General features: G+C 37.2%; 2 protein-coding genes across 2 annotated transcripts; both read left to right on the top strand.

Moving 5' to 3' along the window:
* Positions 1 to 36677: 36677 nt before the first annotated feature.
* ITGA1 (integrin subunit alpha 1) lies at positions 36678 to 114821 on the top strand. The gene is made up of 30 exons (XM_084305504.1): positions 36678 to 36889; positions 65098 to 65218; positions 68115 to 68227; positions 69192 to 69280; positions 69371 to 69485; positions 70140 to 70267; positions 76531 to 76679; positions 79730 to 79880; positions 81665 to 81830; positions 86754 to 86827; positions 88378 to 88522; positions 89719 to 89861; positions 91197 to 91340; positions 92799 to 93053; positions 93467 to 93597; positions 96219 to 96382; positions 96575 to 96711; positions 97913 to 98023; positions 98583 to 98668; positions 98874 to 99009; positions 99900 to 99980; positions 101880 to 101956; positions 102821 to 102910; positions 104101 to 104203; positions 105148 to 105261; positions 106921 to 107025; positions 107707 to 107811; positions 108516 to 108608; positions 109950 to 110066; positions 110815 to 114821. Exons 1-30 carry the CDS (start codon positions 36724 to 36726, stop codon positions 110857 to 110859), a joined length of 3654 nt encoding a protein of 1217 aa, XP_084161630.1. The 5' UTR covers positions 36678 to 36723; the 3' UTR covers positions 110860 to 114821.
* Positions 42152 to 45103, top strand: PELO (pelota mRNA surveillance and ribosome rescue factor). Its single transcript, XM_084305505.1, has 2 exons — positions 42152 to 43260; positions 44328 to 45103. Exons 1-2 carry the CDS (start codon positions 42535 to 42537, stop codon positions 44757 to 44759), a joined length of 1158 nt encoding a protein of 385 aa, XP_084161631.1. The 5' UTR covers positions 42152 to 42534; the 3' UTR covers positions 44760 to 45103.
* Positions 114822 to 119067: the final 4246 nt, after the last annotated feature.

The raw sequence follows: 119067 nt of genomic DNA on the forward strand, positions 1-119067 counted from the left end.
CCCTTTTAAATTTGTGTAGATTGAGACCTACTACTACAGCAATGTTGTGTATTTATCTTCCATCACCCTCCCTTTGAAATCCATCCACAAGTTTAGGGCTCCACAAGGTCTCAGAGCTTTGCTTTCTGGTAAAGCTGCTAACATAAACACTAAGATCATTGGCTTCATGCACAGAAGAACAAGCTTTAAACTCCTTTAATTTTTATTCTTTTTTCCTTAAAATGGCACTGACAGTAGAGCATTCTGGAGTAAGAAGAACTCTTTTGAAGCTAATTTCATTTTCATCATGCATTTTTCCCTCTCTTTTTTAGCTTGATCCCAGCCTCTACTATAGTGGCTGATGTGCTGTCGAGGATTGATGAGGTCTCACGTAGCCAGTGGTTCCAAATTATCACAATGAAAAAGTCCATATTAGTTTTTAGCCACATTCATTGTCACAATTCTGAAGTTCACAAAGAATAGCTAAACCAGTTAAAATCTTATTTTAAAGTCTGTAAGACATACTATAAGGAACAGTCTTTCTTGTGCTTTCATATCTTGAAGTAATCACTTTATAGTGCTTGCAGAGTTATTTGAAGAACAGTCTCGGGGCATCATCTTTTGGTGCATTACAAGAATAAAATATATGTTTAGTTTGTGAAGTAATACTATTTCTTAGGTTTAGCAGTGTCACACAATCTAAACTTAATGGATTCACAACAAATCTTCATTTGCCAGGTGCAGTTTGTAAGGAATCTTCTCATGAAAATGAAAGCTGATTTCACTGGAGTTTTGATTATTAAGATGTGCATGAAGTTTCCTCCAGTAACAAGTATGTGCAACACAGTGACATCTCCACTGAGAAAATAGTTGAGCCAGTTGGAGGCATGTCCTCACTTGCAGAGGTCAGCCAATGTGAAGTGTAACAGCTATTATTTTGGGCTTTCAAAGACTGGGAAGCCTGTACACTGTTTTTTCCCTTCTCTCCCTAGAGAAAGGATAAATATCAAATGGGCCCAGCTGAGATTTATAAAATGAACAGCTAGAGAGGAGGAATAAACCATCTCAGATCAGCAGTCACCACAAATTTTTGCTTGAAAACTAATTTCAGGACACCTCTTCATGTGGGACTGCTTTGCTTTCCTCCTTCCCCCACAGGAATATCCCCCTATGTGATTGTATGTGGCCTCTTGCCCTGCATTTGATTTCTTTATCTACTTTTTTATTTCCTTCTTTCTTTCCTCCCGTCTTTTTCTCTCTTTCGTATTTTCTTCCTTTCTTCCTTTCTTTCCTTTCTTCTTTCTTCTTTCTTCTTCTTTCTTTCTTTCTTTCTTTCTTTCTTTCTTTCTTTCTTTCTTCTTTCTTTCTTTCTTTCTTTCTTTCTTCTTTCTTCTTCTCTTTCTTTCTCTCTTTCTCTCTCTTCTTCTTCTCTTCTCTCTCTTTCTCTTCTCTCTCTTTCTCTCTTTCTCTCTTTCTCTCTTTCTCTCTTTCTCTCTTTCTCTCTTTCTCTCTTTCTCTCTTTCTCTCTTTCTCTCTTTCTCTCTTTCTTTTCTCTTTCTCTCTTTCTCTTTCTCTCTTTCTCTCTTTCTCTTTCTCTCTTTTTTCACTTTCTCTCCCTTTCTCCTTCCTTCCTTCCTTCCTTCCTTCCTTCCTTCCTTCCTTCCTTCCTTCCTTCCTTCCTTCCTTCCTTCCTTCCTTCCTTCCTTTTTTTTTTTTTTTTTTAATCTGAGAAGTAGTTTTAAATTCCTTTTATGTCTCCATTTCAGCCTCACTTGGAGAGATTTTCTAGCTGTTACACTGAATTAACACTTCTCCTACCCTAGTCAAGCCCAGAACCTGAATTCAGTCTTGGTCTAGGTACCTGTGACTGCTCTCAAGCTCAACTTTCTATGCACTTTGGAACACAAGATGTATCTTCTAATTTTCACACTATACTTAATCCCCAGATCCTCTGAGCCTTCAAGTGCTCCTCTCTTGCTTACACAAATCTTGAAGTGTGTCATTGAGGCTGGGCATTTTTTCTATCCGCTTACTGTTACACAAAAGTGTTACATTGGATGATCTTGAATCATCATTTTGGCATGGCTTGATGCAGATACTCTCATAATGCTTGCAGCAGTAGTTTAATATGGAGATACTATTTTAGTTGTACATTTGCTTGTAAGCTCAGTTAAATGGCTGCAATGTTGAATCAGGTTTGCAGGCAGGGTGAAGAGCTTTTGTGATTTTAAGTTGGGTGAACAATTCAGACACAAAGCATTCATTTTTGGGTCGTTATTTATAGAACCACAAAATCATAGAATCATCAAGGTTGGAAAAGACCTCCAAGATCATCTGGTCCAATCATCCCACTACCAACAATATTACCCACTAAACCATGTCCCTAAGCCACGTCCAAGCTTTCCTTAAACGCCCTCAGGGACAGTGATTTCACAACTTCCCTGGGCAACCCATTCCAATCCCTGACTACTCTTTCTGAGAAGAAATGTCTCCTAGCTTCTAACTTGAACCTCCCCTGGTGCAACTTGAGGCCATTCCCTCTAGTCCTAATGCTAGTTATCTGTGAGAAGAGGCTGATCCTCTGCTCCCTACTCCTTCCTTTCAGGTAGTTGTAGAGTGCAATAAGGTCTCCCCTGAGCCTCCTCTTCTACAGACTAAACAACCCCACTTCCCTCAGCCACTCCTCATCGGACTTGTGTTCCAGGCCCTTCACCAGCTTCATAGCCCTTCTCTGGACATGTTCCAGGGCCTCAATCTCCTTCTTGTAGTGAGGGGCCCAAAACTGAACACAGTACTCAAGGTGCAGCCTCAGCAGAGCAGAATACAAGGGGATGATTACCTCCCTGGCCCTGCTGGCTACACTATTCCTGGTACAAGCCAGGATGCTGTTGACCTTCTTGGCCACCTGGGCACATTGCTATCTCGTGTTCAGGTGAGCATCCAAGCCAAAAACCTCTAAGATCATCTGGTCCAACCATCTCCCTACCACCAATGTCACCTACTAAACCATGTCCCAATGCACCATGTTCAACCTTTCCTTAGACACCCCCAGGGACGTTGATGCCACCACTTCCCTGGGCAACCATTCCAATGACTGATTACTCTTTCTGAGAAGAAATGTCTCTGAATTTCTAACCTGAAAATATATATTCAGTCTAAGAGAATAAATACGTTACTGAGTTTAGGCTGATTCCAATGTTCTTGTTCAGCTGTTTCCACATGGCTCCAACTTGGAGTTTGACTTGCAGCACAACTTTGTTTTGTCCAATAAGTTTGTAGGTATTGAAATAAAGGATCTTTTTAAGGTCTGAACTTCAGACTTTTCTCTGTCACATGATTAAGATGAAGCAGAGGAAAATATATTTCAAAGAAGGCATTTCCACAAGAAAGGGAATATTCATGTTTCAGCCTACAGTGGGATGGACGTTACTGATTCAGTAGCTTAAAACTATGCTCTTTATTCCGTTCTTCAACATTCTGCCTGTATAGCACTGCCTACTTGAGATTCTCAGCTTGAAAGCTCTTGTATGACATGAACAATATTATTTATTCAGTAGAAGTAACATTAAGCTTATGTGTCAATGCTGTGCTGAATGGGGACCTTAATCTCTTAGCTCCTGAAGATGAGCTTTCAACAAGAAGACCACAACGATAGAGGTAAACTGAGGTTTAACTGCTACTTACCAATGACATAGGGTTTCTACACTATGTCACAACCACATGGCTATTTCATTCCACTTCTTTGGTTTTGCCCCACAGGCTATTCAGTGACTTTTTTTCTGTGACCTGGAAGGCAGTGCATAAAAGATATTTCTTCTGGGAATGTCATCACGTGAAAGAAGCTGATGTTATTACTATTAGCACAGGCAGTTTCCAAAGGAACAGGAAAGAAAGATAGCTCAGATAGATAGCCAAATTTGCCACCACCATCCCTGAAACTGTTTGACGTGTTGAGAAAAATGGCATGCACTTTTCAAAGGCAAAGAGACTCTTGTACAGTAGCAGCAAATTTCTCCTTGCCTAGTGAGTGCACAGGTAGTTGTTATGAAGCTAAATACTCAAAATAGCTTCATAAAAACAATTACACTGTTATTGTTACCAAGTGAGTTCAAGGATTTCAATGAAGAAGAATGAAAAAACCTCACTCAAATGCAAGCTCAATCATTTTTTATTACAAAAAGCACCGTCAGGAAGAACGTAATTTATATTCATAAGTATTTTTTACCTGTCATTCCTTCAGCTTGATAGATGTCAGAATACTACATTTTTAGTAGACTTGCAATTGCTGGAGAACTTAAATACACCCTGTGATTATATGCTGAAGGGCCGACAGCTTAAATGCCAAATAGCCATTGCAATGCTCCTGGCAAAGCTGTTCTGCCTTTGTGGCAGAAATTCAGGTGCTTGTCTTCAGCTGCAATTATTGTTTGATGTTTGGAATAAGCTTTGGTTGCTCCTTTTCCCTCCCTCTCTCCTTCCTTTTCTGTCCTTTAAGGCCTATTGATACAGTTGAAACACTGCATAAATTATCATTTCAGCCAGGATGGAATATAGGTTTCCTACTACATATTTGATGTTATGGAATTGCTGATCCCTTTTCTGTTAAGGAAGTGCATTACTAAGTTTCCAAAGTAATAATCTTTTTAAAATATTGAAGAAGTACTTGTAGTTAGTACATAAAAAAAAGAGTGAAATCAATGTTTAATTCACTAGCAGGGCACCTTGATATTTATCATTAACAAAGTGACTAGAAATAAAATATTGCAGAATTTTATCCTGATTAAATGTATATTATAGACAAAGTAAAAGTGGCAAGTGTTTTCTTCATACAACTTCTGACAATTATTCCAAATAAAATATACAGAAAAATAACAATTATTTATTGTTCATAAGCAAAATAAGAACCAGCAGATGACAAAATAAGCATCTGTATTATCTATATCTGGTTTTGGAGATATTGGGTGGATCCTTATACCTGAAGAAACAAACAATCTGCCTTTGATTTTTAACTTAATTCCTTGGAAATACATGAATTAATTTCTGAGCTAACAAGAACTGACATGCCATTTCAACATGATCAGAAATGTCAACTTCAGTGCTGCTGGACAGGCTGTTTTGTCCTGCAGACATATATATACCAAGCCACACCACATACATGGATGTCAGAGCTATTCGACAGGTCCCATTCAGATATGTACTAACCACATAAATTCTGCTCAAAATCTTGTGTGCTTCCTTGGAAGTTTGTATCCCAAGCTAACTTACTAAAACCTTAGCAAAACATGCTAAGCAAACATGCTTAGCAAAAAAATCTGTATAAATTACCTAAAGCACTTTGCTTTATGTCGTTAACCACGATCAGGAAAAAACGTGTAATCAGAAACTTTTACAGCTCACCCGTCTGACAGCAGGGTATAGAACGTTTTACTGCTCCTTAGAGCACCCATACCTGGTACATAGTGATTTCTTAAGTCTATGCAAAACACAGTAAATTGAATACCATCTTGATTTCTTCGCTAATTCTGACTACCAGTAATGACTATTACTTTGGAAAAGCTGGAGTAAGAAGCAGTGCTTTATAGACAGTCTTTGAAATACTGTTTTGGACATAAAGCAGAGACTAATAATGTTAACACTTCAAAAGTTTTAAGGTCCAGTCATACCTTAATAGTCAAGAAGATGTGTACACACTCAATCAGCAATATTCTGGAAGTTTTCTGTATGCTATTCCGATCCAGGTAGTGTTGATTACAGATGGGACACTGTCATGGTTTCAGTGGAGAACCAGTCTGATCGAGCATGATGGTTCCCACATCCATTTTTCAGGTTTATAGAAATAAGCCAAGAATAAAAAATGTAGAAGTATCTGGGAATCTATACAAAAACAAGCACAAGTTTATATACTATGACAAACCAGAACCCCTTCTAACATTTCAAAAGTAATTAATTGCATAAGTATCATTTTTCTTGCCTTGGATTCAGGTGTGGAATACAGGAAAAGGATGGAATCTATGAATACTAAGATACTTTTTGAGAAATTAAATAAATACATTCAAAAAATGAATGACAATGGTCTAACATTGGCATTGAAACAGCAAGAAACATTTCTGGTTAAATTTTAAAAGCTTTATTCAAACTAAAGCTTGTTTAAACTAATGTTAGTATGAATAACAACTACTGCAGTGCCTTTCAGACATATTCAGTAGTTACACTGAATATTTCTATGACACTTTTTGTTCTATTCCATGTTCAAGGTTCACAGTAAATAGCTAACATAAAGTTGAGAGATCAAATTGTCATTTCCTGTCTTGATATTTTTAAGATGGAATGATGAGCATTAATCCTGAATATGTTAATTATTTGAACTAACTACCTAATAAATAAATAAATCATGTCAACCTTTAGTACCTGGACATTCTTTACCAGGCTGGCTTCTGCACTTTCTAATTTGAAAAGCCTACTGCAGCCCATGGCTTGCACTTAGGAGGTTAGGAAGGCAAATATCTAAGTCATATTTTGTAGGAAAATACAGAATCCAAAGGACACTGCCCTCACAACCAATGTGAGGAGAACATCGATATAAAAACATTTAAAGGTAAAAAGAAAATTTTACTGTTCTTCTATGTAGTTTTGTATCTGTTTTTTTTTTGCATTCTCAGCCTCAGGAAATGAAACTTGAATTCATATCTCAGTGCGTTTTTGCATGCAAGGCACATAATGTGCTTGCAAATGGAGCACTGAAATTATTTGAAAACAAGGGCAGAATAAAAAGTTATCAAGGTTGATATATACAGATTTAAATATACCTACAACTAAGGTGTTAGGACAGACCCCAGTTCCCCCAGTGCTATTCCAGGGTAATGCAATGTCAGTGGTTCTGCAGTTTGTTTGTTTGTTTTTGGCTTAGTTTTTAAATCTATAACCGAATAAGTCTCTTGCAACAGGTAAAGAGGAAGCACAGACTATTCTTAACTGCAGTCAGTTTCCCCGATGTAAAGCATGGAAGAAAACCTATTAAGAATAAGCATAATTCTGAACATTCTTTTCTGCTGTTGATTGTAGAGGAAGCCATTTCCTAAAACAAATGTACATCATTCCACACAAATTGACTAAGCACTGTGATGCCTGTTAGTGCAGTACCACTGCAGTACCGCTGACCACATTTAGACTGTGTACTATTTGCTGCCAACACAGACTTCTGAGAATCTCAGTGCTACAGTACTATCAGTTAGTATCAGTTAGGCTTCTAAGAAAGAATGGTAATAGTATTAATGACGGACAAAATGATTCTGTTTCCCTAGAATATGAATCATAGACAAAAATAAATAAATAAATAAAAACAATCAATAATAATTTGTTCAATCTCTGTACTTCATGGAAGAGTTTCCTCAGATTTTTCTTACTATACATTCCTCTACTAGTGATTAAATGATAAATCTTAAAAGAATCCCTGTTTTCGGGCTACAAAGTCAAAAATTAATTACTCTGGAATTCCTACAGCATTAGATTTGAGCAAAAATGAACATCGCAAGAACAGTCTTATGTGCTAGGAAGTAACTGAGTTCTCACTGAAACAGCATAAAACATGGCTCATTTAACAGAGTTCTTTAGTGATTGTTAGAATCACCTTTCCTTTTGTTAGTTGGGTCCTGTTTCTAGCTTCCCAGTTCCTCCCATCCATGAACAGGAAATACAGAGTTATTGTATGTAGCTAACTTTTCTATTTCTAGTGTCCTGATTCTTTAAAACTGATATAAAGTAATAGAGGCAAATTGAACTAAATGTCTGTTGCTAAACTCTTCTTCTATACTATTGATTTTTGAGGTGAGGTCTATAAATTACATTGTAGATCTACTTACAAAAATGTGATATGCTTTTAGGGGCTAGAGATTTTATTGTTGTTTCTGTTTTGTTCTGTGGTGTATTTTTTCATTTGTTTGTCTTTTAAGAATAGTCAGAGAATTATTTGTAATATAATGTGCAGAATTAAAGAGGTCAAGAAAAGTTGCTAAAATACATACCATGTTGCTTGCTAAATTCAAGCTAAATGAAAAGAGGCCATAAGTCTAAATTGTTGTTGAATAAATACAAAGATTCTAGTCTCAGTATCAACAAGACAGAAAAAATCTGACTTGAAAAAGATTTCAAAAAGGGAAAGGGAAAGGGAAAGGGAAAGGGAAAGGGAAAGGGAAAGGGAAAGGGAAAGGGAAAAGAGAAAGGTGACAAATTTTGCTATCAGCTCTTGACAGCTACCTTTAGAACCGCTGCAATAGTTGACAATATAAGCATCAGCACCTCTCCAAGATGCAACCAGACTCAGATATGGTAGGATAGTAAGTGCTCTGCTATTATCTTTGACCAGAAGAAATAAGAAGTTAAACACTGAAGGCTACGCTACCTTTCTATTTATCATATATACATCTGGTCCTCCACTATCCTGTTCAGGCCAGCCCAATTCAGAAGACCTGTGTGCACTCCCAGTCAAATTCACCAAGTAGGGATGTGTCCCACCCCTACATCATGTTTTTAAGACATTCAGACAAGATATATGAGACCAAATTCACAATACTTCTGCTACATAAGGAGAATCAAGCCCACAGTTTCTGCTTCCTGAAGAATGCTGTCCTGCTGAATCCTCAGACAATCTCATAATTCACAGACTGTACAAAGGGTTTTCCTACACACTCCATCTGAAAGTGCTCTTCTTGTGTTTTTTTTCTGGAAGAACTTGTGGAGATTTTTTTTTTCTTTCCTGAAGAAAACATTCATTCTAACTTTCATAAAAGCACTGAAAGCTACATGCTTTTGTTTGTAAAATTCTTCTGACCTCTCAAAAACTGAAGGTAGCAAATGCAAGGAAGCTACTGACAGTTTCTTATAGAAGACAGATGGCATGCTGTTGGCAAATATATGTTGAAAGGTTAAGGGTTTAGTTTACAGCAAAAAGGGCCAGTTTCAAACAGACTGGGAGTTCTTCCTCAAAGATATAAGAAAATGTTTTGAGTCCCCATCCAGATACTCCCTATTCACCAATACTGTATCTTTAAAAAGAAAAGTATCAACTCTTCAAGCACTGTCTGAAGCAGGACAAATTAACATGGAATAAAACATAACACCAACCTATTAATTCAAGTAACCTGAACAGTCAGCTGATTCTTTTTCTTCTATTTGAATGGCAATGACCAACAATTTGGACAAATTGTCTGACTGTGAGATAAATAGGTCCATGCTATAATGGGTAATGAACTGGCTTAACAGTGGAGCTCTAAAGATTGTAGTGAACGGACCCTAAATATGATCAGAAGGCTGCAGCACCTCTCCTAAGAAGACAGGTTAAGAGAGCTGGCTGGAGAAGAGAAAGCTCCAGGAAGACCTCATTGCAGCTTTTCAGTACTTAAAGGGGACTTGTAAAAAAGATGGAGAGTTACTTTTTACATGGGCAGATAGAGATAGGACCACTGGGGACAATTTTAAACTAAAAATGGGGAGGTTTATATTAGATATTAGGATTAAATTCTTTACTCAGAGGGTGGTGAGGCACTGGCACAGGTTGCCCAGGGCTGTGGATACCCCAACCCTGGAGGTATTCAATGTCAGGTTGGATGCGGCTTTGGGCAACCTGGTCTGGAGGAAAAGGAGGTTAGAACAAGATTATTTTTAAAGTCCTTTCCAACCAGGTCATTGTATCACTCTATGATAAGTCAGCAGAACAGTTGTATTATAAAATAGAAGGAAAAATAGATGAAAGGGACCTGCAGGTTGACAGCATGTGAGCCAGCAGCGTGCCCTGGCACACAAGGGGGACAAACTGCATTTTGGAGTGTATTAACCACAGCATAGCCAGCCAGTCAGAAAAGGAGATCCTCACAGTGTATTTGGTGCTGGTGCGGCCTCATCTTGAATATTGTGTGCAGCTCTAGTCTCCATAATATAATAAGGATGACAAGATCTTTGAAAGCATCCAGAGAATAGCAACAGAGCTGGTAACAGTCCTGGAAGGCATGTCCTGTGAGGAGAGGCTGAAGACACTTGGGTTGTCCAGTCTGGAGAAAAGGAGACTCAGAGGCAGCCTCATTGCTCGCTGCAACTTTCTGAGGAGGGGATATGGAGAGGGAAGTGCTGGTCTCTGCTCCCTGGGAACTGATTGCAGGGTATGTGGGAACTGCATCAGGGGAGGGAGGTTCAGACTGGACATTAGGAACACTTTATTTACCATGAGAGTGGTCAAACACTGGAACAGTCTTCCTAGAGAGGTGGTTGATGCCCCATGCCTGTCAGTGTTCAAGGGGCATTTGGCCAGTGTCCTCATCAATATGCTTTAACTTTTGGTTAGTTCTGAACTGGCCAAGCAGTTGGACTAGATGGTCTTTTAAATAGCCAATAGTTCCAGATGAACTATTCCATTCTATTTCTTAGCTAATACTTCTCTTCTGTTCCTTGTCATGCTGATCTTCACTCAAAGTTCATTACAGGTGACTAGCATAATCCTAAATTTACATAGTACACATTTCTTCTTATTTCATAGCATTATTTTTCTCAGTCCTTCCTTCCCTTGCCATTTTTAAAATGTGAGCAAATAGTGTTTGGATCCATCATGGTGAAACATTCAGACTTTGCATTAATTTGATTATCTGTTCAGAATCCAGATAATATTGAGCAGCTGTGACCATATACACATTATGCTGTACATTCATTTCAGAAAGTGATGGGGATACTAAATATATTTTCTTGCTTATTCTTTTTGGTGTGCAAAGCTGACCACATGTGGCAAAGAAGAAATGTCTCCTAGCTTCTAATTTGAACCTCCCCTGGCACAACTTGAGGCTATTCCCTCTAGTCCTAATGCTAGTTATCTCTGAGAAGAGGCCAACCCCCAGCTCCCCGCACCTTCATTGTAGAGAACAATAAGGTCTCCCCTGAGCCTCTTCTCCAGACTAAACAACCCCACTTTCCACAGCCACTCCTCATAGGACTTATGTTCCAGGCCCTTCATCAGCTTCGTAGCCCTTCTCTGGACACGTTCCAAGGCCTTGATGTCCTTTTTGTAGTGAGGGGCCCAAAACTGAACACACTACTATTTTGTTCAGCTTGCCACAGCACACAGAGAAGCAGACAACACCTAGAGCAAGCTTTCTGATAACTGATGCTAATCAAGATGAGGATGGCCTTCAACTTCTACATTAAAATAGTTCTGCAGTTGCCTTATGCAATCACATTCAGATCTGACCCAGAAATGTCTGCTTCTAAGGAAGGTATTTTGAAGAACAGATTGGTTCTGACTGCTATTCATTACAGTGATTCTGGCTATAAACTTTTAAGTAAGCAGTCTTTACTAGTGCAGAGAAACATATATCTTCTATTGAACATTAAAACCCTTTTTTTTTTTTTTTCTTTTTTTAGATTTGGGGTATGGCAATAGAGTTTCTAAGTCCTGACTTTCTTGTCTTGCAATCTCCAGTCAATGGAAGCACATGAAAAAAAATCATAGCATTTCCTGCAGCCTGTGACTTGTTACTGAATCCAAGCTTTACACTCTAGTGTTTTGCTGTTTCAAACTTGGCAGTGCTCTATCTGGAACAAGTCAGTCTCATGTTCAGCAATGTGGAATTTTTGTACAAGTAGCTGGAAAGCGTCCAGGAGGTTCTGGAGGTGGGTGGGAGCCTGGAATATGACAGTGACAGTTTTAGCAGGTTAGAATATTTCAGTAGAGGTCAGGGTAAAGACAAGAGATAGAAATGCTTGGGGGAGCCCATGTTTGCTCAGGATATTGTTAAGAAACAGTAGGATTTCGGAATGTCTCCCTAGAAGAATGGAGACAAGTGAAAAGGAGTTCCAGAGAACAAGCAGACTTTGTTAGGGATTTCAGAGAATATTTCAGGCACATGTAGTTTCATTTGCCTATGCCTCATTTTTTTCCCTCAGAGAGACAAAAAGTTGTGAATTATCTAATACATTAATATGAGTGATAATGCAATGAAACTAATGTTGGCATTTAAAAATTTTCCTGAACACTTTTAAAATAGATTTTTCATACTGGTAATGAACATTTAGTTTCTTGCAAGTGAGCCTAGCAACTCCTAGATGTTAGAATCGAGGCTAAAGGAAAAAGAAGCTGTGTGTAAGAATGAACACAACTGAGTAATTTAAAAAATAAATAAATAAAGTTTATAAAAGGCAACTTGCCTGCTAGCAACCAAAATAAGGGTTAATACAACCCAGCAGGTACTCACAGTTATATTTCATTCCTCTCCTAAGTTGCAGGTTTGATCCAACAGCAGATCATGAAGCGAATGAAGGGAGTGCAGATTCCTAGATGTCAGAAATCAGACCCGCAATATAGTTCTGTTTGTTGCTGTTGTTGTTTTGTTTGTTTGTTTTGGTTTGTTTTGTTTTCTGGGAATCCTATTGACAACAGAGAGAGAAAAGGAAATACAAAAAGTAAAATAAGTTCAGCTTTTGTGCTGGCTTACCTGGAGACATTCTCAGATTTTCAGAGAAAAACTGGAGAGTGTCAAACCCTCAGAGGCCATCTATCAATTAATCTCACTGATTATTAAAATTGTCTAAGAATCCAGCCTGAGACCACCTAGATGTGTCAAAAATATTTCACATGCTACAGAAACTATTGTCATTCTAACAGTAACAAATAATAGAGTAATTTTTTTCAATTTATTTAATGGAGCTTTGTCCGCGAACTCTTTGCTTCATTGGTATCTACATTTTAAATGATGTTATGTGTCATTACACTCAAGTAGAATATATGTGTTTTAAAACGGTTAAGAATAGATAGATACATACTTCTATTTTCAAAAAAGGCCCAGAGTTCAGTACTAAATCTTGCCATTCCAGCTTAAGCTAGAAAACTATTATCATGGTTCTGCTGCTCAGGTTAAAAGATCTTGTCATTGTGACAGATTACAGCACTTTTTGTATTTCTCCTGGTACACAATCCACATACTGTTTTTTGGTTTGTTTGTTTTGCTGCATCTCATTTGCAGGGTCTCTGCGTTCTAAAGCTTCTGTGAGTCCACTGTTCTATGGAACAAAATTTGCTTAGGATTCTAAAATAAAAGCCTATTTCTACATACATATATATATGGAGAGAGAGAGAGAGAGAATGTTTACAATAAAAAATAAAATAAAATAAAATAAAATAAAATAAAATAAAATAAAATAAAATAAAATAAAATAAAATAAAATAAAATAAAATAAAATAAAATAAAATAAAATAAAATAAAAATAAAATAAAATAAAATAAAAAAAATCTCACCTTAACCCACTTCCCCACCTTCTTTCTACATCACACTAAAAAGAAATTGGGAAAAAGAAAAAAAAAAAAAAAAAAAGAAAGAAACAAAACAAAATGTGAGATGGGCAAGATTTGACCAGATTTATATGGAATCTCTCCAGAATTTGGGATGGCCCCCCAGATCCCTTCTTATTCCTCTGCTCTTCATACTTCTGCACATTTACATTGTACAGCACGCCCATCTCTTCCCCTTCCTGACCCAAGCATGCCCTGTGGATCACAGGGTCGTTGCCAACCCAGTTGGTCTCTGGTTCAGAAAGCCTTACTTTTATTTTGCTTTTGCCTGACTTGGGGATTTTCCATTTTGCAAAACTATCTCTACAGGGAAACATGCTTGGCCACGTTCACTAAATCTTCAGCTATCTATTGTCCTAAGGCATTCATGCTAGATAAGGCAATTAGAAATACTAATTTTTATAAGCAGATGCAATAGCCTCATCAGTTCACAGTAGACTTACACAGTGAGGCAGTTCTTAATATCTCTGTTTCACAACATCAAACAGAAACTCCCGAAAGACTTTTTAAGCTGTGACAAATTACTTTAAGCTAAAGGACAAGGCAGAACCATAATCCATCTCTGAGATGACGGAGAGATGAGCAAGGCACAGACAGCATTTCTAACACCCTTACCTGGAAGTATGGCCACACTTCTTGCCATGCTAGATGGACTTCACCCAAAGTAAAGGAACTTGGTCTCCACCACTGTTGGCACAATGCATCTGCTTAGGCTTGCTACATGCATAGGTCCTGGTGGGATACAAAACACTCTCCTCTGTTCAGAGTGGTATTTTCTTGACAGATTCTCAGTCACATTTGGCAAAGGACAGAGGTAGAATAGCTTTACATTTTTAGTTTCTGTTAGAGCTAGCTAAATTAGAATCAGTCATCTTGTCCTTTAGTTCTCAATCTGTTTCCTCGGGAGCTAAATCCTAGATTTATGACTCTTCTGGTTAAAATGGCTCTCTGTTCTTTTAAGAACATTATGTGGAGCTGTGTATGCAGGCCTGAAAAGTTTTACAATGCTATAAGAAATGGATTGGGAAAGACAGGAATTATTACCTCGTTTCAAGTTACTGCACAGCTTTGGGAAGCAAATATAAATGCATATTACACATTTCTTGATTTAGTATTCACCAAAGATGATGTTGCCTGCCCCTGCAGTTCATATCAGAAACATCCTCAATTACATACTCCACCGTTCCAGCTGCTGCTGTGATATTTCTGACAGTATTTGACCAGAAATAAAATTGTTTTCTCTGTCAGTGTCTGGCGAGAAATAAAATTGAGTGTTAAAGCAGCAAGTAGCATCATCAATGAAACAAACCCCTCTCTCTTTCTGACTCTCCCTCTCTGTCATATGCACACACAAGCAAATAAATCACTCAGAATAAGCACAGAGGAATGAGTACGCTGCATTACAAGGTTGTAGCATACAGAGAACTCCAGAAAGCTTACTTTCTCTGTTCTTCTTCCAGCAACCAATTTTTAAATATAGAGTTTCCTGCTGTTCTATGGTACACACCCCTCAGTTAGCTCACAGTGAAGTTGGCTGAAGCAATGCTCAGACAATTGCTGTACAAGTTCTGCCCATTAGTAGATCACTTGTCAATACAAACTTGGTCGGGACTGCAGTTAGCAAAATCAACCAGTTGGATCTCTTTGAGAAGTTACCATCCCTGCTGATTCCTTCTTGTTGACAGTGGTTGTAGCAAGGAGTAGAGCTGAAGGTTCAGAACTGAACACATTCCAAAGGAAATACCCATTTCCATTATTTCATCCTTCACTCTCTAGCTCAGTGTATCTTCATCAGGAGTAGCAGACTTTTGCCCAGCTCTTGTACCTGCAACAGGCATGGTCCTGGTGGAATTGGAACAGTCTTTAACAGAGGAAGACCTACTCATATTCCACGTCCACATATTACACTTAGCCTGTCTATATCTGACATAGGATTCTCCACGATATGCACTCTGGTATTCCTTGACTTGGTCAGGTTTTAGGCTGGCAGGATCAGAAATCACGCTTCAGAAGTGGCTGTATGCAAGGAATCTAGAAAGAAGATAATTTGTTTGACCATCCTCAAGGTCCTGTAGACCCTTCCTGTATAACCTTCACATGCTATATTGCTACCCACAGTTGTCATCTCTAAACCTAAAAGCAAAGCTGAACAAAGCAATCCTAAGAGCAAAGGCTACAAAAGATACTCTCATTCTATTTTCCCTCAGTATTCCCAGCAAAAGAAAACTGGTCTCAGACCACAATTATCCCACATTCTTCTGTTGTTGCACTGCATTGTCTTTCTCCAGATGTAGCTGTCCCTTATGGCAGAAGGGCTCTCTTTTGACCCCAGGTTATTCATTACTGACTTTGGCGTTCTTCCCAACACAGGATCCTCATTGATTTAGACCCCTAACAACTGTAAGCTACACTCTTTCATTTAGACCACAAAATGACATGTTTCTCAAGATACCTTTTCAGGCACACTTGCCCACACTGAATTATATCTCCTAGCCCCCCTGAATCCAGATGTGATCATGAAAACACTTGAGCAATGCAACTTTATATTCTACATTGTAATGGAACTCAGACTTAAGCTTCAATCAAGCAATAATTTTCTTTTGTCTGCACTGTTGAATCTAGCTGTTTGTTAATGGGATGTTTGTTAATAGGATGTTTGTTAATGTCCAAACAGAAGTGGCGGTTTGAGGTAATGTATCAAAGAAACAGGTGAGGAAAAGTCCAGTTTTCGTACGTACTCACATATTAAAACAGGACATGAACCTAAGCCAATCTATAAAAGCATAACACTCTAAAAAGAGATTTATTACAGTATTTAGCTACAGCTTCACTTCTTCATCCTTCATAAGCCCCTCTATGCAATATACTGCCAATGAATTAATATTTGTGTTAATACCTAAGTGAGTCATAAATATAAATTTCAGTGACAGATAATTTCACTTTAGTTTTATAGCAACCTGAAGAAAAGAGCTAAGATTCCCATTGCTTACAATGTTGTCCTCAGCCTTAAATACAGATATAATTTTTTGAAGTGAAGTTAATAGAAATCAAGTCCCATTTTAAATTGTTTTCTTTCTTTTGGATGAAAGCAACAATATATGAAAGCCATTGTTAGCAAACACACAAAATATCAATATGGAAATGTGAAAAATCTGGTATAAATTCCAGAAATTTTAAAACAATAGGTTGTTTCAATAATCTGAAATTAATCATTATTTTATGTCCTGTATAGATCCAACATAAGAAATAAATTATTTTATATTTTGAGTTCAGTCCTGCAGTCTTTGGTAATCAAAACAATATGTATTAAAGTGAATAAATACAATTACTCTGAAGAAAATAGTTGCATGGGCAAGACGTGATTCATCCAATTACACACGCTCTGAGAAAAAAAGTAAACAAAATAATTGATAATACACAACAAAAAAGATTATTGCAGTTACAAGCTTGAAGGCCAAATGTTCTTTTCAACAGTATTGCAAAAAGTACCTTGATCTATTATGAACTTCCACCTTAAAAGGAAACTAGAGGTCATTATCTGACTCAGCAGAAAGTATTGTCATGCTGCGGTGAGCAGTCAGCAAAAATGTTGCTGTTGTTTTTAAAGTTCCTATGAAATTTCAAATTTTTATTTCTTTTTTCAGATTTCTTCAGTTTTAATTATGTAGAAAGAGATTATCAAATGATCATCGAAATTCTGTAACACAAAAGTAATTTGTACTGCTCTTCATTTAAAACAGAAAAAAAAGGCCGACAAAATCTCTGTTTAGTAGCATAACTCTGTTCCTAAACAGGAAGACTGATGGCTGGTTGTCCCATTACTAAATATTCGGATCTGCAGTGATATTGGCAGAAAAAACAAAATTATTGAAGTGAGTTTGTTGTTTGTTTGTTTGTTTGTTTTTCCGATGGTTGTTTTTGTGGTTATTTTGTTGTGTTTTTTTTTTTTTTTTCCAGTCATATTTTTCCATGAGAATCTCCTCTTCCACCTCAGACAGTTAAAATATAAATATCCCTGACATTTTGTATTGCAGTCATCCTTACAACCATTGCAATTTCCCATCAAGACCCAAAGAAAATCATCAGGGAATCATCAGCTAAACTGTAGCATATCCAGATGATTCTCCCCCCACTTTTATAATTCCACCTGAAATTGTGATAGGCAATGCAGACTCTGAAGTACACCATTATTTGCAATAATATCATCACATCCTGACATAGTTTCCAAATGTGAGGCCCATTTAGTTGTGAGAATGAAATCAAAGCATAATTTCCTGAAAGAAATTTTGCCTATGATTCCATTTTTGAATCTCCATGCATATAGAACTGTTGGAAGTGAACTTCAAAGACCAAGTCTAACTGCCTGACCAACTCAGAACTAACCAAAAGTTAAAGCATATTGATGAGGACACTGGCCAAATGCCCCTTGAACACTGACAGGCATGGGGCATCAACCACCTCTCTAGGAAGACTGTTCCAGTGTTTGACCACTCTCATGGTAAATAAAGTGTTCCTAATGTCCAGTCTGAACCTCCCTCCCCTGATGCAGTTCCCACATACCCTGCAATCAGTTCCCAGGGAGCAGAGACCAGCACTTCCCTCTTCATATCCCCTCCTCAGAAAGTTGCAGCGAGCAATGAGGCTGCCTCTGAGTCTCCTTTTCTCCAGACTGGACAACCCAAGTGTCTTCAGCCTCTCCTCACAGGACATGCCTTCCAGGACTGTTACCAGCTCTGTTGCTATTCTCTGGATGCTTTCAAAGATCTTGTCATCCTTATTATATTATGGAGACTAGAGCTGCACACAATATTCAAGATGAGGCCGCACCAGCACCAAATACACTGTGAGGATCTCCTTTTCTGACTGGCTGGCTATGCTGTGGTTAATACACTCCAAAATGCAGTTTGTCCCCCTTGTGTGCCAGGGCACGCTGCTGGCTCACATGGAGCCTGCTGCCAACCATCACCTGCAGGACATGACTGTCTCTGTTGGATTCCTCTACTCTTGAGAACAACCCCTCTAAGGGATTGGGTTAGTATGGGGACAATATTACAAGTGAAGCTCAGATTCATTTCTTGAAGGCAAGGAGAAGATTCATACTGTCAGTTTATAATTGGCACTAGACCTTTTGGGGTGTAATTTATTTTACTAAATTTAGACATCTGTGTGTTAGATGGCTAGTCCAATTCACTGTTTAGATTCCTTCTACAAAAACTTCAAAGACAGAGCTTATATAGAGAGTCATTTATAACACATATTTTAAGATGGGAGGAATCAGTTCCTGAAGAAACTTCCCCTTTCCTTTAACTATAGAGAAAGCCCAACCAGCTTTCATGTCATTCTCATATGTCAAAAATTTGATACAATTAATACCATTTTGGGCAAAATATGTAGAACCCACAAGTCAAGGCTGAACAGATTTTAGGAGTAAGGAATGTATTATTTTGCCATACCAATGTCAGAAAAATATAGTCAGATCTATCCAAGAACTGAAACAAAATATTTGTAATATTTTAAAGGATTACAAAGTATTGATGTTAAATGAGATCCTTTTAATACCAGTCAGGATCTCCCATGTAGCTGTTTGAAAACTTCTCAGACTGTTCTACAGTACAGTTCTAGAGCGATCCAGTTTCTAATCACCCGTGGATTAAATTATAGTTGCAGGAGAAACCTCAGTTTTATACTTTTTATTTCATTTTATCTTCATTCTATTTGCCTCGCTGGAAACTTACAGTAAATACAAGCTCTGTTTTCATTTTATAAATCACTGTAGCTCTCCTGCTGGAGGATAAGGAATGGATTTTTGCATGACAATGTTGAAGCACCTGGGGAAAGGTGTGAAATGTTTTTATCCTGAATGCACAGGTCTGGAGCTGTTCACATCCTTTTTTAATGGTCAAGAGAATATCTTGTATCATTTCAAGAACTTGCTATATTGTTTATTTTGGATGGGAGGTTCACTCACATTGTGTTAAAATCATGTTAGTTTATTCAAGGTCATGTATTGTTTTGTTACTTTCACTTCCAATTTATTTAAGTTGCACAAAAAGAAACACACCCAAAATTATGAACAATTTCCAAGAAAACATTAATCAAATTTTGATACTGAACAAAGGATTTGAATAGGGGAAAGAAGGTACTCCAGAGCTAGAGAACTAGAGGAGGATGAAGAAAGCAATAAACAAGCCTGTACATATCAAATCACGTTCTAGTTGGTAGTAAGGGATATTTTCCTAATAAAAACGGCAATACTTCTGTATTATATATAGACATAAAAATTTAATAAAAGTTAAGACTTCACTTACCCTACCTTTAACAACTGAATATTAAGCTCAACCCAACATGACAGAGTTCTAGAGTTGACAGAAGGTAAAAGAGAACTACTGTAGCTATTCTGAGAAAAGCAGACTAGATCTGCTATGGAGGTACTTCTTTCATTGACAGTTAAATAACCCCTGACAAATGGCTTAGACTAGACAGACATATTTTACAAGATGTATCCTACCACAAAGTGCAGCCAGGTTACTTACTAAGGAATCCTCTCCAATATTGAATTTCAGGGTCAAGACTGTTTAGGAATGATGATCAAAAACCCCATATCTGATATATATTGGCACTGGACTGACTGGACTCCAAACATGAGTCTAATTTATTAGACCTGTACCTGACTTGCAGATTTTATGTCCCTTTTCCAGCCTTCAAAGGATCACATTTTTATTTCACTCAGTTACATATGAGAATTCCATTTTTTGTCAATTTCACCATGTCAGATAAAAATTAACTTAGAAGAGACTTTATAACAAATAGTGCATAATTTATAGATAACTGATTCCTAAGAGGTAAAAAAATAAAAATAAATTAAAAAAAAAATCCTTTAACCTTTCAAAAGAAAGCTAATATGTCACTTTGGGGAAATAAGGTTAAAAAAAAAAAAAAAAAAAAAAAAAAAAAAAAAAAAACATTGACTTACCAAAAAATAAGTGAATTTCATTAGATCACTGTATCTCTCATAGGAGATATTGTATGAGTTCAACTTTGGAAACTAGCTTTTATATTTCAGTTGGGATGAAAACCTTGAATTCTCCTGTATATGAGGAGTAAGTGATGCAAATACTATTGCTCAATGGTTTAAGAAAATAAACTCCACAAAACTTCAAGGCACTCTGTGTGCTGATCTCTACACATTCATTAAAATCCACCTATCGTTCACATAAAACTCCTCAGCAATTTTTGTGTAAACAAAGCAAAACAAAACAAAGACTAAACCTTGACCCTCCATTGATCTAAGATAACTAAAATCCTTCTAAGTGTTAGACCTGGGATAAAGAACTGCAGTTTCAGAGATATCATACAATGCATTGTCAGGAAAAGGCGTGGATAGCTTGCATACGAAATTTCCTGAAAACTATGTTTACAAGGAATTTGCTTTGTTATAAAGCTTTTAAATCCATCCTACTTCATATTAAGTTCTTTTGAAAGCGTACGTCTTCCAATGTTTTTGCTTCCTACAGCAAAACATAGTGTATAGTTTTACCTCAAGTGTTTCTGTTCTAAATAGAACTTAAGGGTGTATAAAAATCTGCATTGCTATTCACAGATGGGAAAATATCATCTATTAATTATTATAGCATCTGTTTTTATACTGACCTCTGTTACAGGAAATAGAGACCACAAGTGACCCAATAAAGCTGGTGATAAAAAATATAAATAACATCTTTGCTTTCTTGCTATTGTGTTGGCTTTTCTGCAGTTGTGGTCACTGTGTGACCACAATCTTCTGACACAGTCTTCTGCAGAAAGACATGGGAAGAGATCTGTGCGTTTATGTGCAAGTTACGGGAGAAAGAACCTGCTAGGGTCAATCTGAAAATTAATTCTACAGAGCTACTTCATCAGCTGTTTTTGATAAACAGCTAGTACACAAATAGTGTTCAGTTATAGTATAATGATGTATATAGTGTTCAGTTATGTATAATGATGGATTTGACTAAAAATACATATCTCTACTGACAGATGCTGTATTTTAATAGCAAAGCTTTCTCAAATTGAAATAATGTGATTATTTTAAAATAAAACTCATGCTGTTGAAAAGTTATCCCATTCTTTTAATTCTAAATTTTCTCTTGCACTTTTTGACTTTACAGTGTTTTGCCCCCCATTTCAAAATGAAAAAAAATAAAATAAATAGATAATAATAGAAAAAAAAAGTATCATATATAGCCTAATGACTGTGATTTCACAATGGCATCTTAAAAATGCTATTAGATGGATTTAAGCAATCAAAGCATCTGATTTTTCTTTGTAGAGAGAACAGTAGGTCAATATCTCTTCAAAATTTCATAATAAATTTTACCTTCCAAAACAAAGTCTGGGAAGTAGGAACACCTCTTTTCATTAGTCTACTAAAAAGTTTGGTAACTTTGAACAGGTATATGCGATCTGTCAGTTCCCAAATATTGTCACAAAATTTCAGCAAATTTACCTCAAGTTTCAGTCTTTTACTAGCTTTCTTGTAAAGGGCACAAATTTTTTCCACTTTCAATATCTAACTGAAAGTTATTTAAGACCAAAAAAGTTGTTGTGTTGGTCTTTTTGTTTGATTGTTTGGTTGGTTTGCATTAAAATTTTAAATACAAATGAGGTGAATTGAATTAGTTGAAACTGAGTGCTAGGTTTAAACATTACTGGGGAAAATGACAAATACATGATCAAACTGATAACTGACAACACAATTGCACAAACAATTCTGGAAGAGAGAACAAATTCTGAAGATACAAAACTATAAAAAATAAATACATATTTAATTGTCTGAAAACACTATTTTCTTGACAAAATGTGGTCACCACAGTTATTCAGTTATTATCGTTTCTTCATCTATCTTACAGCAAGTGGACTTTCTTCTCCCTTCCTAATTATGGTGATGAATCCTCTTTTGTCATCAACATGTGTAGCAAATGTTGGTAACTACTATAGATAGCTATCACATTTTAGCTTTGACTCATCTCTTTGAAAATGCCCACTGGCATTCTTTGAATAAATAATGTTGGAAGAGGTTTCTCTCTTTTCACAACTATTTGAAAAACAAAAACTCCATATATCTGTTATATGGGCTTTAATGTAATAGAAAGATTGTCTCCCTACCAATGAACACATAATCAAAGTTTGGTTGTTACATCAGTTGTGTGGGTGGAAAATTAGAAATAGAAAAACAATTGTTAATCTTAGCTACCTTCCATATAGTGTATATGTCCCTTTCAGAGCACACAGTTACATTCTGTTGATATTGAAGTTATCAAAATATTTGTCATGATTTTTTCTAAATTAAGGATTCCATTCCCAGACTGTAATCAACTCTTCAGTTTGCATGTCTACAGTGTCTACTTCTACATCATAGCTATCCACCAAAGAATCTTACAGAAAAAAAAAGAGAGAAAAAGGGGTTTTCAGATGAGTTAGCTAACTTCTTTTAGACCTCTTACAAGATGGCAACTTTCACACACTCGGAAAGCCTGTTTATCTTCACTGATTATAAAGAAAGCTTAAAGTGACTAGTTCAGGTAAAGCTATCCACATTCACTCAGATAAACTTTATTATCTAGTTCAGCTGCAGGAAAAGGCAGCCAGTTTTCATAAAGCACTAATAAGTTTTAACAAGTGACATCTACCAATGTAAAGTATATACTTCTGTGTTGCTGTATTTTCTTTCTTCAGGTAGAACAGTTTCAGTTTTGCTCTTACAACAACCTTAATTCCTAAGTAACCTATATAATCTAAAATACCAATAAATAAATAAATAAATAAAACCTTCTAAAATGGAATTTACTGACACTAAGAAGAATCCTTTCTGTCGGACTATGGAAATGTTTAGACTCCATCATTTAGGAATTCATTTTGTGAGACCATGAGACAAGAAAATTTACAGAATTATTTAATGTTGCATGCATGTCTACTAATCTATTTCCTCAGCTGCTTTAATAGGATTATTTTACATGTGGAACTCTGATAAACATTAATGCAGGTTAAGTTAATGTTTACGTCTGTGGGGTTGGGGTTTTTTTTTTAGTTGTACCCTGTTTATACTGGGGAGAGAAAACAGTTTGTTAGCAGGAAACTAGGTTGAGTTCATAATAAACACAGGACTAATGATGTTACTATTTATAGCTTAACCCTTTACATCCTCCCATGTACGATTATACTGGTTTTTCCTATTCTTCACTGAACTCCTTATACTTTGAAGATATCACAAAATTTACCCCTTAAATCCCTCTCATTTTCCCTCTTGAAGTCCCCCAAACCTGTTAAAATCTTATCAGCTTATACTTGTGGACCAAAATATAGTTGTAAATTCTTATATTTCATTAAACGTCCTAAAAATAGTCAATACATAGTCATGACTGACTATGGTTGTTAATAGCATGAAACTTGTTGATATTGCTTGTGGACTGGTTGCAATATTTTTATGTGAAAAGAAGATGCATCTTAACAAGAACACATCATGCCCAGTTATTCTTTCGAGCACATATTTCCTCTTCCAAATTAGCTTATGTTTCTCTTCTGGTGACCATGAAAAAGTTAAAAAATAATGCCAAGTGAAGCTTAGATCTTCATATGAACTTAGATTAATGCTATTGGTAATGTTCACTGCAATGATTTTAACAAACGGGTATAAGTGGGTATAAGTGGGTATAAGTGGGTATACAGTTCTTTTTTTTTTCAGGACAGGGAGGGCAAGTGGGGTTGTCCCTAACTACTCCTTCAAACCTGTATTGACTCAAAGAAGTTGAAGCCCCATCTGAAATTTTTCATCTGTGTTGGAGGGAAAAACAAAACAAAACAAAACAAAACAAAAATGGTTAATGGGTTGAATGGGTTGAATAAATCTAAATAATTTTTTTTTTTTAAATTGTCTATTAAACAAGCAAGATTGTATTTTGACTAGTACTACATAAATATACTTCAGTAAACAGTATATTAAACCACAACTCTGTGCTCTTCAGTAGGTCAGACTCAACCATCACAATAACACCCTTGGCCTTAAAATCTGTTCTGACTGAAAAAAATTTTGACCATCTCAATGGAAATACTATTCCTCCACTGTAACAGATTTTCTTATGCATTTTGCAGGCCTAAATTTTTGGAAAAAGTCAATATAACATAATGAAACGCAAGCAATAAATACATGTAATTTATGTAATAAAAAATAACTGCATCTCAGGTCTGCAAAGACAAGTGGCATGCAAAATATCAAATAAAACTAATGGAATACCTCGGGTTATTAGAAAATTATATTCTATGTTGGATTTTGATTACTTAAATAAAGTAAAAAATTCATCATTTCTCTGAACATATAAGGTGTTTTTTTCCATCAAAGTAGTCTCAATACTCAAACATTAGTCTCAAATAAAGAGAACCAAGTAGTATTAAAAAAATGTTAATGCGTGTGATATAAAGATAATGTATCATGAAGGGTTAAAACAAATTATAATAAGTCTGTTTTACGATATAATATTATCATTACTTGTTTCACTATATAACATATAATTTTACTACTTAATTTTAATGCTACTGAATATGTAAATTTACTAGCAACTTGAAACACAAAACATTCCCTTACTACTTTTCATGAGACACTTCCTTACCAACTTTCCTATCAAACTTTGCACGTAGATAAATATTGGAAAAGTCAGTAGCAGTAAAAAAAACAACCAGACCAGGTTCAGAATGTTCTTGACATTCATTCTCAAATCTTTATTGGTTCACATACAAACATATGCTGATACCATCTTCAAAATTTAAACGAGCAAATCGGGTTTCAGTAGTTAGAAAGGTTTGAACTTGCTCAGTTTATTAAGAAAATCTTACTATGTACCTACGCTGTTACTATGCACTTAGTGGCATAACTTTCTAGATATTTTCCATAGAGCTAATAACAGTATAAAAAATTGGTCTCCAAGTTGCATTCTCTTTCAATTTGAGAAGCTTGTTTTTTGTGCCTTGAAACCCTGTGACTTCTCAAGGCTCTCTTCTCCACAGCTTTGCTCTTTCCCACGTTAAATACACAATGCTGATTGAGTGTCATAATCACTACTATGAATCTTGTTGCCATAGCTACAACTAAGATGGCTGTCTTACCTTTAAGTATTGTGTCTACAAGGCACAGCAGTGTAGTGATCACTGTGGTCTAAATTCCCCTCTTTCTGCACACCTTTCTTTATTCTGCTACTTAGGAGAGTCTTCATGCTGCTCTGAGTGCTAGCTGGCTACACAGCTTGAACAAACCGATATAGCAGGTTTAAATATAACTGTAAAACTAGATGTAAAATAATTCCAAGTGTATATCCAAGAATGGTGTGGTGGTTTTACCGTGCTGGGCAGCTGAACCCCACAACCGCTCTCTCACTCCCCCTCCTTTAGATGAGGAGGGGGAGAAGTAAAGCAAAGAACAACTCACGGGTTGAGTTAAGGATAATTTAATTAAAGGGAAATAATTATAATAATTAAATAGAGACTACCATGAACTAAACAATTTAACTAAGGGGAAATAAAAAGGGAAAGGGGAAAAGGGAGGGGAAAAGGGAAAATAAAAAGAAAGGAGGAAAACAAACAAACAAAATAAATGAAGGCTATATGGAAGTGCAGAGGAAAGAAATTACTCTCTATTTCCCACAAATGTGCAATGATTGACCACGTCCTTGAAGCAGGGCCTCAACGCACGCATCCGGTGTTCGAGAGGAGGACCAACGTTTTCCCAACGAGCGCCCACCCCTCCCCCCTTCTTCCTGTTTCCACCTTTTATTGCTGAGTGTGACACCACATGGTATGGAATATCCCTTTGATTGGTTTAGGTCAGCTGCCCTAGTGATGTTTCTCTCCTCACTTTTTGCCCACCCCCTAGGAGGGTTAGAGAAAGGCCCAATGCTGTACCACTGCTGCTCAGCAGTAGACACAACACTGGTGTGATAACACTGCTGTTCCAGCTACAAGTACAGAGTACGGCACTGTATGGGCTGCTGCCGGGAAAGTTAACATTCCAGCCAGACCCAGTACAAATGGTTGTAGCACAGACAGTGTAATCTACTCAGATGTATGGAAAGAAAAGAAAAAAAAAAAAAAAAGAGAGAGAGAGAGAGAGAGAGATTAATATCCCATGTACTTTGTTTTTGTTCAATTCACTGCTCAGTTATCTTCCTCCACAAAATCAAGGTACACTCTGGCTTGGACAGGTACATTCTTTGATGGGTTAAAAACTGGTTGGACGGCTGGACCCAGAGAGTGGTAGTGAACAGAGTGAAATCCAGCTCACCAACAGAGTTAAACACCAGTCACCAGTGGTGTTCCCCAGGGATTGGTGTTGCAGCCCATCCTCTTTAATATCTTTACTGTTGATTTGGATGAGGGAATTGAGTGCACCCTCAGTAAATTTGCAGACAACACAAAGTTGAGGGGAAGTATCGGCCTGCTGGAGGGTAGGAAGGCCCTGCAGAAGGACCGTGACAAGATGGGTCAATGGGCAGATGCTAATGGGAGGAGGTTCAACATGGATAAGTGCTGGGTCCTGCACTTTCGTCACAGGAATCCTATGCAATGCTACAGGCCTGGGGCAGAATGGCTAGAAAGCTGTGCAGAGGAAAAGGAACAGGGGGTGCTGACTGATGTTCACCTGAACATGAGCTAGCAATGTGCCCAGGTAGCCAAGAAGGCCAACGGCATCCTGGCTTGTACCAGGAATAGTGTAGCCAGCAGAGTGATCACCCACCTGTACTCAGCTCTGGTGAGGCTGCGCCTTGAGTACTGTGTTCAGTTTTGGGCCCCTCACTACAAAAAGGACATCAAGGCCCTAGAGCATGTCCAGAGAAGGGCAATGAAGCTGGTGAAGGGCCTGGAATACAAGTCCTATGAGGAACAGCTGAGGGAAGTGAGGTTGTTTAGTCTGGAAAAGAGGAGGCTGAGGGGAGACCTTACTGCTCTCTACAATGGCCTGAAAGGAAGGTGTGGGGAGCTGGGTGTCAGCCTCTTCTCACAGGTAACTAGTGATAGGACCAGAGGGAATGGCCTGAAATTGCTCCAGGGGAGGCTCAGGTTGGAAATTAGAAGACATTTCTTCTCAGAAAGAGTAGTCAGGCATTGGAACGGGTTTCCCAGGGAAGTTGTGAAGTCACCGTCCCTGGGGATGTTTAAGGAAAGGTTGGACATGGTACCTAGGGACACTGTTGATTGGGTGACATTGTTGGTAGGGGGATGGTTGGACCAGATGACCTTGAAGGTCTTTTCCAACCGTAATGATTCTATCATTCTATGAAATAAAACCTTTCAGGCAGGCCAGCTTGGTACTGCCACATACATCATTTTCCTCATTGGTACAGTCTTATCTAGTAGCCTACCTTGGTTCTATACACACCAGTATCCATGTCATGCAAGAAATGATAAACCTACAAGCTGGAATAAATGGTCTTATGTTGTCAGAAGAATAATACAGGAGCCTAGAAACTAGGTCTGGATCTACAAAATACATCTCCTGGAGCTTTCTGATGGCTGGCCCCAAATCAGCTTAAAAAGTGGGCTGCAAATGTCAAGTGGATAATCTGTTTTGCACCTTTCCCAGGGGAAAAAAATATATACATATATATATATATATATATATATATATATATATATATATATATATATATATCACCTGCAAAATATTTCAAAATCTCAGCAAAAAACTAGCAGAAGTATTCTACTTCTGGCTCTGAGCTATTTTCAATTAGCCATAGATAAAAGTCAATTATTTAGATGTGAACTGTGGCAAGAGTTTCATAGAAGAAATACAATTTTGATGTCTGTGATATATGTATTCCTTGCTGGTTGCATAAAATATTTTCAGAAAGGGCCATGAACCTCTGAAAAGGATAGGAAATGGGAATGAGAATAAACATGGTCAAGGGTATAACCTTTCGTGTTACTTGAACAAGACAATTCATGAAAACAAATTATTTTCTTCTAGCAGTCACAATTAAACTCTGTCCTGGAGACACAAAACCTTATGTTAGAGCCTGGAAGGCTTCTAAAAGAGCTGAAGATCCCAGGCAGAGGAATATATGTTAGGTGCACAGGTATTTGACAATGGTGCCAGATTGAGTTAATCAAGAAGCTGCAACCTGCTCTGGCCAAGGTCAAAAAAAAAATAGTTTGGCTTCAGAGTGTGGGGAGCAATGTTCTCCTGAATTGCTCTACAGGGAGTTATTTGGATTGCTGAGCTAGCTTTAAGCCTCTACACAGAGTGCTGACCTGAACTAAGGTCTTGGCTTTGAGCCCAGCCCCACTGGCGAAACAAGATTTCCATAGACAGTAAGCACAAATTAATCCAGGCATAACACTCATATCCACTGACTCACCAATAAACACACTGTTATTAATAAAATTAATTCTGCCTCTGGCAGTTATTTTAGCTATTTTAACCACCCTATTGTGATCACTCAAGCTTTGGACTCAGCTATATTCTAATAAACCATCTTTGATGAAGGTAACACAGTTTCTTTAAATAGAAAGCATATGACATAGTCTGGAGAAACTGATTTGTCCGTGCTTTTTACACTGGGGAGTATCTTGAAGATGAAGAGAAATTGTCTTTAGGCCTGACAAATGTGTAGAAAATAACTCTTTGGTCTTCCACCTACTTACAAAAAACAGATCACTCTGGAGATGCTTCTATTAATTCTCTAACATTTGAGTCAACATAATACTACAACAGAACAGTGCACATCTTTCCACAGAGTTCCTGCTTTATGACATTGGTAACCATCAGTTTTGAAAATTTCAAGAGAGAACTTTCTCCTTGCCTTCTGAATTTCAAGTACTGGCCTCTAAAACCTGTTACAATTTCCTGCCACCTAAAGGAGATTATCTCCATCTTCTTTTTTTTTTTTCCTTCCGATTACTTTTACAACAAATAGAAAATATTTTAAGACATCATATGAATGGCATAATGATGATAGATATATAGAATAACTTCTATTAATTTATTGCTCTCTATTATTAATTTAAATCACAGAATCAGAAAATATCCCATGTTAGAATGGACCCACAAGGACCATTGAGTCCAACTCCTGGGTCCAGGTCCTGGGTAAATTAGAAAGGAGAATAATGCAGAATGAGGAAGTTTGTTTTGTTTCATAGAATATGAGTTTTGAGACTAACAAACAGCTACTGATCACAAACTCGTATTGTCAGAACAGAATTTCCATTGTGACCATATACTTTAAACAATTTCTAGTTAAGTGTTGAAGTTATATTTGCTACACCTAATTATCATTTTACAGAAATTGAACACAGCTGCTTACTTTTGTATCAGGAAAGATTGCTATCATGTGATTAAAATATTGTAAATATTGACCTAAAGATTCTTCTTTCAACTCTTGCATGAACCTGTAGATACCAACTCTGACTGAGCACTAACCTGCTTGAGTCTGTAAGGTTGTCCAGATATTTAGGATTTTGTCTTTGCATGGCTAGAACTATGCTTCCAAAGCAATTTGGTATCTGGATCAGACCTCCAGATCACACACTCTTCTCCTCAGTTTTCCTAAAGAGTCAGTTCCTATTGACACGCTCGGAGTATCCTTAGCACAAAATGACTGAATCAGTCTCCTCGAACTATGCAGTTGCAGCCACTTCTTTGAAGGCATGGCCAAAAGAACAGACTGCATCCACTTCTTCTATAACAGGGTAATGTTTATAGCATTCATTGGGAAACATGAATTCCTTTCCTTTCACAGGAAAGGAATTTTTGCACCCAAGGAAAATGTCCCAGTTTTGAGTCCTTTGGCAAGATGTATCTAAATTTTTGTAGTGATGAGAAAGTCCTCACCTCTGGTTCCTTCTCCTAGGACCATATGGATTCTACATGATGCTCAGGACACTCCTATGTGGGTGAATTAACTTACATTGACTGAGTAGATCTGGACCATCAGAACAAAAGCACAATGTCCTGGAATATCTGCATTTTACTCTTCTTACAGGGCATATATCTGCATATACGTACCATATACACTTAAGCAGATCACATCTCATGACTTAAAAAGCTATGTAACTCAGTCTGTGGTACCTAGGCCTACTGGGGTATCCTCCAGAGTTACAGAGCTCTTGATGATCTCTAAAGGACCCTTCCAACTGAACTGTTCTATTCTATGCTTCTGCTACCGCTCGCTGGCCTGAAGAAGACATAGCTATTCAGTACAAGCATTAGTTCCAACATAAACCTGCAGCCAAGTAGGCAAAAGCCCACTGGTTATGATGTAATTCTGGGAGATTGGAGGTACAGTTTTAAAAGTCTTTCTACCAGAAATGGAACACCAATTTATAGTTCTGAATTTGAAGAGGCTGGGCACCTTTTAATCTGCTAACAAAATAATATGTATTACCTCCTTGGTCAGCAGTCCACTGTTTCTCTATAACTCAGAAGAAAGTATCAGACTCTGGCCTGGAGGTGGCTAGAGATGCTTATTTGTCTGTGTCATGCTTCAAAAAGATGTGGGATTTCAGACTTGACATCCCATGTTCTTGACATTATCTTACTTCTGGAAAACCCAAATTGGTTAATAAGACCCAGTATAGGCTTCTGTATGAAACCTAGGATTGTGTCTTACCAGAATGACTTAACCATCAAGATAAAAACATCACGGGGTTTCAGATGACAAAAAAAAAAAAAATTATTCACAGGGAAGGGCAAGTGGAATAGTGTGATTTAGGTTACAGGTTTCAGTAGTTAAAAATTATTGTAATAGCTTTGAAACAAAGAGTTATAACAATCTACAGGAACTGGAATCCCCACAGACACCTGGTTTGCAACATCCTCTAAAAAGTGGCATTGTGTTGCTCACTATAGAGGGATTGTTGTGAACTTGTAATTTGTCTTAAAATCACAGTTGCTTGTTTGTTTGTTTAAAAAAGGCAATCACTGCAATCACTGCAAGAGCTGAAGTTTCTGCACTACAGGGATATGTTTCTTGTGTGTGCTCAATTCATTTGTTTGGTTTTGGTTGTTTGTTTCATTGGTTGGTTGGTTTTCTTTTTCCTAAATCTATGCCATTAAACATATTGGCATCATGATCAGGCTCATGTTTCTGTAAAAGCAAATCTAATTTTTTTTCCTGATCATGAAGATTAAAGGAAAACCTGGGCAGTGTTCTGCATTTAAATGTTGGTTTTCACCCAGCTGAACAAAATAAAATAAATTGTGTGTATGCATCAGGGAAAAGGGGAAGAGTTAAAGTCTCTAACTCTACTGAAATAGAAAGAAAGAAAATAGAATAAACATGAGACTTTCCAACAGGGATACTGCAGTCACATACAACTTTTCTTCTGCAACTATACCGTAGTAACTATTATACAGCCCAGCTATGAATGCAACAAATGCAATGCATAAAAATCTTTAGACAGATTATTTTTTTGAGAAATTATCATCTACCATCTACCAGATAGTCTCCCTCCACAGCACCCTCACAGTTAGTACATTACTCTTTTATGAAGTTTCATGACTATGCAACATATCATAAACAGTACTTAATAATAATAATAATAATAATAATAATAATAATAATAATAATAATAATAATAATAATGATGATGATTAAGAAGCTGTAATAAGAAGATATACAAGTGGAGTGCAGAAAGACCAAGCTAATAAGAAGAATCAATTGATCCTCTGTCTCTAAACTGTGGCCTCATTTCAAATATGTTGCCTAATAAGTTACAAGTATCTTTAGCAAAATAACTTTAAAACATAGTGTCTAGTTCAACACATTGATTTTGTACAATAAAATATGAATTTAACTTCTTTTACCTCCCCCACATAAAATTACCAGTTCTGTTCCCTGCAAACTCAATGTCATAGCTCCAATGGCTTCAGTGCTGAAAAAAAATGGGTCAGCACCAAAAAAAAAAAAAAAAAAAAAAAAAGGCTGAAATAACCAGGTAAGAGAGAGTATCATGATTTTTAACTCATTCATTTGAATGAGTTAAACGTCTTGTATTTTTCTAGCCTGATTTGTAGCTTTGAAGAAACATACATGTATATTCATGTTAAAGCCTGGTCATTTTAACAGACCTCAAAGATATATTGTTGGCATAATAAATAAGTAAATAAGCAAGCAGAAAAATAAAATCATGTTACAAGAGAAAACTGTGAATTAGGATTTAAATAAAGTATTTTCTTTGTAAGAAGTTGATGCAAAAGAAATAACACAGAAAATTATCAAGAGTAGAGGTATTCTCTGCAAAAATCATAAATACTATTTTAATATAAAGATCCTTTTACATGAGTATAAAATGACAATCATAAAATAAAAAGTTGGTGGCAGATTTATAACAGTAAGTGATGCCATATAAATTCATCCCTTCCTGTTCTAAGATCATCACATGTGCAAAGAAGTCAAATGAATAAAAAGTTACAGAGAACTTGAGACGGTTGTATAGTTGTGTTACAGACAGTTTTGATCAAGATAAGCTCTATGAACTTAGAATGAATATTGAAAAAAAATGTGCCCTGAGAAAATGCAGAACAGAAAAGCAGCACGACCAAGGATGTGAGGCACTTTAAATCTGTTAAGGAGGAAAATCAGATTATTTTATTTTGCAAAGAATATAGATTGTATATTAATTTGTTTCAGGAATGCTCTGTGATTGTTGGAATATACAAGAAAGACAAACTAAGAAGACATAAAAGATTGTAGAGAATAAATTTAACACAGCACACAAAGGGCATTTTCCATAATGCTTCCTAACAACATTAATTAAACTAGCACAAGCTGCAAAACAAAAATTTTATGAAGACCTCTTTGCACAGTAAAAAGGATTTTTGGCACATTTGTACCACTGGTTAATACAGATGGAGCAGAAACATGGGCATTCTCCAAGAATATCAAGTATCGGCTAAAAGCTGAGCTGTAAAACATGAAAAGATTTATGCATAGAGTTCTGCTGGAACTATACCAAATCCTGCAAGATCTTAGTTCTGGTACTTGAATAAGGAGCCCTTGAGTATCTCAGACATAATAAAAATAAGACTACAGCTCCACAAGTTCTGCCAAGTGAGTTCTAACATGGTCTTAGAATCAGATAGGAAAAAATGGAGACTATGAAAATGAACAACAGGATAATCAAGGTGAAAGACATCCTGGAGACTGTGAATAAGCAAGCATAAGAAAAAAATGTAAATGTAAATATCACTAATTTCCAGCACAATGTAAACTATCAAAGATGATAATAAGAGCTTTCAATGGTAAATCTTCACTTAGAAGCTATATGAACAAGCTCTGTAGCATTTTCTAAGTAGCGCATAATATAGTGTAATAGCAACAATGAACATTGCAGAAACATGTTACGTCTCTTAGAATTATTGATGCTAACATACTATTCCTTTAATGGAAGTAAGTTAAAGCATGCTTTTGGCTATTTGATGTCAAAGTCATTGCTCATTGCCCTCTTGTGCTACAGGAAATGAAAAATTGTTCATATCCTCTATAAGAATGGAAGAGAAATTTCATGGAAGAGAAATTTCTATGTACACCTCAGCCACATTATATAGAAGACCCTCTACATTTGAGACTATTTTTAAAGCTTTGGTTCCTGTTCCATTATTCCTCACCTTTGAAACAGAATGCATTTCCACTTCTTTATTATTATTATTATTATTATTATTATTATTATTATTATTATTATTATTATTATTATTATGCAAATAACACCCTCATAAAGGTAGAAGTGGGTCTTTCTGATTGTTTTTTGTTTGTTTGTTTTCCCTGTCTTTTCAGACTCCAGTTCTTCCGAGTCTTTAAATTAATATATAACCACAAATACTTCTATCAGATTCCATGGAACTACTAGTGAACTTAATTATACATTTTCTGAAATACTTTGCTGAAACTGTATTGGAAGGAATAGTTAAAAGACAGATCATACTTAATTTATAGCACTAGAAAAAATTTCTTCCACAGCATTCTGTGGCACTTCAGAAAGGCATAAAAAATGTGCAAAAGAAAGGTATTCTTTAAATTAATTTGTAGTTTTTGTCTTATCCATTATTACAGTACTTATTTTCTATACTAATATGATCCACTCAAACTAATATTTATTGTGCGGATACTGAAATTATCCAACATTTTAATTGCTTCTGGGCCCAAGTACACCTCACCTGGGGGTAGATGCTTAAGATAAATGTATTCATTATTACTAATGTATAAACATTTAACTCAGAAGAGTATCTAGCTATACGTTCTGAACAGTTGCCTTAATGAATGCACCCAAAGAAAAAAAGACTATGAAAAGAGACAGCAGCAATTTTACAAGCAATAGGAGTTTGGGCTTTTTTATTAATCAGTTTGGTATTCCAAAATAAATAATGGTCTGTAATGTAATTTACTTCTTTGAATGTGTACAAGTTAGTAGGCAATGCTAGCTCAATCCTGCAGTTCACCGTTTCTAGTGTCTTCCTTTTTGACATTGCCTAATGCAAGATGTGTAGGAGACCATGACAACTCCACCAAATAATAATGATAAGAAGAAAGCTGGAAGAAATTAGGAATAACTTTATATCAGGAACATTTGTTTTTAATGTCAAGAAGTCTGACTCTCCACCTTGAGGTACATTCCCCACATACATACCAAATATTATGTATAGTTAGCTCAGACATGTTTGAAATGGTTATTTTAATCCGTGTATAAGTTTTACTCTCCCTGTTTTGTCCTCTAGAGTGTTTAAGTACATCACAAACAGAAACCCTTCAAGGTGATTTGAAAGCAAGCTCATCTCCTCCATTACACTAGTTGAAATATAGTGATACAAAGGGAATACAAAGATTTGTTTCCAAAATACCAATACGGGAAGTTATTGCCTTCTTTGAAACTGCAGTAAAATTCACAGAAATAATACCACTCACACATTTTTTTTTGTTTGTTTTTTGTTTGTTTGTTTGTTTTGAATGCCATTTTTTCCAACTGGAAAAATGTGTCTAGTCTCTTAAATTGAGAACAACAGAGCTAAGATCCCCATTTAGCAAAAGTTACACATGTGCTTAATTTCATCAACTTAAAAAGTCCCACTGTGGTAATGTGGGACATAAAGTCCCACTGTGGTAATGAAATATATTTTATAACGTGTAAAGGCAAGCATATGCATAAATTATTGTTGAAAGAGGACCTTTGCTCTTAAACCCAGCTTTGAAATTGTGCACTGTTTTCTAAAATCTGCATTTCCACAGACCTACAAGTAAAAGTACACTCAATGTGTTCTCATAAAACATAAGATAGAAGTTGGAGGACATCTTTAACTATTGTAGTGATGATTAACAGCTGTAGTTTATTAGCCACAGAGGAACTTAGAAAACTTCCACAAACTTCCACTTATTCCCACATTCTTCACTCCAATTCAAAGAAAATAAGTGTTATTTCTAGTAGCACCAAGATCCCCAAATCCTTAGAGTGTTTTTTTTGTTTGTTTGTTTTTTGTTTTGTTTTGTTTTGTTTTTTGTTTTTAATGGAAGGACCTTAGCTCCTCCTGTTCTATGAGCAACAAAATGATTTTTCAGCAGGTCTCAAGATGGGAACTCAGACTAGTGAAGGTATATGTCGCTTCACCTGAGCATCATTCTGGGTATTTATAACAATAATAAAGTCCTGCAAGCTGGTCGTTTACCGAGTGTTTAATGAACTCTGAAAACCCTTACCCACAGGCTGGAACCTGGCTGATTATTACCTTTGCGTTTTATTAGTTAAGTCATTCAGGGGGCATGGTGGGGGAAGATTCCTTGCAAAAATGTTCGGAAGATGTGGGCAAAGGCTGTTGCCCGGTATTTCCTCTCCGCAACGTGCAGGGGGGACTGGAAGACTTGGGAAAGTCGTTCTCTGCCTGAAGGGTTGGTTACTGCACCTTCACAGCCGCAGAGAACGGGGAGAGAGTGGCTGGCTTCCTCCTACAAGCAAACTACCAGCCGTAGAGTGCATTTTTAAGAGGTGATGTAAGAGAATCAAACTCGGCTAGCCAAACACAACCCCTACCTCAACGATGTTTTTCTCCTGCTGAGAAGGGGGACAGAGCACGCCCAGCTCTCTCCTGCCCTACCGGGAGGGGGGCTGGCCGGCGGGAGAAATTTACTAATTAATTACGAGCGGGCAGATGCCCCTTTAAGGTCTGCTCCGCTCTCCGGAGGCTGCAGCCGGAGGCTTAGAGGGTGGGGACAGGTTTGGCTTTATTTGTACATCTTAGCATGGGGCGAGCTCCATGCGGGGGGTTTCCAAGGCTCGGAGGTCTTGGGGGGTGGGTGAGTGGGAGGAAGGCGGCGCGCGTGGGGGGGGGGGGGGGGGGAGGAGAGGCGAAATTCCTCTTGATGCGAAGAAAAAAAAAAAAAAAAACGTAGAAAGACCGAATAACAAAACAGGAAATGCCTGACTCGGCTGCGAGGCGGGCGGGAGGCGCGGAGCGCCCGGCTCCCTTCACTCGCCCCGCAGGCAGCGCCGGCGGCCGGACCGCTCCCGTCGCCCCCGCCCCAGCCCCGGGCTCCCGGCCCCCGGCTCCAGGCATGGCCGCCTCCTGCTGGATGCTGACAGGTGAGGAAAGCACCCCCGGCTCCCGTCTGGAGAAGCCAGGTCCCGAAAGCGGTTCTCCCTCCCTCCCTCCCTCCGGGAGGGGAGTGAAACTTTTGGGGGCTGGCGGCCCCGGGGACCGCGTGTCCCCCTCCCCGGTTCCCCGGCACCCCCCTGCCCTACAGCTCTCCTGTCGGATCGTGGGGGAGCTCTTCGGTGTTTGTCCGGCAGCTTCCATCCCTGAAAACTGTCCTAACCCCGCGGGGTGTTGGGGTTGTACTGCTAGAGGAGGATGAATGGGTGAGAAGTACTGTAACTGGCGCTGCCGTGGGGAAAAGAGGTGTACCGTGCAACGCTTTTTTAATTAGGACAGCTCTTCCTCCTTATTTCAGATGTTCTGAGTGGTAAAAGGGGAAGTAAGGAAACGGTTAACTACCCGGCTAACTTCTGAAACATGAGTTCATCCGGAGTTAGAATATGTAATACTGCCTTTTAGGGTTTCATTTGTTGTTAGAAGTTTATTTTCTTTTTAATAAAACAAATAGGACAAGTACCATTCCCCCGCCCACGGCAAGTCAGTGTGTAGTAATGCTTTGGATCTGAAACCAGGGGAATCCAAAGAGTGGGAAAGAGGTTAAGGCAACGCTGGGATTCACATATTTGCAAACTTTGACACTGAGTTCTGCAGCAGCTCTTGAGCTAGCAACTAGCAGACAGTGAACCTGAGTCAGTGCAGAGGAAGAAATCAATTTCATAAGAATCATTAGAATGCAGGCAACTGCAAGTGGGGAAAAGGCAAGACAAGGGTTTTTTTCCTCTCCACTTTGCTTATTGTGCAAACACAGCATGAGCATGTGAAAATCTGAATGTAGTATTTGGTGTGTCATCTCTAGCCCTTGTTCATAGGTGTCTTTATTGCTCTTATTAGAGAACAATGTTCTCCAAAATATGTTTGTGTTCCTTTACATAGGGTACTCTGCAAAGTGGCAACAATTTGGTGTGCCACAAGTTCTTTTTCAGGCTTGCAAAGTTGTCACTGGTAATACCAGCAGATAATTTACCACAAAGAAAAAAGAAAATAAAAGCTTATTGTCAGATAGGAACACATCTCAAGGGTTGGTCCTGTCCAAATCTGTCAGAAGCTTACTCGTGTAAATATACGAGTAAAAAAAAAGTTGGTGTGAAAGAGAACATGCTTAAAAATAAAAAGAGGCACTACAGATATCAAGAACAGGATTCAAATTGTCTCACATAAATACGAGAAAGTCATATATAAATAGGCCAATATCATAAAGATATGGACAAGTAAATTTAGAATTACAGTGGAATAAGAATAAATACAAATTAATAACATGCTTCTCTTTCTTAGGAAAAAGAAATCAAATATAGTAGCAGTCAAAACCAAACTAGAATAAACGAAGTGCATAGAGGTGTATGTTTCAGTATCTATACGTGGTTTTGTTTTTTTTTTTAATTCAGCTTGGTATTGGTGAGGCTTCTGAGAATCCAGAGGTAAAGGAAGTCTGTGACAAATGCAAACGAATGGGCAAGAGTGCACAGAGAAGCAACAAGCCTGATAGTTGAGGAAATGCAAGCAATGAAGAAAGACTGAAGAAATCAGGCGTGCTTATTTAGGACAGAGATGTGTGAAGTGTTGGGTGTTTCAAATATACATTTTTACTATTACCTGAGAACATTTTTCCAAATGTCAATGTTTTATGAGAGTACGCACTCTATAAACCAACATAGACCATATAGAAATTTTAATATAAAGCACTTAATGAATGTCCAAGGAAGGACAAGGGAAAATCAAGGTAACTCACTGGACAAAAAATGTAAGGAATGTTCGAAAGAACTTTCTTACTCATCAGGTAATGAATCACTAGAACAGACTACTTTAAAAAACTACCTATTCACCTTCACTAGAAGACTTGATGAATTTGAGTAATCACGGTTAGGGATGTTTAAAAGGTTTTTTTCACCTTTGGCTTCAGTGTAAGTGGTTTGACTAGGGATCTGCTGAAGCTTCCTCCAGTCCTACTCAAAAGAAGAGGAAGGAAGAAATCTAGCCAGAGGGGCTCCATTACTTTTTAACACTTCTTGAACTATATTTTTACGCTTAGCTTGCTCCTTCCTGGAATTCTTTCTTTCCTTGTTGGTGATGATCATGTCATTTCTATTAAGTACTCATCTTTATTATAGAAAATAGCAATAAATCATGAAGACAGAACTTTAGAACTTCCTTTTTCATAGAAAAGGAAGCTGTTTCTGTCCAGAGCCTGCATAAGTATGTAGTGAGAGGAAAGAATGGAAACGTAGATTTGTTCTCTACCTTTATCTCTGTCTGCTCTTGCAACAGTGACATCCAAAATGTCTCATCAGAGTTCCCCCTATTTCAGATTTTTTCCCACTTTTTTTGTTATCTAGGACTCTAATGTGTTTGCATGGTTCCAGCTATAACGGGTGGGGGGAGGAGGATGTTCCAGTTGCTAAAAACATCACCTCGCCGTACCCAAAAAACAACCCTTCTTCATAAAGCAGCTGATCAAGACTTGATGTATGTCTGTATCATGTTTTTCAAAACAATAACCTTACAAAAAAACAGCATGGCTCTAAAACCTCTGTGAATACCTGCTATCGCCATTCTTGTCCTGTACCATGCTTAGAAAGTTCTGAAAATGGGTGATGAATTCCTGCAATTATTAGCATCTCATTTTTAAGTGATAAATTGCGTGAATTCTCAGATTCTTCACCTAGTCTTAGTCTTTTACCAAGACTGGAACATACAATCTCATTTAAAACTTTTATGCTGAAGTTACAAATATTTTCTTGTTTTGACTCTACCAAGGTCAAGTTCACATCTCTCTGACATTAACAAAGTTAGTATGAACTTACAAACATAGTTATATGATTCTTAAGTTTTTTGAGATGTCATTTTTCTACTGCTCACTCTGACATTTGAACAAACAACAATACCCACAGGTCACTTATCTTACTAGAGCAGGCAAAGCACCATCATCTAGTAAATGTTTTCCTTTATAAGGTGACAATGTTTTCGCTAATTGTGAATTACACCTTCTTGCTAATTGTGAATAACATAAGTCTACTATTGCCACTAAATATTTGTGGATATTGCTTTTGTTCGTAAGGGTATAAAGTCTCATCATTATTTTTTTTGAGAAAAGACTTAAGTGAATCTCAAAATGTCTCTACAAAACAATTTGTCGAGTGGCAACCCTTGGATTTTTGCATATTGTCTTTTTTTTTTTTTTTAATGCAGTAACTGTGTTTATGCTTAGCAGCAGGTCACCTCCCTGAATGAGCTAAACACTTATTTTCTATTAGTACTGGAAGCCAACTTTTAACCTTTAAGTGAAATACATAGTATCTGCAAGGATGTGAGGCTGCTTATTAAAATTAGACTGGCACCAACAACTGGAGAAAAGTTTATAAACAACATCAAAAGAAGAAAAATATTAATGGGGAATGCACTATAGGTAGTTATATTTAAAGAATGGCATAAGGTCTACCACCACAATTCCGTAGTCACAAAGAAGGTAGACAAGAAAACTCACCTTGAAGGCACCATGCAGTATCTACAGAGACAAGTAAAAGGAACTCCTAAGGGAAACCTAAATACACTCTTTCTACTTCAGCCACAAAATGTTAATACAAATTTATTAGTACGCACAAGCCCAAATTAAACAAATAATTATGCGTGTGCTTATGTTATATTCCCTTGGGTGGTCCAGTTTCCTTCTGTGAAACTATTCATGCTAACTGAGTTAAGCATGTGTACTCACAGGAAGAAAGTCTGAGGTCTCACAAATAAATCCTCTTATGTAATATCTGATAAAATTGTTTTTACATCAGTATCAAGATTAGAAACACTGAATGCATGTTACTGGGCCAAATCTGAGTTCAGTGTCCTGTTTCAGCCACTGGCCAGTGCTAGATACTTGAGATAAATTTATATTATTTACATAAATTACATTGTAATGGGAGATAGGGGATGATTTTTTGCTCGCTCTAGTCTTGTATCTCATTAAATTGATTAATCATTAAGTCCAAAGCCTTTAAATTTTTTTCTTAAAAAAAAAAAAAGAAAGAAACTTTCTGTTAATAAACTCATATTTGCCACCTTCTCATCTGTAAGAGGATGATCTTTTGCTTCTCCAGTTATGACTGACCATATATACATCATCAAGTTTCAAAACTTACTTTATGTGTTCCAGTTGCCTGGAATCACTTATCATGACATATTAATTTGTCAACTTTCTCAGGTATTTTCATTCTTCCCAATCTGTATTCATACAGACATTCTTCCCAATTTTTATTCACACAAATATTCTTCTATTTTCCATTATTTTTCCATCATTCTTTCTAAATTTGCACCATTCTTTCTAAAGCAGTGTTCAGTACCACACACAATTTCAAAATAAGCAGCAGAATTTACATCATGGCATTATCGCTTTTATGTCAGTTGGTGGTCTGTTGAATTTGTCTGTGCTGCACATTGAGTTGTCTAGTTGTCAGGTCCCTTTTCTGTGTAAGGATCATTGAACTAATCCACGTAATCTTGATAGTTTACTGGGTTTCTTACTTACGTGTCAACATCAGATTTCATATGAAACATGCCGCCTCTGATGCTTCTCTCAGACTATCTTATTCTGATTGAAACCACCAGAAGGTTCAGAATGCAGCTCAAGTTTTCATACCTGTTCAAGTGTAACTGAAGTTAGAATGTGTGGAAAGATAGCATAAGCTTTACTCAAACCTCTAAGCTGTATCTCTTTTTTCTAAGAGCAATGTCGAAACAAGTTTGTGTTCTGGTGTTGCCTTGGGCTGATTTTCATAGCACAGTGTAAATGCTGTCTCCCCATCCTTTTATGCGTCAACAGGTGACAACACTGCCTGTCCTCTGTGAGTTTTAAGTGTGGCTTTTTTAAGTGCCAAGTACAGTTACCACTGCGAGGAAACCGGCCATCTACTTAGCTGTACTTCCCTCACCTCCCTCATCTGTACCCACGACCTTCCGCACCCCACACAGCCACAACGACTTCGTTGTTGACACTGTTGTGGTTTTTCAGCCTCCTGAGCGCGATGCACCGCGATAGAGGCGCTTGAATCGTACTTTGTAAAGACCCAGAGAGGGAAAGTACCGCCGGAGGTGGGGGGTGGGGGTACGATCTGTCTAGCGAGAGGCGACAGTGACCGCCCCGCACCCCGCCCGCCCCTCAGCCCTCAGGGCGCCCACTCACCGCCTCCCCGTTGCCCACCCATCCCCCTGCGCGCATGCGCCATGTCTGCGGGCATTACCGGCGGGGGACAGCGTTGCGCATGCGCGTCGGGCGGGCGGACGGCGGCCGTCCTGCCGGCGCCATTTAGGACGGCGCCGGCGCCGGCGCTCGTAGGTGGTGTTTGCGCATGCGCAGCGGGTGAGGTGAGGCGAGGGGCCGGGGCCGGGGGACCGGTGTCGCCGGGGTAGGACTCCAGGGACCCGCTGCGGGCCTCCGGCCGCCAGGGGAAGGCTTCCAGGCACCGGGTGGGCCTCCAGCCGCCCGCCGTGGGCCTCCAGCCGCCCGGCAGCCCGCAGGTCCCGGCGTCATCCCGTCTTGGTCCGCCGCCGCGGCTGCAGGGAAGCCTCGTGTGCCGTTGGCGCCGTCAGGATGAAGCTGGTGAGGAAGGACCTGGAGAAGGACAACGCGGGGCAGGTGACGCTGATCCCCGAGGAGCCCGAGGACATGTGGCACACCTACAACCTGCTGCAGGTGGGTGACAGCCTGCGGGCCTCCACCATCCGCAAGGTGCAGACCGAGTCGGCCACGGGCAGCGTGGGCAGCAACCGGATCCGCACCACCCTCACTCTCTGCGTGGAGGCCATCGACTTCGACTCGCAGGCCTGCCAGCTGCGGGTCAAGGGCACCAACATCCAGGAGAACGAGTATGTCAAGATGGGGGCCTACCACACCATCGAGCTGGAGCCCAACCGGCAGTTCACGCTGGCAAAGAAGCAGTGGGACAGTGTGGTGCTGGAGCGCATTGAGCAGGCCTGCGACCCGGCCTGGAGCGCGGACGTGGCAGCCGTCGTCATGCAGGAGGGACTGGCACACGTCTGCCTGGTCACCCCCAGTATGACCCTCACCCGCGCGAAGGTGGAGGTGAACATCCCGCGCAAGCGGAAAGGGAACTGCAGTCAGCACGACCGGGCCCTGGAGAGGTTTTACGAACAGGTGGTGCAGGCCATCCAGCGGCACATCAACTTCGAGGTGGTGAAGTGTGTACTGGTGGCCAGCCCAGGCTTCGTGCGGGAGCAGTTTTGTGACTATATGTTCCAGCAGGCAGTCAAGACTGACAACAAGCTTCTGCTGGAGAACAGGTCCAAGTTCCTACAGGTAAGGAGCTATATTGTCTCTCAAATACATACAAAGTGGTTTAAGAACTGTATGTGGTAACAGAAGAGATTTAAAAGGATGATGGGGAAATAATTCACTTAGTAGAGAAAAATAACTTTGTCAGAACGATTCTTCAGAACAAATTATTCTCATGCTTCCCAAATATATATACAAAGGGAGTTATCCAAGAAGTAGGCATGTTTCTTTCCTAGGATTCCTTAAAGTGAAGTAGATAAAATATTAAATATTTTAATCTACCAATAAAAATGCATTTCATCTTTAACTGAACATTAAATGTAAGTTGAAAAACAGTTTAACTGTTTTAGTCTGCCATACTGTGTAACATCATGTTTAATAACAGCTTTCTCTCTTTTTAAAGAGAAAAATATCTGGATGCGGTATAGGTTAGATAATGTTGCTCTTAGTTTTGTAATAAATAGATAATATTATAGTCTGAATAATCTTTTCATCCCTCATTGGTTGATTGCTTTTTTTTTTTTTTTAACCTTACACTGAATTTAGAGCAGACATGTAAAATGGGGGTACTGTGCTTAATCATCACAAAACCTAGGACTCTGAAATTGCACAAAGAAGTAGCCTTTTGCATTTATAGAAAAATGATGATAATGGGTGAAAGGTTTTAATGTACTTCATAGTTTTACAACCATAGAAATACGCAGTTATGCAAGACTCGGTGCTTTTGCAAGATTGAAGAATCTTAAGAGGGATTCTTCTTCTTGAATGCTTTGAAATGAAGATGCTTACATTTCTCAGTGGTTTCAGGTGCTCCTACCTAGTGTACTGCCTACAGCATCCTTCATATTTAAGGCAGTCTTTGAAGAAGAGAATCATCTTTACTATACATAAAATGTAGTTTAAGGCATTTGTGTTAGGCTTTTGTTTGCAGGAGAGAAGTTCTTGCAAGAAAAGAGTCATGTAGGTTTCCAGGAAGAGACAAATCAATTATTAGCAAGATAAATGTGTGTAGTGGAAGCTGTTTGTGATTGGTTAATCAAGAAAACAGTGTTTTATTCAAGAATACTAACTTTGACTTTGTTTTTTTCTAGGTGCACTCATCGTCAGGACATAAGTACGCACTGAAGGAGGCCCTTTGTGACCCAGCTGTAACGAGCCGTCTCTCTGACACTAAGGCAGCGGGTGAAGTCAAAGCCTTAGATGACTTCTATAAAATGCTGCAGCATGAGCCTGACCGGGCTTTTTACGGTTTGAAACATGTAGAGAAGGCCAATGAAGCCATGGCCATTGATACCTTGTTGATCAGTGATGAGCTTTTCCGGCACCAGGATGTGGCTACGCGTGCCCGGTATGTTAAATTGGTAGATAGTGTACGGGACAACATGGGCACGGTGCGCATTTTCTCCAGCCTTCATGTGTCTGGCGAGCAGCTTGGCCAGCTGACAGGGGTGGCAGCCATCCTGCGATTCCCTGTTGCTGAGCTCTCTGACCAGGAAGATGAATCTAGCTCTGAAGAGGATTGATAACAGTGATTTCATTCCACAGTTTATTTCTAGGTCATCTTGAAATGACATTAAATGCTCGCCCATCTGAAATCATGCGTGCAAACATACCATGACATTTAATTTAAATTTTTAATAGTATTTCTTATAATTAATAGCTCTGCTCACCACACTAATGGATAACTGCTTTATGGTAATGGTTATGGGTATGCTGTGGGTTGGAGCTGTTTTGCAAGTTAAGCTGCGGGCTTCCAGCAGTACAAGAAACTGTGTTCCAAAAGCTGCTCATTCTGCATGTTAAGGCAGACTGGAAGCTTAATGTTTTGGAATGTGTATGAAAAGATAATAAACTAAGAGGGAGAAAATTATGTCAGACTCTCTTTATTTCTGTTCAAATATTCTAATATTCAAATATTCTGTTTCAAATGCTTGAAAGCAGTATTATGAATACAAACTTCTTAATGCACAAGTTAGCAAAACTATAATTGGTCTTCTTAGGAGCTCACTTGCCCCATTTTAGTGTCAACCCCACCACTCTATACCCTTCTTCATATCTGTTAGATGTTTCTTAAAGTGTATGAATCCAACTGGTTAATATTTCGGTGAAAAATCTGAACCAATCTTCTACAAACCAGACGATTCAAACTAATGATTTCCTCCTTAATGTGATAGTAGATGCACAGCATATTGTGGTGCTCAGTGTGTCCATTTCAGTCATCTCTTTGAATGCCCTTGGGAAATTGTTCTGAGGGCTGACAAGGTATTGGTATGCTATCAATGATGATGTTCATGGCATATGAATTGGCATGGAGGTTAAGTAGCCGGTTCTGTGAAGCCATATGAATGTACAATTAAGAGTCACAAAATCAGGTCCCTAGCTTCCATTAGGAATCTTTTGACAACAACTACTACAAATAACTTCATAATATGTTATTTGTCTACCTGTTGCCCATTTCAAAACATAATACAGAAGTAAAGATTACAAATTTACAAATAGAACTTGGCTTAAGACAATGACAACTCTAAAAAATCAAAATTACTTTTCAAATTGTTTATTTGATCTTTTGAAAGTGCTGAGAGCCACAGTAAGTTTTATTTCTTCCCGGGACAAAAAGTCTTATGCTGAGGAAGTACAAACTCCTTTTAGACTCTGATGTGGATGAATATGTGGGAATGAACCTAGGGAATTGTTTGTTCAATCTTAGCTAATGTGTGATGATGCAGGTTGTGGGTGTAAATAAGCATTCCTTGTTAAAATGTGGCAGAGGAGAATGGAACAGGAGAGACCGGCAAAAAACATTTAGGAAAAACACTGAAGTTCTGTGGGTTGGTGTTTTGATTTTTACACTGCAGTAAAAATTGGAGAGTAAAACTTAAAACAGTTTTGCGTCAAATAATTTTACCTAAAAAATTGAATGGTGCTCTCTTTAATGCTGATGTGTGCCAGCTCTGTGAATTTGATATTATCTATCGCTAAGTTGTATCAACTGAAACATCAGCCTAAACTCCTTGATTGGGAAGTCATTTTGAGTTAAAAGCTCTCTCCTGTCTTCCCTGCAGAAGAACAGGTATTCTAAAGAATGCATGAACAGCACTCACACTATAGCTGTATTTGAATAATACTGTGATTTTTCTCTTGAAGACAAGCCCGTTATGAGAGTTGTTTACAGCCAGTTTGTACAGATCAGCAATGTTATTTGAGCTTTATGGTTTTGTCTTGAATGATGTTGAGTGCCACACATCCTCAAATGGTCATGTAGGCTCTTCCATTAGGTAGGACTTGCAAAATAAAAAACTTTTTTTCTTTTAAAAATCTACCTATTTTGATTTTATACACTACCAGCTTTGAAGCACCCTGATTCTTGCAACACACAAAATTAAATGTAAAGAATACATGTGGTATGTAGAAGAACATAGTCTTCAGTAAATATTATTTATATTGTTTATTTCTAAATAAAGTCAATAACTTCTCTTTTTAAGAAAATCTTTTATATTATTTCCCTGCTTATGTTACTACCAATTTGTTGCAATTGTACACTAATGCTACTTACCGTCTGATTAGTAGTACACCAGGAAATTCTACGTTTAATTTTCAATGAACTTTAAAAGACAAACCACACTGTTCTGAGACTGTGGTTTGCTACGTTTTAGACCAAATTGAATCCAGTTAATTCTATTTAAAAAGAAATTGCGAAGGGTTTTGCTGTGTACTGTAAAAAGGTTACAATGACAATTACTTTATTTGTGCCTGCGCTATGGTAGTGTATCAATGACAAAAGGGGCAACCATTTTGCTACTTACTTGTTTTTTCTTACCAGCAAGCATCTGGTAAGAAACTATATTCACAGTGATTCTTTGAATTACTTACAGTTAGAATTCTACACAGACTTTACAAATTATGAATGTTTTTCTTTTTTTAGCTACTGCTGTCATTGCATTAAGCCCCTGAGAGAAATATACAGCTAGTTGCCCCAAGTGTGGAAGGGTGGGATTTTTTATTTTTTTTGGTAAGCATTTTATAGTAAAATAAATATACATTCATTCTGTAGACAAATGCATCCTGTTTCAGGAAACAGCTTAAGGGCTTAGTTTTGAAAGCAGGCTATATTCAGTAGTGCAGATGCTTGACCTGGCAAAGTTCCAGGAATGTCAGTGTCTTTTAAAATTAAAAGAATTGTGAGTAGCTGAAAAATTGGTATCAGCAAAATATATTTGTTTGACAAACACCTTAAGTTCTATGTATAGATAATACATACATGAAAGATGCATAGTACCTGCAGTTAAGATGAGTAAGTGTTAAAGCTATGGGGAAAATTATTTTCATGTATTTCCTTTTGAACTAGAAATAAAAAATGAAACATGAAATAAAACCAGTCAACAATATGTAAATTTTTCCCTTATACCATAAAGGATTTAGTAATTTCAAACACTATCTGTTTTATTTTGATAATATTCTGACATAATTTTTTGAATTAGTAGCATGGTTTATCTTCCAGTTTTTCTGTTTTCAAAATAAATGATTATACGCTGCAGGACTTCAAAATAGTTGCTGTGTTTGGTGGGAAGAAAGCTTTAAAAAGTATCATGAAATTGGCTTGAGCCTGTTCCCTGGAGTAGCTTAGAATATCCAAATAAATTCATTGATTTAGGTCATAGAGCATCTGTTGCAAACTCATACTTCGGAGTAAACCCTAGTTTGTTAGTTATGTCCACTTTGGCATTAACGTCCAGTTACTATGTCAGGCTTGGGGGGGAGGGAGGAGGTTATAGGATAAAGTTTGCTACAAAACAGAGCTTGCTACCATAAAGAGACCAAAATAATCCCACTAGTTAAAAAGCAAAATAATAAAAGACAAATCTTCACTGAAATTGTACACCATTTAGAAGTATTTGACACAGGGAAGTCTTTATTTCATTTCTTCTTTCTGTTTTCACCATTGTACACATTGTGTTTGAGCTAAATATTGGTAGTAAATGTGACCGGTATAACAACAGTCCTGTAGCTCTTCAGCTGAATTTGAGATGCAACTTGTGTGATGTTTTTAAAGGAAAAGATGCTGTGGGATGTCTTAAGTAATTTTCATAATTTGCTACTGTTTTTATGAAGGCTGAGTAGCTGTGAACATAAAATCTTTCTTAGTTTAACTTCTCAGCCACTGACATTGGTTTGTCTTTCTCTGTAAAAGCATATTGTATCTGCTTTCTCTGACTTATTTAGTGTTTGAGCTTCTCTAATTTCTTTCTAAAAGCTGGATCATCCGTCCAGAAGATGTCAGTTTTGTAAAGGCAAGGCAGAAATAAAAGATAGAATCATATGCATGTGATTTTTTTTTTTTAAGTCACACTGATCACTTTATTTGGGATATTCTTACCTCGTTTTAAAGAAAGGAAACCTGTTTATAAATGCAATGGATGTCTAGTTTTACAGGAGAAACAAGTTCTAAAAAGGTTTGTGCTGTTTTGTCTGAAGCCGCATTTGTGCAGTACATAATCTATTTCTTCTAATGATGAGCTAGGAAAGCAGTTTTAAAAATGTGAAACTGCAATTAGGAATCGTTTATAACTTGGAATTCCTTCAAGGTATATTAATAATGTGGAAAAAGAAAGTGAAGGATTAACTTCAGAAACCTACTTTTTCAATATGACAAAACTTCTGGCTTGATTTTTTTTTTTCTTATGTTTTTTTTTTTTTTTTTCTCTTTTGTTTTAAGATACGGTTAAAAGGTTTATTTCGTAAGGAAGCTTTCAAAATGCAGAGTGAGGTGTGTAACTTAGGTGGCTGAGGCTGATGACAGTTTCTTCTCCAAACAAATTGTGCTAATGTGGGGAAATACATAGCTCAGGGTAGCATTCTCTCATTTCTCAGTTCCTGTTAAATGCCTACAAGTTGTTATAAAGTGACTGAATTACAACTTTCAGTGTTGCTGGGCCTTACAGTTTTTCTATTTGATTTGATTTTGCAGATGGTAGAAGTAAATAGAAACACAGTAGTTGATTTTGCAGTGTGTTTGGTTCTATTGCAATGGCCACAACCTGTATTTAGAGACTGCTGTGTTCAGGTTTTGTGTAGGAAAATATTTTGCAAATTTATTATACTGCTACTTTAGAGCTAAGGAAATGCCTAACCTGTTGGGTCTTGTGGTTTTTGTTACAGTTCTTAATTCAGTCTCTGACATGGGTCAAGCCTGGACTTTTTCAGCCCTGGGAAGAATAAACATTGGCTGTGTAGCTTCTTGTGACAGTTGCCCAAAGAATTGCTTAATAAGCTTGATGCTCATTCCTGCCACATATTTTTATGCTTGACTCATATAGGGCATTGACTTTGATTTGAGGATAACTACTTGCATGATACAGAACACGAAAAAGTTTCCCAAGTGTAACAACTAAACTGTAGTGCATATTCTCTGTAAGCTTCTGAACTTGAGTGTATTAGAAATGCAGTATAGCTTTTCTGTCAAAAACACTGTCTTAACATGTCATAGTCTAAAATGTAGTGTGAGGAAAAGATCTCTGAAACCACAGTTGTTTCGTTTTCTGAAAATCCTTCTTCCTCTTGTCCTACTTGGGGACTGTACAAGAAACAGCAGGGCTGATACTGGAGCAGTGTTTGCTTCCACGTCAGTGCCTTCTGGGAAATGCAACGTGCAGAAGCAGCTTTCAAACACTGCCAGCTTTTGATAGATTATGCTGTATCAATCTCTAATTTATTGCCCTGTGTTTGGGAAATGGTATGTTCACAGCTCATGTAATTACTGTCATACTGTTTTAATAATTACTGACTGTCAAACTACGATCCTCTGGCAAAATAGCTGTTCCATTAGACAATGTTAATTGGTTGAAACTAGTCATCCTTTTTAGGAATGTACATACCAGGGTCAATCAGAAGTATTATCTCTGGTCTAAAATGGAATTTATAATCAAAACCACCCCTAGAATAGTGAAGGAAGTCTTGGGGTCAAAGAGGACTGAATGCATGAAGCTTAAGACCCTTTTCGAATGTATTGTTAGTACTCGGCTAAAGGTGCTTCCTTTTCTAAAAGTTATCTTTGATAAGTACCATTTGACGTTTTCTAAGTATTCCACACTGACCCAGGTGCAAAACCTCTTGGCAATAGGAGACATTTTTTAGGTTTCTTACCTGAGTGGGATAGGAAAGTGATTTAAAGCTGGGTCTGTGTCTACAAAACACACTGCAACCACAGTCTTCATGTTTCAGAAAATAGTCCTGAAGAGGGTCCAGTGTTTTCAAAAAAGACATTGGATCTGGTGGCAGTCAAGCAAATCTCACTTCTGAAGACAAGCAGATAATTCCCTATCCAGCTTCAATACATATTCTTAGCTAAAAGCATTTGTCCTAAGACTTTGTATTGAAAGTACTTCAAAAGAAGGAATTGAAACATCAAACATATGTGAAAGTAGGTAGCTGTGTGTGTGCGTGTAAAAATGTGGTATCCTCAAACCGTAGTGTCTTCATGATTTAAAAGAAAAAAAGCAGCTAACAACTGTTATCTTGTAGTTGCATGTGGTTGCTGAAGCAATGACTTTAGAACACAAGCTTAATCTTCATCTTTATTTTCAGACCTCAACATTTCTTTACAGTTGGAGGAGATTGGTAGCATATGCTACATCTAGGATGTCTGATGGCTGATTATCAAATGCTCATGAGCGTTTCATTCAAAGGCTTCTGGAGTTCTGAAACCTGCAGGTACCTTTTCCTTTGACCTGCAGCATTCAGACTGGTGACTTCAAATGTTTAACACTGGTATAATCATTTTGGTTTAGGTGTAAGAGAAATTTATTAATTGCATTGTTTATTATTTATCTTTATTGTAAAGTTGCCCTAAGACCACTTCCACTCTCTTTGGTAAAGATTATTCTTTTATTCCATATAATTTATTCCTCTCCCAAGTGGAAACTGGTGTACTGCTATAGGTAAGGTAAGAGGAGCTTAAGTAGACCTTTTTGTTTGTTTGTTTGTTTGTTTAATACGTTGCTGGGAAAATATCAGCTGTCTGCCAGAATGGCCAAACTGGGGGCAGCAGCTGTCCTCACTCTGAGCTGGTACCTCAGGAAAATGGTGTTAGGAGGCAGGAAAGGAGCAGCTGCTTAACAAGTGAGTGTTTCCAAGTTCCAGACCAGTGAGGAAGGATGAAAAGTTACATTTTGACAGAAAACATAAGATGCTGTGCTGAGCATGAGACTTCTTCCCTGAAAATAACAGCAGTGGATGTTTAGAATATCTGTAGTCCTTTCCAACTGAATTATTTTATCTTTCTTTACGATGCCAGCTAATGTGATTAAGTTTTTATCTGAGGGAGAGAAGCCTTGGACTGGAAATTACAGTATTGAGAGCTCAAGAGAATTGCTTATCCTGTCACTGCATGGTCACTGAAGTTTCTTTTGGGCTGGCTACAGAAAAGTCACACGTAGAGTCATTGATATATCTGAGAATTGTGAAAGGTGGTCTTCTTTTCATTCCTGCCTATGAACATAGCCTTTTCTATCTATTTTTACAAAAGTAACATGGCTTGCTTTTGACAGACAAAGGCACTTTGTGTGCTTTCTGGTCAATTTCTAATTAGTTAATTTCTAATAAAAAAAATCAACAGAAGATGATTAAAATAAACCTTTCAGAGTTTTTGAGGGTGAATTATTTAGAAGAAACAGTAAGAGAAAGCCATAAAAAAATCATTTTTATTAACCATTTTTATAGTAAGTCAAGTCAGGCAAATGGCAAGATCTGATGCTTTTTCTCTTAAGTGTCAGGAATCAGTTATTAAAAATCTATTAGTAGACAAACACTTAGTTGACAAGTCAAGCATATAAACCTCTTGGTAAAGAAGTTTGATTGCTTGAGCAATTGCAAGCTGTCTGTATATGTTTTATGCAAGTCTACTTGCATGATCACATGCTACTTCTATTATGACACAAAAATCCTATTAAGTGTTCAGAAAGAACCAAATTAGTGTTAGTGCTGACAACACTAAATCTAACCTTTCCTAACTTTGAAGACTTGTTCTTCCAGCCAAAAAGCTTATACAGTTTTACATAGTCTTTCTTTTCAAGGAGAGCACTATTGGAATTGTCAGTGAAAAATGTTTAGAGATTTAGACAGCAGCATTTTGGAATTGAATGCTTTCAGTTTTATTTCTAGAACACTTTTTAAACTGCTTTGTTCTCTAGCTTAAAAACTCTTATTTTGACACAAGAACTGGCAAGAAATAAATATATGCCAGAGAGGAGAAAATTCCTACTACTGAAAAATAAGAAGTTGGAATTGCCTTCCAGTCAGAATAATCAGAGCAAAAGGTCTCTTTGACATGGAATTTGTTCACCCTGAAAGAGATGGTGTAGCTGCCAGCAGCAGATAGGAATTGATTCAGCAATCCTGTACCCTGTCCTCTGAACAGAAGCAGAGTGCTTGCTGCTATTGTTTTAGTGGAGAACTGAGTTGCCATGTTTCTGAGTCCAAGACTTAGCACATATGTTTGTACCAGTTTGTACTGCAATACCTGACTCGTGTTAGGATTGAGTGAGCAGGCAGAAACTCTTTCTCAAACTATGGCTGAGCTGACAACGTGAAGATGCTTGCATTATGTACCTGGGTTTATTGAGTAATTGCCTCTCGATCTCCGTCAGTCTGCTGTCTTCCAGCAAATAAATCTCTAACGATTTATTTAAAAAATAAATAAATCAGCTTTTTGTTTATGAACACGCATCGATCTCACTTCATTGATCATTAAATGTGTTTCCTTTAGAAAGCACTTTTCCTTCAGAGACTCCGAAGTGAGCTGCTTTGAGTTGATCCCCTCTTTATCTCTGCACAGGTTAGAGATGTCAGCCTTAGACAAATGCAGCAGCAGTATCCAAAGAGCTATAGGCTGTAGAATAACAGTAGTAGTAGTAGTAGTAGTAATAATAATAATAATAATAATAATAATAATAATAATAATAATAATAAAGTGCACAGCATCGGCATTCTTGTCACAGCCTCTTAGCTGGGCTTCAGGGCAAAGCTGAACACCATCACTCCTGCTGCTGCTGAAACTCTAGTTAGGATGCTACTTACGTAAAGCTGATGATAAATCTGTGATAGGGTGACAAGTTTTTGCAGAAGTTGTGGGACAGAAGATGGTGTCATGAGGTTCTTTTTGCCTTTTTAGGAGGTTCTTTTCCAACACTTGTAGCTCCTGTCAACTTCAGAAGACTGAGTCAGTCTTAGATATCTGTCTTTAGCTTTGCAAACTTCTGTTTACTCTGGACAAGTGACATCCACAAGACAAAATAAAATTTCGTCACTGATAAACTCTGTAGGGTACTTGTGTGAAGTTGATGTAGATGTTTCAAAGGTATAACAGGTTCTCTGTGCAGCTCCTTTTAGTGCCTGAATACTTTTTCTGAACCAGCTTGGGATGGACAGCTATCTTAAAATCATGGGTGCACTTCATGTGTTGTGGGTAGGAAATGTCAGTTATTAGCACCAGTAAGTCATGTAGAAAGCTCTATCTTAAACTATATCTAAAAAACAGGATGTTTTTCTCCCTCTAGAGTCCAGGTTTATTTTGGAGGGGGGAAGAGGGGAGGAACAAACCTTCCTCTTACAGTCTCTGAATGGCTAGTTCCAAATTTCCCTGAATTGTTTCTTGATGAGTAAAAGAGAACATTTGCAGTAAAATGACCTGGGATTATTTCTGTAGTGCTTTCACCTGCCTTGCCAATAACATCACTACACCAACAGTACAGCAAAGGGGGTGCCTTCCTAGCTCTTCCTGCTATTAGAGTGTCGTAGTCTTTAAAAATTAGTAGAAATGGTTGACAATGCATATAATTTGCATTGAGTTTTCAGCATATTACTATTCAATATTGATAATTCATACTATCTTTTGGATAATTTATTAGCCTTTTAAATGAAAAACAAAGTACCTTTACTATAAAAGTGTAACAAAAGATACATGTCCTCCATATACTGTTACTGTAATTTTGAAAATTAGTTTATTTCCCAGACTGCACTGTGAAATGACAATGTCACGGATCTGTGGTATATACCACTTCAAAGATGTCACACATGATCATTCTGGGGAGCAAGCTTCTAACCTACACTGGAGGTATCTTTTGCTTTCATTTCAGCAGACATACACAGGTGCAAATTTGGCTTTTTGGTTTCATTGAGTTTTCTGCTACTCTCTGGTGAACATTGTTTGCCACTTCCTGAGTTACTAGTACATTAATCTATGTACAGAAGGCTGGGTTTTATCTGTTGCCTGTAAATTAAGTTCACCTTGCAGATAAACTGGAGATTAGCTACTAACATATAAAACAGCAAGCATGTAGAAGTCCTTATGGTTGTCCTAGACCATAAGATGAGTGAAGCTGCTTCAGTAAGGTGAGGAAACTACTGCATAGCAGTAGTTTCTGAATTGGCCAGTGCAATGTCATTTGTTCTTGTGGTAGTTTCCATGCAATTATGAAAGCATAGTTTAGAACAAATTACTGCTTCTCTTTTCTGCAGTGTCTTTTGTGGCCTGCATGTGGTGGTGGTTTTTGTGGCCATTTGTACATGAGGCAGATAATTTATGGTTTGTTTTAAGGAAGATGGAATGTAATGACCACTGTGGTCCCACGTTCTTGTCTGCTTGGATTTCTCAGTTAAAAACTTATTGTATCATCGACCTGTATTCGTTAAACTGTCTGGTGCAAGGTTAGATTTCTTACCTAGGCAACAACTTGTAGGTAGGGTAAGGAAATGGACTGCTGGTGTTTCTCTTCTCTTTCACCACTGAGCAGTAACAAGTTTTGAAGCCGAAGTGCTCCATATGTCTTGATAGAGAACTGATACCATGATTACTCATGTCAGTCTGTGCTTGAGACAAGCTCAAGATATTGCTTGTAAGCAGGCTGTGCCACTCTGTTTAAACAGGCAACACCTGCTGTGCTGTGCTCCCACAGGACAAAGCAGGCATCCCCTGTTGGCTTCTGCACAGTTGGGAATGGAGAGGTGCTTCCAGTTATGTTGTGTTGTGACAGTGCTGGCATCTGGTGTCATTCCAGTATTTCAACAAATATGGGACTTTATTTCCCATTACTGCCTCTAGCAATGTCTAAGCAACTATATTTCCACTGTCGTTATATTTTGTAGTTATGAAAAAAAAAAAAAAAGTAAAAAATGACATCTTGAACAATATTATTGACAGTACAGTTGATTCTTTACAAAGAATTAATATATTAAAAGCAATAAAAAGCTATTTGGATAATGATTCATATTTATCATTCTAATCTCAATGTACAGCATTTTTAAACCTTCCAAAATTAGTTTTTAGTAACAGCAGGTTTCATCTCTACTGTTCTGCTCTCAGAAAACTGCAAGTATGACTGTTTAACTACACACACACATATGCCAAAAAAAAAAAAAAAAAAAAAACACCTTTACTAGGATACTTTACTTTATAGAAGTGCTTTCTGTATTAGGCTGTCATAGATTCTCCCGCTGCATTTTAAAGGGACTTCAGTTTCATAAAAATCCATTTGTTTGGTTTACATTTTGTTGCAACTCATTGTGAGCTGAACTTGATACAAGAAGTTTGATAAATAAAGGAGGACTAAGAATAAAATAATGTTAAGGAAGGTGCTAAGAAAGTCTTTTAAGTTCTGGAGTTTTCAAATCCCTGTTAAAATTAGGAAGTAAATATTTTAAACAGGGAAACATGGAATTCTTTTTTTTTAATGCAGTCATGAAATAAAAAATTGGAGCAATGTAGTGCTTCCCTCTTACTGTACTAGAAGATGCCTTAGATGAAGAAAATGAGTGTTCTAGAGTATTCTAGTCAAAATTATCATAGATGCTGTATTATCAGAAATATTGGGAGAGGAGTTCTTGAGACAACTCAACTATAGTTTACAAGTTGTTGTTGTTGTTTTCTTTTAATATACAGAGCTGAAATTTAACTCCAAAGTATGTATGTCCCTGCTCAGCTTAGGAATTTTTCCTTGTTCATATTTTTATTTGGTTTGTTTTTGTTTTTCTCCAAAATTACTGCTTAACAGAGGTATATTGGACTGGAAAGAGAGATTTGTGAGCTTCCATCTTTTCCATTTCACTGCACTTACTACAGTTTCTTGGATCACAGCTGAATTGATATTGATACATTTTATAGATAACAAATACGAGCTAATCAATTTTAGTGTGTACATTGTCTCTGTGTTTTTGCTGCACTGTATAAGAACTGGTTTGAATTTACGTTCTGTAGTACTTTGGTTAGCCATGTGTGAGATGATCACATCAAGATATTCGCATTTTCTTTTGGAGGGTTTCTTCTCTTCCTGAAGCTTTGAGCGATTCAGCTGACAGAGAGCCAATGATTATGCTTAGCATAAGGTGATGAAAGAAAGGAGTTTGTAGCCATTGTATAGTAAAGAAATGGAAAAATTGAAAGCTGTTGCTTTTCAGAAAGCTGTTAGTGCCACTGAAGCATTTTCATTCTGATATTAGCCTTAAGACTGCTGACTTTTGAGAAAATTTACCTGACAGTCTTTGAAAACAATTGGGGGAAAAAAATCATGAATAATGATAACAGATCAGGAAGGCAAAAACAAAACTATATTTTGTCCTGGTGGAGGGATAATAACATGAGTTTTCAACTATGCTTTTTTTTTTTTTTTTTTTTTCTTTTTTTTACATTTCTGTTATTATCACATTTTCCAGACTGTTCAAAAGGAATTGTGATTATTTCTGTACCTACTGGCCAATTTTATAGATGGGCAATTTTAAGTTTCGTGACCTAGGCTGACAGTATTTTTTTTATGTGTGCAGTGATTCATGTTCTCTCAAAAGAGAACAGTATTTTTAATGTATAAAAAGCACCCTAGTGGCAATATATCCACCTTCAAAAGTACATTAACTTGACTGCATTGTTTTTTAGTTTTCTCAAGTATTTTTTGACATGGCATTTTCACTTCATTCTTAAAGATATTTTGTTACTTGGAAACAGAAAGTACAGTTACAAAGCATGGATTCAAAAGAAACTTAGATATAATGGCATTTGATGTTCACATTTGAACACCGACAGGTAGTAATTTACTCCAACTCACATGTTTGGCCAGCAACTAGTACTTGATGCTTTCTGTTTTCTTGATTGTGCTCTAATACACTGCGATTATGAAAGGTGTTGAACGTGTTGCAAATAACTCATCAAAATAAACCTCCTTTGAGTGGAGAATAGGCATGATGCTTACTGTTGAACAGGTATCACGCTACCATCTCTTTCTCAAAATTTCTTGGTACATTTCTATAGTCTAAGGTCCCTACCAACCCAAGCAATTTTGTGATTCTGTGAGCTCCTACATGAGCTTTGACTCTGATATTGTAAAGTACTTCGCTGATTCAAAGATGCATAAAAACTGATTATTAACCATACTGGAGTTTTCATATGTAACGATGATCACACTATTTTTTTTTAAGCAATTGTGCTACCTGTTGCAAATTCCACTCACGTCTTTGGATTTAATCATAAGCATAATGTTGAAGAAGCTATTTCTTGATGTAAAGTGATCTTTGTGATTACATAAGCTCGAAAAGGTATGGGAGTGCCTTGTTTGAGTAGAAGAAAATTGGGGTTTGCTCCCCCACCAATCATGCGTTAGGGAAGTTAGTCTTAAGAAACCTGAAAAGAATACTTAGAAATATTTAGAAATTATTTAGCATGATAACAGTAATGAGGCTTTGGGTAGTCAAATAGCTTCATATTTGTATAAAAGAAAATGTATGATTCTTATTGAATCTACTGGGGCTTTTCATGTAGCATAATAGAAACAAAATTAACTGGAAATACTTAAAGTATGCAGTTTGGCGTAGGAAAAGCAGACCATTTAACCATGTGAAGTCAGATAAAAAACACTTAGGCTTTGGGGTTTACTAAGTATTTTGGCATGTGTTTCCCCCAACAATAGCTGTAGTTGACTTGCAATGCTAATTGAGACAAGGCTACACAGAGGAGAGCTTCCAGGACATCAGCTGGCAAAACTGAGATCCAGCATAACTGAGCAGTTAGAAAGCTCATAGAAAACCAATTGAAACATATTCAACTCATCAAACTGGAGATTTATTTTTTTTTTGTGGAAGAAAACTTACAGGTCTGTGAGCAGTTTTAGAGAGAGTTGTGAATAACATGTTTTTCTTTAGGTTAATGAATTCTTGTTTGTTCAGTTATTTTATTTATTTATTTATTTATTTTGCGCCAGATTGCTCCATTTTAAGTTTCTGGTCTTCCTTCTGGGAAGTAATATACATGATCATTTTAACCATGCATTTTTATGAAACTTGATTTAATAACAAATGACTATAAATATATTCTACCTAAGAAGGGGTCCAGAGATAGGAGGTCCTTAGAGTTGCTATATCAAGTTAGATATTGGGAAGCAGAAGTTATAGTGGAGTGTTCTGGAGGAAATGGTCCTTGATAGGAAAGGAGAATGGGGCTAGAGGGAACTCTAAGCTAACGGCTGTAGGACTTAAATGTAGTTAAGTATTGATAGAAGAACTACACCCAAAAGATAGGATGGAGATCACTGGAGATGAACTCAAACATTTTCCAGGAAGTGTTTGGCTTTTATCTAACCGCTAAATTTTCTAAGCCTCTGTACATCTGTACAAGTCTAGCGGCTGACCTCACAATGTTTTTTTGTATGTGGTCAAATATTTCTAAGTCTTTTTCTCCCTTCTGTGAGAAACTGCAAAGTGCTAAGAATCATTCTAAAGAGAGGCATGATTTCAAAGGTTGCAGACTTTGAACAGTATGGTTTTATTCTGATGACTGCTGAGTAGGGGACATATTCTTGATCTCTGCTATTGCATTTACGGGAGTTTTGCATGTTGCATTGTGTTACTCATTTGGGATCACATTACAAAGCTTTGATTCAGTATATTTTCAGGCTTGACACTGCATTATAAAGCAATTTTCCAGTACAAATTTTTCAGTACAAAAACTGGCAAAGGAAGCTTTATTTATGGAGCTGTACAAAGCGTTTAATTGGCTTTGAAAAGCATGTGGCTACTGAATCTGGAACCACTTTTAAATACATATTTCTTTTACTTTTTTGGATACTTATCTACTTTTAATGATGTCTTTTTTTTATTATATGGGCTTATTCCAGAAAATCAGTCTTTTGCTTTTTCAAAGGTTAAAGATTAAAGAAAAAAAAAAAAAAAAAGAAAGAAAAAAATCTGGAGGCAAAATTATACAAAGGTTCTTTTGTAGCCCTGAAAAATGAAAGGCTTGGTTTAAGCTCTACTGAAAAAGTTCCAAAAGTTAATCCTTTTTCCTGCTCCTTTTTTTTTTTTTTTTTTTTAAATATGCAGCTTTATGTGAAATACAGTGGTAGTTAGTCAGCCAGAAATGAATGCATCACAAACTCCTATGAAGGCCTTCATGGCCTTCTACATTAAGGCCAAAGCACTGTAGCCTCCAACCTCACAGATGGCAATTGTACCATGCAGCCATATTTTCTCCTACTTGAAATGTCTGTGACTAAATGTCTTTTTCATAAGATGTGTATAATGCTGCAGTGACATTATCACAAGTGAGGTAAAAATAAAATGTGAAGATTCTCCCCTCTAAATTACCAGCAAAGAATCTACTTCTTTATGCTTGAGCCATTTTACAAATAGTATTTTATGGGTACATCTTTGCAAGCAGATGCGTGTTTAATATTCTCTTTCTACTAGCCAGATGCAGACTAGCCCCAAACCCGAGTACACGGTGTTGTGTTGATGCAGCTAAAAGATCCAGTGTTCTTTCACACAGAATCACACACAGATTCGACAGATTGATTCCAGCTGGCTGAGAGCAGCAGCACAAACTTGCATGTGTCAGCACTCGGTGGTATCAATTTTCTCAAGTGAAAGGTTTTTCGAAGTGCAAAGCATGATACCATATGCTGCTGTGTTCATATTAAGGTGTCATGGGAGGTCAAGCCAGTACTCCCAGTCCTGATCCCTCAGTGAGTAACCGATATCCTGGATACTTCCATATAAGCTTCTTTCTTCATGTTTTATTAAAGTACAATAGAGAGAGGATTTTTGCAACATTAGCATAAAATACTCTAACAGAGCAGTTAGGTATTGCTTTATAAGCTAGGACATCCTTCCTAATGTCACTTAGCTTTCAGTGTAATCTGTATTGCACTCCTGTGTTGTTTGCAGATCTTTAAAATACCATTACAGTAACACTGCAAGACAATAAAGCACTTTGTCGTTTTCTTTGCAAGAGGTTCCTAAATATGAGAAGTCAATACAATATTTTAATTTTATTTTAATCTTAAATTTCTTTAATTATCCAGGATGGATGCAGTCTGGAATTCTTCTCCTGAAAACATTCTTTCTTCAGACTTTCCCAGTGTTTTCCAGTTGTGCATATTTTTGCAAGACATTTCTACTTTTTCTTTCCTAACTGCACTTAGACCTGCTTTGTTTCTTTCTCTTTTTGCAAAATACAGAAGAACTAATAAAGACTTCTGAAATGCTACAGCAGGAAGTGTTTGACTAAGTGTCTCTGACCGCAAGCTGGTGGGGAAAATTAGGGTGCAGCCAATGTGTAATGTTAAATGTAACACATGAATTTGTCCTTTCCAAGAATAGCCACTGTTTATAGAGGATGCAATTGTTATTTGCTATAGACCATACACAGACAAAATATCCTAACTGAATGTACTCTCTTCTCATGGTTAAGTCAGTCTCCATTATGTCATCTATTGCAGGTAATTTATCTTTTTTTTCATCAGTCAAGAGCCAGGTGCTAGTTAGACATGCTGCAGCTCTGGTTATGTTGACATTCTACAAAAACATGGGGGCCCTCTTCAGTTCTCTGTTCGCAAAGATTAGAGTGACCAGGCAATAGGCACTCAGACAAGTCCTGGGGAAATATATTTTAAGCATTTTTTGCATAGTTTAATGTCATCTGCCCGGTTGTTCTGGTAAAGTTTGGTTAAAAACTCAAGTTAAATAAAACAGAAGGGAAAAAATATATCAGTGGCTACTGTACAAGTATGAGCTACTACTCGAGGCTTGCAATTATCTATTACAATAATATTTGTCTTGCTGTCTTGGTGACTGAGTATTAACTTCTCATGCACAGGTACGAACTGTGCCCAGATACAAATACTATGTGCACCAGCTAGTTTTCTTACGCAGTTAACGACAGCAGTGAGAGAGTCATTATCCCAGTTTTCTACAGTGGTTCCTTTGTTATAAAATGAGAACCTAAAAGCTGGAACTTAAGTTTTATCTTCTGATAAACATTTATAGTCTGTATTTCTGATCAGTACTTTGATCTGTCTTTTTAGTCATTCTGTTAGCACAGCATGGAATGGTTCAAAATCTTAGTTTAATTTACCTACAATAACTGTGATTAAGTATGTAGTCAAATACTACATGCCTCAAAAGATATTTTTTTTCTACTTATTCCCTATACCCTTCAAGAATTCTCTCCAACTTCTCTGTAGCTTTTAGTTTTTTTCACTATTTCTGCCAGTAGTCTTTATACTTATAGTACTATCCACACCAGTTTGCTAGAACCTGAAGAGAATGTTTACAACTTAGACAGAAATCAGAAGTCTGGAAGAATACAAGCTAGAAATCATTACTGATATAAAGTATCATTTTCAGTCACAATCATCTTTTTTTTTTTTTTCAATAGTGTGAACTCCTGGTTTGTATAAAACGTACTGAAAAGTGAAAAAAATCATGAAAGTCATAAAAGTGGAGTTATTGTTACCTGATAGTGTAACATGGGTCAATGTAAACTCCACTTTTCCATTTACCGTCTGCAGATTTCAATAAATCTTTACATGAAAAAGTAAGATTTCATTTTAAGCAATCTGTTGGAAATGTAATAAGATATCTTTATTAAGTATTTATAAGTTAATCTTCCATTGCCTAGTACAACCCTTACTTTTACTCAAAATCATTAGCTCATGATACACATACAAGCCACAGGAAGTCATGTAATACATCTGCATATGAAAATAAGCCACACCATTTGCATACAAAAATCAAAACTTCAAAGCATCTGATTTCAAGCTAGAATTGAATGGGAAGTTGAGAGGAAAAGGATAACTATACTGGATCAAATAAAGTATTTGGTCCAGTGTCATGTTGTCAGGAGTAAATGTAAGATGATACCCAGAGACAAAAGATAGATGAGAAAGCATATCTGTTATTCCTCCTGTGTATCCTTCCATCTTCAGAATATTTCCAGCAAAGGGGACTTCCTGAATTCAATGTGCTTTCTGTATGGTTTGTAACCTGCAGTAGCTAACTACCTCCATTAGCTTACTCAGTTATCCACTGAATACATGATATTTAGCATCCAAAATACCCTTTGTTGACAGTCTCCATCTCTATTCTCTGCATTGTGGAGAGTCAACTCCTTTTTATTTCTGACCAGTCCTAGCTTGTTTTAATTCTTCTAGCTCTGTCTTTTAAGAACCATTATTATTGCTGGTTCTAAATTAACCTCACTCAGAATCAGAAGGCTTTTGGGTGATAGTAGCAAATAGCTGGCATTTTCTATTTGTCTTCTAGTTTGCGTGTTTTAACATTCCACATTTTCAAACTTTCTGTTATAATGAGGATTAGAAGTGTACTCTTTAAAACTATGGGGATTGAGTGTGTTGTGTAATAGAGTCAGAAATTTTCAAGCCCATTTAGTACCATGAACACACTGTAAAATTCACAACAGTTGCCAATGCTGTACTGTGAAGAAACTCCTCTTTCAGCAGAGGATGGAATGATGTGAAGGGTATCATTGATATGGCAGGGCTATGAAGCTGGTGAAGGGTCTAGAACACAAGTCCTATGGGGAGCAGCTGAGGGAACTGGGGTTGTTATTGATCTTATTGCTCTCTACAACATCCTGAAAGGATGCAGATAACTAGTGATAGTACAAGAGGGAACGACCTCAAGTTGCACCAGGGGAGGTTTAGGTAGGAAATTAGGAGACATTGCTTCTCAGAAGGAGTAGCCAGTCGTTAGAACAGGTTGCCCTGGGAGGTGGTGGAGTCACCATCCCTGAGGGTCTTCAAGGAAGGGTTGTACACACTTAGGGACATGGTTTAATGGGTGATACTGGTGGCAGGGGAATGGGAATGGCAGGGGAACCAGATGATCTTGGAGGTCTTTTCCAACCCTAATGATTACATGGTTCTGTGATGTGTGATGGAGTTGTACAGAGCACAGACTGCATACATAACCTTCAATAGCCTTAGAAGAAAGTAAATTTGAAGAGATGAACTGGAATCTGTGCCCTTTAAAATCAAATTATGTTTTCTGTGGTAAGCAAGGGGTAAGAGACTTCTAGAAGGATGTTATGCCCACCTCATTCAGGGGCTAAAGTGAACAGACTTCTAGAGGTTTTGAAGAGGTGAGTTGATATGGGTGGACTTCGCAACTACCTTTCTTTGGCTAAACTACTTAGACACTAGCAGACAAACTCGTCAGAACAGTTTAATTGACTAAGAGGTAAATTGGGAGTCTAAATGATGGCCTGAATACCATATGTATGATATTCATATAAAAATAATAAAAATAGTAATAAAAATATTAATAATAATAGCTATTATGTTTACTCTGAAAATTAAGTTCAAGATTTGAGCCAATGATAATTTTACAGATTTTTTTTTTATTTTGTAATTTTGTTGACTTTGATTATTCTTTGATGACCCAAAGAGAAAAGAAAGAGACAAACCTCTATTGCATATGAAGAGATGTAGTAGCATTATTTAAAAGTAAATATCAATAGTTAAGACAAAGCATGCATGTCATTGCATTAGTAGTTGCGGTAGTTGCAAAATTGCACAAGAATGCATACTTTTCTGGGAAATGCTTTCCCCTTAGACCATCAGCCGTGAATTTTTTCTCATTGCTTGTAATCAATTTTTGCTGAAGAGTAAAAGTAAACTCCATTTTAACGTGTCCACTTCTTTTTATTTCCTGACTCTGACTGGCGGAAGAAAAACTGAAATAACACAAAAAAAAATTTTTCTTTTTCTGCTGTCCAGTGAAACCGGAAATACCTACTCAGCAATAAATAGTCTTTTTGTGATAGTCTTTTTGTGATGATTTTACTGAATTAAGCAGGAAATGTGATGCTGAGAGGGACAGATTAGCACTGACCATTTGGGAGCTTAATTATAGTAACCAGCTATGAGAATGTCATCTCAATGGTGAATAACACAGAAGTATTTTAGTGACTGCCTAGACATCATTTGAATGCTTTGACGTGCAGCAAGTACTATGGATTTGGATACTTTTATGTAACTGTTAAATGTCAGTAAATGATCATGAAAGGTTTCTTTGAAATGAAAATTAAGGTGTATATAATTGTTTTTAACTAGTTCTGATGTTCTACAAATTCATCGAAGTTTTGGTTCTGTATTAAATAGACAGCTCTGCAGATGTAAGTCAGTGGTTGTTTTTGAAAGTGACTTCAACAGGACAAGAATGGAAGAGATCGCTGCTTGAAATGAAGAATAAAGAAAAGATAAAAAGCCTTATTTAATGTATAAGTAGTGATGTTGACCAGTAATTCAACAATTTTGACTTTTAAAACTAACATCTAAGTTTTGGCTATAGAAATCAGTCTGTGAATATAGACGCATATGTATGTGTGATTTTAAATCTTGGTAAAGCTGTGGTAAATATATTCAAATATAAATTTGAAAAATATAAATACATTCAAAATACTACTTTCAATCCCTGTCTTAAACCCTCAGTAAGTTGTAACTAAACTTTGATTTCTGAAAAGTTTGTGTTTTCATGCATGTTGCTACATGGTTTTTTTTGCTGTTATTATTTTGTTTTCTTTTAAAGCTCTCCTTCATCTCGTTGTCTCTTCCAATGTTGATGTGAAAAATTCAGTGACCTTCAGTGGGCCTCTGGAAGACATGTTTGGGTACACAGTTCAACAGTATGAAAACGAGGAAGGAAAATGGTAAGCTGCTTTTCTTGTCTAAGCTGCAAATTACCATATATTCACTGACTCAGGTTCTATACTGTTTTTTCTAAGTATACCCCATAACTAAGGGTCAGTTTTCTGTCAGGCTTATTTGTATTTCTTAAATTGATGAACAGTCCTAAAGAAATCTCCAAACACTGGGAGACAAAGATTCAAATTTTCATCTACATCAGTTTCCTCAAAGAAATAAATGAGTTCACAAAGTGGGTAAATGAACTGTTTGCTGGAGCTAAGACAGCTTTTTGTATGCCTGAGCCATCTTTTTTCTGTTTCACAAAAAAAAAAGATCATGATAGTCATGTTTAGTCACGATTCATCTTTTCCTTCTATGAATATATCACCAGCAAAATTGCTCCTGCTTTAATAAGCGTTTTTTTTTTTCTAAAATTTTCTGTCACTGGTTGCCAGAACTGAGTTTTTGGTGGGACTGGTGGAAAGATAGTATTTAATAATACTGTTCTCCCTCTTCTGTTTTGAAGGTCTAATTGTGTCTTGCAGTTGACATATATTTGTATTTGGGATTTGGAGCCACCTTCTTAACCTGCTATTTCCTTGTTTTTTGTTGTTGTTGTTTTGTTTTGTTTTGTTTTGTTTTTCTACTGAATTATTAATTGCATTTTGATGTGCTTACTAATATCATTGCCTCTCAGTCTTTTGATAAGCAGCTTATGCATAAGAATGAACATCATGGGTGAATCTCTGGCTGGCGGACTGAAATAGTAATTGAATGGTAAAAGGCTTGGGAAACCTGAGGTCTGTATTGTTGTTTGTTGATTTTTCTGGTTTTCCAAGAACTTCGCCAGTAATTTGACATTCATGATAAGCCCCAGAGATGACTCCTAGCAGTCTGGAACAAAGGGCGTGTGGCCACTTGGCAGCCAGGTCACACTGCTCTGTGCAGTGCCTGAGTGGATCCTCTCTACCAGCACCAGACCTGCTCAATTCTGAGAGTCTGTCCACCACTGCAGCACTCTGTTCTCTATTAGACACAGGAAATGTTCACTAAAATGAAATAGCAGAACCTGCTTTTGCAAATGCTAGTTCTCGACTGTCCAGGTTGCAGGATGTACACTTCTGCACGGGGGTGATGAAAGGATAATAGTGACCTTTGTTGAACTAACCTAGACCTTCCAGAAATGGTATCCATTCTAGGAGCTTGGATTTTGTATAGTAAGCTATATTGCTGTATATGCCCTGAAGCCTTTCAAGTGCAAAAAATGTTATAAGCAAAAGTTAATGTTAAGTGCAAAAAATGTTATCTTTCAGTGGCTGAAGCAAGACAGGAATTTAAACCAGCATGCTATGTCTGAACATCTCTGAAATAAAACTCCAGAGCCACTGCTAAATTTTCAAGTTTCCAAGTTTCCTTCAGCATAACATACAGAGCAGGAAATCTACATAATGGTATTTTAAATATATAAATCTTTGTGGTGTTTTGTCAAGAACTACTACCTTGATAACACAGACAGATTTTCAGCAACAGATGTCTTGTAAATCTGGCTAAAGTTGTTCTCAAAGATAAAGAGAGTCCCCAAAAATAAAAAAATAAAAACAAAAAATTGTCTTGGCAAACAGACAGGGTAGTCTTTCAAACCACTTATCTCAGTGCATGAGGATCTTCTTTTTTTCTGGGTAAAGAACAGCATGTGGGCATAATCCTGCTAAGTACTGATCACCTCCTCTGGAATGTCAAGCACACTCAGCTTCTTTGTGGTTAAACAGAAGTCAAGGATGCATATAATAGGTTGTGGAGCATGCTTCTAAGTCATGGTGTTCAGAATGCCTTACAGAGTGTAGCTTGAAAGGTCAATCAGATCCAGTACGTACTTGGACCATTTTATTTTGCTTTAGAAATTATTAATAAAAAAAAAAAAATACTGGATCACAATGAGCTGTTTCAGTATGTTTGTTTAGAAACTGGATGGTGTACTGCATTTAAATTCTCCTTTCTGGCTCTTTTTATCTTTAGGCTACATCTTACCTAATATGTCATTCTATACAAATATCTTCTGCCTGGACTCATTAATTTATGATTAAAGCTAGAAATAGTTTTCTCAATAACTCTTCACAATCATCTAAGTGTCCACAAGCAAATCTTACTAAACTGTTACTTCTAATGACAGGATTTCTATTTTCAGTGTGTGCTGTGAATTCTAATTTAATTTGAGTTCTTCCTTGCACATTTAATGGAGTCAGTTACTTGCTGGGTGATGCTGGGCTGTTTAGTGTCACTAATAAGGATGTGAAAACAAAAACAGTGTCTATCTCTTAACAGCATTTTCTGCTGAAAATGGATTTAGGAGTGAATGTTAATTTGTTATGCTTACAAAATATTGTATCAGAATAGAGATTTTCTGGACATGCCTTTTTTGTTCGTTCTTTCTTTTTTTAATTGCTAAGGATAAAAATGTATCTTAAAATGCTGGCTCACATTATTTAAAACTGAATTATTCTACTTCGTGCCTGTGAGCCTCTCCCTCCTTAGCACTTAAAATACTTTATTTTCTAAAATATATTAAAGAGCAAGGTGATATAAATAAAAAAGGTATGTCTTTCTGTACTACTTGCAATACATTTCATCCACCAACCAATGCTGCTTATATTTTTCAGTGGATTTTTTTTGTAATGTTTTGTAATGTCTATTGTATAATTTGGTACATAGATATATTTCCTTTCCATATTGTTTATTACAGGGGAGACAGAATAGCTGCTTTTTATTGAGTCTGAAAAAGCATAATAGATACTTTTCTTGCTCTCTATCCTCTACTGTTTGTGCAGAACGAGCTGTATCTGTGTTCTGTATCTAAGTTTTATTTGCTGACTTTCAAGCCTTTCTTGAAAGAAGAAATTTCAGATAACATTTCATTTGCAGGGTACTTATTGGTTCTCCATTAGTTGGCCAGCCTGAGAAACGAACAGGAGATGTATACAAATGCCCTGTAGGAAAGGACAACCAGTCGCCTTGCATAAAACTGAATTTACCAGGTATGAAAGAAAATAGAGCTGTCATGCGGGGGTGGCAGCTCTATTGACCTCAAGTAGAGGTCAAATCTTAAAGAGATTTTTAGTTAATAAATATGTGTTAGGATTGGTTTTGTACGGAAAATTGACTTAGGACTCCAGAACTAAGCATGAAGGAGGTTGTATTTGTAACATCAAAAATAATTTTATTTTATCTCTCATTGGTCTTTGGAAAACACACTGATACTCCAGAATAGGCATTTAGCTGTGTTATCAAAGCATTATTATGACTGATACTGATTGATTGTGGTTACTAGTCCTGGCAGAAAGGCTGAGGAGTGTAGATTTGTGGGCTACCTTTTCCAAAGCTCTTGGAAGCCAGTAAGAGCCTTCCTAATGCTTTTAACAAGCACCTAAGTAGTCAGAGCAAAGCTGAAGCACCTTAATAAGGTGTTTAACATTCATTCTTTTTTTTTTTTTTTTTGCTTTTGCTTTTGTCAAGAGAGACTCAATATAGACAGGAAGAGACTGTTAATACGAATTCCACTAAATACACCAGTCACCATGTTTTTTCTTAAATCACTTTCCTCGAAAACCTGAATATCAATAATGTAACAACAAAGTAGCAAACATAACAGCTGTAATTCATTTATAACAGGACAGAGTAAAAAATGAATATTTGTCTTCTAATTAACAAAACTGTGTGAACAGTAATCTCTTGCTTTCGTTGTACTGTTATTTTTACCTTTTTTCCCAGTTCAAGAAACTATTTGAGACAGCAACCCAGACAAATTTTGCTGGGATAAAAGCCAGTCTCAGAATTTTTTCTTGTTCATTGCAATTGAAGGAGGAGGGTGCTAAAATATTTGATGGAACCAGTGTCAGTCTGTGTTTTATTTTAGAAGCTGGAAGCTCTCTGCTAGCTTATATATACTTTAACATTTTGTTTTCACATTCCCAAATACTTAACGTTTCAATCTATTTGTAGCTTCTACTTCAGTTCCTAACGTCATGGAAGTAAAAGAAAACATGACTCTTGGAACAACTTTAGTGACTAACCCAAAGGGCGGCTTTCTGGTAAGAAAGGACTTTTTGACAATTTTAAAAGAACTCTGTATTTTCCTTAGGTAACACACCAAACATTTCAACCTTTTTCATTTTTTTAAGGCATGTGGACCACTCTATGCTTATAAGTGTGGGCGTTTGCATTACACAACTGGAGTTTGCTCCAACGTCAGCTCCACTTTTGAAACTGTGGAAGCTATTGCGCCATCTGTGCAAGGTATGCATACCACAGGAATTCTCTCGTGTGTCTGAAAATACAAGGTGCCAAACAAGATGAATGTATACACAGAGGCATACCAAAAAGTATGAACTGCTTTCCTTAGCTACCAGCATTACCAAGTTAAGTAAATGTTTTCATTGTCAGTATATAACCTAAATTCTTGCTAATTTTAGAGTTTATCTCAGTATAAACAATCATTACAGGGCTATTTGACATCCAAACACAATTGCTAAAAATAGTTGCTTATGTTTTTTACTTAAGGCCAAAAGACTCTTTTTAAGTAATGACAGCATGTTAAGACCTAATACAAATCCAATTTCGTAGTATAAAAATCGTAAACGTCTGGTCATTTGGAAAATGAAAGAGGAATGAGTAGATATCAAAGAAGACAGAGGTCATTGGTAAATACTTCAGTTATGTGATCTGATGCCATTCTTAAATTTCTACATACAAGAAAGTGCCTTGCTAATCGAGGGAATACCAAACCACATAAAGTACCATGGAAAAGATGTGGAATGACAGTCTGCATCAAACATGCAGCCCCACTATAGAGAGATATGCATTTATTACTAATCACAAAAGTTACTAGAACTGCAAATATATATATGATCCTTGTTTGTATCAATTATTATGTGGCCATTTGTGTTGCAGAGTGTAAAACCCAGTTGGACATCGTCATAGTCCTTGATGGGTCCAACAGCATTTATCCATGGGAAAGCGTCACAGCCTTCCTAAACAGTCTTCTGAAAAACATGGATATAGGTCCTCAGCAAACACAGGTGATTTTTTTTTTACAATATTTTATTGTTGTTTAATTTGGTGGGGGGGGGTGGGGGGAGAATAAAAGTCTAAGAAATGGAATAAGAGCGTCATCTATGGAGCCCTTCAATTATAAGAACTAATGGAAGTGGAGTACCAGAACAAAGCAGCTGACAATCATAACTCAGTCAGTCTTTGCTGCCATGTAGTGCTGCCAGGACACCTCTCCATCCCCTCACTCTTCTGGCAACCTGGAGAGACTGAGTTTCTAACCAAGAGACAAAAGGTAGGCATGTTAAGTGAGGCAGTTTGAACATTGTCCTTTGTCACCTTCCTTCCACAGACACTTCTTGTGTGCACGAAGGACATTTCTGCTCCTCTAAGGCAGACATATATGGTTGAGAGCGTCTCATTACAAGACTTTTGGAGCAGTGTTCAAAATTTTGCACCTTGGAGCACTAAGCATATAGCTTTAAAACATTTGAAATCATAATTAATGAGTGGCTGTTAAGCTGCATGTTATTAATGGCAAAAGCTATATAATAAATGGAGAGGGCCAAATTCCCAGCTGCTATAAATTAGCGATATAAATCATCAGAATTAATGGAGCTACAACAGATTACCCCAGCTAAGGACCTAACGTGTTTAAGAGTCCACTGAACAGAGAACGTAAATAGCAATTTGAGCAGAGCACAGGGAAGGGGCAAACACATACACATGAATACATTTTAACACAGAAAGCTATGTTAACAACAAAAGAAACTTCCTTTCACTTCTCCCTCCTCCCAAAATCAAGGATTTTCTAGGATCCTGTATAATATTTGGTGGGCTGCAGGCCAATGCTGCAGGTTTTTTCCTACTGCAAGTTATTTCCTAATTCTCAGCTCATGCCTAAAACTCCTCAGACTACCTACACAAAGGAGAGAGTGAGTATGTCCCGTAAAGGGATATATCTGTCTGCAGAGAGTATCCCCATTATTTCCCAAATTGATAGGGTTAACTTTCCTGTTGGCTGTACTGAACACTGGCTGGTAAAATTATTGCTTATAAACTGTCAACTTTAAAATTGCGTCCTTTTATTTTAAACACCCTGCTTTTCCAGATATTGTGTGGAAGAGGGAAAAATACCTTGTTAAATTTAATAGAAAGGGGAAAAAATCTTCCTTGTCCCTATGGTGGTGATACGTACATGGCACAAACATACATGGCACCTTGAGAAAATATTTAAAGCTAAACTTCGTAGTACAGGGCAATGGCTGCAAGGAAATCATTACTGCCTTATGCCCAAAGTGTTTCATAGGAATAGTACACAGGGCAATCAACTATGCAGCACCCTCACCTGTACTCCTCCCAAAGAAATTCTCAATTTTTTTTTTATATTGCCACACCTCTCTTACGCATGGTTTTAGATTCCTGCCTTGTCCTGCACAAGAAGTCCTCTTGCTTGCCTGCACTCCAACAGCCAGCCATCTCCACCTACAAAATTTGTTCTTTAATTTGTTTGGCATAACTACCCTTCTTCTTCTAATACATATACTTATTCACTCAAGAATGTCAGCTTTGGCATGTGGTTGCTAAAGAGCAGAAACATTTGAAAGGGAGATAAGAATTGGAAAAGGGAGAGAAAGAATTAAAAACTGGAGATGGAGGGCAAATCTAAATGGAATTTTCTTGGGACTTATTACCCTTCCTCTACCTCCCAGGAAGGGTATTCCAGCCTTTTCCTTTCCTCCCATCTCCCTTCCTGAGAACCCAGGAATAGCCACAGGTAGTAAAAAGTTTTTGTTTCTTGCACCCATGCTGTCGGGAAGAGGAGAAACAACAGAGCAGGCAGGTTTCTTCCCCCTCCCATTCCTACACAGAATAAAAGAACAATTGTTTACTTTCTGTCCGTTTTAACCATTTTTTTTCCATTTTAATTTTCTCATCATTTTTGAGCGCATTGAAATCAGTGTACTTTCACTGACGTCAGATTGTTTTCCTCTTGCATGGGAAAGGAATGAGGTGATTACAGAATAGCTCCTTAGCCGTTTGGGTGTGACTTGTTCAAAACCATGTTTTGATTAGAGGCTTAGGAGAATTATTCTCCACTCTTGTTTACCCCATCCATGAACAATGGTCATTAGAGTTGTGGCAAGAAAGAAGAGAAATTCTTCCATTTCCCCTGTTTGGCATATAAAGTGAAAGCCAGAAGATTCAGATGCAAATAACCAAAGTTTAGTATAATATTTTTCAGAAATACTTCCTTCATTTTGTCCCATTCTCTGAAAAACAATGTCATATTGATGGTTAAGCTGCATATCCTGAGGTGGGGATAAAAGATGTATGGGGAAGGTGACAATAGAGAAGTAGAAATGGAAGATGAATGAGATGAGAAAAAATAATACAAGGAAGAAAATATTTCTGTCTGCCTTATTGCACATTTTAATGAAACTGCAAAGGAAGGTTTTTTGTCTGCTTAATATGAGAATGTGCTTTTTAATTGTTTATATGTGAACAACTTTCTGTGGTAGAAGAATATCAAAAGAGAGAGCAGAATGCATTAGCATGCTCAATTCCAACTTTAAAGCTCTGTTGTAATGGCACTCAGAAATTTTCAGATGTTTCATTTCTACAATGATATATGACATAATCAGCTATAGGTGTTTGGCCTGTACCTTATTATATTTCCAAAGGGACTGTATCAGTGAACTAATAAATCATCCCATGTCATATCTTATTATCAGTTTTATCTCTAGAAGAATGGAAGTGTTTTAGAGGTATAAAAAAAAAAAGAAGAAAGATACTTGCAGTGCTTTAAAAGTAATTTCTGTCTGAGTCCTTGTGAGTGTGATAGACCAAACAAAATGTAGAAAAATTAATTCAACTTTGGTTTGATTTTGAAATCTTTAGCAAGTTCTGCATATGATAAATGTATTGTTCAAAGATGCCTTCCTAAGGCATTTTCTTTTACCTTAAATAAGATTTAAATCAGAAATGGTTTTGGTTTTACTTTCCTATACAAACCAGTGGTGTAAATCCCAGCATGTCCTTGCTGTGTGCTGCATGGTTTTCCATTTATTTTTATTTTTTAAACATACAGAATAATTTAATAATTGATAGGGAAAGCCAGATTGTGCTTTCCAAATAAGGGGCTGTGTTCATTAATAGAAGAAACTGTAAGTAATTGCCCTCTGAAATGTTTTGTCCCAAAGTAGAACAATCTTTCATTTGCCTGTTCTCTCTTACAACACTTTTTTTCACAGGAACTGGAGACAATTAAAGAATTATTCCCTTGTGTATTATAAAATCCATGGTATGCTAGGGAAGGGAACATTAATTGAGGAATTACAAAGATGTTCAATAGATTATGGTCAGTAATGCTGGGAAAAATGTTGGGTTTGCTGGAGCAGAGCAAAACTATGTTTTTCTATTTAATACTACTGCATTTTCCAGATTGAAATTAAACAAGCAAGTCAAAACATACACCACCTGTAAGCCAGTCTTAGGGTCTTGCTGAAGCTCAGCAGTTGGAACATGTTTATTGTCTCATAAATGGTATATTTGCTCCACATAGGTGTGCCATTTATAGTTATCTGTTAGATTAATAAGCTGCAAAATCTCATACCTTCATGGCTATATATTCATTATATGCTTGATAGCATACAATTCTAATTTTAAAAGGTGAACTTGAATTTATGATTTAGCAGAAGACTGGGACATACTGCTTTGTGGGTTTGGGGAAGTTTTATTACCCTTTGTGAGGTGTGGCTTACCACTGATGCCATGAAATACATAGAACATGATGACCAGTGTTTTCAAAGCTAGTGCTAAGGAAGGGTCCCACAGAACAATTGTATCCCAAAAGATAACCACATGCCCCCTTTCCTTCCTGATTTACAAGCTATGCTACACAGTGCAGTTTTCCAGACTCAGATGTTCTTCCTATTCACTTCCTGAGAAGGAAATGCTCAAAATGTTTACTTGCTGTGATCATGGACAGTGTTTCCTTTCAAATAGGAAATGAGACAATTCAGTGTCTCAGCTTGTAGTCCTTTTTAAGGAAGAAGACAACACCAAGGTGGGTCTCTAGAATAGCTAAAGATGGGCTTTATTACCTTGATCAAACCTTGGTGCCAATAAAATCCTCAAAACTGGAGTCTGTGAACCCACAGAGGCAAATTCACTGATATACAAAGTCTCTGCTTTTGATTCTTGTGTGTGGTCGTGGAATAGTTGTGGCACTCTTCTGCAGCTCCAAAAGACCGAGCATGACGAAGACCTGTCATTTTTCAACAGTTAGCAACAAGCTTTTTAAATGATGAGCACCATCCTCTTCAGATTATGTTGTATGAAAGTGTCAGATAACAAAATAATAATTAGAAATAAATATTTAGCTGCTACCACAAAAAGTGGGAGAGAAGAGAGAAAACTGTCATGAATTTAACAGTATTTTCTACAGAGCAGGAACATCACAGCATGTTCCCTCAGAGTGTATCTCTCACAGATAAATGCCACAAAATATTTGCCTTGGAGGGAAAGGGTTAAAAATTTCATCTTCAGTGTTGGATACTGCTGGAGCCACAAGGTTGCTGTGAGTTGTATGTAATACAGTGCATGCCCCAGCCTGTGGTGTAATCCCAGCCCCAAATTAATGCCCTGCTGTCCAGGAGAAGGTGCAACCTCTGGCTGCTCTTGGTGGAGGAGAGCATGCTTCTGAGAGAGAATTAAAATACCGTTAAAGGGTGCAATTTGTCCTAACTTTGAAACTACATAGATTCTTCCAGATTTGATTGTATTTTCAAAAGATTACTGAAATTAAGTGGTATAGATTTTCTAACCACATACTATTATACTTATTTTTGCAGAATCACAGAATCATAGAATCACAGAATGGTTTGGGTTGCAAGGGACCTTAAAGATCACCCATTTCCAGCCACCCTGACATGGGCAGGGACACGTCCTGCCAGACAAGGTGGCCCAAAGCCCCATCCAACCTGGCCTTGAGCACCTCCAGGGATGGGCATTGTCCCATAATCTTATGTTGCTAGCTCTTCATAGTGATCGTGATATCAATGTTTAGTTCAAATATTTGTCCAAATATACTCTTCTGCTACAAGTCACCCTTTCGGTTTAAATATAAGTAACGTATTTAAATGAATGCCAGCAAACAAACATTGTGCATAATCTGACAGGCGATGAAAATACCTCAAAAAGCACCTATAAAGCAATTGCAAAGTATGTACTAAGCCACCTCTAAAATAATACGATGGCATAAACATCCCAGAGATCTTATTGATCCTCAGAACCTAAACGCTAGAGTGCTTTTAATAATAGATGAGTGAGGCATAAATATGCCATGTAACACTGCAGTATCCTAAATAACACCTATAAATTGCCATGTGTAACATAAAATTGAAATATGCTAATGGAAGATGGTGTGGATTCTTCCCAGTAAATGCTGTCAAGTACCTGACAGAACATTAAAAGTGACAGAAATGAATGAGAGAAATTAATTAGTATTTAAGAATATTGCTCATCTTCTTTTCATTTTGCATTTTGTTTTTGCAGCAGGTTCTCTCAGTCATTTGTGGTTTGGTTTCAATCCTATGTGTTGATTTTTCACACAAAGAATTGCCTGTGTGAGGTCATCTTGAGTCTTTCCATCATCCAAACATTTTAGGAGCCATAATTTTTTGTTGTCCCCTCAGGCACTGGTCAGAAGTATTACTCTGGCCTACCTCCTGCTGGAGAACGGTCATGTCCTGGACTCCCTGACTGTTTTTATCAATATATAGGTACTTAGGTCTTCCTCATGCCCCAGGAGCCTGAATTTGTCAATGCAGGGTTGTTATGCAGGGTTGTTTCTAGGGTAAATAGTCTACTGGTTTTAGGAGCACTGTATTTGGATAAAAATAACAGTTGTGAAACAGTTTCTTATGCTTTAGGGAAATCTTTTTTGAAAAGTTATGACTGATGGTTAGGGTATCGGTCTGCCTTGGCCAAGAGTAGAGCAGAGCTGCAGCTCAGATTACCTCAAGTCAGGAAAAGCTAAGAGTTGAACCTGCTTTTCACTTATTCCAGTATTTTATAAAAACAATTTAAAAACTTCAAGACATTTCACTGAAATTAACTATTTTCTAGCCAGTCTTGCTCAAAAGCTAATAGGTATTTCATATCTGGGGGAAAGGCAGTGTTCAGTTTTTTCCTGGGTTTAGGTACAGATGGGAATTTACATCACTGCAAGAGAAACAGTCTCTTTCTTTAACAGTGGTTGGTTTTTATTATGAATGGTGTGTTTCAGGTTGGAATCGTTCAGTATGGACAGACTGTAGTCCATGAATTTTACCTGAATACTTACTCAACAACAGAAGAAGTGATGGCTGCAGCCCTAAGAATACGCCAGAGAGGTGGCACACAAACTATGACAGCCCTTGGAATAGATACAGCAAGGTACGTTCTCAAAATATTGTCCTGGATAAGGCAGAAACAAATATTAACAGATAATGTAATAGTTCTGATTTTATAAATCAAAAATATGATGTGACTGACATCTGACATCATTTTAGCTAGATGAATGAGATTTAGGAAGAGTTTGGATAAACATACTCCATCCAATTTCTATAGCAGTTGTACATGGCACACTGCAAAGGCATCTGTCTCTTGAGGAAATGGGGAAAGAAAAAAGATGTGGAACAAGGCTGTAGTCCTAAGAAAAGCAGATTTAAAGTCTTTGATACCCACACAAAGCATGTAGGAACTGTTTAGGCAGAGGTGTCAAGGAGATTCTGTTTTTCAAAGGAAACAGGAAAAAGTAGAATTTTTTAGTGTTAATTCATCTTTCTTCTGAGGTTAAGATTATTATGCGATTTGAGTCCACATTTATCACAATTCTAGAAATTTCATATCTGAGTTTTTGAAGCTTCTGCTGCATTGGGAAATTAAAAATCAAAGAATCAATGAATCAAATCAGAATAATGAGTGGTTTGGGTTTGAAGGAACCTTAAGGATCATCTAGTTCCAACCACCTGCAATAGGCAGGGACACTTACCACCAGTCCATATTGCTCAAAGCTCCGTCCAACCTTGCCTTAAACACTTCCAGGGACTGGGCATTGACAACTTCTCTGGGCAGCCTGATCCAGTGCCTTGTCCTACTAGTAGTAGTAGGACAGTGCCTTGTCCTACTACTACATTCACATCCCCATCTTTCTTGTAGACCTCCTTTAGGTACTAGAAGACCAGTGTAAATTTTTCCCAAATACATTTGTTCTCTGGGCTATACAATTCCAACTCTCTCAGACTGACTTCATAGGAGAAGTGCTTCAGAGCGTTAATCATACTCATGGCCCTCCTCTGGACTTGCTCCAACAGCTCCTTGTCCTTCTTCTGTTGGAGGGCCCCAAAGCTGAACACAATGCTCTGCGTGGGGTCTCATGAGAATGAAGTGGTGGTGAATCACTTTGCTCAACCTTCTATCCTTACTGCTCTTGGTGCAGCCCAGGATACAGCTGACTTTCTCAGCTGCAAGTGCATACTGCTGGCTCACATTCACTTTTTTTCCACCAGTACTCCCAAGTCCTTCTCTGCCAGGCTGTTTATAATCCATTCATTGCCCAGCCTGTATTCATGTTTGGGATTGCTACAAACCAGATGCAGGACCTTGCACTTGGCCTTGTTGAACTTCATGAGGTTCTCACAGGCCCACCTCTCAAGCCTGTTGAGGTCCCTCTGCATGGCATCCCCTCCCTCCAGTTTGTCAGTCACACCACACAGGTTGGTGTTATCAGCAAACTTGCTGAGGGTGCACTCAATCCCACTGTCCATGTCACCAGCAAAGATATCAAGTAATATCATTCCCAATACAGACCCAACGCCTGTATTGGATCTGTTGTATCAGTATTGTTACTTAGAATTACTTCTTTTAAGAGAAAAATAGAATCTGACTCTTTCAGAATAGACAGTAAATGCAAAATCAAACTCCCATATGAACGAAGCAAGCGGTTATCCATTTCCACTCCTAGCCCATCAGACCTGGTTATGACCAGGTCATCAGATCTGAAAGACAAGAAAACAAAATACAATTAGAATAGAAGACATTGAGAGATATTCTGAAAACATACAATGTTGTTCTGGTTCTTCACTTACTCAGATCATTACTGACCAAACAGTAGAAACTACTTGCTCAAATAGGCAAAATTTGCCATTAGTTTGCTGTCCATTTCAAGAAAAGTGTTTCCTCAGAGACAGTTTTGGCACAACAGTTTACCTAAGAGTGGACCTCATAGATATACACAAATATAGTAATGATATGCATTGCTAAACCTTTCATATCTTTTCTCTCTTCTACATTTTTTCCTGGCTTGGCAGCATAACTTTATTCAATAAATGAATGCATTCTCCCTTTCCAAACAACTATCTAATTGAAATGTGCATCATCTTCCTGGTGAACTATTTGATTATCTGAATGAAGCTCTGTGGATACCATGTTAAAGTTAACAAAATTGTTACATCTTCATAAGTTAGATAAATTCTTAGATACAAGTAGAGGCTCAAGGGAGTCTGAATAAGTTCATGAAAGCAGAACCAGTTGAGGATTACCAAATATGCAGAAACCACATGTGGTTCAGAACGTCCCTGGGTACCACAAACCGTTGCACGCTTATATATACGGAAGTATCAGCAATGCTTCCTCAGTTCTTGCAGTCTTCCTACACATCTACTTAAGGCCATTGTCAGAGGTGGATCTTAGCTTTTACCCATGTAGCCAGTATTAGATAGAGTTCTGTGGTATTTCTCTAAAAAGAGGAAGCTTTACTTCCTTCCGTCTTCTCCAGAACCCTAACTCAGCCTCTCCTTTCCTGGTCACATGCAGAACCAAGCCATGCCCAGCCTGCATGAGCAGCTCCCCAGAATGTCGGTGTCCTTTTCCCCACCTACATCTGTGGAATCAAAGGGTCACCCCTACCTACCATCACTCACTTGCAGATGACTTCTGACACATCTGCAATACCCAGTTTTGCTGTAAATGTGTAGAGGTGCTGGTAACTGAATAAATACTTTGACTACTAGAAGTGCTGCTGTAGAGTGGAAATAAATTTTTTTAGCATGTGGATTTTGGGGGAGGGGTGTTGATTGGTGGGGTTTTGTTTGTTTGTTTTTAAGGTAACAAAACAGTTTTAAATGCTGGGAGTTTATTTGGGTAGAAAAAGAATTCTTCACCATTCAGCATTGTTTTCTTCTGTCACAGACTGAATAGATAACTTTACACAGAATAACGAATGAATACACAGAATAACGAATGAATGCTTGTGAAATTCTTTGGCTGTAAACTGTCATGCAAATTCCAATTGTTGTTGTTTGTATTTGTTCCTGGTTAATATTAATTTCCTTTTCCTACACCCTCCTTAATGTAAAGTATTTTAGCTTAGGGTTGACAATGCAGAAATTGTGTGTGCTAAATGCTGACCTTGCCTTTCTCTAAACCCTTTATGCTCCCTTTAGGGAAGAGGCTTTTACTGAGGCTCATGGTGCACGAAGAGGAGTACAAAAAGTAATGGTTATTGTGACTGATGGGGAATCACATGATAACTACAGATTGAAAGAAGTGATTGATAGTTGTGAAGACGAAAACATTCAAAGATTCGCTATTGCTGTAAGTGAAATGTAATGAGAAGTATTACAAATATTACAAATAACACAAAGTATTTATTACAAATAGTACATATCTTACAGGCACATTTTGTCTTCCAAATGTCTGTTTAAATGTCTGTTTAAAAAGAATCTTATGAAAAAGAATCTTTATGAAAATATACTAATTTCATAGATAAAAAAGAAAAACTGAAAAAAAAATGTTTTTTGATATTAAAGCACATCAGAAAGCAATGTATCTTGAGAGTTTTTTGTGAAAATAAAGGATAGAAAGAATTTGAGGAGCAGTATAAAATGTAATCTTTCTAGTTAAGAGGAACAGTGAACAGAGTGGATTAATTCAAATCTGAGCAATTTCTGCAGACACGTCATCCACTTTAAAAGAGAAAAAAACAGTAAATGAGTAAATTATAAATGAATCATGGTGTATTATGGCTGTTCTGTGTGCTGGGATACTAAAATTGTCATTTTCATGTTGAGCAAACTTAGTAGCTGAATGAGAGTATGAACATCATGGAGGTTATCTCATCCGCAGTGACAAGAAAAAATTAATGGTGCATTTGGTGTAAACTATTGTATTTGTACATTGTATACTGGAATAATCTAGTTTTTCTTCCTAATATTTAAGGTACATTGGATTGTTTCTTCTCTGTCCCTATCTCTCTTTGTTTTCTAACAAGATCAGCCTATCTTAAAATACCCTCAGGTTTTGAATACAGTTCAATTTCCAGTTCCAAAACTGAATGCAGTAGTATGTTTTTCATTTTCCCTTCATACCTGAAACAATATCTTCCAGAAGTATTGTTACCAGATGATGAAAAAGCTTGCTACTTGCTTAAGTATCACTACAATGAAGTATAGAACCAAGAATTTTTAAAGAAAAACGTTGTCTTTAAAGAAAGTTAGCAAACTGAAGTTGAATCACAAATCAGCAACATTTTCAGTGGTTTCCTTGGTTTCCCTCATAAAGATGGAGAGCATTAAAGAAAAAGTCCTTGCTGAATCTTCCATATTTTTAGCAGTAAAATATTTGCCTAGAACCAAATTTGAATTGCTTTCATGTCCAGCAGTACTAGAACCTGGAAATTTGGTTTTGGTTCCCCTCTCAAAGCAAATAAGCAAGCAGAATGTTTTTTTCCCTTGAAAAATAAACGTTGGTCTGGAAATTGGAAAAATGTGTTTCCTCATTTTAAGGCATTCTGAGTTTTTAGAGTAGTAATATTAAAACTGTGGACTGAAGTCTTGTACCATGATACTGAATGCAAGTGCTGGTGCTGTGTGCATTTACAGGGCAAATTTCCACATAACAAAAAAATATTCTATACCTAAATTAGCATGTCATTAATTACTCATATACCATGTTATGAGGAGAACTAGTGGTACCTATGCTGAAGTCAATGCAATTGTGTATTCTGTTTGGGATGGCTTTTTGTTCGTTTGTTTTCTAAATGAAGCTCTACTTCAACTAATCATTAGAATTTTGTGAAGAAACGAAAAAAGGGCAGTTGAGGATAGCAGACATTACACCACACAGTTACGTTGTTCACTACTGTTGGTACTTTCAGGAAAAAACTAAGCCCTCCCTCATACTGTTTTGTTTTTTTTTTCAAAAAGAATGGCTTTTAATCAATCAAGACTAGGAATTTGAGGGAGGTTTTAATAGAACAATTAAGGTTAGATGTGATTTTCCAATATTTTCTGACAACCTACCTCAAAGGTATCTTTAAAAATAGGATTTAAAACATACCCTTGACTTCTTTGTTTTTCTTTTTATTTTTTTTTCTTTAGATTCTTGGCAGCTACAGCAGAGGAAATTTAAGTACTGAGAAATTTGTAGAGGAAATAAAATCAATTGCCAGTAAGCCTACCGAAAAGCATTTCTTCAATGTCTCTGATGAATTGGCTCTTCTAACTATTGTTGAAGCACTTGGAGAGAGAATATTTGCCCTGGAAGGTATGACACTATTTGAAATTTTACTTTATGCCTGCATTAAAAATGAAGCAAACACAAGACCACCTGCTTTTATCTTCCTTTCCAATGTATTGTGCTGCATAAAATGCATTATATGTGTATTTTTTCATGCTGATTGTAAAGATCAGTATACATCAAAAATACAGATAATGATGCAAAGATCTGTTCAGATGGGTTCAGATAGGAATATCTGGGATAGATAGGATATCTGTTCAGATAGGAACAGTAACCTAGAAGAGTAAGAAAGGTCACTGTAGACCATTACCACTTTATCATTGGGTGAACGCAAAGGTGCCTCCCATTATGTAAAAGAGCATTGTAAGAACATGTCCTAAACTAACCCACAGTCATATGTTAGTCTGCCTATAACTTTAAGTTCTCTTGACATTTATTAGCTGCAACATGCTACTTTGCTGTACACGTTATCACAGACTTGGTGTATAGAGTTGGCAAGAAATATTTTTTCCTTGGAAATGTTGGTGATGATCAGATTTTAGCAGAGAAAAGTCATCATCTCCTAATGTCTGCTTACATTTTCTATCTAAATTAGGCAACACTGTCCAACTCTGTTTGTTTCAAGCTCAGTACTTGTAACAGAAGACAGTTTATTAGTTATAAATTATATTGGCCAACACTGAAGGGCTTAGTGTCACACAGATATAACATCCATCTGTTTGGACTTATTTTTTCCAACATCTCAGCTTACAAGTAGCAGGAAAAGTACAGTTTATAGCTGGAACAAAAGATAACGTGGAGTTAAATGTCAAGAAACTAATACAAATATGAGAGTTTATTTTAAAGCTTTTTAAATTGGCGTTATGTTTCTCAGGCATTTAAGTATTTTGTTAGTGTATCATTTAGTGTGAGTAGATACTACTATCTTCAGCTGACTACTACTATTTTTTTCCGTTTAATATATTATCTTTTTTCTTTCCAGAAGACTTTGTTTCATCACTTATAAAAAAAATAAAATTGAGGAGTATTTAATCTCTCTAAAAGTGAAAGTTTACCTTACTGAAGCTTATTGAATTCTTTAAAATTCATAGAATAAGAGCTCTTTGCTAAGTCCCTGCTCAGTAGAAAGAATTCACTTTGAATTACAAAACAGTTGTTCAAACAGAAATTAAATACTTTTTGCTGATGGAGAATGATTTGTACAATGGGTTCTAACCCTTCCATTGACACTAGGAATTCATTTCTCTAATCATAAGAAAAAAAATTGCAAAAGATTTGAAAACTAACAAGTTTAGTAGCTTAATAAAATGTCCAAATAAATATAGTTATGTACATGATGATGAATCTGTTTGATTAAATTGCAGAAGTGTTATCTGTTTATATGATAATACATAACTCCTTCAATAATGTGGTACTTCCAGTATACTGCACCTTTTCTAAGTGTCACGAAATTCTACAGTACTACTTGAATTCAGCTTTAAGTTCTTGCAAAAGATGCAGAAATAAATATCTACTTCTTGAATATGAATAATTTATATTTAACATAAAATTTTAACATAAACCATTTGGATATTCGTGCCTTGATTCATGCTTTACTTTCAAATTTTATTTTTAGATAGACTCAACGCTATTACAGAATATAAATATCCAAAACAAGCAAACAAAAAATTATGTTCATCTACACAGTGAGAGTTGAGCTAAGTAATTTCAGCACACGCAAATGATTCTTGGTTTCTACATCGAACTAGGACTTCAGTCTGTGCCAAGATTTCTATTTAAGACATTTGTAATTTGAGACAAGAAATTATGCCCTCTCCTACACCTGTGGAAGCTTCAGAAATAGCATAATCTGGTCGCAAGCAAAGTCAGAATGAAAACTGAAATATGGTATTAGCTTTATGGCAAAGCACAGCAAGGCTGAATTGTTCTGATGAATTATATAATCATTAAGGTTGGAAAAGACCTTCAAGATCATCTGATCCAACCATCACCCTACCACTACACCATGTCTCTAAGCATCAGGTCCAACCTTTCCTGGAAGACCCCCAGGGACAGTGATGCCATCACCTCCCTGAACAACCCATTCCAATGCCTGACTGCTCTTTCTGAGAAGAAATGTCTCCTCATTTCCAACCTGAACCTCCCCTGGAGCAACTTGAGGCCATTCCATCTAGTCCTAGTCTGTCTAGTTCTTCTGCTTCCTGTCCCAGACTTCCAGGTTGGGAGGCTGAGTACTCCAAGTATAAGTGGCCTAGCTAGTAAAGACAGATGTAAAAAAGGCATTGAGAATCTCACCCTTTTCCTTATCCTCAGTAGCCATGTTCCCCCCTGTGTCCAGTAAAGGACGGAGATTCTCCTTGGCCCTCCTTTTGCTGTTAATATATTTATAAAAACATTTTTTTTTAACCTTAACCACAGCAGCCAGGTTGAGCTCATACTGGGCTTTGGCCTTCCTGATTTCTTCTCTGCATACACTGGCAACTTCCTTGTACTGTCTCCAAGTTACTTGCCCCTTCTTCCACTGGTCATAAACTCTCTTTTTCTTCCGGTCACTCAGGAAAAGTTCCCTGTTTAGCCATGCTGATCTTCTTCCCCACCAGCTCATCTTATGGCACACAGGGACAGCCTGCTCCTGCATCTTTCAGACTTCCTTCCTGAGGAGCTCCAGCCTTTCTGGACTTCTCTGCCCTTCAGGGCTGACTCCCAAGGGACCCTGCCTACCAGTGTCCTGAACAGTTCAAAGTCTGCCCTCAGGCAAGACTTGTCAGGAAAGACAATGTAGCAGTTTTACTGACCCCCTCCTGACTTCACAAAGAATAGAGAACTCTACAATTTCATGGTCACTCTGCCCAAGACAACTTCCTGCCACCACATCTCCCACCAGTCCTTCTCTGTTCGTGAACAGCAGGTCTAGCAGAGCTCCCCCTCCGGTAGGCTCACTAACCTACTGCTGAGTCAGCAAGCTGTCTTCCATGCACTCCAGGAACCTCCTAGACTGCTTCCTCAGGGCTGTACTGTATTTCCAGAACATGTCCAGAAAGTTAAAGTCCCTAGAGCTAGAGGATGGTGAATAAGTCCATTTCTTTTGACTCTTTATCCATGGTTTCTTGTCCCACACAGCTTTCTTGTGACAAACTAGTTTATTGGATTTGTGCATTATTGAAAGTTAAATTAACCCCATACAATGTTTCTGTAATTTCTGTACAAAATCTCTGTACATAACATCGAGGTCACAGGAAACTTGATTCTTGCAATTCTGTATTTGAATGTGTTTTAAGTCTCCTACTAGTATAATAGTACATTTTATTTTGTTTGCCCTCTAGATTTCTTGTTTTCTTTTTGGTTTTTGCCTTAAAAAAAATGCAAAGGAAAATTGAGAGTTGAAAAATGAAATCCAACAAAAACCCACATTTGACAGCCAGTCGATTTTTACACATCATCTTTTCCATATGCTTCTGTGTCTCATGGCATGGACTTCTGGATTTAACAGCATTTTTATGTTTCATCCAATCTGTAGGCAGGCACATGTTTTTTCACAAAATATCTTTTGTAGAATGCTTGGCAGTTTGAAACTTAATGGAAAGTTAGACTGGGGGCCATTATCTAAGCAGCTTTCAGAACTGCACATACTGACAATACTGGCATTGTACTCTGCCTTAAACTGTGAGAGTCCTGCCTTTCTCAGCTCATAAAGGAGCATCTTTTATTGCATGATTAATGCTGCCACTGAAAAATATTGTTTATCAGCAAATGGGCAACTTAAGGGTTTTATGCTTAAAAGAAACCATATTTTTTCAGACATAGCAGAGCAGCTATGTTTCACATCTTGTGAAACATGATGGCCTATGTTTGTGTGTCAAACATTTTGTGTTTGAGATCATGTCTGCTTCCCACGGCTGGTCATAAATCCTGACAATTAGCACAGGCATCATGTCCAAGTGAACAACCTCAGTGGTTTAGTTGCCGAGTAGCAGAAGTTCAGTATTGTTTAATGGTCCTGATGCCAGAAATTCATGTAGCCATGGCTTGCCTCAGTTTCAGTCACATTGTTTGAGATTCGCCTCTGCACTCATCTGGTAGAAAATTGTGTACTCTTCCTCTGTAAGTCTCAGAACAGATTTCATAGATCCTATCTGCTGCCTGTTACCATGTCATGCTCTCACAGAGGAATCAATATGCAGAATACAGTTACCTGATCTGTGGTGCTTACAGTGGCAAAATAGTCACTGAGTGTTGCTTTGAAGTAGAGAAGTCAGACTTTTCTCTTCTCTGATATTTCCCGTGTAACTGAGAGCAAAGCTTTATGAAGGCCCACCAGAATTTAATAAGTAGCATATGACTACCTGAAAAAGATACTGACAGTAGTACTAAATCACCTGATACCTCTTCTATTCAGAAAAACAGAAAGATTTTCATGTAACTTTCTGGGAAGGATTACAGTTCCCAAGTCCTTCTCTGAGGCTTATGAATCTTGGATGGCTGAGATTTTCCTATGTTGTTTTTAACAAAGGTTCATACAAACATCAAGTGTTTTTCATTTAAAGTTCTACTAGCTGCCTGCAAATTCTTAGTTGCGTGAATACAAGGCCAGGGCTACATGGATGGTGTTTCATTGTTCACTTAGCTCAAGTGGAAAATGGCTTAACCATATTAATCAAACATTCCAAACATATTTACCATCAGCCTGAGGTCAAATCTGGTCAGTTTTAGCCCAGAAATATTTCTTGGAAAAGTTCTGAGACATGATCTTAAAATGGAAACGTTTTCTCCTACTTAATGGTAATATTTAACACAGATCTTAATTTCTGTATTTATTATCAAAATCTATGGCAAGATATATTAATGATGTTACCTTTTACCATCATTTGAGCATTGTCATTACACTAGTCAGATTTTTTCAGATTAAAACTCATTTATTTTAAAACTTTTTTTTTTTTTTCTTTTTAATAGCAACAAAAGACCAGCAAGCAGCCTCTTTTGAAATGGAAATGTCTCAAGCTGGTTTCAGTGCTCATTATTCTCAGGTAAACAAGCTGTTTGAAAATAAAAGTACTTTTGCAAAGTAGACTTCTTTTGCTGATGGCATGAATTTGGAACAAGTATTTAGAATTCGTTGTACAGTCCTGTTACTTGTTTGCTGATAGATATTTTGGAGTTTCCTGTAATCTAGCATTTTGTAAAATGTACTTAAAGAATGATTATAAACAATGAATGCATAAGAAAATAAGTACCATCTTCACATGAGCTATAAATTTAACAGTCCCGTAGCATTTTTCTATCAGAGAAATATTCTATAATATGCTAACTATAAAACTGTTCTCTATAAATACTAATATATAAATTGTTTTTGTATTGCATTGGTGAAATGTAGACAAGAAGATATGCATGTAAGGGATTGTGGTGGTTTTACTCTGTACATATATTTTATTTTTGTAATTGTAATGGATATTATCTCCATTACCAGTAACACAACATATTCTTAGTTCTGTTAATACATCGAATACATGAATTCTCAGGGAGTGAACTCATTAAACTGGGTTGCAAAAATCCCTGGGAATATTTATTAGCAGAAAATGACTCCCTGCATCTTTTTTTTTTTAAAATCAATAGTACCCATTATGATGGTAGACTCAGTGTACGCAATTAAAATAGAATCTTATCATAAGATCAAAGGAACCGGGAAGAGTTAAGTTTTAAAGATGTGAAAAAGTAGTAACAATTGAAAAGGCCATAATAGGAAAGTAACTGAACTGAGCAGACTGAGCAATCCAAGACAAACTGACATACATAGGAAAACTTTCAGTATGGCTGCATATGGCTCAGCATATCACTGGTAAAACAAATAATAAATGCCCTTCATTGAAATTTAACATACTTACTTGCAGAAATACTCTCCATCCATTTTCACTCTCTGCACTGTAAAATTGTATACTATACTTCAGATGATGTACTATACCTTAGAAACAGGTGTTAGTCAACCCAGGAAAGATTTATAAGGTTATATATTTGGTAGAGCATATGCTTGAAGTTACCAAAGAACTGACCTATGGTCATCAAAACCTCACTAAAGAAGTTGGTCCTCAGACCTTGCTACCTTTACAGCATCTGGTGTCTCTTTTATCCAGAAGACTACATTCATCCCTTCAGGCAAGAAAGGTCAGCAAAGCATTTGTCATTGACAAAAAGCACTTCTCAGATAGTCACAGGCTCAACAGAGAATGGTTTAACTTTCTGAAAGTTTATCTGTGGACTCTATTTAGGTGTGGTATTCTCTGATTACCTTTGCTAAATCTCTTTCATCTCTCTGTGCTGTGTGTCTCGGTGGGCTAAAGTTGTATGAGCTCTGTTTCATGAATAGATACTTTTCCTGAACAGCTCCTGATTTTGTTTTGTTTTCTCTAATTTTGCATTTTTAACAAATACTGAGATTGTGTGGGGCCCATAACCTAGTAAGAAAATCAGGGCTGAATCATGTAAGTATACAGAAAGCATTACCTAAATGTGGGCATCATGATCAATGAATGTCTGAAGAAGATCCACATAAAGAAAAGGCTTTTGTTTTTCTCTGCAAAAGGATTGGATCATGCTTGGGGCAGTCGGAGCATATGACTGGAATGGTACGGTGCTCATGGTGAAGGACAGTGGTATTTCAATACCAACTAATGACACTTTTCGTGACAGATTTTCAGAAAAAAATGAACCTCTTGCAGCCTATCTAGGTAAGAGAATTAGTCCATCTTGTAACATTTATTGATAAATGCTACAAGTGCTCTCTAAAATCTCATTCATAAGGATTCTCTTACAGAGTAAGAGAATAAGGAAATATTTATATGTGTATATCTAGGAGCCTGAGAGAATGTATAATTTATGGATGTGTCTTTTGTATGATTTTGTTGTGTTGTGTTTGTTTTTTTTTTAAATCACTACTTCTACCATCAAAAAAATAGTCCAAACACTTGCAGCCCTAAGCATATCTAGACTTTTTCCAATAGAGATGTCTAATCTGTTCAGAGATTTCAAAGATTCCCCTAGCACCATTTTCAAATTTTTCTCTGCCTTCATACTTAAAAATTTTGATACAATATCGAATCTAAATCTTATTTGCTTAAAATTAAGCTATCTTCTTACACTTGGTGGACAAGAACAAGAGTTTACCACCATCCTTTTTATATAATGTTTTACGTATTGGCAAGCTCTTCTTTTCCTCTGAGCCTTTTCAACCAAAAACCATCTCAGTGGCCTTGCTCATTCCTGTCTCTGCTTGCTCTCTGTTACCTCCTCTCATGTAATACATATCTCAATGATGAGGAGTCAACACTAGAATCATGTAATCTTTTTCCCTAAGTACATTTTTCCCTTCTTTACAGACTCTATTAGCTGTTTTTTTTATGTCCAATTTGGTCACTTCAAATTTAGACACTATTCTCCACAATACTTGCAACCCTACTGCAATTTTTATTTATCTGCAAATTTTATAAGTCTTTTTCTGCTCAAGTTGTTTTATTGTTGTTAATATTCAACAGAGCTAGGTTCAAAATGCCTCCAGAATCACACCATCAGTTTGGCAGTGAGCCAGTGACAACTGTTCTTTTCACCCAGCTATTCACCTGTTATTTAGTCTGTGCCATCATTTTCTTACAACTATGTAACAATAGCAAAGCAAACATTATAAAAAATTATTCAGGTTAGGCTCACCAGCCTGTGAACAGGTTTAATGACACACTGGTGCTCATGACTGTGAACCTGTAGGCAAATACACATCCAGTGTATTTTCTTTTACTCTGCTATTGTTCTCTAGCACAATTAAGTGTAAATATCTGTTTGCAGAATCTTGCCTTAAAAAGGTTCTGAATCACAGCAGTTATTCCTGATGCATTCGGTATGTACTACATCTTGAATTCTTTCTGCTTCCTAGGCTATACTGTGAATTCAGCATTGACACCTGGAGGTGTGCTGTATATAACAGGACAGCCACGATACAATCACACTGGCCAAGTTATCATTTATAAAATGGAGGGAAAAGAGGTGCAAGTACTTCAGAGGTTAAAAGGAGAACAAGTAAGTATGCATTCATGATTTACATGTGAGAGGAATATGGCATGAGACATAGAAATAGTGATTTAAATGACAAAACTCTGTATCAAAAAAAGCAAATAAAACTGTAAGTTGTAATCAGAAAGGTTACAAGATCAGAACTAAAAGTTAGGTGAATGCTGTGGTGTAATATGTAATAGAAAGTAGGCTTGTAGGCTTGTTAGAGAACACTGGAAATCATCTCTATTTGGGGTAAGTCTTCACAGATGTCAAAGTGGTTGTAGCCATCTCTGCACTGGCAATTTTCTGTCTGCTGCATGAAAAGGGTACACTGTTGGCAAGAAACAGGTGTGATAAGCAGGGTTCTGTGAGTGGGCATCATCTGGAATACCATAAAATATTGAACAGCTGCTCATTACATTCAGTAGCAGCTGCTCCTGAAGGAAAAGACTATCATGTAACTACATAATAAAAGGTGATAGTACAATACAATGCACAAACAAGTTAAAGACCTTCCTACTCCAGTCTCTTCAGGCTGCAGTACAAGCTTCGTTCAGAACAACTCAGGTTACCTAATACTCATCTTCAGTAGCTGGTGTTTGCAGCTCGGCTAATCAATCTTGGACACTTTTAGAGTCAATGAAGGAAAGAAGGCATTTTTGAGGTTTGAGTGATTTGTCCTACCTGAAGCATTTTCTGTTGAATAAGATGCATCCAGCACTAGAAAGGACTGCTTTTCTTGTTAAGTGTAAAGGAAATCAAGGGTGTCTAGCTTAGCTGTAAAATAAATGTCAGATGAATTACACAGCTTGTGCGTAAACTATGAGTGAATGTAGCTCTTTGTGTAAATCTTGTTCCTCTTTATTCAGTAGCAACCTGGGAATTTTGGATAGTGCCTGTACTAGCTAAGAACTTTTATTTATCTTCCTACCTTTTTCCCCTCATGAGCCTATGACCATTGATTTTTCTCTTTCTATTTATTACTGTTGGGACTAACTGCCCCAAGACACATCTATTAAAGTGCTGTCTCATCTGAGAGGTTCCAATCTCCTTAGCAGATAAGAGGCCCCTTTTGTACTTTTCAAATCCAACAAAGTTGGAAATTGGATGGACCACCCTTAAATAAATAAATAAATAAATAAATAAATGTCTTACAATGAACCCTAAAGCAGAAATAAGCTTCAAAAACATGCTGACCAGAAGGATCTTCTAGGTAGCAAAGAAAACTTCTGCATAATAGTAGTATTTGTCATTGTTGTAATCAACTGTAAAACAGTTGTAAAACAGGTCTTTCAGTAAGGAGTTGTTGCATCATGCTACTGACTCTGCATCTGATTTATACCTTCTATTTTTTTGCAGATTGGCTCATACTTTGGGGGTGTTATTACCACAGTTGACATCAACAGGGACTCTTTCACAGACCTTCTTCTTGTTGGAGCTCCTATGTATATGGGAACTGAAAAAGAGGAGCAGGGGAAAGTGTATGTGTACGCTCTGAACAAGGTAAGGATAATGTTTATTGAACAGAAACAGAATGCGCTCCCTTCTTTCTTCATATCCTTATTTTAATGTAATATGATAATTTGAGTTGGAGATGATCAGTTGAAAACAGAGAAACATTTTTTTGACAACTGAGAGTATGACACAGTATACTTTTTGAAAACTTTCTTCTCACCTTTTTTCTAATGGAGTATTTTATACAGATAAGCACTATATCCTCTAAAGTGCAATACGGAATTTTTGTAACATTATAATTTCCATAATATGGAAAAATTGTAACATTAATTTTCTATCATATTTTCTTCCTGCTGTCGCATACTAGAGAATAGTGGGGGGACTCATCTATCTTAAAACTATGTGTTTCAATGTTCTTATGATTAAATTACCAACCCAGAAATAAACCCCATACATTCAAGAGCTTTTAAGTATGTCACAGATAGATTAAGCAGTACATCAGATACAGTTGATTTTCTTAATTTGATAAATCCCTCCATCCCAATGTCTGTATATACTTTTTCTTTTTTTCATCTTTTTTCTTTTCCTTTGGTCCAGCATCATTGTATATTGTTATAACAGTTATCAAAGTAGGTCCTAAAAACAATGATCTCCTAACATACTATGGCAGGAAAAGGGTCTGAAGAGGCTGGATCTGTGTGACAAGGAACTCTTCCAGTTTCTACATGCATGTTGCTAACAACAAATTGATGGTGGGTGAATAGATTTGGCAAGAAAACAAGAATTCAGTGTCCTCTAATAATGCAAGGGTTTGAAATTTGTTTTTCCTGTTGCTATTTTTATCCATCTCCAAAAAAAAAAAAGGAGGTGCAGCAACTGCTTGCTGCTACTACTCTCTAATATGTAGCTCCTGGGGAATCTCTTGGAAAGATGGGTTACATGTCATACTATTTGTGTGGTTCTGGTTTAAGATTCATGCACACTAGACACAGGTCACCAGAAGAGTACATACGTGAGCATGCAGTATGTGCGTGCTGAAGATAGAATTCAGTCTATGTAAGACAAATCCTTTGTTCTGGAATAGCAGTATTGCCATCTGTAATTCATCAGAAACTTGGCTTACTTCTCAAATTAAAGACTGCCTTTGGAAGAAATCTTTATGCTATCTTAAAAATGAAGTAGTTTACTTATAATAACATCCAAATATTGTTATAAAACTATGCTTTTCCTGTAAACACATAACTTTTGCATAAGAACAAGCATAACATATATTTGAGGATCTAGACGGAGAAAGAGAGGGAGTGAGGGTATTTCACAAACACTGCTTAAAAATAGCATAGTTATAGGATCAGTTTCTGCAGTGCTCTCATTCATTATGAATAGGATGTAATTGTTTTATTTCTCACTAGTTTGTCTTCTGTACAAGAGCTCTTAAAAACCTGCATAGCTCTGGAAAACCTGCATAGCTCATGGAAATCCACAAACTCTAAATCTTTTCCTTCACAGACAAAGTTTGAATATCAGATGAGTCTTGAACCTGTAAAGCAAACATGCTGTTCACCGTTAAAACATGACACCTGCAAAGTTCTTAAAAATGAGCCTTGTGGTGCACGCTTTGGGACTGCGATTGCTGCAGTGAAGGACCTCAATCTTGATGGATATAATGATATTGTAATAGGATCTCCTTTAGAGGATGATCATCGGGGAGCTGTTTATATTTATCATGGCCGTGGCAACACAATCAATAAAAAATATACACAGGTATGAAGTAAAACTTTACAGGTCAACAAGTGCTATAATATGCAGCATAATTCCATTTCTGCATGTCTTTGCAATGCAGAATCAAATTATGACTTCACCTGTCATAAGAGCTTCTGTTTTAAAATGTTCCATACTTTTAAAAAGTCTGATTTAACCAAATTTGACTATAGTATTGCTAGAAAATATATTTGCATGTCTTTGTTAGAAACCTTCTGAAATATTCTGTATTCTGTAATTCTGAAAATGGATAGTGTGTTTTTAAGTGTTACCATGGTAACCTTTTTAGGAGTATTGTAAAGAAAATTTAAAAGATTTAAAGTTTAAAAGCCATCCAACTGCCAACAAATGCATCTTGGATATTCTTATAAAATGCATCAGTATGCACTGAATAAGCCTCCTAATGCTTTTCACAGCGTATTGCATCAGGTGGAGATGGGGAGACGGTTAAATTTTTTGGCCAGTCTGTGCATGGAGAAATGGATTTGAACAATGATGGGCTGATTGATGTCACTATTGGAGGCCTTGGTGGGGCTGCCCTCTTCTGGTAAGGATGCTCACAGCAGCTGTCAGGCTAGAAAATAATTTGTCTTGTGGTATCTATGTAGCTTAAATGCACTACAGCTTCAACTATTGTGAGAATACAAGTTTCAACAAGTTTCATCTCATACTTTGGCTATAAATCTTCATAGTTTCATGTCTCTCTGGAGGAAATATAAAAGTTTATAGATAGTAGTAATAAATATAGGAATGTTTTAGAAACCTTGTTAGCCAAGTATGAAGACCCTGTCCTGCTACATCATATTCAAAATAGAAACTGATTCCACTCATGGCAAGAAGTAAAATTAAATAATAATTTAAAAAAAAAGAAAAAGAAAAAAGAAAAAAAAATCTCTTTTATACACTATATTGTATATTGTTTTATTACCAGTATGATGGACAGCTTCAAATGTAAAGCGTTCATTGAGAAAACTCATTTGACATACTCACCTTTTAGCAAAAATGGAAACAAAGTTAGGACATAAAACAATTCAGCTAAAAACTTGAGAGTTTTAGAGAATTTCTCTCATTTCACAGCTTACAGAGGACTCCTTAGCAAAGTCATTTTTCTGATTTTGTTTTACTGACTTCTAGCTCTTACAGCCTAACATAGAAGAATGTCACAGAAACTATTAATAATCTTTAAATACATTCTGTTGTGCTGTGTTACACTCCTTTCCTCCTTTACCTTTTTGCCTGTTGCATTGTCTTGCCCAGATGTTCTGCAAAATTAGTAGGGCGCCTCTCAGTACAGAAGAGAATGCATCAAAGTCTTTGTAGGATCAGGATCTGAAACTGTACAATGATTAGGAAGGAAACTCAGTATTACTAACTTCAGCATTTGAAGAGTTATGGGAAACATTTCCCCAGGAAAAAAAAAAAATCAGAAGCTGGACTGTGATCTCATAATATTTCCTGATTTATATTTTCTGTTCTTAATTTTGGTGACATTATAAAGCTTTTACTTAGGATAATGACAGTTAAGTTCTCTTTGTATTTTTATAAAAGCTGGGAATCCTTTGTAACCCATCTCTTCTTTGGTACACAAAATGCCCAATATTCACATTAAAGACTTTAAAAATTTGTCCAGGGAGAACTTATTTTCTGTAAGTTTGTTACCATTTGTTTCAATGGATATCTGATCTTTTTTAAATCTTGGTATTAGCAAAAGAATCTTTCTCACTTCAAACTTGGCCTATAACGCTTACAGTAGCTTTTGGTTCTCTATATTATTATAATTTATTGGTCTGTTAGCATTGGATTGAATTCACAAGTTTGCATGTGAGCATCAAAAGTCTCTGTTCCAAAGATATAAATTCTTTAAAATATATTTCTGATGAGCAAGGATGCCACAGAAATCCCTCTTTTTCTCGGTGAGTTGTAGAGTCCAGGGTGCTTAAAAGCTCCATGGTCAGGTCAGCAGGGCTTAGCAAGACATTAAGCTATCTAACCATAGTAAGTATGAGGTAAAATAATTTTGATTAAAATTCTTTGATACAAGCTTAAATTAATTTCTGTTGCTTCATATTTGCCATTGGCCGTAGGCATTCTTCTTTATACAGAGAAGTTTGGCTTTCTCTTTGACCCAGACCAGTGCTGGCTAAGCAGTCCCACTGCTTTCTGCTCTCCTTCCAAATGTTTGTGCAGCCGTGCAATGAGATAGCCCAGGATCTCATCTAACGGGAGCAAAGGTCACCCATCCCCTCCCACCCTTTATTTTCCTTATTTGTTTCTTTAACTTTGACCTGTTCCTCAGCCTTTGATGCAGCTGCATCAAAGGTTTTGCCATTTCAAGTGACCCAGGAAGAGGAAAAGCTGAGCCCTTCCAGCAAGAGATGACCATGAGAAGTAAGAGTAAGGGCGTAAGGACCCATAAGGGCAAAAGTGAGGATTGTCCATGCTGCTCAAGCATTGCTGTTCCCAGGGCCTGCATTCTGCTGGCTGGTGGCCACAGCTCCTGACTTTTCCCTCCCAGCAGCCCAATACCATACACCTGCCCCTGTCCCTACATTTTCTGGGAGCGGGACTCATCTGCTCCTTCACTGTCATGTTTAGATCACACATCTGAAGAAAGCTATTCTGCCAGCTACATTTTTTCCTAATTTAGTACACTGACATACTTGAGGCTGGTGTCTTCAGGCCAAAAAGGAACTGGCTCAAAGCAAAGGTAGAGGTGTTGCAGGGGATGGGGGTAAAGGGGAGTTAAAGGTGCAGCAAAGTCCTCAGCCCATTTATCAACACACACCCTAACATGACACTCTACTGTCTAGCTCTTGTGTAATAACTTGTTCATCTGTCATTGCACTTGAGAATGGGTATGGGTCTTCAGTCTCTTTTGAAAAGAGTGTTGCTTAAATGATTTTAAAATCTTTCCTTTCATCTGTTATGTATTCTGAAACACATAGAGCACTCAGTAGAAGCCCTTTGACCACTTTCTCCTTAATGTATTATTTACTGGTACTATGTAGAGAGTGTATAGTTAATTAATTGTTTAGATTGTGATATATGTGTATTTTAATGTTCAATGTTGCAAATTTTATTAGTTCATTAATATAAGTTTTAAAAGTTGCTGCTATTATTTTCAAGGTGCTTTGTCTCTTTTTTTTGTGTATGTGTGTGTTTGTTAAGGTCTCGTGATGTGGCTGAAGTAAATGTTTCCATGCAGTTTATACCCAAAAGCATCAATATCCAACAGCAAAACTGTCAGATAAATAAAAGAAAAACAATATGTATAAATGCCACAATTTGTTTTAAGACCAGACTAAAATCAAAGGAAGATATATTTGAATCAAGTAAGTAGACAAGCACTGAGTTACGGAATCTTTCCATTATAAAGCTACTATGCTCACATTAATTTATTTCCCACAAAATGGAATGCAACTCTCTTTTAAATTTACTATTCAAAGCATATTTATGATACTGGGAAATAAAGAATGTGTAGAGGTAAAATTTTGCTGAATATTAATTCTCAACTTCCTTTGCAGATCTGCAGTATTGGATTATTCTTGACTCACAAAGACAAATATCTCGAAGCTTGTTCACAGAAACCCATGAGAGGAAAATGCAAAAAAATATAACTGTCAAAGGGTCAGAATGTATTAAACATAACTTCTACATGTTGGCAAGTAAATCATTTAAAGTGGCTATATTTTTCTCAAGTTGATATTGTAATGATCCAAATGTATTCAGTTAATTGCAAAAAAAAAATCAGCATCCAAAATTAATCTTAAAAGTATACATAAAATGCATTTACTATTTATATATTTATTCTTTATATACATAAATATATGTATATATGTATTTATATACATATAAATACATATTTATAATATATATAACATTTATTATAAATATATAATATATAATTATATAATATATAATATATTTATAATAAATATATATTATAAGATATAAATATATATGTATTTATATATGTATACGTATATATACATATGTATGTATATATGTATAAATATATATATAAATTTATATATATGTATATAAATAAATGAACTATTTATTTTTGTATGTGGTCTATTTAACTTTGTCTCTGTTATGGGTATGTCTTAAGAAAAAGCAAAACATATTTAGTTGAATTAAGCAACTTAAACTTGTTAATAGTTCAGGTGCTTTCAAAACTCTGCAGGAGTATGTGGGCTAGAATTTTAATATGCATATTGCTGCTATTTATTCTAATAAAAAAGTAATCAAAAACTCCTAAATTAAGTATGTCATAGAGAATACTAAATCACTGTAAAGGTAGAAATGTAATTAGCAAATATGGATATGAAATTGCTCAGATTATAACTAATACACAGAGTGAATAGAGGTGTATATTATAAGCTCCCCAGATTTAAAACATGTAGCAACTTCACAGTTGTATCATAATTCAAAACTAATGATAAATGATGGCTAGCATTTTCTTGAATATGCAGTATGTTTCCTAGCAGCAGGTCCCAGTTTGACTTCACATAACGTGATATGACTGCTGTTTGTCTTACTGATTTTTTAAACACAACTAAAAAGGAAAGTGTACAAGTTGACATTTCTGACATATTCTTTAATGCAACTGTTTTGGAAATGCTCTGGCTATGTGACATTTTTACGACAAGCTGAGATACACAAAAACATTAGTAGGTATTTATAAGGATTGGCTTGTACATTAAATGTGTTGCGAATATTCAAATGCTTCTCTAGCAAGTATGAAGTGTGACTGAAAAATATTTTACCTTAGCATTTGGTTTGCTTTTTTATCTTCCTTTACTGGCTTAGATGTTAATGTGAATGTTCATAACAGCAATTTTGTTTTCTTTATGTTCTAGGATAAACCTGATTTTCAGGACTCTGTAAAGGTTTTGCTGGAGTTCAATTTTTCTGATCCAGAGAGTGGACCTGTTCTTGACAGTGATCTGCCAAATTCAATATCTGAATATGTAAGTCAGCAAGATTCTGTATTAATAAGCAGAATATTTAAAATAAAATTAATAGCCCATACAAGACCTGAAAGTATTGTCCACAAATTGACTAAAGAGGGAGGGTTGTTAAGCCTGTCCAGAAGATGTTTACTCTAAATGAGTCTTCAGGAGTGAATGAGCTTTGGAACCAGCCTGTGGTTTTATAGCTGTCCAGAGTTAACTGAAGATAGAAGAGTACAAGCAATTTTATTGTCTTTTCTTTGTCTTTTTTTTGTCTTTTTTTTTTTTTTAACATAGATTGAGCAGGGGAATATTAGTCACATATTTTGATGGTGCTTGGCATCATTGATGCTTTTAGTATTGTTTCTTCTTCTAACCTGGATGAATCACTTAAAACAGAATAAGTAGGAAAGTTGTGTTTTACCTGCACGTTTTACAGGATATTGGCATGTTGAACTGATTAACTTCTTTGACTGTCAGACAGAAGACCTAATATAAAATTAGATAAGGAAATAAAATGCAAGTATATAATTTTAATAATATAATAAAATTGAGAATAAAAATACTATTGTTGCAGATTCCTTTCACAAAAGATTGTGGAGCCAAAAATAAATGCATTTCAGATCTTGTTCTGAATGTAAAAGCAAGCATAGCTGGAGACAGGTAACTACACTGGGTTTATTGTATTGCTTGATATTTGTACAAAATTTGTATGTCAATTATAATATCTTTAGTCTGGTAAAATAAAGTTGTGGTATAATTTTCAAATCAGAAACAATAAGAGTCTGGACACTGAAAGATGTTCCTTTCTATTTTTAAGAACATATCCAAAATTTAACATGTCTAACAATCATACATTATTTTACAGCTCTTCTCCATTCATTGTAAAGTCACGCAATGATAAGTTCACCATCCAGCTCTCCATCAAGAATAAAAAAGACAGTGCCTATAATACCAGAGCTTTGGTCCAGTATTCTCCAAATATTATTTTTGCTGGCATTGAGGTAGGAATTTTACACATTTCTCATAACTTATTGCTAGGGAGATCTGAGGAATTCTTTGTATCAAGACTTCATTTCACTGTTCTGACACCATCTCAGTTGATTGTAACAGATTCATTTAGAGTGCTATCCTTGCTTACATCTCTAAAAGAATGCATTTATTTTGACCTGACTATGGCATAAACCTCTGTTAATGACTGACACATTTCACAATGCCACTTAGACAGTAAGTGGCTGCATATCAGATGAACGTCAGAATCATGAATCATCTCTACATCTCTCTCTAGATCCAGAAATGCCTCATTATTCATCAGAATGGCTCCTGTGCCTCCAGAATTCTCCTTTTGCACTGTCTTGGTAGGGAGGCATAATTACTGCCTGCCTTATCACAGCTTCAGATAGCATCTTCAAGCTATCTGCTTCTGCATTCCTCAGTAGAAGCTATGAATTCACCATAGCTCAGGTGGAAATCATTTGAGAGGTTTGTTTTCAGTCAGCAATCCAGATGTTGCACACTGAGAGAAGGCAGCTGACAGCTGAATGACGTTTTTATTGCTAAGTTCAGAATACATTTACAAAATTATGTGTAAAATCTGTGTACTTATATCCGTGTTGATCTATTAGACCCCATGACTAATTTGGGTAATGTCCAGCTTTTATATAATAAGTACTAAAGTTCAATAATGGAAAATAATTGATGCAGGTGTTCCTTTATGGAAATTGTTTTGCAGAACTTGTCCTCCTGATTCTGTCACAACTCAATTAAGGCTTTGACTCTGATGATGTTTTAATAATGAAAAATGACAATGCTATATATGTTTTATAGCCCCTTGATGCTTAGTCAAAATTTAGGAGTTTGCACATGGTTATAATTTTACTTTCTTGTTTTTTAGGATATACAGAAAGATAGTTGTGAATCTAATCACAACATCACCTGTAAAGTGGGATATCCATTTCTAAAAACTGCAGAAGAGGTAAAAATTTCTCCCACATGCACAATTCCCTTGCTTCATGTTATTCTAAATACAGGCCAGTTGCTATCACTTCTGAATTTCTTTTGTCTTGCATTCACCCAAACACCTGTCTATGCACATTTCCTAAGCTGTCTTCAACATGAATTTCTCTGATAGCACTGTTCTCTGTGGCAAAATCAGAAGGCAGAGATGCATAGCAAGTATACTGAGTCAGACATGAAAATATCTTTGGTACCTATACAGGCAGCTGTGGCATGTGAGGAGGTAAAAAGTGCATACTGCCATGAATGACACTAACAGAAGGCAAGAGCACACCTAGCTAGAAGGATCTGTCTCCAAATGCATAGGATATTGTTTTGGATGTGTTATAGAAAATATACTAAGACAACAGACACTGTGACTTTCCACAGATTTGAGCCTATGACTTCAGTAATTTCATATAAAAAATGTAACCAGCTGTTTGAAAAGAGAGTAAGCTGGCATGTGGAGATGCTAACCTGGATCTGCCAAAGCTAAGCATCAAGGTTTCACCCCCGCTCAGTGGAGACCGAGAGGCTTTTCCAGCAAGCGGTCCACTTATAATCAAGTACCAGTTTGAATCTCTCTAGTGATGAGTCTGTATCTTCAGCTAGGAAAGAGAAGGAGTTTTAGCTGAACTTAGCCTTTTAAAATATACATCTAAGCCTCACTGAAGTAGTCTAATATTGATCTGAGAAATACCATATTGCAAGAAAGCAAGACAAACTCTTTCCTGTTAGTTTCTCGTCTGTTCCCCTATCATTATCAGGTCTGTTCTACAGATGCACAACAGAGGGAAGGTCAGGAGTGATGTCCTCTTACATTGCCTCCAAAACACAAGCTGGAACAGGTACATGGAACTTTCAGGAAGTCAATGAGTGGTTATTTTCCTGAAGCCAAATGAGCATACTATCTAAAGCCAGTGCCCACAACACTCCATCACCAGATTTTCTATTTTTTTTCATTTTTTCTTCTTTCTTTGTCAGTATGTGTGTAGCTATAGATCCCTAAATCTATAAATTTCATTCCCTCCTTTACATTTGAAAATTAATCTCCAATTCACTGATCAGCATCCCTAATACATTCCTTTTTAAAGTCTCTTCCTGTCTTTATTTTTAATATGAAGAAATATCTAAGACAATTTTCCCTGTATCACTTTGTAATAAAGATTTGTAACCATTAAAGAAAATAAAAAAGTCTGAGCTCAAAAGTCCTTACTGTGACAAATAGTAAAACTTCAGTTCTTATAAAAAATTTACCCTATTCAGTGTGACTTGTTTGGGACTTTTCAAATCTTATATGGCACCAAATTGTGTTAGGTTCGCCCTAGATAGAATGAGTGTGGATTTCTTGAGAGACCTAGTACCCGTTTATTTACACTGTAAATTCTGTTCAGAATTCTAGTTGTTTCATTATATATTAGGTGAGTTTCCAGAAGCCTTCTGTAGGCCACTCATCTCCATTGCAACTACCAGGCTTTGATGCTTTGTTTCTTCCTCAGTGGAGAAAAAAAAGTGTTTCTTCCTCTAATATATCCAGTTGATAAATTGCTTGCAGGAGTAATTGTTTTGCATTATGAAAACAATACATTTTGTATTTCTGATATACTATGTGTTAAGACTTATGAAGGCTTCTCAGCTCTAAAAATTTGATGCTCATGTTTAATGAGTGATAACTTCTTTCTTTCTTTGTTGGACAAATTCAAAAAAGTGGATTCCTTCATAGAAAAGGGTTAAAATATTAATAAGGATTGCATAAATAAAAGTAGCAAAGTTTTCCTCATTTTTCATCAGTCCAAACCTTATTATATTTTTAATTCTTTTTCTGTAGAAAAAAAAAAAAAAAGACTTTTTAAAATGTGCAATGTATTTCTCCAAACAGATTTCCTTCAAAATATCATTCCAATTCAACGCATCATATCTTCTGGAAAATGCCACTGTTGATGTATATGCAACAAGGTTAGTTGCAATTGTTGCTTGTTTATCTTCTTATTTTATTTAGGAAACTCTACTCTTTCTGCTTCATGGTAAATCAAGGATGACATGTCTAAACTTAGAAGTGGCTAAACAGTCTGTAGAGCTGGCAGTTTTGCAGATGTACTTTGTCCAGCGAGGACTTAGTGTACTGAACAAATTGCTGCTTGTCTCTAGATCCTGTAAGTCACAAATGAGTCAGAATTCACAGTAGTTTTCTTCTTTTGCAACCTTATTGTATGCTAAGTAAAAAGTTCTAACCCTCAAGGCTGTTGTGGTTTAGCCCTGGCAGACAGCTCAGTGCCACACAGCCACTCTCTCACTCTTCCCAGGTGGGATGGGGGTGAGAATCAGAAAGGTAAGAGTGAGAAAACTCATGGGTTGAAGTAAGGTCAGTTTATGAGGTAAAGCAAAAGCCACACATTCAAGCAAAGCAAAACAAGGAATCCACTGCTTCCTGACAACAGGCCACTTCTTGGAAAGCAGGTCTCAAAATGTGTAATGATTTCTTGGGAAGACAAATGCCATCATTCCCAATGTCCCCCCTTTCTCCATCTTTTCCCCCACCTTTTATTGCTGAGTAGGCCACTACACAGTGTGGGACACCCCTTTGGCCAGTCTGGGTCAGCTGTCCTGGTTCTGTCCCTCCCAACTTCTAGTGCACCCACAGCCTCCTTGCTGGGGTAATAGTAATTAATTGGAAATATGCAGGTATTTTTTAATTAACTGGAAAGATATACTCAGAACTGTAGGTATTTCAATTTCTTCATATCCCTTGCCACCTAGTAATCCCGTCAGATGTGCAGATGAGTATCGAGGTATAAGCTGTATATGTTGTTTTTATTTTAGTGACAGTGAAGAACCACCTGAGACCTTGGGTGACAACAGAGGACAAGTTACAATTCCAGTAAAATATGAAGTAGGATTAATATTTGTAAGGTACATATGCTTCTCTGTACTTCTGCTTGCTAACATAGTAAATGCCAAATGTCCAAAGACAATATAGTATTGCTTTGTTCTTAAGCTGTACTCAGTATCTGCAAGCAACAGCTTCTCATGAATAGGAAGTACAAGCTTCATTGAAAGAGCAGGTATAGGAAAAGATAGGGATAACAATGACTCCGTTTTGCTGCAACTCCTTTTTATCTATTTAAATTCAGCCTGCATCTTGCAAGTACAACAGCAGCTTTTGTTGAATCTTGTACTTTGCCCTATTCATTCAAAGGCATTTCAGGTACATAACAAAGAAAACACTTTCAGCTTTCTGACAGCCACAACTTTGTATTAATGTGATGTTGCATGGTATAGTGTCTGATCCCCAGCTTCGAAAATTAGCCTTAATTTTAGATTCACAGAAAGTTGTTTCTAACAGTTCAGATATAAGCTTTAATGCAGGTCTTATACAGTACTTTCAGAAATAGCTGGAATTCATAGAATCATAGAATCATTAAGCTTGGAAAAGACCTCCAACAGTATCTGGTCTTACCAACCCCCTACCACCAATATCACCCACTAAACCACATCCAAACTTTCCTTGAACACCCACAGGGATGGTGACTCCATCACCTCCCTGGGCAACCCATTCCAATGCCTGACTAGTCTTTCTGAGAAGAAATTTCTTCCAATTTCCAATCTAAACCTCCCCTGGTACAACTTGAGGCCATGTCCTCTAGTCCTGTTGCTAGTTATCTGCAAGAAGAGGCTGACTTCCAGCTCCCTGCAATTTCCTTTCAGGCCATTGTAGAGAGCAATAAGGTCTCCCCAGAGCCTCCTCTTCTCCAGATTAAACTACCCCAGCTAAATTTCATCCCTGTTAAATTCCAGTTAAATTCAGTTAAATTCCATCCCTGAAAAACGTCATAAATACTACCAGTAGAATTACAGGGCATGGTGTGCGTAAGTTCATTTTGGATGCATTTCAAGTGTTCAGTTCTTAGAATAAGGAACTGCACAGGCAATATTTACTCATTTCCTTGTTTTAATTGAACACAGCATTTGAAATGTACACGATAAAAAGTGAACACTTTTCAGAAAATTAGTAGAAGCAGAAGTGCACTTAGCAAAAATAATTCACTCACTACAGTTTTTATGAAGTTTTGTTCTTATTGTTTCTGTTTTTAAATCTGCAGTGTTTTCAAAGAACACCATGTTATAATTGCTGCAAATGATACCATCCCTACTGCTATTAACACAACAGAGCAGATTGGGGATGAAGTTACTCTGCATTATAGGGTAAGACACAATTAAAACCATATATTTTTTCATTTAGTTTGAATCAATCAATGTTACTTAAGTAGTTTCATTTTATGCAATATGTTAAACCTTCTACATTGTTTAACAGTTTTTTTCTTGCTTGCTGTAGAATAAAGTGAGTCAGAGGGTCTCAGAGTGGTCCATATCCTGTGGAGTAATTCCAGTGGGTTTTATAGCTGCTGCATATGCTAATAAATGAGAACTTGCCCTACATCCATTACAGTTTAGAACAGATATTTCCAAAATCCGGTCAGCTCTGAAAAAAAGGCATATGGCATGCTCCAAGAACACTTTCTTCACAATGGAATGAATACTGCAATCCAAAATCACTTGGGAAAGATATGTAATGGAGTAGAAGCCCAACCTCAAGTTGCAGTAGGACCGAATTTAGTTTAACTGAGGGCACCGTTGTTTCCAAATCCAAAGCTGAACAAGAGTCCCATATACAGAAGACAAAAGTCTCTGAACCAACTTCTATAAAAAATGGGAAAAGCCCATTGTTCTTGCTCTCACTAAGCAGCAAAGGCAAAAATTATTATATTTTTTATCCCACCTACAGTGTTTGACCTGACTACTTCTTTTAGTCTAAAATTTTAAATCCAGTAATCCTGAGGGGTTTTGTGTATGTTTTTTAGATATTGTTCATCTCTTTTCAAAATATGTGTTCTCTGAATACGTAAGAGAGCTGGTTGCAGAGCATACCCTTTATGATCTCATAAGCATAACCTATCTCTGCAAGCAGTTTACCTGAGTGGTAAGAAGGGGGAAAAAGTAAGAGTTCATCATACCACTTTTTTTGTGACAGACTTAAAAATGTTCAACAAAAAAAAGACAGAAAAAAATATAGAGAAGGAAAAAAGTGTAATTAAATACCAATAAAGTAAGGAAAATACTAATCAAAACATTTTTCTTGTTTCTTATAGATTGAAAAAGGTGAACACTTCCCAATGCCAAACCTTACACTGCAAATACTATTTCCTGATGTAACATCTGCTAAGAACACTCTTCTCTACCTTACTGCATTGTCACATTCCCAGGTAAGCTAACAGTTTGTATTTTTATTACTATCGTAACTTTTAAACTTTTTAGTGTAAAGAGCTGCAAACATTTTGGGTTTTGTATTACTTCAAAGTAGTTGTTGCTTGTAGTCTAAAAGGCAAGATGGTGGTGTTTTTAATGTTTGTGGTGTTCACAGGAAGACAGAAATGCAAATTTTCTTAAAAGCAAATTAGCAAGTTTAAAGCAACTTTGAACAATAATTGGAATATAATATTTTTAATATGATACATTGCCATGTTATTAGGAGTCCAGCTTGAGATATGAGGGACAGGACTCTTTTCTGAGCTGCTGATTATCTCCGTTATTAGCAGCGCTTACTGACAATGCTGTAGCCCTGCTATTTGAATCTAGAGCTCAGTCTCCTGTACAATCCTCTTCTTTCTGTTACTGAAATTAGCTTTCCTATATATCTGTTCCCCGGTGCTAGCAACCCTCTGGATTCTTCCTTGTCTGGGGAGCTGTGACATCCTGAAGGGGTAATAGGTCACACCTTTCCAATGCTCTTCACTGTATTTGAGGGTGATTAGTTTTTCTGTTTCACTCCTCCAGAGCAGCTGGAGGATATCACAATTACAGCAAAACAATAAAACTAGAGCTATATCAATAATTGGATGGCTGAGCACTAAGTGAACCCACTTTTTTTTTTTTCGTTTTCATCTTTTCCTTTGGAACCACACCTCTTCCCAAATATTTCACTTAGGTGTGAGGTATTGCACCACTGAAAAACAAGATGAATGAAAGGTCCAAATGAAAGTTCAAGGTTCACTTCAAAACAAAACAAAATCAAAATATTTCATGCTTAGAATGCAAGGAAGTTCTGACTTTTTAAATTTCTTCACCCATTCTAACCAGTGACCACATTTGACCTGAGCTTACACACACATTCACAGATCTGCATTTTTCTATGGGTATAATTCATCTACTGTTAGCTACACCCTAGTGATAGTGGTGTGCCAAAGTGCACTGCTGGGGATTGCAATCCATCTTCATTGTAATCAGAAAGTAAATATCCTGGACTGGAAAAAAAAAAAAAAAAAAAAAAAAAAAAAGGAAGAGAAAGCTCACCTCTCTTCCCTGTAAAGGAAAAGGATTTCTCAGTTGCCTTTGAAGGAGCCATGAAAGGCCAGTAGTACCACAGCACCTTTCCCTCCTCCCTTGGCAGCATAACAGGAGCTCCTGAAAACTGCAGTTAACCTGTCCGCTTGCTAAAGCAGAGGAGCTGTGGTTCCCCGTGCAAAAGCTATTTTGTTCCCATAATAGCCAACTCTTGCTGGTTGGCTATTGAACTCAAGGCGGTCAACTTGTAGGAAGTTCTTGTTTGCTTCTACAGATGTTTAAGTAGCTGGATAGAGCTTAGATTAAATTATCTCATAAAAAGCTCATTTGTTGTTTGCTTAATGATACTTCAGTACCTATACCATCTGAACTTGCTCTTCAGCACTCTTGCAGTATGAAGTTTTATTGCATTTATCTGCTTGGTACAGTTAGTTGATGTTATTAAATATTATTATTTTTTACATTTTAAAAAAATAAACAATAAATATTTTTAAAGTTGGCTTGTTTCCAAGAGCTTTTATTAGTAACATGTTGAATATTCGAGCAATAAGATTTCTTTTCTTTTCTTTTTCTGCTAACAGAATACCATCTGCCGAACTAGTTACCCTGTAGATCCCTTAAAAATCAGCTCTGGAAAACCGTTTGTGTTGCCGAAAATAAAAGAACCTACAAAGGATACAATTATGGTAAGCCTACTAATAGTATATGTAATTCATCCTAGATCCAGGTGTTTGAGCTAAGTATTTCTACAATTAACATACAAAATCTTCTCTTACACTGCATCCTATGGAAAATCAGTTTGATAGCCATAAAAGGTATCTTTAATTATTTCCAGCTACATAATTGTATGCAGAACTGAACTCGTGTTTGCTTGTTTTTTTAGTTCAGCAGTACTTCTGACAGCTGAGTAAATCTCACCTTCTGTATTAGATATATATCTATTAGATCTATATACAGATACCTAAGTTCTCCTGCCTTGCTTGGAAGATTCATCTTTCCACAAAGAGAAAAGTTTAAGAAACACTGTAGAGAAGACATAGGTGTATTGGCAGAAAACTTCCTGCAGTTACAGGCTGTGCCTTGTTTAGGTAACTCTAATGATGCCTTTTGTTGCATAGCTACAGAAACCAAGATTCCTCAAGGCTAAGGGACTGCAAAAACTGGGACTGTTCTACCACAGCATGAATATCTCAATTAATTGCCTACTGCAGTGTAGTTTTTGCACAAAAAGCCCTAGTAATTTATACTAAACTTGGACTGATATCACAGCAAGACTATGATTTGCATACATAATAAGCTTAATTGGTTTTACTTTAATAATGTGAAAAATCTGTTACTGTTAATTCACACTGTTGACTTTTAAACAGGACTGTGATACATACAGCTGTGCATCTATTAACTGTGCCCTGGTCCCATCTGACATATCACAAGTGAATGTTTCATTGAGAGTGTGGAAGCCTACCATCATTAAAGTAAGTAAATCTCATCTGGAAGTTTGAAAATCTTAAGCCACTCTCTTTAATGTTTCTTGAACTTACATCTTAAATATTTTTTAACTCTGCATGGTTCTCTGTTATTTTGAATTGTTAATCTTGCTTTTTTTATATTTCTGCAAAATTAATTTTGATCTCTTTTATTATCTTTGTAATACTTAGCATGAAATTTAAAACACATTAGAAAGACAACCCTTACTTATTCTGTATCAATGGTCTTTTTTATTAGTTGGTTAACCATCCACAAATTATAATTCAGCAGATATAAAAAGGGATATATAGAAACATATATTTTTTAAGTTTTTAACTGGAAAGACCTCACAGGTCTAGAATACTATATGATACTGAGTTGAGCTCCTGGTTTGTGTCTTGTCTTTCTATGAAAAATAACAGGACAAGATAGGAGATACAGGAGAATTTTAGAAAGCCTGAATCTGTCCCTGTGGCGAAAGTACTATTCCAGGATTAAGCAGTATTTCTTTGAAATCTCTGATCCTGCAAACAGTGATGTGCATGCTGAAGGTGTCATGCACAAGCTGCTTTGCTGACTTTCATACACAGACCTTTTCAACATCACTCCCAAAACTTTAGCTTTATGTTTTGCTCTTAGCCTTCTCATTTCTGCAAAACTTTCTGCTTCAAGATACCTAATACAAACCATTGACATTTCTTTCTTCTTCCAGGCAACTATTCACAGTTTAACCCTTGTTGTGAAAGCCTTACTTAGGAGTGAAAACTCATCACTGATTTTGAGAAATGACCACCAAAAACTAGAGGTAATAACATGATAATTCATGGATTTACTCTTCATAGGATTTATTCTGCTACTGAATTATTCAGTCATTCATTTCTAGTGAATCAATCACTATTTGTTGTAGTTTACTATCCTACTCTAAATACAAGTAAGTGATTTCACATTACAGTAGAAAATGTCAGAATTAGACAGCTAATTATACTGAAATTCTGTTAACCCACCAATGTACCTGGGTAAAAAAGCTGTCCTTGGTCAAGTGATCCTACTTTGTACATTGTACATGTATTTTCTTTATTATTGATTTATTTATTATTTCTTTCCACTCCATTAACCAAGACATATATTTGAAACAGTATCTTTTATTTTCCAGAAATTTTCATGGTTATTTTCTTGTATGCTACATCTGAAACAACATTTCACTAATGAGTTGCTATTAAAATCTATAGTTGTTTATTCATTGGCTATTAACAAGAACTTGTATGTAATGCTATAGCAAAGATATCAGATATAAAAAGAAATAAATGTCTTCAATTTCTTTTGATTTGCTATTTATCCTTGAATACATTCTATTCCAAGAGAAATTCCAAGAGGTTTATAGTGGCTAATGCACTGCTTTTTTGTGATGACTTGTACATGCAGGGGTTTATTTACTACAGTGTACATTTTTAAATGTTATTATGTGTTATTACTGTTAATATCCCTCAATTCATAGCAAAATAACATACAATGAGAATTAGATCTTGTGCAAAATATTTTTGGAATGCAAATCTCACAAGTCAACTATTAAATGATACTATATCCAGGCATGTCTTTTAAGTGACAGGTTGAAATACAATCCAGGGCAAAAACAGAGGTGAGAGGCTTGTAGATAATTTCATAATTTCAAGTTGAATATCTGTGTTTGCATCTGTATCTTTAATGTTTTTGAACTATGAAGTTGTCTCTTTAATAAACTCTTAAGTTAAAATAATTCAAATTCACTATATCATCATTTCCATTTAAAATTTGAATGTTCCATATTTCAGTTCAGTTTACACTAGCTAAGCCTTCTTTAAAATTAAATTAGTGTCCCCACAGCCTTTTATACTAAGCTTGCTAATCACTGTCATCTTTCAGGGAGGCAGGCATTGAGTGATGAAGAATATACTGAACAAACTCCTTAACATTCATTTTAACTACCCATATTTTTGGTTCTGAGTTCTTCATAAAAATCACTACTGACTAATAGCAGGGCCATTCCTCACAAAGCGAGACCCTGGAAAATCAGTGTTTACTAATAAAAGTCATGCTGCTCTGTTGTTATTTTAGAATTATTTATTATTTTAGAATGTCATTTATTGCTTACATTCTGAACACTTTGTAGACCATGATTAAGATTTCGAAAGAACTCCCACCTGGTTCAGTCCCCTTATGGGTTATCCTCCTCAGTATCTTCGCTGGACTCTTAATTCTTGCACTGCTTATATTTGCTTTGTGGAAGGTAAGCTGCACATTCGTCTCTTCATGAAAATAAAGAAATATACATAAATATACATATAATAAAGAAATATACATAAATTCTATGTCATGTTCTATAACTAGAACCTCATGGACATTAATATTAGCCAATAGGAAGAATGAAATCTTGTAGAAACAACAAAATAACTAATAACACCACATTCTTCCGAAGTGTGACATGCTATGCTTTCTGATTAAAGCCTGTAGTGTTGTATACATAACAATGTGATGGAAATAAAATTAAATAGAGATTTTAGAGCCATAAGGTTTTTTGCTTTAGCTTTGGCTGGATGTGGCCAGGTGTTCTCTTTGTACAAGGAATGCTAGGACTGTGGTGTAAGTATTGCCACAAGTGGGCACTCTTTTCCAAGCTAAATATTCAAGTTATATTTAAGCTACAGTTTATATATATGTATATATTTCAACATTCATTATGCCTTGAAAAAAATTGACAAGCATAAATTATTATTTATTCAACTGAAGACCAACTATTATTAAGCATTTTAGTCTTTGACATTATGTGAGAATAACAATGATTCAGCAATCACTCATTGTATATTTTCCTGGAAAGGAAAACCTAAAGGGTTGTACTTCACTGATAAAATATTAAATGACTTTTTACTGCACTGCAAGTGTGAAGTAGTAACAAGAATTTAGAGTATGAATGCTACCAATGTGCTTTGAGTTGTGTGCTTTGAGTAGTTCTTTATTCGCATTTTTCTGTCCTGCAGGCTGGATTTTTCAAGAGACCTCTAAAGAAGAAAATGGAAAAGTGAGGAAAAAAAAAAGATTTCTTCAGGTCTGCCTCAAAAATGTGACTGTAAAATTAAAAACTTAGGTATATATGCAAGGGCTACAATGTTTTCTAAACTCTGGTGCATTTAAAAGACAGCAGAACATCAAGCAAGCAAATCAAGTGCACAGGTGAATGATGCAAAGAAAGAATAAACAGCCTTATGTCATTTTGTGATACTCAAGGACATACTTTCAAGTGTTACTCATTTTTGGAGAGTAACTGAGTTCAAAGATGCTAAGGTTTTTAATACGAAAAGCGCCTAATCATATTTTTATATGCATATACATGTGGAATCCTTTTTCATCCCACATTATGCAACAAGTCAGTTTGTATGTAGTAGTCCCACTGTTTTTATCAACTTATGATTTTCAAAGGGAAAAAGTGTTATATTCAAAATTTTCTCCATTTTATGGGCTGTCAGTTCACAAAGCAGAAGATTCAAACTTTGAGAATGCACCAAATATTATATGGCAACTGAGGTAATGAAAATTCAGAAGATAGAAACACCTGCAGAACTTTGGGTGTTCTGCAAGGAATCACTGAAATTCCTTGGACTTCTCTTTCAACTATTTTAGCATGTCCACTAGAACCCAGGAAACTCCAGGAAAGAAATTTTTATTTTCAAGAGGACCAGTAAAGATAGATCCATTAAATCATGTAACTGTTTGAAGTTCAAACAGATTTTTGGCAGACCTAGAAATGTATGCACAAAACATTCAAGCCCTACTAATTGCACACTGTACACAAATAAGCAGAGGCACAATTGTGTCTGCAGATTGAAATGTCCATATTTATGCAGAAAATGTTTAGAGGTACCCTGAAAGTTTGACTCTTGCTGTATATCTTGGAGTAGCCAGGAGGGTGCTTCATAAACTGTCACTGTACAGTTGTTGTGTAGCTATTTAATCCAATGAGTTTAATGTGTAAAAAATAATAATTAACAAAAGAGCACAGATAAATTTAGCACTGGCAAGCTTCTTCTAGTAGTGTAAGTCACACCTCATCTTTGTTACTTGGGAATTTAAAAATTAATGAAGAATTTCTATACTAAATAAGCACTTAACAAATGATGTTTATTTTGTGATAAGGATTAAAAATTTATATAAGAATACACTGAACTGTAGATAGCAAAAGATTTCTTTAAACCTATTTAGACTAGTCAGCTTAACAGGAAACTTCCTCCTTTCTTCTTTCACACATTTGTTTTCCTTCTACAAGTATTTCTCTCTGCAGCTCTTGGCTATACATTGTCCATAAGAGCTTCCTACTTTACTTGCAGTCACACAAAACTAACAAGAAAATGGAGGCCTGCAGGCAAAGTGCAATGTTGTCTCAGCATGATGTGACTCAATATTGATTGATCAGAAAATGTTGAAGAGCACTTCTGTAAGATGTCCTCATTTGTGGAAATGCCTTTGCCTTGCCAAGGAAACCAGGATAATTTGTTCCTCTTGTTGGTACAAATTTCATTGGAATGAAAAAAAAAAAAATCATTGCAGTTTTCAAAAGGTTTTATTTTATCAGATACGCTCTACTGACTTTATAGTAACAGCTTAGAAAGCAATAATGTATTTTATAACGATCTTTTTATTCTTTTAATACATTTAGTGAAGACTTTTTTTCTTCTTTAAGAGACCATAGTTTGGGTTGAACATGCTGGCAAGTATAACTCTGGAAATGTGCCAGAAGGTGCTTCATTGTTTAAAAGATGCTGTCACTCTTAAGTACCTTCTATTTAGTTCCTAAATTAGAGAGTAGTTATTGGGAAAGGCTGAGATTTATGTTAATGCATCAAGTAGGATTACCTTTGAATGTGTTTGTAACTTCTCCTTCTGCCTGTGGGAAAGGTGATTGTTTCATAACAAATGTTCTGCTGAAAGCAGCAAGACTCAGAGGAGAGGGCAAAGCATTCTGCAGGAGCACTGTGAGGAGCCTGGGAGAGCCACAGAGTCAGTGGGCTTACCTGATGGGCTCAGCTGCGTGCTTACAAGCATGCCTGACCCCAGTGGATACAAGGTGTGCTGCCCTGGTTCTGAGCACAGAGTAGAAGCTTCAGTGGAAGCAAAAAATAAGGCAGAATTGTTGTAGGTAGGATCACTGCTTCATTTATCATGTGATTTAAATTGTCCTCAGAGGAATGCAAAAATCCGGCTGTTGAACAAATATGATAAATTAATATTTCCAACGGTGTTTTCAGTCAGTGTGAGATGCAAGTTTTATTTTTTTATCTTTAAAGTATAATTTTGCCAATTTGTTTGGAGGAATTAAATGGCATGTGTCAGCACAAAATCTGAATGTCTTAGAATTAAAAGTGTGTTTATATTTTGTTTTGTTTTGTTTTGTTTTTTCCTTATAGTATCTCTGTAAAGACATAACAATGCTATTATCCTAATATGGTTTTGTGGAGGAACAATTATGAAAAAGTTGTGACTCACCTATGCACACATACAGTCTATGGTAGTAAAGGAAATACTTGTATTTATTATTATTCACCCAGTTTGTTAACCATTAGGTCATTTTTCCTGGCTTCATAAAATTAATCACTCTAAGTTAATTCAAGTCACACATCATTTTTATGCAGCATACCTTTTGTTTGTTTCACTTTTTAGTTATGGTAATCTGATAAACAAAACTTTGTGCTTTTTCTGATGATATTTCATGTCTTATTTTAAAGCACCAGCCTGTTTTAAAATATAAGTCAATAGAACAGTCTGTTTCCCTAACTTGTACACAAAAATACGTATTTTATCAATACAAAGTATGTTTGAGATTGTTGTCCCATTCTTTTTAGCCTTGCTTTGCACTGTAAAAACAGTAGGAAGCTTCTTATAACCACACTGCTATTCTGTTTCTCATGATGCTTTCTCCCTTTTCACATTTGACCTATTATCAGAAGCTTAATTATAATATCTATTTAAAATATAAGTATGTAAAGGGGATACCACTGTAGCACATTACTCTTACACAGGCTACATTAGTGAAATCACTATTTTTATACATAGAATCTTTCCACAGCACTGCAAGAGCAGTATTTTTACTGCTTCTCACTTTTACTGCTTCTCACAGCAGAAAAGCCTACTGAAATCACTATTTCAAACATCAGGAACATCTCATTGAAATTTAGCAGGCACCAAAAATATCAATAAAGCATGTAATCTGTTTTATTCCTATAAAAAGGCACATTAGGCTTGTAATGTGATTCTAACTACTAGCAAGATAAACGTTTTTGTTATTCAAATAAAAGCCCATACAAAAAATGTAATGAATTGGGTGTATAACCTGAGCTTAAGCAATGGAAGAAATCTGGCCCGGGTCTGTTCCTAATTTCAGCACTGAAGTAGCTAATGTTAGAGCAAGGTAATGGAGAATCTATGTTTCTATAGCATAGCAAAGCTTTAAACCATTGCTCCTGCTTCAATCTGAGGCTGTTCTAGAGGTTGTCAGTTCCCTATATAATTTTACAAGACTTGGCAGACAGCATCTACATTAGAGCAATCTCCCTGAGCTGCTGCTTATGCTACTGTCATTCTCGGTCTGTATCTCGAGCCCTTGCCACAGATACCAGCCACTTTTCCTGAGCCTATGCCTGAGATCAGTAGTACACTGCCTGTGCTGAGTTCCTTCAGGCACGATGTACCTCTTCTTCAGGGCTTGTGTCAGGGGAATCTACCAACTGGAGCCAAGGGTTTTCATCTTCTCATGTGGGAAAAAGAGGCTGCACTTTGGATCAGGCTTATCTAATGAATTCCACATTGTCTAATTATTTTATTTTCCTGGATTAAGTACTGTATAGATGATGCAATTCAAACAATAAATAAATAAAAGCAGAGCAAGAGAATGAGAGTATACCTCTGTTAATTATGCCTCTTACCGGGAATCAGATGGAATTTTTTGTTAAAGAAAGAAATCACAGCATTCTGCACAGTTTTTCCTGTAAAGTTATTCCATGTGCTTTATTGATTAATAAATAAAATAAAATAAAAATCTAGTGTATGTACTTTGTAGTTTGTTTGACTTTCAATGGTATAAGATACATATAAAGACATTCCAGTACCTAAAAACTACCTAAGCCTGTCTACTTGTCAATAGAAAGCTATTACAGAACTAAACATCCTTGCCCAGCATAAAATCAAGGAAATCTTGAATTCTGTCAATTGTTCAGAAGGTTGCCATGCATTGTATGGATTGTGCTTGTAGCCGCATTTAAAAATTTTTCAAAGGACAGTAAGAATTTCTGACAGATTTGGTTTCATGACATTATATACAAAAAAAGCTGAAGATACATTCAGTCCTCATAGAATCATAGAATGGCTCAGGTTGGAAGGGACCTTAAAGATCATCTAACTCCAACCCCCTTGTCATAGGCAGGGAAGCCACCTACTACATCAGGTTACTCAGGGCCCCATCCAGCCTGGTTTGGAACACCTCCAGGGATGGGGCATCCACAGCTTCTCTGGGCAACTTGTGCCTCACCACCTTCCTACAGTGAAGAATTTCCTCCTAATGCCTAGTCTATCCTCTTCTGGTTTAAGACCATTCCCCCTTGTCCTATTATTATCTACCTGAGTAAAGAGTCCTTCTCCGTCCTTTTTATAAGACCCTGTTAAGTACTGAAGGGCCACAATGAGGTCTCCCTGGAGCCTTCTCCAGGCTGAACATCCCCAGTTCTCTCAGCCTTTCTTCATAAGACACAGGCTCCAGCCCTCATCCGTGATCATCTTTGTGGCCCTCCTCTGGACCCGCTCCAACAGCCCCACATCCTTCTTGTGCTGGGGGTCCCAGACTTGGATGCAGCACTCCAGGTGGGGACTCACAAGGGCAGAGCAGAGGGGCACAATCCCCTCCCTCCACCTGCTGCCCACCCCTCTGCTGGTGCAGCCCAGGATGTAGTTGGCCTTCTGGGCTGCAGGTACACATTGCTGGCTCACAGAATCACAGGATCACAGGATCATCTAGGTTGGAAGAGACCTCCAACATCACCTAGTCCAACCTCTGACCTAACACTAACCAGTCCTCCAGTAAACCGTATCACTAAGCTCTACGTCTAAACGTCTTTTAAAGACCTCCAGGGGTGGTGACTCCACCGCTTCCCTGGGCAGCCTGTTCCAATGCCGAACAACCCTTTCAGTAAAGAATTTTTTCCTAATATCCAACCTAAACATCCCCTGGCTCAACTTAAGCCCATTTCCCCTCGTCCTGTCACCAGGCACGTGGGAGAACAGACCAACCCCCACCTCGCTACAGCCTCCTTTAATGTACCTATAGAGAGCAATAAGGTCACCCCCGAGCCTCCTTTTCTCCAGGCTGAACAAGCCCAGCTCCCTCAGCTGCTCCTCACAGGACTTGTTCTCCAGACCCCTCACCAGCTTCGTTGCCCTTCTCTGGACTCGCTCAAGCACCTCCATGTCCTTCTTGTAGTGAGGGGCCCAAAACTGAACACAGTACTCGAGGTGCGGCCTCACCAGAGCCGAGTACAGGGGGACAATCACTTCCCTAGCCCTGCTGGCCACACTGCTTCTTATGCAGACCAGGATGCCGTTGGCCTTCTTGGCCACCTGAGCACACTGCTGGCTCATATTCAGCCGACTATCCACCATCACTCCCAGGTCCTTCTCCGCCTGGCAGCTTTCCAACCACTCCTCTCCCAGCCTGTAGCTCTGCTTGGGGTTGTTGTGCCCCAGGTGCAGGACCCGGCACTTGGCCTTGTTGAACCTCATACAGTTGACCTCAGCCCATCAGTCCAGCCTATCCAGATCCTCCTGCAGAGCTTTCCTACTCTCAAGCAGATCGACACACACACCTAACTTGGTGTCATCTGCAAACTTACTGAGGGTGCACTCAATGCCCTCGTCCAGATCATCGATAAAGATATTAAAGAGGACTGGCCCCAGTACCAAGCCCTGGGGAACGCCACTAGTGACTGGCCTCCAACTGGATTTGACTCCATTTACCACAGTTCTTTGGGCCCGGCTATACAGCCAGTTTTTAACCCAATGAAGTGTACGCCAGTCCAAGCCAAGAGCAGTCAGTTTCTTGAGGAGAATGCTGTGGGAAACAATGTCAAAAGCCTTGCTGAAGTCAAGGTAGACCACATCCACAGCCTCATCCACCCAGCGCGTCACTTTGTCATAGAAGGAGATCAGGTTCGTCAAGCAGGACCTGCCTTTCATAAACCCATGCTGGCTGGGCCTGATCGCCTGCTTGCCCTGCAAGTGCTGCGTGATGACTCTCAGGAGGATCTGCTCCATGAGCTTCCCTGGCACTGAGGTCAAACTGACAGGCCTGTAGTTTCCCGGGTCTACCCTCTGGCCCTTCTTGTAGATGGGCGTCACGTTTGCTAGCCGCCAGTCAACTGGGACCTCCCCTGACAGCCAGGACTGTTGATAAATGATGGACAGTGGCTTGGCCAGCTCCTCTGACAGTTCTCTCAGTACCCTTGGGTGGATCCCATCCAGCCCCATCGACTTGCATACATCCAAGTGCTGTAGCAGGTCACCAACCATTTCCTGGTGGATTATGCGGGCCACATTCTGCTCCCCATTCCCTTCCACCAGCTCAGGGAGCTGTGTATCCAGAGAACAACTGCTCTTGCTGCTAAAGACTGAGGCAAAGAAGGCGTTAAGCACCTCCGCCTTTTCCTCATCTCTGGTAACTAAGTTTCCCCTCACATCCAGTAAAGGATGGAGATTCTCCTTAGTCCTCCTTTTTGTGTTAATGTATTTATAAAAACATTTTTTGTTATCTTTAATGGCAGTAGCCACTTTAAGCTCCAGATGAGCTTTGGCCTTTCTAATTTTGTCCCTGCACAGCCTCACAACATTTTTATAGTCCTCCTGAGTGGCCTGCCCTCTCTTCCAAAGATCATAAACCCTCTTTTTTCTCCTAAGCTCAAGCCACAACTCTCTGTTCAGCCAGGCCGCTCTTGTTCCATGCCGGCTTGTCTTTGGGCACATGGGGACAGACCGCTCCTGAGTCATTAAGATTTCCTTCCTGAAGAGTGCCCAGCCTTCCTGGACTCCTCTGCCCTTCAGAACCACCAATCAAGGGACTCTACCAACCAGTGTCCTGAACAGCTCAAAGTCAGCCCTCCAGAAGTCCAAGACTGGTTTTACTGACCCCCCTCCTGACTTTACCAAGAATAGAGAACTCTACCATTTTGTGGTTACTCTGCCCAAGACAGCTCCCAGCCACTCTGTGAACAGCAGGTCTATCAGGGCACCTCCCCTGGTAGGCTCACTAACCAGCTGCATGGTTCCTAACCAGGAACCTCCTAGACTGTTTTCTCTGGGCTGTGTTTTGCTTCCAGGATATGTCTGGGAAGTTGAAGTCCCTCATGAGAACAAGCATTGATGATTTCGCAACTTCTGTCAGCTGCCTGTAGAATTCCTCATCCGTCTCCTCATCCTGGTTCGGTGGTCTATAACAGACCCCTATCAGAATGCTTCCCTTGTTGGCCTTGCCACTAATCCTAACCCACAGGGACTCAACCTTATCATTCCCAGCCTCAAGTTGCATGATATCAAAAGCCTCTCTGATATAAGAGACACACCACCACCCCTTCTGTGCTGCCTGTCCCTCCTGAAGAGCCTATAGCCAGACATTGCAGCAGTCCAATCATGAGAGTGGTCCCACCACGTTTGAGTGATGGCAACCAAGTCATAGCCTGCCTGCTGTACTATGGCTTCCAGCTCCTCTTGTTTGTTACCCATGCTGCGTGCATTACTGTAGATGCACTTCAGCTGGGCCATTGCCTTCTCCTCTAGCCTAGCCATTATTCCCCCTGGCACACCTCCAACAAGCCTTATTTCAGACCCATCCTTCTTCATACCTAGTTTAAAGCCCTCTCAATGAGCCCTGCCAGCTTCTGGGAGGCAGCCTGGGAGGCTCATGTTGAGCTGTTTTTCCACTAGAACCCCCTAGGTCTTTTTCTGCAGGGTTGCTATCAATGAGTTCTTCTCCTAGTCTGCCCTCAGGTCTGGGATTGTCCCAACCCAGGTGCAGCACCTTGCACTCATCCAATCATCCTTGCCATCCAGTAATTTTTCTATAGAACTTACTCGTGTGTCCCAAATATTCTGTTGTCCCACATAGAAATAATGTTCACACCCCTTTCCCTATAATATAATAACTATTTGTATCAAAACTTCCTAAAAGCTAAAGATTGCACTCGTATCACAGTTAAATTTAA

Source organism: Netta rufina (assembly GCF_964035555.1).
Source record: "Netta rufina genome assembly, chromosome: Z".
In the NCBI taxonomy this organism is placed as follows: domain Eukaryota; kingdom Metazoa; phylum Chordata; class Aves; order Anseriformes; family Anatidae; genus Netta; species Netta rufina.

Excerpts from the sequence above, each read along its gene's own strand:
- ITGA1 (XM_084305504.1), top strand. The coding sequence starts at position 36,724 with ATGCCTGACTCGGCTGCGAGGCGGGCGGGAGGCGCGGAGCGCCCGGCT. Across the intron at positions 70,268-76,530 it reads TAGGTCCTCAGCAAACACAG|GTTGGAATCGTTCAGTATGG; the intron begins GTGATTTTTTTT and ends GGTGTGTTTCAG. Across the intron at positions 91,341-92,798 it reads ATGTGTACGCTCTGAACAAG|ACAAAGTTTGAATATCAGAT; the intron begins GTAAGGATAATG and ends TTTCCTTCACAG.
- PELO (XM_084305505.1), top strand. The coding sequence starts at position 42,535 with ATGAAGCTGGTGAGGAAGGACCTGGAGAAGGACAACGCGGGGCAGGTG. Across the intron at positions 43,261-44,327 it reads ACAGGTCCAAGTTCCTACAG|GTGCACTCATCGTCAGGACA; the intron begins GTAAGGAGCTAT and ends GTTTTTTTCTAG.